Source organism: Ambystoma mexicanum, chromosome 2q (genome assembly GCF_040938575.1).
Source record: "Ambystoma mexicanum isolate Mex_15411 chromosome 2q, UKY_AmexF1_1, whole genome shotgun sequence".
In the NCBI taxonomy this organism is placed as follows: Eukaryota; Metazoa; Chordata; class Amphibia; order Caudata; family Ambystomatidae; genus Ambystoma; species Ambystoma mexicanum.
The window spans coordinates 191,670,537-191,814,715 of NC_090924.1; the positions used below are offsets into that span (position 1 = coordinate 191,670,537).

The 144,179-nt window shown below is 44.4% G+C and overlaps 1 protein-coding gene across 1 annotated transcript; it reads left to right on the top strand.

The window, feature by feature from the left end:
- The first annotated feature begins 662 nt into the window (after positions 1-662).
- On the top strand, positions 663-94,985 carry LOC138569273 (cathelicidin-related peptide Oh-Cath-like). Its single transcript, XM_069647110.1, has 5 exons — positions 663-1,023; positions 34,811-34,915; positions 61,752-61,835; positions 81,340-81,519; positions 94,444-94,985. The coding sequence occupies exons 1-5, from the start codon at positions 835-837 to the stop codon at positions 94,675-94,677; spliced, it is 792 nt and encodes a 263-aa protein (XP_069503211.1). The 5' UTR covers positions 663-834; the 3' UTR covers positions 94,678-94,985.
- Positions 94,986-144,179: the final 49,194 nt, after the last annotated feature.

Here is a 144,179-nt window from a genome sequence, read left to right on the forward strand (position 1 = left end):
CAGGCCTAACTTTTTTTGTATTATTATTTTGGATCTCTTAACTCTCTTGAAATAGCCGTTTCTGAAATGGCTAGCAATCCTTGCAGTTTCAAATCTTGGACTTGGAAGGGACAGCCAGTGATACCTTTGGCTCAACTCTATCTGTGAATGAATGAGTTTGAACGATGTGACGCCGAGATATAGTAAATCCGGACAATCACTTTCATTGTTCACCACTTTTCATACCGTGACTTCCTCACACACAGTCAGGCGGGAGCCAGGTTGTATAGCTCAGTGGAAACACGCTCGAGAGCAACATGGGTTCAAATCCCGGGTGGGGCTTAGAAACCTCTTTGGTATTAATATAAATAACCAATTATAAAGTTTGTAAGCATATTGTTCCTAAATCTCTACTGAAATCGATTTGACTATCTCGTGTAGATACTGACGCAATTGATCGATATCTACCCTAGTCTTAGAGACATCCAATTTTTAATCCACACGTAAATCATCAAGTCTGTTTATTTGGAAACTATATAAATCAGTGTTGATGTCATTTATATTATTATCATTCCTCAGTGGTTTATATGGTTGCCTGAATGGGCATCCCAGTACAACAGAGTGTGCCAGAAATTAAGTCAGGAGGCAAGTAAGTGTGCACACATCTGTAACACATCAGGCTTAGTCAACTTGCCAGAGCAGGAAACGGAACAGCCGGCTATAAAGGGGTGCAGCAAGGCAGAGCTAACAGGCAGCGAACAGAGCGAGAAAAGACGAAAGGACGATCGTGCATCAACAACGCGCCCGTTTTAGGCGCTCAAGCAGACGCCCCTCTACCTTCCTTCATCCAAGATAATGGACGCCTGGCTGGGAGTTTGGCTGCTGGTCTCCGCGTCCATAGGTGCCTGCTACTCGCTGCCCTTGCAGGCCTCCCAAGGCGTGGAAGACCTCGCGACTGTGGCCCGCCTTGTCGAGTCCTACAACAAGGGCAGCCAGGAGGACTCGCTCTTTCGGCTTTTGGGTGTTTTGCCCACTCCTAGACAGGTACGTGTAAAAGTGGCACTTTCGCCATTCAGTGAGTCCGCGGTATTTACAGGGTCCTTATATCAGAACGTGAATGCTGGTTCCGAGAGAGAGCTGCGCTGGGCACCCATCGCATAGTCATGAATGATGTACGTTGCGGACCTAAGGTTCAAAGGTGGAATTATCCTGTCATCTCTCCAGGGTCGATAGAGTAAGTGGAAGGGAAGTCATTTTCCTTAAACTACCGGGAAGGGCACGGGACAACCTCAATTTGAGTGCAAAGAATATAGCAATTTCCCGCAGACATGTGTGGAATAAAGTGTTTACAGAAGTGCAATGGCAAGCTCGGTTTTAGTTCAAACTTGTCTGCTGCCTAAACGCAGTGTACCCAATTAAAACTCAGAAGACAGTCAAAATGCATTACCACAGTAGTATTTGTTGAGAACGCAAGACCTGTTTAGGGAGGGGCTTCGTGTCCTGACAGGATTCAGGAATGGATGACGGGGTGTAACAGTCATCTGCCACTAATGTTGCAGTGAAGGACTGGCCGGAGGTTTATAGGTTTGGAGCTCAGGTGAAGTGTGTACGGTTGCACTAATGACAAATAAATAAATAAATATAAGCAATGCCTGTATTTTTTTTACCCATGTCAGCTAATAATGGGATGTCTGTAACTTACTACCTTTGCAAGCAACTTCTGTAACGAACCCTCTTAAGCAAAAAGTGCCTAGATACCTCTGAGTTCACTATACAGATTACAAATAAATAAAAAAAAATTAGGCCTTAACGTGGATCACGTTGGGTATCGCGTGTCAGAGCCAGAGATGTACATCACTCTTGGTGCTGTGTTTTTGACTCTACCTGTGCAAGCAGATGTAGGTGCAACAGTTGTGTAAAATAATGGGTCACAGCAGAAAAAGTCAAATTCTATGTAAAATAGTGATATTACTTGAGAGTTACACACTTTTGCAATGCATGCTCTTTCCCATAGGAATGTTGCATTGGCAACACATTTTTTCACTTTGTTTTATTGTTTAAAGTGCTGACCTAGTCCAGGAGCAGTGGAGCCACTGTACGGGGTGGGAGTAGCCTGCGTTTGGGCTGGTATCTTTTAACAGTAGCGCAGTACCGTGAGTCCAGATCTGCGCGTCGGTATGTGCGTCCATTGGGATTAGTCCACGTTTTCAGAGATTTTGCGAAATTGGAGAATTGTGGAGGCATTCCGAGTCAATACTAGAATCGAATTTCAGAGGGTGGGTGTGTGACCAGAGAAAGATTTGTTTGCAGATCTTCTCTTTGCGGACTAGTTGTGATTCAAACTGGTTTTTCGATTTACTGCGCGAGGAACGTATGCCACCAGATATGTGGAGTTTAGCTGCCTGGTACACTGGAGTGTTGCTCCGGACTGCTTTGTAGATGATGCATGCACTCTCGGACAGTATCCTGGCCTGGAGAGGAAGCCAACACACAATTGCAATTTTCCGTAATGCTTCATTTAGCACTCATTCGAAATTCCATATGCTGTTTAGCGCAGCTTTACATTCGCACACCCCCTAATGTTTCAATTATGACATTTTGCAATGTTTCACAATGGCCCTTTTACTCTGCCATGAACTGCAGATGTCCAGTTCCACATTAATGTTCCACGTACATTTTGAATACTCTATAATGCTCCAGATTGCACTCACATTATCCCCAATCTGTCACACGTGTTACTATGGTCTTGCAATAAAGAAATGCAGAAACATTTAGTTAAAATGCATTTTCCAAACATTTTGGAGGTTCTGAGCGAAAAAAGTATATTGTTTTAGTAAGTAAATTGATAATCAAAAAGAGAATCAGAGCTGCAGATATGGGGCACTGATGTAGACAGAATACTACACCCTTCAAACTACGCACTTTGCAGTTTTCCATTATAGTCCAATAGCAACATTTTCCATAATTGTCTATATTTGGTGGCTGCAACTTTTGAGCGCAGGCTCCAGAGAATGGAATGCCCTCCCAAACAAAATACGTTCTATCTCTTCCCTGCTTTGCTTTAAAAACAGCAGTCAAAACACACTTTTTTGGCTAGTCCTCCTGGCTATGCATCACTCTCCTGCTCCTCTCCTGCTTCTGTACTTTGCATCTCACTATCTGTGCAGCGCCTTGAGGCCTATGGGCATTTGGCATGTTAGAAAAATTAAATAAATCAATATGCAAGCTCTACTCGTCTTTCACGCCTAGAAACCCTTGTGTACATGCGCATTATAAATGACATCATATCATATCTTACTCATACATTGCATTTTCTTTGATTATTGTACTTCAAAAGGTATGTTTGCATAATGCATAAAAAATACCACACCTTTTAGAACCATGTCATCTAGTGTGAGGTTGTGACTGTGGGGTTGACCACAGATTGACACAGACACTCATTGCCCTGCCCCAGGAGGAGCTGGAGCTCCCCCGCCCCCCCCCCCCACTGCAGGAGAAGTGGCTTGTCTGGAGGCACACCCTAAACCTAAGGTAGGCACTCTTCCCTATCATGCTGCAATACTAAGCCTGCAGCTCTACATCGATCATTTTGCATTTCCCCCGCCGGAGCCCCGCCACAATTCCTTACTGCAATCTGATTTCTGAATGGGAATTTCGTTCTTATTTCATCTGGGCCCCATTACACAGGAGTGTTGCATCCACCATTAAGCACCACAAGGCTACTAGCCACTCCAAAATGGCCGCCCGCCATCTCCTTGCCAACACCTATGTGTTGAAACACATCAGGTTCACTATCTATCTGTGATTGGCCCACCGTATCTACTTGAGAGCCAATTACGAGCCGGCAGGCTAAAGCCGGCCCACATTCAAAGGCACACGTTCTAAGGCACCTTTTCCTGTCGTGAGCCTGTCAGGAGCCTTCGAGCCTAGGGCCACAAGCAGTGGCGGCTGGTGACTTTGAAAGGTGGTGGGGCGTAAATTTCTCCTAGCGAAATTGTGAGTGAGTGAGCGCAGCAAGCAAGTCCAACCCACATGAAGGGGAGTGCGGGGGTCCCCCTCCCACACGAAAATATTTCAAAAATGGCTTCCAAAATGTGCAATTTACTGTCCAAACGCACAGAAATATGGCATAAAAAGCATTAGGTTTTACATACTAATGGCGGTATATTATTCTTACGTGTGCAAGTGTGATGCTGTATTTTACAGCAGCTGGTATTGAGAATAGCTGGTACTATGGTGTATGCATATCCAGTATGATAGAAAAATATGTTGTTACTCCGTTACTGCCATTCATATGCAGCAAAAGACATTCTTAAGAAGTCAATGCACTGCGCATGAATAGAAAACTCCATGTGTCTACAGCACCCATTCCAAACATAAAGCCTGCAATCCACAGCCTTAAATATAAATATGGTATTTGTATTTAAGGCTGTGGATTGCGAGGTATTTGAAATACCTAACCCTAGATTGAATAAGTCTTAATGGATGCCACCTAAGCAATGGGTCTGAGACAAACGCACACAATCAGCGTAAAATAATGTTACAATTACTTTAGCCCACTGTAAAACCATTGGCAATATGGTGTTGAGCCTGACCAATGCTCGCATCCCCCATGGTGGTATACAATTCTGGAAAGCGTCACCAAGTGAGGATGATGTGACAGGCGGGCAATTCACTATATGCCTGCCATGTTAGGCTCCTTCACAGATGTTCTATTCCAACTCTGCATACGATGGAGACAGATAAATGCTGTAGTGAAAGGCATGGGAACCTAAAACACGCACAAGTTTCCGTGCCGTTCACTGACCGTGCAATGAGTCTGATGGTATCTCTATCCTTCTACCATTTGCACAGCAGAAATGTGCAATGGTAGCTATCAGTGCCCTGCTGATTTCAATGGAGTGTATCTGCTTTTATCTTGTGCAGGAAAAACATGCACAATCTGCTGAAATGAAGCCAGTATGCAGGGATCAGAATGCTGCTCCCCGACAAGAGATGCCAGCTCCCTTTGTCAACAAATGTCCCAGTCTCCCTAACACATACACGCCAAAATGTCGTGTTGCTCGTTCCATCACAACTCCGGAACTACATGTCCCAAAATGCAAAGAGAACATCCACAGAGGAACGTCTCCTGAACAACATGTGGCATGCTGGCATCATGTATGGGTGTATGTTTTCTCCAATTTCCATTTTCATGCAACATAATGAGTTTTTCGTCAGTGCACGCAGTGAGCACAGATTGCTAGCTTGCACGATGCACCCCATACATGCCCTCTCCCCACAAACCTAAACCACCACTGTTTCCACAACCTCATCTGAAAGAGAGGGGGACTCCTATCCTCTCTCTTTCAGATCAGGCTGGAGGTCATGCAAACGGCAGCGGTGCGCCTTAAATACATTTTACAGCCCACTTAAAATAAAGACAACACTTTGCACATGCGAGGAAAGGTGCCAGACACTCGATGGCATCTACATGGAGAACGAGGCCCTGCATTCCCCAGGGCAGGACTCCAGGACCAGGACGGTCTGGGAGTGGGAGCACTGTCCTGGGGAATGGCGGGCCGCCCACAAGCACAAACATTTGCAATTCAACTGGCCCGGCCCGGGCCCTGCATTCCCCAGGACAGGGCTCCAGAGGAAGACCAGGACGGTCGTGGGCTGGGAGCACTGTCTGGGGGAATGAAAGCAGGCTGGGCACCAAGTTAAGTGAACTCCTCTGTCATTTTCGCTTACCGGAGGCAGGCCGCAGGCCTTCGTGGACCCTTATCTTCTTTTCTCTGGTCTTGGTGGGCTGCCTTCAATCAAGCCTTGTCGAATGGCGTCACCACACCCAGCCGCACAATCATGAATGTCATTGGCTGACAAGCAGTCAATGGCATTCCACGATTGCCAAGGAGGTCCTGACAGGTGCGCTGTTTGCGCACAGAAAGCGCCCCGCCAGCATTTTCATTGACATGGTGTTACGTAGAGTGCGTGAAGCTACGTGCTTCTCGCACTCTACTGTGGAAAAAGATGTGTAAAAGGGGACGCGCCCCTCTGCAGCAGGCCCAGCCAGCCATGAAGACGGCAAAGCTGGGCCTGCATCAGCAGATTGTTTATTTATTTGTTGCTTGGATAATCCAAGCAATAAATACCTTGGATTTAACAGCACGCAGAACAGCACGCAGCTCTGCTAAAAAAAAAAAAATGCAGATTGCAGAAATAGAGAACAGAACATGAACATCTGTTCTCTGCACACTCTGTGCTCCCACTGGGGGGGCGGCGCCCCCCCGCCCTATGTAAGCGGCCGCCACTGGCCACGAATCCTACACCTCGCATACAACGTCTCTGGCCCACCTGTCGGTGTGCCCCTGCCACCCCAGCTAAGTTGCCCTTCCAATCCACAGGAACTCCGGCCAGGCTGCTTCACTATCCTCTTGTTGCCGCTCCCGGTGCTACCATCATTAATCAACTCAACCGGCAAGCACTGATGCTGACTTTATTGTGAGACACTGAGTTGTTCTGGATACCTGCTGCACTCGTCACTGTGCGCTATACCCACTCTCTAGTGACCTACCAGCCTTTTAACTATGTGGATCATTATATTGTGTGACCGCTACACCACTGCACAACGCTGCCTGCTTCCAAAATTAGTCAAGTTTGATTAATATGCACCTATGACTATTGACTATTGTTTAACATCATTTGCTTCAGCCCCATCCCTCCTACCTCCATCTTGGAGTGTAAAATTGTGTTCGCTTGTTTTTGCATGAGTATTGCCCTGCAACCATTGCCCCTGACACAATGCTAGAAACTGTATGAAGTAAATCTCTACAGACCTTGTTAAATATCTCCTTCCTAATATCTATATGTTTTGCTAACTGCTCCATTTGCTTATGCTCCTCCTACACAGCCCTCCATTTGTCTGGCCACTCAGTAAAACTCCACAGCTATTCAACTAAATACAGACCCTTGCCCACTGTTGCTACTCTGTACTAGCATGGCTCATGCCTTCTGCTGTTATTCTGTACTAGCCTGGCCCTATATTGACTGCTGCTATTCCGTACTAGCCTGGCCCCATGCCTTCTGCTGCTATTCTGTACTAGCCTGGCCCTATGTTGACTGCTGCTATTTTGTACTAGCCTGGCCCCATGCCCACTGTTACTACTCTGTACCAGTCTGGCTCTATGCCTACTGCTGCCATCCAGAACTAGTCCATTCCTGCGCCCCACACTTGCCGATAATAGGCAAACACCCATATCAACACCGATATGACATCTTCTATGTCCAATCTATCCACTTGCTCCCTTGCCATCCTTACCATACTTATTGCCCTTTCTTACATGGCAGCCCTACACCATAGGCTCCCGACAGCAAGGGAACTGACTAGCAAGAGGCATACCCAGCCTTCAACCCAACAGTCATTAGATCCCATTACCCAGATCTACCAGAGATAGGTCTGCCCTACCATACTAAGAAATTATAGACTAGGATCTAGACTGCCTAAGCCACCATGAGCACACCATTCACACGGCCTCTCCAAGTCAAAGCCCACACAAGTCTCTTGTAACACTTCTAAAACCGAACCTATCCATATTCAGAAACCCTGCACTAAATCCTTTGAAACCCTGATCAACAATGACCACACTAGTGATACCACGAAAGTAACAAATAACCTTAAGGGAGGCCTCATCAATGTTAGATCTCTGATAGCCCACGCATCTGAAATTGCCGACATCATCACCTGAAACCAACTGGACTTCCTAGCAGTGACTGAAACATGGCTGTATAAAGCGGCTGGCCCAGCCCTAATGCTAGCCATACCCACGAACTTCACCATCTTTAGAAAAGACAGAGAAACCTCCAAAGGAGGCGGCATAGCTTTCATCTGCAGAGCCAATCTCACTATCAAAGAAATAGATCATATGACTATGTCCTCAGCAGAACTACTCTCGCTAAAACTAGGAATCTCCGCTTCACGCACTATTACTGTGCACCTTATCTATAGACCTCTGGGACCTCTAGGTACCTTTGAAGAAGACATAACTACCCTTCTGAACACTAATGCCAAACCGGGGACACAAATCATCCTACTTGGCGATTTCAACTTAGGCCTCCATGACCCTAAAGACACTAATGCCTCTATCCTAGCCAACACAATTTTGGAAGCAGGCCTCACCATCAGGAACAATGGCCCCACTCATTCCAAAGGCCGTACCTTGGATTGGGTGGCAGATATCAACTGTGCCTCTCTTATAACGGCCATTGAACTGTGTATATGGACTTATCACTATCTGATCTCATATCATATGTGACTGTGCCCTTATGTGGAGTCTTTACCTCTACATTATAGAGGTGGATACTTACCTTGTATTTCCACTGTATATAATCACACTTGTCCGTTGTCACTTACTTTTGTGCTTATCGAAAGTACTGTAAAATAATGGAGAATTCATCCAAAAATTCTGTGTTTTTGAAATAAATGTATATGTTCAGAACCACGCAGCTGCTTGTAGGATCTCTCATCCTGATTTTTTTATATTTATATGTGTACCCACCTGGGTATATCAGGACCCCACCAGGCGCCCTAATATTTACTTCAAATCCATCACTATTGATGGTATTAAAATCAATGTAGCCAAGGAAGTTAAAACCCTAGGATTCTATTTAGACTCAGCTCTCAACCTCAACAAGCAAGTAAATGCCACAGCATCAGCTACTAGCTACACCTGCAAACTAATTCACGCATGTAAACCATTTCTGTCCACTGACAGCTGCATCACTATTGCACGAGCCCTTATCCTATCGAAACTAGACTACTGCAACGCACTTTATCTAGGCACTAGTAAACACAACACCAATAAACTCCAAACCCTGCAAAACAACACCCTTCGAACAGTATTAGGTATTCCCAAAGGACAACACATATCTGAACAAAGAAGAGCCGCCAATTGGTTGGCCATCAATGACAGAATAAAACTAAAAACCCTGAACATTACACATAACTGCCTCAATAACAAAGCACCTGCTTACCTCACAGAGAAATTCACCAAGCATACATCTGAACGCCCCATCAGAAAGGCTCAAGCCAATAGTATTAGAATCCCTAACTTCAATCTGAAAAGAACTGGAGGCTCAAGCTTCCCTGTACTGGCAGCTCATCTATGGAACTCTATCCCGCATTCCCTAAGAGCCACACCTTCCTTTCACTCTTTCTAAAACCAATGTTAAACTCTGGCTACACACCAACGACTGCTGACGCTTTACCTTTGACCGACCGGCTTCCACCTACCGAAACACTTGTGTTGAAATCAACACACCTAGGCTAACTCTCCTCTCTCTATACCTTTTCTAATCCTTTCTGTTATCGATAACTGTAAATGTAAACCTCATATATGTCATATATATATCATGAACCTCACCTGTGCTGCACATATACATCTCTCCACTCTGCATACTGCTGTTTAGTGCTGCCTCCAGCTGTTTTTGCAAATACAAATATACCCTCACTTGTAACTGACACCTTGACTGTAAATGGAAGATATCTATGTAACTGTAACATAAGAAATGTAAGATATGTATGTAACTGTAACCTAAGACTTCACAAGCGCCCAGTTGTCTAACGGCCAGGTGCACTCTACAAATAAATAAACAATACAATACAAAAGTACAATTGACACTTAACACTTTCATATATGCCCTGGGCAAGCGTGCATCCTTGGTTAGTTTCTGTGCTGTGCTACCCGCGTTTCAGATGAAGTCCTTCTTTAATGATGCACATGTATTCTTTTACGTTATGTTTCCCGCGCTACAGCGCCCCTTCTGGCAGTGCCAGGTGAGCATGGTGTGCTGCTCATCCGCACTACAGGGCCACTACTGGCTGCGCAAGGTGAGCATGGTGTGCTGCTCAGGTATGCCGTCATAGCTGACATTGGGGCAGGGTTATATGCGAGTGTACCGCTGACCCAGACACACCATACCACATATTTTTGAATGTACACTTCCCAGTGAAACATCATTCTCCTATATGGTTTCTGCTCTGTGCCTGCCTTAGTCCCCAAATGCTGCTGCTGACTTTCACGCGGGCTTCACTTCCATCAGTTTCCCTTTTAAATGACTCCGTGTATTGATGTTTTTCGGTTCACATAGCACTGCATGGCAAAACCTTCGAAGTCTTTTTTGGCAGAGCCCCCTTTTACCCTGTACCGTTCTATGCTCCTCCCCCATCTCCCAGAATACCTCCTTTTTTTGGTCTTCCTTTTTTGTCTCGACTCTTTTTTGCAGGGAGGACACTCGAGGACTCTCCCTGGCACTCGCCCCCATCCAGCCAACTATACCAAGTGTTAAAAAAAATGGTTACATGCATTAGCAAAGCCAATAGTTTTGGGTTTTGTGTAAGCATGTGAAAGGGCTTTGCCAGGCACTGCCGTAGTGGTATTAACTGGCCATCAATGAAAGAAGCTGCAAAATGGTGTGATTACCTGGGCGTATAATAGCTGTGCGTGGCAAATACCTACTACTTGTACACAAGGCAAAACGTTTGGCTTTGCAAATGCTTGTTTTCAACAGGACTTCAGTGAAGGACAGGCATAGTGCTTATAAATTGACAGGCTGAAGGCAGACCTGGTTGGGACATTTCTGTTACACCAGGAGTGTGTTTACAGCTCTGATTAAATCCTTAACTTTCAGAAAACTGCTTTCAGAAAACACTGGCAGGCACTTAGAGTGGAAAGGTTGTTGTAAAGGCTTGAAAAAGTTAGCCTAAAGAGTTCCCAGTAGGTTGTGTTTTGGGCGGAGTGAGGCAAAAAGTGAGTGGCACTGGCCATGGGTAGTGAATGAATGGATAAATAACCAAACAAAACCTACAAGCTTTGTGTCCATCCTCATGTGCCATTTCTCCCTAGCTGTACTGTAATGCAATAGTTTTGGCTATAGGTGGTGCTTACCTAATAGCCAAAACTAAAAAGCAGCAATTGATTATGGCTGCTTTAGAGAATGGCATATACCACAAGCCTGCGGGACATTTGCTGGTGAAAGTGAGGAGGAGCAAAGGAAATCCAGTCTTACCTCCCAAAGCTGCCTGTGTTAGTTCTGTGCTGAGTCTTTATGCACAGGTGGACCTTCGGGCCTGCAGGTGTCTGGAGAGCCTGAAGAAGGACCTCACTGACCACAGTAATATTGAAAATGTGGCCATCTTTAGAGCACATTTCACATGCTTAAAAGCACACAAAAAAAATAACAAAATTATCAATGTAACAAATAGCATAAATTACAGCAATAAAATATATAAGAAAATGTAATGCAGAACAAAAGAGAAAAATACAAAATACCAGGGCCCTCTTTACGAGTTTGGCGAAATGCTGCCAAATGGAACAATGACTCTTACCGCCACTTGGTCCCGTGGGTAAGGCAGTGTTAGTCCCCATTCATGAGGATTTTTGGCAGAATTACCACCAGTGGATTTACTGAGCGTTCATTCTGATGAGTTTTGGGAGGAAAAGTAGAGGATTTACCATCCTTCACTTTTCCTCCAAAGATCGGTGGAATTACCACTTGGCAGTAATCAAATTACCACACATTTTTTCCTGCACCGTCACCCTTGCAATGAGGCCCCATGCATTATGGATAAAAGATAAGCTCTTAAAAGTAACATCCAACGATTCTCTCCCCATATAAAACATTTCCACATGTTTATATAAAATGGCTGACACCATCAATCAGCTTTCACCATAATGCATTCAATCAGTATCACTGAACAGCTGATTGACATTGGGGCTCCCTAATAACTGCCTTCAAGAACTCTGGCAGAGAGCTGAAGTTCTTTCTTTCCTGTTCTAAAATGAAACAGGAAAATAAGCCACTAAATACAACGGTAAAGAGAATAGTGAAATTGAAGATGTGGTGTGTTTCAGCCATGATAAACTGGTGCTTAGGTAGAGCTTAATCGCATGGAATGCAGAATTTTGTTTTGAGGTGGAGTGATGTCAGCTTAATTAATAAATGAGCCTATGAAACCATGATGTCTCCCCGTAAATGGATTCAAGACAGGAAGAGGCACACCAGTGGACTTGCTGCCCAGTTTATTTCCTATTATTCTGATTAGAAGAGCAGAGGAGGGAGGCTGTCTTGTGCCCTGACTTGCAAAATGGCTACCTACACCCTGGCCAGCACAACCATGTAGACTAGTGCCGTATCATATCATATCATATCATATAATTCCCCTGCACGGGGTACTTTACAGATAGGTTGATGGGCAGGCCTGGGGCACAACAACCCTCGAAAATGCCCTTTCTCCCTGGCTGGTGTTGGTTCTTGTGGAGGAGGAGGGTGTCAATATTGCACTCTTCTTCTGTGTTTCTACCCATGCTTAGTGGGGGTCCATCCAGAAAGCCTTCTTTGGTTTGTGTGTTGTGGAGGTCAGATGGCTTGAGGTTTAGAGGGTTGTCTGTATGCGTGTTTTGCCACTGTGTGCTGAGAAGCTTGATAATTCTTTTGTATGACACACTGCATATTGCTTTCTGTTCTTTGTGCTGTTTGCGTATCTAGAACAGGGGTCTGCATCTTTTGGAGCATCATGCCTCACCAGCATAGTCAAAAGCCAGATATCATGGGAATTGTAGTTCAAAACATCTGGAGAGCCAAAGGTTGCAGACCCCTGATTTACAGTTAATTGGGAAAGCAAAGTATGTGTGACAGAATATCATCTGTAAAAGGATGTTCTCCTTTGACTTTTCAAGATTTGTAACACTTAGGGCCTGATCAGGAGTTGGGTGGTGGCCCTTAAATCCAGTGGCAATGCTAATACCCCCGCATTTAAGGGCGGGCCTGATCACGAGTTGGGTGCTAAATTGGCTGCGGTACCTCGGCTTTTTGCTGGAGGTGAAAATCCCATTTAGCTCCCCGTTTTAGGTGCAATTACCATTGGCGGTATAAGTGAGCAGTAATTGTGCCGAAAAATACCTAATTGGGTCCAAAGGAACCAATGGGGAATGGGGATTTCCCATTATCACCCAACCCGTGATGCAGCTCTAATATAGCAGGACCGGGTTGTGCTAACGTAATTAACTTTGGGCAGTATCCACCCAACTCGTGATCAGGGCCATAGTGTATTCAGTCTCTGCAAGAAAGTGCACTCTGCAAAAAAGATATGCTCCATATATGCTCTGTGGTTAAAAAGTGAGGTCAGTCTCTACACCCGAGCTAAAATTTAAATCAGGGAGTAAGTAACGTAGCCACTGCAATCCATAGGTACAGCTACACTTCTGCTGTGCACGTTGGAAAGACAGACCATCAACTAACTAAATGGTGAAATGGCACCATTTTAGATAAAAAGTTGCCGGCAACCTCAAAGGTTAACTATGCAGCAGTCTCCTTATGTTATCTCCCTTTAAGAGTCCGTTTGTACTAGGAAGATGGTCTGAGGTTAGAAAGATATGTTTCGGCAGCTTTGTACTAAACGATAAGCGTCAATATATGCTTAACATTAATAAAGAAAGCATTATAATAGCCCAAACTGCTTGAAAGCCAGGAGAATGTATTTTAGTTCAAAATTATTCAAGTTAAAACTCATTGGTATTTCCAACATTTAAATCACAGAGATGATGGGCCTCATTACGACCGTGGCTGTAGCTGTGCTGGTAGAAACGACACGGCTGCTGCCAGGGTCGTTTTTTTCCAGCACCTGACAATGGGGAATTACCAGGGCATTACAGCCCCAGCGGTCCCGGTAATTCCCCATAGGCAAGCGCTGGGAAAAATGACTCCCCAATCCCATTCGATTCCCATAGGATCAATGGGAATGGGGAGGAGGGATGCACGGGTACCGTTAATAACGGTGCCGGTGTATCCGCCAAGGTCTGCGAGCGTGTGCCTTTGCTTCCGCCAGGTCACACCTGGCAGGCGGAAAGGCGCCCGCTCGCAGAACTAGGAGTATGCTGGTCCGGTAACCGGGGGAGTTGCTAGGTCTGGAAAAGACCCGGGGCTACGCTGATGTCAGAACTGTTGGGACTGGTAGCTAACTAGTCTTTTGGCTGTAGCTCCTGAGATTCTATCCGGGGCTACAACCAAAAGATCAGGGGCTATAGCCCCCTTAGCCCCCCCCTAGCAACGCCCCTGCCGGTAACAACGGTGCCGGTAACTTAAAGGTACCGTTGTTAGCGGACCGGCATACTCATCAGCCCAATTACTGTGTCCTAGCACAGTATATCATGGATATAAGAGACAATTAAAGATAAAGGAATATTTTTTCCATAGGAAAATGTTGTGATATGTTTAGAAACAAAGTTATAACCATATTCGTTTGCGGAGAAATGAAGCTAACAAACTTGCCTTGCACCGTTTTGTCACACAAAATGTAATTGCTCTAACTGGAAATACAATACAGAGATTGAGCAATTCATTATCTTTCACCGTCCAAGGCACTGCTTCCTCTGATGGTGCAGTGTGAAATGAGTGGCAAAGAAGCACAATTGGACAGTTCATTCTCACTGTGGAAAAAATGGCATTTTCAGTTTGAACTTCACTTTAAGTCTAGCACCGGATGAACTCATGGCCACGCTGGATTTCACCACACTCTATGCCACAAAATCCACATAAAGAAGGAATCTGTCCATGCCGGAGATTCCTGTAAAAAGTGGTTACCAAGATGGCCACCCCAACTAACCACTGCCATCACAGACCTGATGAGATTCATTCTCACAACAACAATGTTTGCTTCATGGAAGACACCTAAAGTCCCACAAATGACTGAAAGGGCCACCACATTAAAAGTATGCTAATCTTTTCCTAGCATACCTCTAACAAAAGTTCCCACAATAACAGACGGATATGGCACAGCTGGCAAAGATTCCCTGACACAACTCCATGAGCCACGAAACACCTTCAACCACAATGAAATATTCCAAAATCGAGCATACACTTCCTGTTAGAAGGATCGGCCACCTAGAAACAACTGTATACAAGAAACGCACAGACACGAGCACATACCTGTATATGGCAAGTTTCCATCCAAGCCACACAAAATGTTCTGCTGTCTACAGATAGGCCATCCGATGCAAACACGCATGTTCCAACAGGAGGACAAGCCACAATCAACTCACTACACTCTGCACTTCTGTCTTGCAAAATGGTCCCTAAACCAGACACATTGACAGGGAAATTAATAGTGCATTGAAAATACCCAGGGGCAACCAGCTACAGTATAGAGATAGTGGAAATCCAGAAACAATACCCTTGGTTGTCACCTACCATCAAGCATTAACACTACTGAGTAGGATTGTTAAGGAACTGCAATCAATGCTTAGCAAGGGCGATGAGCTCATAGACATTTTCAAAGAAGCTCCCTTAATTGCTTACAATATAGCAAGAAACCGAGCATGATCTCTGACCAGAAGTGGGTTTCCACTAAAGAAGACCCAGTACATCCCCATGTAATGTTAGGAGATGCAGCATGTCCCTACCCAACTATGTTAAATCAGCCAAAATGAGCCCATATAACCCAATAAAACAGATACATAGGATTTACAACTGCACATCGTCCAGTGTTCTGTACCTCATCCAATGCAAGGAATGCCTGCATTGAAAATATGTAGGTGAGCTCGGCCAGGAGCTGCATGAGAGGATGAGCCTACAGTGGGATGCCATCTCGAACCACAAAAGAGAAAAACCAATAGATCACCATTTACACAAGATGGCCACACATTTCAGGATCTGTTGGTGATGGTTTTAAAAAGGTAATCTCTTTTATACCACACACAGAAGAATGTGGCTGTGATGAATTGGTTACTAATCTGAAGGAGTACAGAAATGAGTAATAGTTAAAGCGCCTAATTAGCCCCTGACCACTACAAAACTAGCAGTGATACCATTCATAAAAGTAAAACAGCCACAGCCCTTCAGGGATACCTCCTGCACCTTTTGTAGTAACGTGGACTGAAAGCAGGCTATGTCTTCAGGACGTGTGTGAGCGGATAACAGTAAAAACCCAAACAGCTTTAGTACATGGCTGTAAAATAAAAATATGTCCAATCACGTTTCTATAAAAATCCTGGGACTTTAATCAAACAAGAAAATGCGAACAAACTGATTAAAACACTAAAAGCTCACTCCTGTAAAAGTAACACAGAGAATGCAGAACTTGTTACTCTGGGTCGAAAAGCCAGGTGTTCAGACCAGGATTTGTGCAATTGCCATTGTTGAAGCATATGTTCTAGTAGAAGAAGGTATTAAAGGGGGCGTAAAGGTCACTGTGGTCCCAAAAGGTGGATCAGCTCAGAAACAAACCTTGGATAAGGCCAACTTCAAAGACTTATCAACTTTGGCCTATCCCTACTGTTGACCACTTTTCTAAAATCTACTGTGGCTATGCATCTTGTTTTGCACAAAAAATCTTTTTTATAATAATTGGATTGTTGATGAATTGTCATATGTTTTTATCCTAAATTCATTGTTGGCCTGTTTGAGTGGATTGATGTATGTGGTATGGAAGTGGATGAATGCATTTAATCGTATGAATTTTGATGTTTTTAAATGTATTCCTGCTATGTTAAATAAATAATTGCCTGAGTGCGGATTAAATCGTGATTAAACTCACATTAGATTATATGTATTAGGTATAATAAAATCTTCAATACGATATTTTTCAAATTGTATCCTCTGGATTTTCTTTCCGAGATGAACTATTTTACTAAAACCCTAATCTAGAGAGTGGGGTTGCCTGTGAATTTCAGATACACCACTTTTGGTACTCAACAGATTGAGGCTGGGAATGCGGGGACTTTTGCTGTGGTAGAGCCAATGTTGAGACATTCAAGTCGATCCATTCCCACTTGTGGTCAGTGTCGAGTTGTTTTCGAAGATGTGTGCTCCCATTGGGTCCAGGCAATCAAGACTTTATGGCTTACAATGGTTCTGAGCAGTTTTTCAAGTTTATGTGTAGGCGTTTGAGACGGATGAGTCAATGGCATCCAGCAGCCGAATTGGCACTCGAGTCAGTGGTTCCCACAATGTCAAACCCATGTTGAGGTCGAGATGAGTCAATCTGCTCCAATGGATCAAGCTGATTGCTGGTTGGCTAAAAGTGCAGCAAGTGGTTCAAAGTTGTAAAGAGTGCCAAAGGCAGCCCCTTTGGTCCTGTGGCTGCTCTAAGCATTCCATGTGTGGTCGATCCAGCTGCTTCTGCACTTCTAGACTGCTGGCAAGCATACTTCAGGGTCTGCAAGACAAGGTGAGTCCTTCAGTTCTGCACGTCCACTCCAGGAAGCTGGCTCGTACCTAAAGGAGTCGTTCACATCCAATGAACAGGGTCCCGTTTCCAGTACAGCCAACAGAGATGCCTTGGTCCACAGCAGTTCATCCCCAATGCCCCATGGTGGTGGCTAGGGGACAGAGATTGCCTCTGCCTTGGATGCCTTCAGTCTTCACCTCCCTGGCAGAGGACCTTGGAGTACACTGTACTCCCAACAGAGGTCCACCAAATCCTTCTTGTCATGAGAGTCCAAAGATGAATCAAAAGACGGAAGCATTGCTCCTTCATTATAAAGGCAAAATACCAGAGGTGATTGGTCCAAAGCAAGCCTACTTTAAGAGGTCCAATACAGGCTGTTGTAACAAGTGCACTTTACTTTCTGAAGTTGTACCTAGAGTCTCTTATCCTGCAGGAAATGGGGGTACCTGATATTCAAGTGAAGCTCTAGCAGAAACCAAGAAGATTGGATCCCTTTGGCAACTCTAATTCTGCCCGCTTCCCATGTCTGCTAACCTAAAAGGGATTCCATTGGTCAGAGCCCTGGTGTGAGTATGACGTTGTTAAGCCAGTGCTACCTTTGAAGCACTAACTCACAGGAGATAGCTTGAGGAGGGTTCCTGTGGAATAGAGGAAGGCAATACCCTTCCTACAGAGGGATCAAGGGGGAAGCTTCTGGGCCATTGTCCCACAGGGCAGTTCTGGAGACAGTCAGGCCAGGTGGCTAATACATATTATCCTGTCATAACTGAGCCCTGCTCACATAGCTGAAACGTCTATGATATTACATTGCTGTGGATGTACAACTGTATGATCTTAGAAGCCATCATGTCACAATCAGGCATGAATTACATTTAAAGATGAGCCTGTCCCCAGACTAATTAAGGTGCACACGTATTTCAATTTGAGGTGTTTAGGATTAAAAAGCAACCTCTGGCTGGTGTAACTTTATGTTCCAGTAGTTGTTAGGGATACCCATGTGCCCTTTGAACCTGCACTGCTGCCATTGCAGGGTTGGTGCTGTGGGTGGCAGGAGACTGGTAGAGAAAAGGAACATAAATGCACTATTTATTTATTTTACATTTATAAACCGCTCACACAGCCCGCAGGCATCGAGGCGCTGTTACAGGAATTGTTTGTTTTTTTTAGTTGCATAATTGTGGGTTTTTTTTGTCTTAGTTACGTATTTATAACGCGCTTAAACACCCAGAGGTTTCTAAGCGCAGACCCGGGGATCGAACCTGTTGTTGCTTCGTGTCGTCTTGCTTCCAAGACGCGCACGATGCCGCTGAGCTATCCTCCGGGATCAATTTTGGCACGGCACATTTATGAATGGGGGTTTGAGTAGCAATTACCCTCTTCATTTTAATTAATAAAAAAAGATAGGACTTGTACACCCTCACAGATGGCAATCCGGAACAGAGGAAGGTCAAGTACTTGAAGATGCTTAACCTAAAACGCAGAGGTCTGAACATTGAGTCCAGGTCTAGCAAGGCAATTACATTACCTAAGCCAGAAGACAGCCCTACAGTGTCACCTCTCAACAACTGTTGTTGGACCTTATAGTTCAGAACCCCTAATTGGTACGTACACAAGACATTGACAACAGAAACCTTGAGACTCTAAGCTGAAATGGTCAGCACCCATTATTGTGCATGAGACACACCGACATAACCGCAGACATTGCAATGTTCAGAAGTTTGTAACATGTTCTGTAATTTCCACATTCTATTCAAGCCAGGAAGTCATTGGAAACCTTAAGGTATACCAAGCTCATATTGGACACTGTACAATTTAAACCTCTGTAACACATGTCATACTGTCACAATGTACACGAGCCAGTAAAGCATAGCAGCAATTTTAAAATCACTACATTGTCATGACACTACATAGAGCTGCAAAACATACTTTTAGACCTATGCTTTCCAATTATGTGTTTAGAACAATGTCACTTTAATATGTTTAACATCAATTAATTTCAACCTCGAGAACATGTTACATTCAATGGAGCTATGCAATGAAGGTTTGTTTTTTTAAAATGAAGCTAGAAATGTGGATTATTTTCAGTGAAAACTGTAATGTGTGCTCCCTGCTTCCATTTGTATGGTTCTTTAGAAATAGCAGCCACCCCAGGTCTGCATTGAATGCATATTTTTCATTAAGGCAATGAATTTTAAAATATAAATACTTAATTTTTTCCTCCATGAGAATGAACTGTGCAGTGAGCGCTTTTTTGCCACTCATTTCACTCTGCACCATCTGATGAAGAGGTATATGGGACTTCAAAAGCTAATACATTGTCTGTTCCACCACTGGCTAATATTTCCAGCTTGACCAAGAACAGGTATGAAAACCTAAACTAATGCAGCACCAAATGTTTCTTTGTGCTTCAGTCCAACCCAGGAAGGCCTCTGTTTCTCTCAAGAGGCAGTTTTACACTTCATTTAGATGTGAAGGACGGTTTTCCTAGGCTAGGCTGAACCCAAAATAGAGCCTAACTTCAGTTCAGCAGGGAGTGGTCTGGGCAAGGGTAGATAATTCCAGGCAGGATGTTGTGGATTACCGAGAAATAAACAAATCTGAAATGTCCGAAGGAGAAAAAAAGAAAGTTATTTTACCGAAAATAGCTCGGTTTTCTCTCCTCCTGATATTTCACATTACTCCTTTACCCCCTAACCCCTTACTTACCTGTGGGCGGCACACCTCCTTGTATGCCGCCGTGTCCTGCATCCCTTTCCAACGCCGGTTCCCTTCACTTGCGTGGATCCGGCGCTGCAGGGTCCTCTTTTCTTTTTTTTCCAACATTTATTCCAACGGGTGCGGGAGAAACACTGCAACCCCCACTGACATTACAGTGAACAAGGGTGCGGGGGACACCCCCACACCCCTGCAGCCGTTGTTCACTGTAATACCACCGAATGGGGAATTGGGCGAAATTTTCGGTCATACGTAATTTTCGTACGTCCAAAATTCGGTCAAATCTCCCATTTGTTTTCTTTTTTATGTAAGGATTCTGTATATTGGTGTAGGTAAGGCCACATGTGATCTCCGGTGTGTTGGAATTAGTTCTCTACTGTGGAAACTCGACTACAAGCAGGACACTCTTGGCAGAAGGCTGGTAAGCCACCAATGAGAGTCCCTACAACAAGGGTTATCTGTTTCCAACCATCAATAAAACAAAGCCGGGTGAAGATGGCTGATCAGGGGAGTGTGAGATACCCTTCTCTTAGCTTTCCTTGTGAACATAAGATGGAAGAATTAGGAGCTTTCCATTAGCAGAGAACAAAGAGACCAGGGCACCTAGGTACCCAGAGGGAAGGGGTCTGGCTGGAAGTGGCTCTATAAACTTCTGCCTGAGGAGAAAGAAGCAGGAGAGATTACTAGCCTGGTGTGTTTGTCTGGAGGACTTCTCCAGCACCCCCAGTTCAAGAGGCATTTCTTATGTGAACTCCTGCTGACTCAACAATGACATAAATTCACTTTCAAGCCATCTGAACAATGATCAAACAGAGAGAGAATTTCATGCCCCACTGAGCACATCAAACCCCAATTAGCACATCGATCTGCTCAATTGAACCCTTTGAATCTATCTTCTTCAAAGTTTTGCAATCCATTATCAAATCCCTTTAAAGACTACTCGCCAAAATCTATGCTTTCCACTCCTAGACCAGCTAACCACCCCAACTCAAAAACCATTGAGCCATTGATTAGCAAATTCAAAAACCCTCATCGGGTTAACTGAGTACATCCACCATACAAATACTGATTTGCAAATGGCTAGTTCCTTTCTGCAGTATCACAGATGGGCTAAAAAATGGTGACCTGGAATGTTACCTAGAGCATTACCAGTGGATAAAATTAATTCAAAACTTTCCAATCAACACATTTTGATCAGTTATAGTTTGTCTACTTAAGAACTAGCAGGCATGTACCATACGTGGGTTCATTGCTCACTCCACCCTGGGAAACTGAGCTTCACTTCACTAATGAGACCCAACAAGTTTGAAACATGTCCAGGATTGCTTGTGTTTCAAGTAGAGCAGAAGACAAAAAATAATGGCTGGAAGATTTTGTATTAATTTAAACCTCTGTCATTGCTCTGGGCAACCCTCCAGGACGTCATTTTTCGCCTGCCAAGCCATTACAGAAGAAGAATGACCATGTGCAAATCAAGGTTGGTCCCACCCCAAAAAGGGCAGTCCAGGCCGAACTGCTAGGTTGCATCCCTTCTGCATGACACTGCAAGCATCCCCAGACATGTTTCAGCCTTGTTGGGCCTCATCAGTGAGAATTGGCTGAGTCTCCAGGCCCAGCAGGCACAAGACCCACGTCTGGGCATGCCCGAACCACTCTGGGTAACTACAACAGAAGACAAAAAGTAATAGTTGGAAGGTTTTGAATTAATTTAAACCTCTGTCATTGCTCTGGGCAACCCTCCAGACCATAATATTTTACCTGCCAAGCCATTACACAAGAAGAATGACCATATGCAAATCAGGCTTGGTCCCACCCCAAAATGGGCAATCCAGCCCGAACTGCTAGGTCACACCCCTTCTGCACGAGACTGCAAGCACCCCCAGACATGTTTCAGCCTTGTTGGGCCTCATCAGTGAGAATTGGCTTGAGTCTCTAGGCCCACCACGCACGAGACCCACATCTGGGCATGCCCGAACCACTCAGGGTAACTATAGCAGAAGACAAAAGGTGATGGCTGGAAGGTTTTTAATTAATCTAAACCTCTGGCATTGCTCTGGGCAACCCTCCAGACCATCGTTTTCCACCTGCCAAGCCATTACATGGAGGATGAGAAATAACTGTTAATTGCTTTGTCCTGTTGTTAAAGGTTACGGTTATTAAGGTTTGCTGTATGAGCCCAGGCGGTCATGAGGGCGTTATTTGGGGTTTGGTGCTGGGGTGCGACGTACTCCCTAAGGATACCATGACACCTATCGGGAGAGACTGGCAGGGGTACACGCGTTATCATGGGAAAACCGCTGTAATGGAGAGCTGCATTTTCTTGCGTTCCAGTTTCAGGATAAATACAAAAGATGTTCCTTTCAACTATGCCTTTAACTGTCTTTACCACTGTCTGGATGGGGTATTCTTGAGCATGGGGCCTCTGGGAACACAAGGATTACATAGTCATGGTGACAATCTTAGGCTCCCTAAATGTTAGGGGCCTCAATACCGCTAATAAGAGGGTGCAATTATTTAGTGCATTAAGGCACATGCCGGTCCAAATTGTGGCATTACATGAAACGCATTTCTTGCACAGGGACAAATCCTGGCTTCGCTATAGGGAATACGATACTAAATTCCACACCTCAGTGAACAGTAAGAGGGTGGGGTTGGCCCTTCTATTTCATAGAGACATGGTCTTTAAGCATCTCCCTAGCAGGAAGGACCCAGGGTGGAGGTACATTATAGTAAAGGGCAGTCTACAGGGCACGAGGGTTACGTTAGCCTTGGTCTATGCACCCAATACTGCACCAAAACATGTTCATATCTGCATTTCCAGCCACCCTTAAAACGGTTTGTGGGGGAGATATTTTCCTGATGAAGGACATGAACCTAGTCATTTATAGCGCTACAGATAGAGCGGCTCAAAACACTTACTCTACAATCGGTACAGTGACACATAAACTGAAACACTGCCTCAGTGAGCTTGGTATAACTGTGACATGTGCAACACCCAACTGACAAGGCTTTATCCACTTTGTTGCATGTACACAAATTCGCCTTCAGGATAGACTACATTTTCGCTCCCACTGGTCTCATGCGACAGGTGGAGAAGGTAGACATGGAACCCACCACACTTTATGAACACAGTATGATCTGGGCTATCTATATATATATAAAATGCTTAGGTATGTTTCTGAACTTCTCAGCTGATACAATGTTTCCATACGTTTCCATATGTTTCTGTATGTTCCATACAAGTTGCATTATGTTTCCAAACAAGTTTCATTTCTGATACACAATGTGTCAGTTTCAGCTATCATACAAGTGTCAGCTGATACAAGGTTTCAAGCAATAAAAACAGCGTGTAAACACATCAAGATTAAATACACGTCCGACTTCATGATGGCTGAACCGTGTGAAAGGAAATGATAATCATACATTAGAGGAGCGATCAAATGGACTAAAAGACGGAAATTAAACTTTATGATGAAGACAGACAGAGAACATTGAGGAAAGGGAAGAACGGTTGTAAATGAGAAGAAGAGCGAAACACTGTATGACTTATCAAATATAAGTACCCAATGTGAATAATCTACAAGCTGTAATCAACGTGGAAGAGCATTACCTAGGAAATATGTCTTACAACTGTGGGTACTGCAATGCAAGATCTTGAGAACATGAGTTAAACACATCGAATAAATACTCTGAATGATGTGTTGATGGAAATGTTTCGCTCGAGCCGCTGTCTGCAACACCTACTCTATTGCAAGAGCTTCTAACAGGGGATGCGCGCAAAGCAAATAACTACAGAGAACATGTACGAGAGTACAACTCAGCAATGGCATTCGCATCGATCGGCGCTGACATTAAATCACTGCCTGGAAAAGGTCCATACTGTTTTCAAATACATGGCCAGATTCACCATTTGGTCTCACCACTATATCCAAATAAGGCAGATAAGGCAGTGTATGGACAACTTTACATTTTCAATTCTGCTGAAGCAACAAGGAAATGGCTGGAACACCAATCAAAACCAAGGGTGTATGGCTGACATAATGGAGCAATCCGACGAGATGCTGCGACAAGTATGCTAGAAAAGCGTATGTTATGCGGCATACAGCTAGCTTATCGGAAATTACTCAGCCGTAAAAGGCCAGCTCAATGTGACTGCCCCCGGGTATCCTGAGAGACACAGTGTGTTTGAAAGAGCTCAAGCCAGCAGTAAGAAACTATATTGATCTAAATCATCTGAAAGCTATGTCAACTGGAAATTATTGGGATGCATTAAAGGCGGTGGCAAGAGGCAGTATAGCCACTAGTTCCACAGCTATGAAACACATGAGCGGGCACATCGAGAATCAACTCGTGGGAGATATTGAGGGATATGAATAAGCCTACCAAAGGTGCAACTGTTGATTTTAATTTCAAGTTCATTGTGTCTCCTTTATGCTCACCACTGTGTTGTTTAGCTTCCCTACTGGTTTTCGCCCTCACTTGTCTTACCTTTATCTAGGCCAGTGTAATTGAAATCTCCTAGTAGAGCAAAGGTCAGAGGGTGCATGTGCTTCCGTTCAGTGGACAAAAACATGCAGAGAAAACTATAAAAGGATAACTTCTACAGCTTCTTTACTATCACTCTCTTTCTCTCTCTCTCTGGATCTTTCTCATTCTGTCTCTCCCTGGCTCTTTTTCTCCTTCTCACTGTATTTCACTGTATTTTTCCTCTACAATCTCTCGCTCTCTCATCCCCTTTCTCTCTCTTTCTCTCACTGTCTCTTTCTGACCCTCTCTATTTTCTTACAACTATGTTTGTCTTACTGCGTGTCTCGCTATTTGACCTAGACTTAGTTTGACTCCATTTCAATTTGGCTCGCCCGTTTGTCTTACTGCGTGTCTCGCTATTTGACCTAGACTTAGTTTGACTCCATTTCAATTTGGCTCGGCCTCCATTTGACTCCCTTTCTATTTGTCACACTCTCTATTTGCCCCACTCACTTTTTAACTCACTCTCTTTTTTAACGCCTCTCTTTTTTTGTTTTCTTCTCTATTTGCCTCACTCTATATTTACTCTTTCTCTGGTTTGCTTTGACTGGCCCACTCGCGTATTTCTTCTTCTTTTTCCCATCCTCTTTTACCAGCTGTAATGGAATTACCTCGTGTTCTCTTTTTATAAGTCCATCTTTTTAATCAGCACCCCGGAGGCCCAATCCTCCAATTAGGAAGCTGGAAACATGGGCATAATTGCACAGTATAAGACACACGTTACAAACCTTTCGACATCTGCTAGACCTCCAGCACACTTCGCACTCTTCTCGCACTCCTCTCCCATCCCCCCTTTTGGTTTAAAACATTAAAATGCCATCACTTACAGTCCGGGCCCTATGTCTATGCCCCTGACCTCATCATTCTCTCCATGACCACCACAGAAAGTGAAAAGAGGCTCTTTCTACATATAATTTTAATGTAATAGTCTTGTTTTTTTTTTGGTAAACAGAACCCTTTTACCCCCTTCAAAAAAGAAGCATTGCCCAGTAGATGTTTTGCCGGAGTGGTAATTGAGCTGCTTGCCTCAGGATCGAATAATACCCACTGGTAACGCTGCCACAACCCCCAGTAATGCCCCTCACTTCGCTCAATCTATTACCTTTGGCTGTGGGCATAGATGCCAGGTTATATAGATGCATACTGCTCAAGGTCCACCAATAATTCTTGCTCTGGGGCTCAAAGAGCTGGGAAAGGCTGCCTTCATTGAAGAAAAGCCAGTCGGGGCTTTGGAATGCTGATGATATGATATGATATTTTATTTATAACGCGCCCATACACAAGTGTTTCAAAGCGCGATGAAGCAGGGGAGGGGAAACAAGGGGGGGACAAGACAACGATCTTACTAGGCCCAGTGACATTGAGATTGCGCAAGTGCAGGGGAGAGGAAGGCGAACAGTGCCAAGGGAGGGGGAGGAGGAGCAAGTACAGGACATAGGATATAAACATGAGAGACAAGAAGTGCCCCGAGCAGGTGGCAGTGCAAGGTTAAGTGCAGAACAGCAAGTGATAAATAGTGCAGGTAAGAGGACTGTAGGGTTACAGATACAGACCCAAGTGCAGCATTGCCAGGAGGCAGTGCAGGTGTGAAACTCAGAGGGGGCAGGGACCTGGGCCCAGGGTTCAGAGTGGGGCCAAGTAACCAGTGCAGTAACAGACAGGAGATCAGCAGGGAAGAGGAAGAGAGAAGGCAGAAGCGAAGAGGAAAGTCTTGAGCTGCTTCTGGAACCGGAAATGATTCTGCTCATGTGAAAGTCTGGTGAGTCTGGGTCAGGGCCCAGCACCGGCGGCGGCCATCTGGCCAGCACTTCAAGCCATATCAGGCTGCCTCTGGAGTGACTCCCCTATGTAGGCACTAAAAGGCTCAAGGGATCCCACTCACCTCAATGGAATCCACATAATGACTGCAGCTCCTCTGATACCATGCTGCTCCAAAGATTACCGAGGTCCACTTCCTGCCTGATCCACTCCCCATCTCTGAATATACCAGGCCTCTATGCAAGGGGGTAGTCAGCTCAATACCTTTGAATTATGTGTGTATATCTAGCCTCTGCCTGCGGCCCAGGCTCGGACTGGCCTATAGGGCAACAGGGAAATGGCTGAACCCAAAACGCAAAATATTAGTGTGGGGCAGTTTTGTTGGTCAAAGTGGGCCACTTTTTGGGCCAATGTGGCCCAGTTTGATGCGTCACTTCACCACGTGGCTAGTAGTTTTCACCATTGTTACTGAATAAATATTCTTTACAATGCACAATTTGTATCACTTTTTGTCAAATGACTCCCCCCTCGGGTACTACTCAAACCGTCCGTCGCAAAAGGAATGGGTTGCATTTGCAACGATGGGCCACGTTTTAATTGTTGTCCGAGACAATGTTGTGCCCCAGGCCGACCCTGCTGCGGCCTTCCATTTTCAGACGATGCATGGATCCTTGGCCTCCTGCTGCAGCGGCTTCACCAATCCAGCTGTGGTTGAATTGCAGTGCTGTTGCAAGCTGTTGCAAGCTGTACAGACTCCAGGCCGTGTGGAACCCCTGCCTTATCCAGAGGCATCATTTGAAGAATTTGAAGTGGGGAGTGAATCACCAAGTGAGACTGAAGTGGGTGCGGCCCATCGGATCTTTGCCAGTCAGGGTTTCGCTTTTTCAATTTAAATGTATTTCATCTTAATACTCATTGCTGTCCCTGCATTATTTGGTGTGGAAGCTTAGGTAGATGTGGTTACAGACCTATTCTTTGCATTTTGAGACTTGTAGTCCTGAATTTAAAATGTAAAAAGTAGAACTACGAGTCCCAGAATGAAAAGGATTATCTCATAACACCAGAATAAAGAACTGATCGTTTTGTGATTGACTACTGTCCTGGCGGCCTCCTCTTTCTTCTGCTGGAGAGAGGGTCTGACAAACTTCATAATAATGGAAAACATGATCACATAAAAAAAAAACTTTCTGTGTGTCTAATGCATGTAGGTTTCATCCGGGATGAGGGAAAAGAAGGCCACAATCATGTGCTCTTTTCTTAACCTTTTTCTATGACACTGTATATTTTTTCAGGTTGGTTTCTTATTTGACTTGGGTACGTTTAAAGTGATCTCTATGAAACAGGCTAATATTTTAATCCTAGTAAACCAGATATTAACACATAACTGCATCATCTCAATCCAGCTCTATAAAACAGAGCATTCTTGAAAGCAAAGCAACATATATTTCTCCAGACGACAGTTGGGAAGTTGAGTTCCTAAATTGTGAAATAACTCTGGGAAAGGTGGGCACCACCGTTAGTGAAACATAAAGGAGCACTACAGAAAAGGCCCAGGGGACTTTGGGCTGTAAATTACACATAATGAAATCCCTGAGAAGATGTCCGAGTACTGTGGCCTCACCATCTCCTGCTAACCGTCATGCGCAGTGATTCCAATTATTGTAATGCCAACTATACATCCAGAGAGAGCAGACTCAATGCAGTGTATTCAATGCCAATGCGTTTCGGACACTAGCCCGTCATCAGTAAAAAGATATGCCCGCAAGGGATCATTCGACTAATATGCAGCAGTATGAAACATGCATACATGAAAATAATAAGAAAGTAAGAAAAGTGTTACATGAGACAAAACACGAAACACAGAGAAATGAACGAAATCGAAAATTTGTATTCACCTTCTCAAATCGAAAGATAACTCAAATGATACGCTAAATGTATACTCTGTTACCTGTAGCCACAATGCTTCCATCAAATCTAAGATTATCCCTCAATACATGGGTTCCAAAATACCACAGAAAAAAGCATAACAATTAAACCAAGCTCCATACAAAAAAATGGGGTACACACTACCTGAACCACTCTGTCAGTTCCATCTGACAATTGAGGCACATGTGTTCAGTAACTTGGAAATAAATATACCATACTGTATCAAAGCCTATGTGAAAGACCTACTAAAAGTATTAATGGATAGAAATGCCATCCCGACATAATGAAATTTAAGTGTAACTCACCTCCATCGAGGTTTGCCCTCAAGTTGAGAATGGCGTATCTAGTGGATCTAGTTACCTGTGTGTATGGATATATAAGAACAGAAACCCGCGGCAAAAAGCCTTGTCTATTCCTTATGGTGAAATGTGCACAATGACCCCATAGGAGGCGTCATGGTACCACGCGCAACATTACGAAACTGTTGTTGAAGATACACAATGACGTCTGAAATGTAAAGAAAGTATATAAAAAGTACATACACAAGAAAAATAATTTATTTAGTGAGTTCAGCCTTATCATGTTAAATTGTGTCAAAATGTATATGTCTGGCATGCCGTCTGCATTGCCATTTTCACAGCTGAACCATAATGTTATGCATTACATAGGATGTACACAAGATCAGCGTATTGCGTCTGTGACAGATTTAGCAATAGACAAGGCATAAATTAGTTTTCAAACTTTGATTAGCACAGTTGGCTAAATAAAATGTTCTTAATTAGCAAACAAAACCATTTGATTAGCAATGTTGTACTAATATTGCAATCATAATCATAGAGCAAAGCAAGCTCCGGAGGCAAACTACAGTGTATGATATTGCAGTAGTTCTGTAGATGTACAGACTAGATGGAACTATTGATCACTACGTTATGGAAACACCTAGTTAGCTTTATGTATTCATTATGTAAGAAGAAAGAAATTAAGAAACTAAGCAGAGTGTATGGTGCACCAGGCAGAAAACTAGGCAAACTAGGTTGAATATTGTAGTTTGCATCCTTCTCACTTTCAAGGTAGCTGGTATAAAGCAACAGGGTGATAAGATAGAATGTCAAGGAGTATGGAACCAACTCATGGGTTGATCACCAGTTGCACAGATGTATGCAACCAGCAGGTCACAGAACTAGGTTTGCCATCAAAAGCATTTGGCTGTATGGCCATATACATTTTGAAAAGTGTTCACTCATCAATGTGATGCATTATCCCCCAAAAAATGAAATATATGTGAGGCTATGAGACACACTAACCTAAACTTTACTGTAAAGCATGGAGGCAATGCAGTGTTTCACAGTAGCAATAATTAGGCATTATGAAACAACTTATATTTTTAGGAATAGAAGTGTATGACTGTTTTTTTAAAATAAATATAGTGAACACATACTGGTCTTTGCCAGACAGGATATGTTTTGCTTAATAAAAGTATCATCCTGATTACTTCTGGTTCATAATTAATTAAAAGAGAAAAAAGCAATTCTTGCCTAGCACTCCCACACAGGCCTGTGGCGCTTAAGAGTGGAGGAGATGATTACTGCTGCACTCTCTCTATTAGTCCTTTTGAACTTGCAATGAACAGAGAAAGGAGGGTGGAGAGAGCCCAGGGGGCAAGAGTGGAATGCAGGGTGAGCTGTGCTTTCATTGAACAGGGTACCTTAAATAGCTATCTTTGCTACATGGGGGTCAATTTAATTTGAATGCGTTTGCAGCACTGCCTTTTTATGCCTTGATAGATGTGGTAAATAATCCCAATCCTGTTCGCAAATGTATATGTGTTTAATTTTATGTTATATTCGGTGTTAGAGAGCCCACAACATCCTTTACATAGTAAAACATTGGATCCTTGATCCATAGAATTAAAATCCTATTGTTATAATTTACAAGATAAACAAGTAACTAACACTGGCAGCACATTTCAACTCCTGCTTTAGTGTTGATTGACAGTTAACTGGCAATAGATCTTAGATCCTTTCCAACAAACAACCTTCAAATACTCCTTAGCTACCATTCAACCATATGCACAGCTCCTAACTTAAGCTCTAAGCAACCCCCTAAAATAATCTTTCAACCCTATTTAGCAGTCCTTCCCTTTTTCATCAGGAAACAACCAAACTATAGGGCCTGCAAGCATATTGGACCCTCTAGAATCTTCCAAACCATGCTGACCTTTTAATACCTTCAAAGAAATCTTCATGTATCTTTAAATCAGCTCCCGAAATAAACCTGTTTTCTTGGAATGTGGCCAGGCTCCCGAAGAAAATGAACAACCCAGACTGTCATTTTTTTATGGAGGACCATCAAATAATCTGGATGCAAGGGACCTGGATGGACCAATGCTTTCACAAACCGGATTATGTTAGCTTCATAATACCTGCTACTCAAGGTTGTCGAGGCCACCCTAATGGCGACCTGTTAACATGGATTGATATAAAATTAAACATCAAAGTGCAAGCGATTGACTCATAGTTTGACAAATATATGTGCCTTAGATTTATATTCCCGACAGGAATATTATTCTTTTATTTAATATCTATGGCAGACCCACTAAAGTGGCACATAACACCCCTGTCTTTGTCAAATTTGCAGACCTTTTTGTAAGGCTCGCCATAACCAACAGCAATTTAGCAAACATGTGTAGGGTTGTGGCAGGCAACCTCAATACACTGTTCGAGCCCTTATAGTTTGTTTAAGGCAGAAGATGACCTTTGGCGTATCCGAGCCTTAGATTGCCCACCTTCCAAAAGAAAGTATGATTGCGTTTTAGAGCTAGCTCCTTTATTCTTAACCTTAGGTGCGTACTTGTAATGGGAGAATACCAGGTGACCGCCCCGCAATTCCGACCTTTAGAAGAGGTTGATCGTCCAGCTACATAGATTATATATAATTTGAGGCATTTAAATGGCATACTGGAAAATCTTTAAATGTAATCTATCATGTAGCGAGTGATCACTATCATGTCTTCCTTAAATTGGGCGTGAACCATTTTACTACAGCATTATCTAACAATGATTGGACAACCCCTGCTGTTCTTCTCTCTAACAACAGAAGATGGATTTTACTAACACCCCATTCATCTATTCGGCAACTACCTCAATACTCGAGTACTGTTTAGACCACTTTGAGTCTGCCAGCGTTGCTTATCTAGAAAATCTTTATGAGTCTCTCTCAAAAGTTATCACCCCTTAGTGACAAAGCTCACTAAACACATAGAAAAAACAGGGCCACAACCAATAACTGCTGGTTTGATGGTGAATACAAATCAGCAGAAACTGCACTCCTGCTAGACATAAAATCGTCCCATGACCAAAACCATTTATCCCTTGCGAGGGCCACATACAAGAGATTGATCTCATCCAAAAAGAGAAATGCCGACCTGACAAAATGGAAAACCCTACAGAAAGCTTCTAATGAGAAGGGCCAACAGAGTTCCTGGTGTATTATTTGATATGATATATGATATGATATGATATGGTATTTGTAACGCGCCTATACACATGTGTTTCAAGGCGCGACGAGGCAGGGAGGGGGGGACAAGGGGAGACAGACAACGATCTTACTAGGCCAGGTGTCATTCAGATCGCGCAAGTGCAGGGGTGGGGGAGGGGGAAAAGTGCAAGGGGAAGGGGAGGGGGGGAAGTGCAGTACAAGGTAAGTGGCGTAACGTAATAAATAAATAAATAGGGCCAGCTGGTGGCAAGTGTGAGGTAAGTGCAGAACAAGTGCTGGGGGAGGGTGGGGGCTGTAGGGATACAGAGACAGTCCCGCAGTGCAAAGGGGTTCCAGGGCATCAGTGCAAGTGGAGAGTGGCAGGGCCCAGGGCCGAGGCCGTTTAGAGTGGTCCAGTTACATCTGACATCTAATGACCATGCAACTAACCTTGAAATAGAAACAGGGATCACAGAGGATGATTTGCTTGATCAATTCAGTACATTATTCCACCCAGCGGCGGTTAACTTACCCAAACAACTTGTTGCCAACTCAGTGATATTAATAACAGAAACAGAAGTAACTCTTGACCTTAGTTCTCAAAATAATGCTAAGGCCCCAGACCCTGATAACATCCTCATTGATATTATTAGAGAAGAACAGCAGGTTTGGGTTCCTTTTTTAACATGGTTTTTTAACACCTTACAAACAATTAATCATGTTCCCTCCAGTTGGCAGAATTCTGTAACAGTCCTGGTTTTTAAGAAAGGTGACTACAACTACCCCAGCAATCACAGGCCAATAAACCTAATTGATAGCCTTTCTAAGATACATGGGAAAATCTTCCATAATAAGCTAGAAATTGGCCTTCTAGCAAAAGTAGTATCACTGAGTTGCAAGCAGGTTTCAGACAGGGTAAGGGAATTGTGGACTAGACCTTTCGTCTCCATTTAATCCTGAACAAATATGTTTCTCTGAAGAAATTGCCACTGTTTGAAATTTTTGGCAATCTTCAAACAGCGCTTGACTTTGTGGATCGTAATATAATATGGGACGTTTTAATCAAGCTCAAAACTCCCCTTGCGGTCCTATACCTTATTAAGAGATTACACGAGAATAATAGTGCAACCATCAGATCTGGCCAGGACGGAACAAGAACTCAGGATTGTCCGGTGTGTGTCCAGCGGTGTGCACCAAAGCTATGTCCTGGCCCGTGCTCTTTCTGCTGTGCATCGACGTTCTGGCTCACAGAATATCGGCCGCAGAAGTGGATGCCCCACAGATTGCAGGCCACAAACTTGGCATATTGTTATATGCGGACAATGATGTTTTGATTTGGAAAACTACAGGCCGACTGCAAAAGCAACTAGACATTCTTTTAAATTTCTGTCGAGACAGAAAGCTGCCAGTCAAGCGTCAATGGACCGTGACAATGGTCTGCCACCACTCACGCAAAACCAATGCAAATATCGAAATTGAGGGGGAACTGTTAAAAGAAGTACGTTCTTTTTACTACTTAAGAATCAGATTCCAACAAAACACCAAATTGGCCTTCCAGTGCACTAAAAGCAAACTGGTCTTAAAAAAGCACACCAGAGTTCTTTGCATGCTAACCCGCCAACAAGTCAGCTATCTACCATTAACAGTTTTAGAAGCTTACAAAAGCACAAGCATTACCTGCCGTCCTTTATGGGAGCGAAAAATGGGGGACCAAAAAGCTGAGGAACTTATCCACAGCATATAACAAATTCTTCAAACACGCTTGGCCTACCACAAAGCACCACGATAATACCACTTTTTATGGAAGCAGGACTTCGACCTATACAATGTGGAGCTATTTCAAACCACTTCTTTACTGGCTGCGGCTGCAGGAATAAGAAGATTTGGCTCTGTATAACGACATGCTATAGGATGTGATCGATTCTCCCAGAGGTAAAGAACGCCCAAGCAAGCACATTAAAACCATTTCAAGCAACGTTGTCCTATCTATTGTGAATTAATTCATAACATCTGAGGTAACTAGGGAAGTGAAGAGTAGGCTGGATACATGATGTTTAATTCAACACATTTATTTAGATTTCCTGGATATATTTTGAACCAAGACAATTTAGACCCAGAGAGATATTGGAGCAATATATACCGAAACTTTAACAGAGTACTTTATACAAAGTTCAGATTGACTCGTGTGCACTAAACACATCACCTAAAGGCAAAGATGGCTGCTACCAATATTTCATAAATATCAAGCAAGCTTGCTTGTGATGCTTTCGACATTTGCAAATGCACAAGTGCACCGAAGATGTTTTTGCAGTGTCAAGTTTCATTACTAAAAGCCTGGCGCTGGTGCTGGGTGATTAAGCCATATATATGCTCTTTTAACCATTGCTACAGATCAGTATTTGCCAATTGATTCAATTGCACTTTACAAATATGTCCAGAACGACAGCATTTTATGTTTTGGCATTCATCCCCCATTCCAGGGGCTGTATCGGGTGATAACGGCCCGGCAGGCCAAGTTATTGGCCCAAACTAATCAAGGGCATATATTGAGGCTTCAGGCCGTTATCCCCCGTTCCAGCCCCTGGAACGGGTGATGAATGTCACATTAGCTCCCCGGGTTACCAATGTTTTCCTTCCTACAAAGGGACGCGCGTGACGTCCTGCTGTAGGAAGGAGAATCCTTTTCCAAGATGGCTGCCATGGAAAGGGAAGGCGGAGCTCCATAAGGAGCCCCGCCTTCCCTTTCCATGATGGCCTGCGGGATGTGAAGGCAAAGAGCGGATGCAGTGGTGGCAGGAGTAAAAGAGGTGGGGCTGAACAAAAAAACAAAAATGGGACCAAGGGTGGGGGGGAGATGGGGAGATGGCGGCGGGGGCAACCGGCCGTCAGGCGGCTTGAAACGCGAGCTTGTACTGGCATTTCAAGCCTGCGTTCCTAGCCACCTGATTGGCTAGCCTCCCCTGCCCAGGGTGCTAAAGTATTTAACTGTGTTTTTTTTTTACAGTTGAAACTTTTAAGATGTACAATGCCAAATTGTTATTTATTGTTTGATGTGCATTTTTTATACCTGAAATAAAGTTTGGTGAATGAATGAATTCTTAACTGATTGCATTGGACATTCATGGATCTTGAAGCTGGGCCTGAAATGCCTAAGCTGATCGGTCTACACTGGTGCTGCAACCAGTAATTTGAAAGTATCTGATCATGTATTCAATCTTATGACAGGAGAATCCAGCCGGTGCTCAGCATTTGAAGTTCACGGTTAAAGAGACCACATGTCAGAAGTCAGAAGAGCAGAACATACAAAACTGTGACTTTAAGCATGGTGGGGTAAGTGCATGTTTGCAAAGAAATTGACATAGGTTGCAGCACCCAACAGTAAAACAAGCATAAGAACCAGCATCATAATCTCTCTCAAAACACATAGCCAAGTGTTCTCGCGTCACTGCTGCCACATACGGCATGACAATTATGAAACAACTGCCAAAATGTGAGAGTCTCTCGCCTGAGAACAAACAAGGCCAAACCACCTGTTCTATGTGTTGGGTCCCTGGTCTACACACACGCTTTAGCTCAATGTCTGCATTGGTCTATAGGTTGTTCCATATGGAGATAAGTGCCATCTCCATCCCTCTCATGGGTCTGAAGCCCACTTGTGCCTGGTCCAATAGTTGGTGTTTGTTTACGTGTTTCTGCGTGTTTCCATGTTTGTTCGTACACATAGGTCTCTAATAGTTTTGCTGGATAGGGAATGTTTGAGATCGGTCTGTAGTTTGAGAGGTCTTCCAAATTGTCCGTTGTATCCTTGAGGAGTGTTTTGATGTAGGCATATTTGAATGCTTGCCATACTCTCTCTGTGGAGAGTGATAGGTTGAAGAGGTTTAGGTAGCATTCTGATGGTGTATCTTGTTTAAGGATTGATTTATAGATGTCTGGTGGGCAGGGGTCTATTGGGGAGCATGCCTTGTTGCTTTTTGTCACTAAGCTGAGGAGTTTTGCTCTTGACATTTGGGCGCAACTGTCCAGATCTGTGGACCCGGTATAAGTAGGGGATGGTGCACGGTCTGGTTGATTGTTCTACTTCGATGTATGTCAGTGATTTTATTATTAAGTTGGTCTGCAAGCTCATCACATTATTTTTGTGATGGCAACGGTGAGTTGTTTCATCCTGGGCGAGGGGTTCTCATCTCATTTACAATGTTGAATAATTCTTTCTGACTATTGGTGGCTTTTGTGATCCGGTCATCATAGTATTTCTTTTTAGCTTTAAGGGCTTCCTTTTTGTATGCTCGAATTTGTTTTTGATAAGTAATTCTTTTGGCTTGTTCGTAGTTTTGGCTCCATTCTTGCTCTAGTTTCCGGTTTGTTTTTTCATTGTATTGAGGTGGGGCGTGAACCATCTTGCCACTGCTTTCTTTCGCGATGGGGTGAGGTTTTTTTCTGGGCCGATGCTTTCAATTGTTTCCACGATCCATTTCTGTATTAGGTCTGCTTTATTGTCTAAGTCAGTTGCGTCTAAGGTTGCGATCGATGGCTTTGAGGATTCTAGTTGTTCTTCTAAGTTACTGCGGAGGAAGGAGGTGATGTCTGGAATAAGGAAAGGGTGTTGAAGCTGAAGTGATTAAGTTTTGTTTAAAAGGCATTGTAAACATGTTTATACTTCAACCAAAATGTTATTTAGGCAATGTTTACATTTAATGCATTTGAAATTAAATGTTATATTAGGTGCTTACTTTATAGTCTTTGTGTGTTGTTTTCGTGAGTTATTTTCGGATTTCGGTTTCAGTTCTGCTTTGAGATCTTTGCCAATTTGGTTTGGTTTATGTGCTTCTTTCCGTCACTTAAGTATAATATTAAAGTTTGAAAGAGAAAAGGGTGTGTTGTATAGTAATCCTATTGTGTGGCTGTTTGTACACATATTAGCATGGAAAGCAGACTACAGAATATACAGTTTGCAGCAGTCCATAGAGGAATGTTATTGGTTGAAGTAAGGAATGCAAAGGAGGAAGAATAGGAATTTTAGAGAGGAGAGTTATTACCTGGAGCTGGTGGAGGATGGATGGATGGACTGCAGCAGCTACCATGTATCAATAAAGGAGACATCTAATTACTGGAGCTCTCTGCCACTTTCGTATATCTCCAGTGGATTCAGGGGATATGCCAAGCTGGTTCTATTGAGATGGCAGAGCCTGCAGCTGATTCAAATGAAGCAGAGATGTCTGTAGCTGTTTCAGGCTTAGGGTGCTCTAGAGCAAATTCATATGAGCTGTTGGTGTCTCCAGCACATTGAGCTGATTTAGCATTGAGCTAGTTCTATTGAGCTGACAGTGCTTGTAGCTGATTCAGCTGCATTAGAGTTGTCTGTAGCTGTTTCAGATCAGGTGTAGGGTACTCTAGAGCTACTATGTATGAGCTGGAGGTGTCTCCAGCTCATTGAGCTGGTTTAGCGTTGAGCTGGTTGTGTTGAGGTGGCATTGCTTGTAGCTTATTCATCAGAAGTACAGTTGCCTGTAGCTGCTTCAGATCAGGTGTAGGGTACTCTAGAGCTACTATGTATGAGTTTGTGGTGTCTCCAGCAGATTAAGTTGATGTAGTGTTGACCTTGTTGTATTGAGGTGGCATTGCTTGTAGCTGATTCAGCTGAAGTACAGTTGTCTGTAGCTGTTTCAGATCAGGCGCAGGGTGCTCTAGAGCTACTATGTATGAGATGTTGATGTCTCCAGCACATTGAGATGATTTAGGGTTGAGCTGGTTCTATTGAGGTGGCAGTGCTTGTAGCTGATTCAGCTTATGTAGAAGTGTTTCTACCTGTTTGAGCCCAGGTGTAGGGAGGGGACTCTAACGCTACATCTGATGAAGAACTGGTGTCTCCTGCACATTCAGCAACATTGTTTTAAGTTGGTTTTCTTGAGGTAGCAGTGCCTGTACCTGATTTAGTTGAAGCAGAAGGTTTGTAGGTGGCAGTCTCCACTGTCATTATCCATCTGTCATTTTCACTAATGTAGATGAGGAAAATTACCCGCTTCCCACCTGTTCTACATGCGGGTTTCCTACACCCAGTGATATTTCCCCATGAACCTTTATCCCTCCAATTTATGTGTATTTTCACTGCCAAATTTGCTAATATTAACAAACTGCGTTGTCTGTAATATGTACCTGAAAGCACAATTGATTCATATCTCAGCATGCTTGTAGATGCGTCAGCTCAAGTGCAAGGGATCCTAGAATTGCTCTCAATGAAGTTGAGCCTCCTCCAGCGGGTTTAACGTAGATATTTGGTTTTGCTGAGATACATTTTTACTCAACTTCTAGATCACTAAGGTTGAAGTATTGTCATTTGATTGAGGTGATATACACCTTTTGACTGACTATTGCATTTTAAGAGCTTCTTGAGTTAGATTTGGCCAACATGCAAAATTCCACGGCTTTTAGGTTTGTTGTGTAGTTTAGTTTAATTTCTTTACTTGTACCGCGCACCGAACCCTCTGGTGACGGGGTGCCAAAAACTTGAGTGATTGTTACAGATTATTTACAACTAAAACAACAATAAGTGCAAGTCGACCATAGTTACATGGGGGTCGAACGTTAAGAGATTCAGTTACAATACCAGGCTGCTAGTATTAGTGTAGTGCTAGTGTAGGTTTCAACTGCCGTCACAGGTGAGGTAGAACTTTCTCTAGGAGTTTGCGTGCGATATATTTGCATATGCAAGGTTGAATCAAATAGGACCAAGACATTTTGAATTGCTTTCCTCATCTACACGACAAAACTGCTAAATTCTTCAAATAGCCTGAGGTTCAGAACTTGAAGGAATCTTATTGCTTAATATGTGTCTAAATATCTGTGGCCAATTATACCTAGAAGAATCCAAAACAAAGCCCATCTGCCCAGCAGATGTGCCCCATCTCCTCACCCCTCTCCCTTTGTATTTGAGGAAATGGTGATGGTTTCCACGTGCTAGAGAAGTTCATGCTGTCCCTAATTACCTACCACGGGGAATGCGTTGCTCAATATCCCCTCTCACATGTGTTGCCACTCCTTTGGGAGAGGAATAGAGGAATGTGTTGCGCAGTTTGGAATTCCAACATAACTGGTTCTACATGTTTCGGATGGACCGGCGAGCTCTTTATCCTATTTACTTGGAATGGGGATTTCTTCACTTTTACGACTCTCCACTGAGACACATGATCTCAAAAGGGTACCATTCACGCTGTGTGTGCGGTGCAAGCAGGTTGCGTTTGCGCACAGATGAAACATGAATGTATAAACACACATACTCATAGTAGACAAGAGCATCCCATGTGGCTGGACATCTTGTCATGTGCTCTCGTGTATATTGCCTTCGGCAGTCGAGTTGTCCACCATTTAGTCGCACATGCATGTTGCCTGTCCATGTGCATGTAGAGGGCAGGCACTGTGAGTGAAATGAAAAGGCACAAAAATGTATTGCTGTTACTTGCAATAACTTAGTTACATGGTACAGGCATGGTAGCGATTGTTGACACATTATGAATACAACAAGACATCATACTGTTGTTACAGATATTGCATTTGGTCATATAATACAACATACATGAAAAGTATTCGTGCTGATGTGTCTGGCCTTATGTGAAGAGGGTAGTTTTCAGTGTTTTGCGGAAGGTGGTGAGGGAGCCTCACCTCGGATAGTGGGTGGTAGGGCATTCCAGTGAGTGGGCGCGAGATAAGGGAAGCTAGATCCGCCCGCTTTTACTCTTTTTACTAGTGACACGGAGAGCATGTTGGTGTACGGTGATCTAGTTGGCCTGGTAGTGGAGACGGGGTGGATCCTTTGTGAGAGGTATGCAGGAGCAGTGAGGTGAATGCACTTGTGGGTCAGTGTTAGGGCTTTGAATACGATCCTTTCCTTTATTGGGAGCCAGTGGGCTAGTTTTCTGGCCTCAGAGATGTGGCACGTAGGTACTTACTCTATGCTTACATATTCGAAACATAGGTTCAGGACCACAATCACGGCCACAAAATCACGGCCACAATCACGCCCACAAAAACGGCCTCCTTACTGATTGACCTTCCTGCTTGCTGCTCTGTTTCTTCTCTCTCTTGCAGCGCTCTGAGGCATTCGGGCATGTAGCGCCCTACTAACAAATTTAAATAAATAGATCACCATGCAGACCAAAGTATACTGCTGTACAGTGATAAATAATGATGCAGCAGATCTTATGAGGCGGACTGGCTTTCTCCTCAACAAACTCCCATCCCTTTAACTCCTTAACCCATTAAATCAAAAGCATCACCAACACTGATAAATGCATGCCATCCCTCAAGTGCCATCTCCACTTCCATGTATGGGGTCCTTAGACAATAATGTCACAGTCTTCCACCATGCCTCTGGAAACCCCTCCACTGTCACCAATATAAATAGTTTGATATATCCCTGTATACTCTCCTTCCTGGTTCACTGTTCATTCATATTGTCCCCATGTCATGCCATGCCTCTTCACTCACATCAGCTGGGTCATTGCATGTTTTACTTTGTACATGTTTCTTGTTGAAACACCATGGGCCTCATTACAAGTAGTGCGGCGCCGTTAAACGCATTCCGCACTATTACGAGGTACCCTCGCGGGACCCGCTCTGGACGTCTGGTTTATCCAGACGTCCAGAGCGGGTCCCGCGAGGGTACCAGGGAACTAACAACGGGCCCTCTTGTAATGGGCCCGTTGTTAGCTCCCTCCCCATTCCCATTGAGCCCTATGTGGGCTCCAATGGGAATGGGGAAGGGCCGGGCCCGGGTTCCCTGAAGAAGGAAATATTGGGCCCTCCATACTTGGAATGGCCCGGTATTTGCCCATTCAGGGAACCCGGACCCGATTTTGGAGGCAGCCATGCCCTTTTTAAGGGCATGGCTACCTCCAAAGTCATAATGAGGCCCCATGTCCTAAGATACAATTAAAAATACAGTGCATCCCTTCTGAAGGGGCCCCTGAGGGACCCTCGTTTGTGGAAACAAGGCACGATCACCACACACAAACTGATACGCCAGACACGAGGTTGTATTCCCAAAATCTAGGGTTTATTGCAAAGCAAATAGTCTCAGTTGGCCAATTGGTCCCACGCCCCGCGACGTGTGTCTACCAGACCTCGGGGGACACAAGAGAGAGAAATTTGTACAACAGTTACATATATACAAAACAAACATCTAGTAATTAGTAGTGTCACAACATATACCGCTCCTACTGCATTTCCTTTGAACTAGGCACGATGATTGACAATGGTGACGAGTATGACACCTTCAAATATTCATTTAGTAACAGTTTACAATTCTGTAAGCTCACAGACATAAGTCTTTATTTTAATGAACACAATGCTTCTGTTGCTACATGCAAGCTGTGCGTAGCGAGAGACACATTCCAGGCCTTGCTATCTCCTCAATTCTATTTGTGTACTGGGGGTCAACTTGCTCTTCAGGGCTCTACCGGGCTCAGAAAAGGGGGGCCGCAAAGAAGAGCATAATTCAAGTCATTTAATGTTCACTCTAGCATTTCCACTGTGCTTACCGAGACTAGCTGGCACCTGCTGTACTGATTAGAATGCCTTGCTGCTCACTCTCCAAGGATATGCAAGGGAGGGGACCGGGCATTTCTGTCTGGGTTACTGCGTTATGTTTCAACATGCCACTCGCGGCCTTGCATTGTGCACCAATGAAGCACAATAATATTTCAGCAAAGCAGTTTTACATGAGGCAAAAAGGCAACGTTAGAGAAAACAAGAAGAAAACAAAATGGCGATTTCAGTCACCTTAAAATGGCTGCTTTTGGTTTTGCTACACCTTTCTATTACTAAACACATGAGGTGTTTGGTCTTCGGCCAACAAAGTGTAGTCCCTCATGATCGAGGGGGTGTCTATTCTTTCTGGACTGACAAAACCCTCCTTTTGGCCGTATGCCAAACGCCTCATCCATACATTGCATCCTCCTCCGACCGAGTATCTGAATCAGATTCTGAATCTTGCACACTACTGGTCTCATCTTCATTATCATCAATATCAATTGACATGAATTCTTTTACTGTTCTTGATTCATCATTACCATGAGTATTTGATTTAATAGTGCTCTCTTTTTCTATCATATGCACACACTCTTCACTTATTTCAGTGCATATTACAGGTAGGCAGTGTATGCAGCAACAACATGTCATGAATATTCCTAGTACTGCTACTAGGAGGGCAAATAGTTTCCATCCCCATGAATATAATAACTCCCAGAACCAGGAGCCTATATCCCATCCCCCTTCTTGGGTATGGAGTTCAGAGTTCAAGACATGTAGCTTTCTTATCACTTAAAAAATCGTGGGAGAGGAGTCGTTTACGAATACACAGCACGCTGATCCCACGATTTTGCAAACACCGCCACGATCAACCAGGATTACATCAAGCGCCATTCTATTTTGCAGTGTCATTAACCTAATCCCTTTCTCCTCTAATGTCATGTTGTATAATATATCTGCTGTTCCATTTATTGTTTTTTCTAAGATTCTGGATAGTTGTTGTATATTATGGGAGTTTATTGCTTGGCCCAAAAATGGTATAAATGATTTTGCTACGTCCTCTAATCTTAATCCGTCTTCGTTACTCCTCCGTGGCCTAGATCTAGATAGTTTGGCTTTGTCTGTTGTTTTTAAAAGAAATACTCCTGGGAACAAAAGTCCCAAATGACAAGTAGCTCTCCAGTTTCTAGGCAACCAGGGATACGCTTTTCCCCACATATAAAATATACAGGGTCACCTACATACACTGGTTCTACTTCCCTATTAAGAATCGCTGTATTCATACATCTAGTAAATGTCCCTACTGAATAGGAGCCCTTCTTCTTTAAGCAAAAAGGAACAGAATGTGGGCTGTAGTTTACCGTTTAGGAGGAAGGCACTGCATCTTTCTTTCCTTCTGATCCCATCCGAAATATGATTTCAGATGATTTTTCTGGCACGAACAGTCTATCGTGTGGCATTGGTTTGGGCGTAGTTTTTGGCATTATCATTCGTGCTCTAGGAAATATGGAGCAACCTATAGGTCTCATAGTTATCTCCTCAAAGTCGTTCTTCTTTGTGCTATCTAATTGACCCGTTTCACTTTTATTCCATTTCCCATAGTATAATGTGCTCAGGGATGCACTGCATGCAGAATGTAATGTTAGTGGCTGCACATACCAACCTATTCCTTTGCCACCATGTTGTGGCAAATGAGCACACACCCAACAGTTATTCTTTTTCAAAATTGAATGTGTCATATTCATTATTTGCAGTAATGTGTTGTTTCCATAACCTTCTCTATGTTTTTCTTCCATTGGGGACAGAGTGTAAGTAATTACATGAACAGGGCTTTCAATGGTGGAGATGTTTCTCATGGGCAAGACAATTTCTAATGGGTGCATTTCTTAAAAATACTTTAATACCAATACTGTCATTATTGGGGCCAATATACTAATTATACACATTATTATCGTTAAGCTCAGCATACAATTTTTCCGACCATTTCCTTTCTGTGACCTTCTATGCGCTATGTTTAATTCATTATCAGCAGTGGTGCAGGAGGGGGCAAAAGCTGGTTCCGGCATTTTTCTCTCACGGTCCTTCTTCTTCTGCAGTGTTCGTCGTGAATGTCTCTCGTCGTTGCACTCGTTGGAATGTCAATAAGTTCCATAAATGTCAACAGTCTGTTCTGCCAGTTCTTAGCAGCCTGGATTGCTACACGCTGGGCAAGATCTCTGTGCGTCTGCACATTGCTCAAAGAACTCCAGAACAGTTATCAATTGCCTTTGCACCATGTGCGCCCCATTCGTTTGCACGGGTTCAGGACACATGGATTTTATGTTAGCACCGAGGAACCTCGTTTATTGGGCTGTCCGATTTGCACAACACTCACGCCGCTCTCCTCTAGGCCTCCGGTTCCTACTTCATCCGAGAATAGGAAACAGAGGCAACAAAAAGATCAACAGAAATGCAGGTTTGATCACTCCTTCTTCCTAGGCCGCAAATTGTATCACCTTGCTCCTGGTATCGTGTGATCAATGAATAGTGCGGATGCCCTTCCAGACTCCAGCTCGGAGTCTGCCTGTGGCGCAATAGCAGATGATGGTGGGCGCCACAGTGGTGATGCAGTTTTCGTTTCAGGATGCGGCGCAATGAATGAGGGTGGCCGCCAAAGTTGTACAAGTTCTACGTCTGCCAGCAGTGATGCAGATTCGGCTGAACAACGTTGGGGCACTCCTTGCCCTTCCTCTTTTACAGCAATCTTTTCAGGCTTTGTTTCAGGATCAGGCAGATTTTGTAGCAAAGAACTGGCAATCGTTTCTTTCGTTTCTGGGACCGCTGTCTCTTTCTGGTCGTCTCGATCAATCAGTTTTTCAGGCAGTGATGGGACCTTCTTGGCGTGTGTTGCATGTATCCACGCCTTCCACCCATCCACCCGAATTGCTGTCTGCGTAGTTAGGAGGATCAGATAGGGCCCACGCCATCTGGGTGCTAATGATTTCTTTTGCTCAAAATTCTTGATTAGCACCCAGTTTCCTGGCTCCAGTGCGTGTCCCGGGCCTGTTTATCCTATTGGCAATGCCTCCTGCACCTGCTGATGAATCAAATGCAATTTTTGAATTAAAAGTTTACAATAAATGCTGAGCACAGGGTATTCGAGTTCACTCAGCCTTTTTGGCTGAGCTGCACACCCAACATTCGCCGGTCTCCCCATAACAATTTTGTACGGGGAGAGCCCAGTTCTTTCCTGCACAGATGTGTGCATGCACAATAACGCTAGCGGTAATGCATCTACCCAGCTTAACTTGTTTCCTGCGCAAATCTTGCTTATCTTAGATTTCAAGATACCGTTGTGGCGTTCAATAAGACCGGCAGACATGGGGTGTCTAGAACAATGGAATCCCTTATCAATCTGGAGACCTGCACAAATCTGTAATATTACTGCACCCACAAAATGTGGACCGTTGTCTGACCATATGACACGGGGCAAACTAAAACGGGAGAAGTAATCCTTTAACATTACTTTCGCCGTGCTCATGGCAGTGCTGTCTTTCAATGGATATGCTTCCACCCATTTGCTAAATGCGCATATGACCACCAGAACATACTTCAAGTTTTGGCATCTCTCCATCTTTATGAAATCAAAATGGATTATCGCAAAAGGCATAGAGGGAGGACCAAAACTGCCTGTTGGAGTCACTGTTCCCCTCCTCACATTGTGTTGTAGACACGTGATACAATTCTGGACCAACCTCTCGGCATTTTTCTTTATGTGTGCATTCTCCCATACTGTGGCTAAATGTTGGACTATCTTTTTGGCACAAATATGAGTAGGGCTGTGGGCCATTGTGACCATTGCAGTTACATAGGAATTGGGCAGCATCCAGTTCCTACTCTTCTTATCTACCCAGCAACCCTCCAGATCTAATTCAGCAGAGCCCTCAGCCCACCCTTTTATTTCATCTGCATTGGCTTCTGCCTGCATCTCTTTGACAGAGGCAATTCCATTCTCTATCATGCAAGGCACTTCCTCCGACTGTAGTGTTAACATTTTGGTATTCAGGTCAGTGGCAGTTTGTTTTGCAATTCTGTCTGCAAATGCGTTTCCCTCTCACACTTTGCATGTTATTTTTTTATGCGCCTCGCATTTTACTATTGCCAGGTGCTTTGGACACGTAAGTGCAGACAACAATTGTACAATCAAAGGGCCATGTTGTATTCTAGCCCCATGTGATGTCAGGAACCCTCTCTCAGCCCAGAGTCGGCCAAAGTTATGAACCACGCCAAAGGCGTATTGGCTGTCAGTATAGATGTTTACACTCAGATTTTCAGCTCTGGTCAAGGCTATTATCTTCGCCGCTTGTGCAGAGTTGTAGGGGATTCTTTTACTCTCCACAATACTTTTTAACGTGGTGATAGCATGAGCAGCAGTTGATGTGCCATCCAGCAATTTAAAACAGGAGCCGTCACAAAACAACTCTCCATCTGGCTCTTTTTGTGGGGTATCTGTTAAATCAATTCTCCCCTTCGTTTCTTCCTCAGTTACCATTAAGCAATCATGGGGAGGTGATTCATTCCCATTAAGTTTTCCCATGGGTAGTGGCATTAATTCAGCAGGATTCAAAGCGCTACACCTCATAATTTGGATGTGTGGCGCAAAGAGGACAATTTCATATCTAGTCAATCTAGCAGAGGTGAGGTGTTGCATCTGCGTCCTATTGAGTAGAACGTCTATTGCATGTGGGACCATCAAAATTAAGGTGTGCCCCAATACCATCCCTTCCGTTTGTTTCACTGACACAGCAGCCACAGCAACAGCTCGCAAACATCGTGGTAGTGCGCGCGCTACAGGGTCCAGCGCAGAAGAAAAATAGCTGCATGGTCTATTTCTTCCACCTTGTTCCTGTGTCAAAACAGCCAACGCGCAGCCTTCACTCTCGTGTACAAACAATCTGAAAATGTTGTCATAATTTGGTGTGCCCAAAACTGGAGCAGAACACATCGCAGTTTTGAGCACCTCAAATGCTCTCTGACATTCTTCATTCCACTGCAAGGGCATCACCACATCACCACATCCTTCCTTGTCAACTCCACCATTGGCTTCACAATCAGAGCATAATTCACAATCCACTGCCGACAATAAGAAGCCATGCCTATTATAGCTCTGACTCCTTTCTGTGTTTTTGGAATAGGCATACCAGAAATGCTCTCTATTCTCTCTGGCGTCAGTCTTCTCCCTTCTTTCGAAAGTAGGTAACCCAAGTAAGTCACCTCCTTTCGAGAATATTGGAACTTCTTTAAACTCGCTTTGTGGCCATGTGCTGCCAAGTGTGTTAATAGTAAAACAGTACTCTCTTTAAAAATCTCTTCTGTATCTGCAGCGATTAACAAATCATCTATATATTGTAACAATACACAACTTGCTGGTAACTCTAGCATGTCTAGTTGTTCCTTTAATGCTCTGCTGTAAATACTCAGACTTTCTGTGTAGCCTTCTGGAATGCGCGTGAATGTAAACGATCGTCCTCCTAACGTGAAGGTGAACAGATATCTGCTTTCCATGTGCACTGGAATGCTAAAAAATGCATTCTTCAAATCAATAACACTAAAATACTCAGCGGAGGCAGGGATCATGGTCAAAATTGTGGTAACATCTGGGACTAGACACCGGTTCCAACCCCTGTCTTGGGCTGTCCTATTGGGGAAACAACACATCATCCGATGTGTAATCGCTGCTGTTATTATAGTACGCATTCGCATGAGTATCGAAAATGTTCCCGCCCCTTCCTCTATTCCCATTTTGTATGTTCTGCTGGCTCTGATTCTGATGAGAGGCTTGATTCTGATTTTGGGCACCATTCCCTTGACTATTTTGGTGCTGCTGCATGTTACTTCTGTTATGCCCATTTGCTCCTGGATGCCCCCTATGCTGTCTTCTCTGGCCGTACCCATTTCTATTTTGCAAGTATGGACATTGCGCTTGCCAGTGACCTTCCTCTCTGCAATACGTGCATTGATTCAGTCCCAGGGGCCCTCCATGCATGTTCAAATTACCTCTGCCCTGGGTGTTTCCTCTACCTCTATTGTGTCCCGCTACCTGCTGGAGTAGCACCCTTGTCTTTAAATGTGTTCTATCCTTGGCCTCTTTCTCTTTCTCTGCGTTCACTCTGTTCTCATAATATTGAGCCATATGTATTACTTCACTCAACGTTTTTGCTTTCCATGCACTTTCCGATGTCATTATTAAGTTTTGAATGGGAAGTATTAACCCTCTCACGTCTTTATCTACAAATAGCCTTTTTCCCGCTTCTATACTTACATCCTGTCCACTGAAATCTGTAAATACTTCCTCGAATCTATTAAAATAATCCGTGGCTAGTTCATCCTTGCCCTGAACACATGCAGTCAATTTGTCCCATTGAATTCTTTTCTCTGTAACAATTTCTTTCAATTTCTGTATTATTCGCGCTGGTAATGCCACCATAGTTGGCCCTGCTTTCCCTCCCACCTCTTTATTCCTATCCTCTAGTACTAAATCCGCCAGTGTGGCGCCATAGGCCGTTGCATCATCCACTTTTCATATTTGCTTGCATATGTCTGCTGGCAGTATTACTGGGAATATTAAATCTATGTCACCCATAGTGAGTACGGATGACTGCAAACAGGACTCTATTTCTTTATAGAATCCTGCAGGATTCTTTCTTATATCGGGAATCATCTGTTTTATGTTGTTCACTTCCTGTCTGGAAAAGGGAACATGTACATATTGGGTGATATAATGGACTGGCGTTACCTGCGCCGCTACGGTGCCTGTTGCAGGAATCTCTACTTTTGGCACAAAGGTAGGTGGGACTTCTCTCATGGGAAATACCGCACTCACTGTTCCTACCCCCTCTCTCATCTGTAGTAATATTCCCAAGTCGAGTGATAAGGCTGTATCTCCTGTTCCGCGTTCAAATGCCCTCTTATATACTGCTATTATTTCAGGGAGGCTGGCTTTCTTCTCATTGATATCTTTGTCTATCAGATGTTCAGCCATTATCTGGAGTGCTTTTCTTTTCATGGGCAAGGTGTATTCATTAAATATCTGGTGTATCTCCATTGTGGGAATACTAGGATCTGAAATCCATTTCAACGCCTCTCATATACGCACTTTTAGTCGGTCGCCTGTCTGTCTTGTCGACGACAAATATCGCCACTGTACATAGGACTCTACCGCTTCAGTTCTATCTCTCCTAATATCTCTACTCCTATACCCAGGTGTGGCAAACATTTCAGCATATTCATTGTCAAGTTCATTCTTGAGTTCAAAGAGTCGGTCTACATGTTCCCTCATCTCTTCATCCCTCCCTCTACAATGTGTCAATGCATTCAAATCCAACAGTCGTTGCGGAGGCAGCTTCCCAATTAACTGTTTCCATCTCGCCACTAAATATTCCCCCATGCATTCCAACACTACCTGTCTTTCGTTGCTCCTCCTGAAGTCGAATATTGAAGCCATCGCTGACGTTTCATCATTCCCATCTATATACATTTCGGCCTGTTCTTGCAACTCTCGTTTCCTCTCCTTGCTAATCGCACTACGAATTACTCTCGTACATCCCCTTTGTTCAGCCCCTTCTTCTTTTTCAACAAGTTCAAGTTCAATCACGGAAAGGGCAAATGGGACAGAACCGATCTCTTGAGAGGGAGGTGCAGATGGGACAGCAGGACCGGGTGACAGGTGACTGTTGCGGCGTTGACTGGCTAATGGGAGGCACTGTTTGTGCAGTGTGTGGCTGGGCTGGGATTTGGTCAATTGGGAGGGGCTGAGCAACAGGAGGGGGCTGAGCAGTTGCTACTGACGTAATTGTTTTAGTCTCTCTTCTTGGACCTTGCTTTGTGTCTGTCAATATTTTATCCATTAATTCGTCTGATGAATGCAACTCCCGTTGTGGGTATATCTTTTCTATGCTCAATTGCTTGCGTCTATTTGACTTTCTCAAACTATCATTCCACTCCTCTTCTTCCTTTTCCTTCACTCTCTCTGCTTTCGACTCATGCCTGCGTGCATGTTTCTCTCTACTTTTCCAGCGAACCATTGCTTCCCTTCTCCAGTCCCTAAGGATATCAAATGCTGCAGGGCGTGCTTTCTTTTTCATCAACACCTTCTCCAAATTATATATTCTCGTCATTTCAAAACTTCCATGATTCGGCAATTGAAGATCTTCCTGCTTTCTGGTTTGCTTATGCCAAATCTCACAAAACATTATCGCTCCCACACCATACTTCACATACATCTCATACGCCGGCGACTCCTCGGGTGGCGCGACCTGGCCAGTTTCCAAAGATTGTCCGCCGCAGCGGAAAAATCCTGCTAGGCTGGACAATACCCCAGGCGTGTTTTAACCTTACCCTTGGCTAATCAAACTTACACTGGCTGTTTGATTTCGCAAAATCAACTCTCAACCAATATCAGGATCACTTTTGAATCGGGGCACGACTCCCCTGATCAATCAAGTTGTCTTTCAAGACACAATTCGTCCGTATACTGACGCAACCAATGACGTTGTGTTTGCGTATCTTGGCTCACTCTGCCTTGTTTCGGGACCCTCGCCCCCTTGTTCTCTGGCTGGGCACGTTGATCAGGGATCAGTTGTGTGCAGATATGCAAAGGAATCTCTCATCGCTTTCGCAGGGACGCCCCGAACACCTCTTGATCCCGGCACGATCGTCCCGTCCTCGCCGTTCTCTCCGCCTTCCTTATTTTACAACGTACACGATGGAACAAGTGGGGGAGGGTCCCTATTTGGGCGCCATCTTGAAGGGGCCCCTGAGGGACCCTCGTTTGTAGAAACAAGGTACAATCACCACACACTAACTGATACACCAGACACGAGGTTGTATTCCCAAAATCTAGGGATTATTGCAAAGCAAATAGTCTCAGTTGGCCAACTGGTCCCACGCCCCGCGACATGTGTCTACCAGACCTCGGGGGACGCAAGAGAGAGAAATTCGTACAACAGTTACATGAATACAAAACAAGCATCTAGTAATCAGTAGTGTCACAATTTATACTGGCCCTACTGCATTTCCTTTGAACTAGGCACGATGATTGACAATGGTAACGAGTATGACACCTTCAAACATTCATTTAGTAACAGTTTGCAATTCTGTAAGCTCACAGACATAAGTCTTTGTTTTAAAGAACACAATGCTTCTGTTTCTACAAGCAAGCTGTGCGTAGGGAGAGACACCTTCCAGTCCTTGCTATCTCCCTGTTTCTATTTGTGTACTGGGGGTCAACTTGCTCTTCAAGGCTTTACCGGGCTCAGAAAAGGGGGGGCCGCAAAGAAGACCATAATTCAAGTCATTTAATGTTCGCTATATCAGTTCCACTGTGCTTACCAAGACTAGCTGGCACCTGCTGTACTGATTAGAATGCTTGCTGCTCACTCTCCAAGGATATGCGAGGGAAGTGACCGGGCATTTCTGTGTGGGTTACTGCGTTATGTTTCAACATGCCACTCGCGGCCTTGCATTGTGCACCAGTGAAGCAGAATAATATTTCAGCAAAGCAGTTTTACATGAGGCAAAAAGGCAATGTTAGAAGAAAACAAAATGGCGATTTCAGTCATCTTAAAATGGCCGCACCATGGTTAAGCTTTTGCTTTTGCTACACCTATCTATTACTAAACACATGAGGCGGTTGGTCTTCGGCCAACAAAGTGTAGTGCCTCACGATTGAGGGGGTGTCTATTCTTTCTGGACTGACACTTCTATTAAAGGACAAACATCTTTTAGACTGTGGGAGGTGAAATTATTTTTGCCTCCACCTATTGGGTGGAGATAAACTGTGCAGTTTTATTGGGTCAGCTTTGCTGCATAATCATGAGGTAATTTGCTCGGAGTGGGGGCTTTACCACACAGTACAGCCTCTGCTCCGAACCTCCTTAGAGCGGGAGGCTGTCATCTTCCCTCCCCAGGTTTGGCAGTTAAGGGTGCTTCCCTGTGCCCCCATGTCCTATCACCCACCCACACACCCCTTTTCCACACAACAAGGCACCCCCCACTTACTTTTGCGTCCATGTCAGTTGGCTGCGCCGGGAACAGTAGTGTTCCGGGCACAGCTCCGATGTCAGCAAGGCCGCCATGGAAAGGGAGAAGGGACTATGTCCCTTCTCCCCAATCCATGGTGGCCATCTTTTTTTGTTTTGTTGTTGTGAAACGCAACTTACTATTAGTATCCCAGTATAACGGATACTGATAGCAATAGACCCCTCATTGGTAGGCTATTATGCTGCATCAAGGCCCTTGCTGAGCTCAGGCCTGTAACTATGGGCCCTGGGGCATTACTTAAAGCAGTAATGGCCCCCAACTCCGAGCTTATTGCTTAGGTATAGTAGTCTTGCTTAGAATTGCAGGTACTGTTCCATCCACATTATAACAGGCCTGTTGTGAAGTATCAATGCTGACCCACTGAGGGTAAATCAGCCATGACACATGGCAGCAGGGTATCATTTAAAGCACAGTGTTTCGGCTGAACTTTATTGACGTTCCTGTATGGCCCCATTAAGTGTACCGCAACCCCATGCAGAAGTGCAGGTGCTATCACTTTGAAAGTGCAGTATTCCTGCTGCGAAAGGTTGCTAGAAATTAATTTGAGCACCCATTAAAAATACAGAACACTGGAAAGGCATTGAAAGTATAGCACCACAACTTAAACAAGTCAATAGTATCACATCAAATGTAGAGCCAAAACCCCCAAATCATGCAGGTTATGTTATTTGATGTGAAGAATCAATGACACGAGGCAGATTTTGTGATATTGCATGACCTTTATAGGAACTGCAAGGATTCGACTGCCTAGCCTCAACCAAACCAGCAATAAAAACCACTTTGTCTGCAATACTGGTTAGAGTTAAAACGTTGTGAAAGTTTTCCAGCTCATACGCCATTAAAAGTTTAATGGTCCTTTTTCAAGACACTAGTCTAAAAGTACTGCCGGGAAATAATCGTATTATCACATGAACAGTATGGTGATCTTGCGAGAAAATCCTGTTTCTGCCCCATTGCACGTATTTCAGTCATGATGACAAGCGCTCATATTGCCCCTTTAAATGTATAGTAGCTCAACAACGGAGTGCAAAGTGGAAGACACCTGCAGACAAGTGCATATACTGAGCCCCCTCTGTTGAAACATCTGGAAACATGTCCAACATAACTGCATCCCTTGAGGACACAGGTGACATTCTTGAAGACACTCCCACCTCTGTTCAAACATCTAGATACATTCCTACCTTTGGTGAAACAGCAGAACACACTTTTAAACTCATTTGTAAAAGTGAGGGACTGCTACCTCAGATAACGAACGAGGATGAGAGAAACCTTGGAGAAGGCATCTAGAGTCATCTTCACCCGCACTGGATGGTTTGGGGGCAATGTCACCTCAGCCACAACAGCTGGAAACACCTCCAACTGAGCAGAACCAGATTTAGAGATGCCTCCACATAAGTGGAACCATTTGTGGAGACATTCTTACCAGAAGTGTGGCGAAATGTGACAGCGAGAGACATGCGCACCTCACTTTCAAAAGCGTTCCCATCAGCGGAATACACTTCCACCTTAGCTGAAATCACTGCAGAGACTTATACTGCACAGAATCATCAGCAAAAGGCCGTGCCACCTCAGCTGCAACAGATGAAGAAACTCCCACCTGCCTGAGACACTTCCATCTCAACTTAACCAGTTTCAGGGAGACTTGTGAGATAAGCAGAAACAGCCAAGACAGGTTTGCCTAATTCAAATTAGATGGGGCTACTAAGTTGAAATGAATGGAGACACTCGCGTTATGTCCACATCAAGAAAAATAGATGGAGACACTTTCACGCTGTGTGAACCAGTTAGTGACTCTTCTACCTCCACTGAAAAAACATGTCCACTTTGGGTAAAGGAGCTGGAACCAGATTTGCATCAGCAAAATCAGTTATAGAAACTCTTCTGCCTCGCCTGTACCCTCTGTAGAAACACATACCCTTAAAATATAATATCAAGGGACAGCTGCACCACAACTTCAACACATTCCCCTCACGTGGAGGCCTGCCTACCTCTGCTAGAATTGCTGCCCATCCTGCCAATGTCAAGGCATAAAAGACAGTGATCATGTCTACACCCATATCTTCAAAGGAATAAAGAGCAATCAATGACACAAAAAGAGGTAAATCAATTAAAACACTTTAGTAACAAGGTAACACGTTTTGGGATCTCTGAGGCAGGTAAATAAAGCAAAGGTTAGAAAATTGTCCACGACAAAGCATATTCTGGAGTTCTAAAGGGACATTAAAAAATTAGGAGGGTGGCCTGCATTTCTAAAATCTCTCAGTCTTCAAAAGGGGTATTAAAACGTTTTTCAGTGAGTCTTGTCCAAAAGGTAATAACAATCCCACACAGTTTCAACCGTTGCTTGCAATTTGCCTGGCAGACTTGGTTAAAGGTGCCTGACATTCGATGTTGTCACAATTAGAAACACGCCCCTGCCAGCTTTGAGTAATGTACATACATCACTAGTTTAGACTGTCGTCTGCATGCATAAGAATGTGTAAGAATAGGAAGACATAACCGCCCCAAGCGGAGAACATCAGGGGAGACCTCCTCCAGGACGCCAGATAACGAGTTAATTTATTTTGTATTTTTTTATTACTTGATTTAATTGACATGCAATTTTTACAAGAATATATCCTTCCATTCCAGTCTCTAGAAAAGAAATAAAAGACAATACGTGCAGATCTTCATGTCCATAAGGTCATATGTTTTTTGTGAACACCTTATTCTGGAGCTCTAGTTTCTGAAAGAAAACTGTGTCCAATTCTGGGGCTAGCAGGGCTCTTCCTTGGGCACTCTTCTCTTGGTTTGCCCCACCCTGGCCTTGCCCTTGGAGTGGACTCCATTAGATTCTAGTCTTAACCGTATGAGAGTAGCAGCCCTGTGAGATGAATGACTGACTGCCTGTTAAATGTCCCGTCCTAGCCCAGGGCTTGTATTTCTTTTTGTAGATGTCCTGGATTCCCTTAGAGGGCCAAGAGGATCTAAGATGACAATATGCCGAGGCGCTGCCCTCTGTGTGTGGTATCTGGGGCTAGCCAAAGGATCCTCCTCAAGTCGCCCCCATGGCCCAGCATCATATAGCTTGTGGCAGCACTTGACCCGTTTAGCAACCCCAGCATCCACCAGCAAGGTCAGGCAGGGGACTTTGTCACACTGGATTGTTTGCCTGTGACCATCCACATGTTGTTTGTGAGGTACTTTCTCAGAAACTACAAAAGTAATGAGAATTAGTCCCTTTGAGGGAGCAATAGTGTCTGAAAGATTATATTCGAAAAACAGACTTTTTCAGTATGAGTCCTGGGATCTTAGTGTCTGTTTAGAACACACGTGTTTCCATCGATCTCCAAATCAGCGGAAGTAATTTGAACCCCAGCTAAGTTACCTGAAGCTTTTTCTATTTCAAGTGCTACAACTGGGAATACTTCCTCCTCGAGGAAAAAAGATAAAGACAATTTCACTTTGCTTAACACATGTGGAGATATTAACACTTAGTTGTAGCATTCATAGTCATGCTGACCTTAGTTGAGATGAACAAGTTGGACTCAATCAACCTCCATTGAAACACATGGAGACATCCACCGAGGCTGAGCAAGTGAGAGATACCTTTAGAAACAAATAGAAACACATCCACGCCAAATGAAACATCTGGAGACACTTGCACTTTTCCGAGGCAGCTTCAGGCAGTTCCACCTTACTCAAAACAGCTGGACAAAAATCTAGCTAAAGGGAACCTGTGTTTTTTGCTTCCAGCTGAAATGAATCAGGTAGACGGACTCACCTCAGTTGATCTCTCTGAGACCCCTTTGAATATTTAAAGAGGGACATTTATATCTCAGGTGAATTAACAGAAGTTACCACACCATGTTAATTTGTTGGAGCTATTTGCACATCAGTAAAATGAGCAAAAAGCTCCAGCAACCCAATACACCCCACTCTAGAGGCACTCCCACATCTTTCATGGGACTCAGCAGGAGGCACTTGGCCTAAAGCTAAATCAGATAGCGAAAACACCATCTCAGCTGAACCCATCCCTGGAGAAACAAACACCCACTGCAGACAGTTTCATATCTGAGGTATTACACAAATAAATATCTGTATCATTCAAAATGGCTGGACGAGTGTTCAATGTAGTAGAATTTACTGGAAACACCTTCATCCTCATCTGTAATAGATGGAGTCATTCCCACCTTGGCCGGAACCTTTTTTTCTTTTTTTTAAACTTTATTTTCTTGTGCTTTACATTACAACCGAAGTGTAGGCAGCAGGAGCAATCATCAATTACAGCAAGAGCATATACAGACTGTACATAGCGATGACATATGAAACAAGAGGGCATCACTGTAATGGCTAGTCGCTAAGCATACATGGCATGACCAATAAAAATAACTTTCAAGAAGGGCTGTTGTGAAGGGAGGACTGTATAGAGGCAGAGTCATCTGACTCAGTGGATATAGATGCGAGATAAGAGCGGAATCGTGGCCACACATCCCTGGGCCCACGCCTCCTCTGTGTCGGTGGCCCAGGTAACAGCAGACAGCCACTGTGCATGTGTAGGTACACAGGGCCAGAGCCAGCATAACAGAATGCATTGTACTGCAAGTAGCATACATAGACCAGCAAGCCTTCGAGAATGCACTTTTTTATTTTAAGGGAACCAGCTGGAAAGACATGTGCCTTCAGTGAAACAGGTGGCTAAGCATTCACCTTATCAACTCGATAGGGGTTTGGACACTATGGGGCTTGGGGCAACCGAATGCACAGGGATCTTCGAGTTTGCTGCCCAAGTAAGTTCACCACTCTGCAGTGTCTTGTCAGGCACAACTCCTTTTCAGTTTTGCAGCTGTAGGTGCCCAGCTCCGATAGCTGAAAGACATCTCTGTTCCTGTAGTTCCTCTCTCCCAAAAGTCAGGTCACATCCTTGACCGGAGCGGGCAAACATTGGGTGTGGCAGCAGTTGAGACTTCATCTTAACTAATCATGCAACTATAAGGAGTTGATCATGATGTGCTTATTAGCTGCTCATTCTTTGGTTCATATCAACTGGAAATATCTACACCTTCTCTGAAACAGCTGCAGGCATGTTCAGCTCTGCCACGGCTGGTCGCATTTGCGTCAAACTGAATCATTTGGGGAACTGTATGTCCCACCTGATTCAGCTGCCAGCAATTCCATCACAGCTGAAATAGACAGAAACAAAATCACTGCTGCTGAATCAGGCTGAAGATGCCTCCAACTAAGCTGAACCAACAAGAAAACATCACCCCTTTGACTGAATCAGGTGTAGATTAATTGGAAAATCTGGCGACACATTCAACATGTCTAAATCCGGTAAAGACACTTTCACCTCATCTGTGCCATTGAGAAACACACGCAAGGGTGTAGCTGTGCCTCTCTAAGAATAGTGAGCAAGGGGTCCACGTCTGGATTCCCCTAGTAACATAGGGCAGGACAAAGAGTGATATGTTTAGGATATTTCTCCTCTGTGAAAGATAGTGAGCTAAAGACTCTGGGTAAGGCTTTTGTAACCAGGGCTCATGTCTGGCAGAGAGTCTCCGAGGACCCCCCTTGTTATTTGCATATTTCAAGTAGCTTTGGGTCTCACCCTAAATTACTAGGGGAATCCAGACATGGACCCCTTGCTCACTATTCTTAGAGAGGCACAGCTACACCCTACTGATGAGGTTCAACCAGACCGAAACACGTGTCTGGGGTTGCTGTTGGTACTCTTGTTCAGAGGAGAATTGCCTAGCATTTCGGTGCTGGACTGCACCAGGGCAGGACAAAGACTGATATGTTTAGGATATTTCTCCTCTGTGAAAGATAGTGAGCTAAATACTCTGGGTAAGGCTCTTGTAACCAGGACTCATGTCTGGCAGAGAGTCTCCCAGGACCCCCCTTGTTATTTGCTATTGAGAAACAAATTCAGCTCAGCTGAGAGAGCATCCACCCCACCCGCGAGATCTGCAAGCACTCCCACTTCCACTGACATCAGACTCATCTGGATAGAACTCTGCCAAAGCTGAAGGAGGTGTAGAGGCACGGTCAACGAGGCTAATCCATTAGCAGAGATGCCGCCACCCGAGCAGTGACAGCTTGAGGCACGTCCTCCTTGACTGGAACTTACACAGGGCTATCATCACAGTCCAAACAGCTGTAGACAAATCCAAGAGGGTTATCCAACTAAATACGCTTTCATTTCAACTGCATATGTTGGGGAATTTTCTACTTCAACGGAAATGTATGTCGACACCTTCACCTCAGATGATTCAGAAGTAGAAAAAATCACCTCATTTAGCTGAATCTTCCAGCTGAGCTGGAACATCTTTAGATTCTTTCACCTCACCTCAGACTGAGACACTTCTGTGGCACATATGCAGCAGCTCTACATGGCCATACTGCCGATTGACCCTCATGTCATGCGTGATGCTTCCACCCCTGCCTGGCTTTTCACACAATAGCTTTTTGCGTGCTGAGGTTTGTAGACCCATAGTTAGAATGGAAAAATGAAATCTATAAATCACAAAATGACAAGTTCTGTTGGATAAAAAGCATGATATGGAGGAGGTGTCATAGGTGGTGTGTGTCAGCAAAGTAGCTCAACATACATCTCTACCAAAACAAATTCAGCACCCATCAAGTATGATGGAAACAAGGAACCTTAGACCCAATCCTGGGTGGTGGTGTAAAAGCAAATCAGTTCTGGTTGAATGTCAGGATCTGTGCATTGCTCTGTTACCCATCTGGATGAGAGCACCGTGGATACTGATCTCCTTCGCATAAGTATGAATGGCGATCCTCCTGTGGTGCTACTGCATGTGACACTGGTGTGTTTTGCTTCCATTTCCTTTCTCCTGGTTACATATACTACTTTGGGTCAATCAAGTGAATACCTTGTACAATGTTTTGAGGTTCCAGTTCACTCCGGTGTAGCAGTGCAGCTCTGATAGCCTTATGTCACTGTCACCGTGTACATGGCCAGTTGGTCCAAATTGTTCGTAAACAATTGTCAAATGGTACATTTGGCTGAGTTTGAAGCCAAAAATACCGAACACGAGGAGCAGGCGCTGCTGGGGTATCCCCCGCTGCGCATGTTTGGTATTTTAGGCTACAGGGGTTGCAAGGGAACCAAAACAAGAAGAAAAAAGAAAGGACTTTGTGGCGTCAGCTGCGACCTGTGTTAAAGGGACATAACTGATGAGGCAGGCTACAGGAGAGGCAGCAGCGAATGGAGAAAAGGTAAGTAGGGATGGGGGGTTGTGGGTCTATGGGCGGAATATTTTGGCCGATGCCATTCGGTAGCACTGGGGATCGGGTCCCAGATTCCTGTCTTCTGCCCATCTCCTGATGGTATAAATCCCTACACTTTCTAAGATTGCACCTTGCCGGGAGCTTTTTTCCCATTCCTCCTGTGATTGCTCCATTTGTGCCCTGCTCCAGGTCTGTTTTGGATTCGCCAATGCATTTGACTTTGTGCTAAGGTTTATTAGTTTATTTCTGTACTTGAAAGTGGGGTAGGCAGTCTTCGAGGCGGTCTTGCCACCCTTGGATGTATTCTATGGTGTAGATGCTCGCGCTGCGCACCTAACACTGCTGCTAAGTGCTAAAAATGTTGCCATTGCCTCATCTCAGGGTAAATAAAAGGATGTGTTTAATATTATCATACACATACACACTCAAGCCAACATTTTTAACTATTTAGAAAAAAATGCAACAATTGCAGCTTATTTAATTAATTCCATCTGGGCAACTGTAAATATATCTAATAAATCATCCTCTATTCGATGAAAATGACATGGCTTATGTAGTTAAAACTAGAAGTGCCAAAGATAAGGCACAGAAGAATAAACTGATTTGCCCAGGATCATGCTCCCCTTTAGTTACATGATGATGCTAGGATTTGAGACCAGTACACCACTTAGATACTTGACCTCATATTTTCTCAGAATTAGTGGGTAGAAAAGTGTTCAATATCTGGATTACCATCTGATCTGGCCCACCGGATCGGGTTTTATTGTTATTAGCACAATCCGAAAACCCGGGGTGCTGACAGCCATGCATGGGTGTCCCTTTCAAACAAAATACTTACCTAAGATGGCTGCCATTGAGATGGAAGGCAATGGGAGGCTGGGGTTGCACAGTGGTGGCACGGCTGCCAAAGGAATCAGGGACGTGGGGTCCGGCGGTGGTGAGTTAATGGACCATAGACAGGAGGGAAGAGAAAGATGGGGGAAAGAGAGCGGGGCGGCTATGAGCACCATTCAGGTTACTCGGAACGCGGGCTTGGATCGTGGGATACAGCCCGCGAACCAGGCAACCTGATTGGCTGGCTCCACCGCCCCGGGTGCTAATAGAGAAAGAAAGTTAAAAGCTGGTTTAGGCACATTAATAATGTTAAACTGACTCTTTCGACCCCTAACAACCTTTCAGAGACATAGGACAGTCAAAATCCTGCCAGATAATATTTTCCACCGGAATCAAGTTAATTTTGTCAGATTAGTTAAGCGGCTGAGTTAGGTACAATGAGTCGCAAGTGACTTTTGCCCATTCCTTCTATCATTTCACATAAATGGGCCTGCTACTAAATCTCCCAATGTTATCTTTGTTATTTCACTTTTTAGACATATCATACAGCATATATCATAGATATATTTCACCCTAAGACAGTGGTGAAGTGTAATTTGGAAATGTAGATCTACAAGTAGCAGGCTTGAAGGTTGATGTGGGCCTGGAGGCCATGAATGGTGTAACTCTCACCTGAAATTGGTTCGCTAGAAGTATAGAGAGGAGTACATTCAGACAAAGCTTTAAGAATTAAGAAGTGGCCCCATAACATGCCTGACACCTCAAATCCAGCCCTGGATGTTCATTCAAAAGAGGGTTGCATTCTGGGACTTGTAGTTTAGCATTTCCCAAACGTGCGTACCGCAAATTAAATGCAAATTGGTATTGGCTAAACAGCAAACACTGACCACTAGTCTTCTTCGTTGCCATCACTGCCACCTTGCTCTATATGGTGGTTGTGAAGCAGAGATGTATATTCCCTCATGCCATGTGAGTCAGGTGTGTGTGGTGCATCCTGGGCTGAGTGCTTTTCTGCGTTCTGGTATTTGTAGTTTTGCTTTTCATTTATCATTGCCGAGTTGTAAGTGACAGAATGCAAAAAAGGAGGCAGACCTGGATGTCTTATTTACACATGACAATGTAACAACCTCAGCTGTCTAAAGCCTGCTTTGGGTTGGTTGTATCGTTAATGAACGTTGATTTCGTTTTTGATTATTGAAAACAGGCATCCAGCATATTGTTTTGCATTGGTGTAAATAAAATATGCAGTTTTGCACAAAAACAATACATTAGATTTGCTTTCAGACAAGCAGGCAGCTTTATAGATTTCTATAGACAGTTGACCTTTTCTTTCACGAATAAAGCAAATAGCTGGGGAGACCTGTTGCCTGGAGTTGGCTTTAATATGCATATGGACCATTGCAGTGAACAGACCCAACATTGGCACGTTGCATGAAGAGTTAAAATTGGACACATGAAGGGGTCGCTGAAGGTGAACTTGTCCCCATGACCCATTTTCCATTAATTGCAGCGAAACTGTGCAGCCCTAAACTGACAAGAGAGCTGTACATCACAGCTCCAAGGAACACTGCAGGAAGCCCATTCAACTTTGGCTGACACAACTTAAAACCCCACAGGCCCTCCTCAGGCCGCTCTTCCTTATAGCTTCTGAGTCTTGACATTCAGACTGCCTTACCAGGAGACAGATAGAATCGCAATAGCACCCCTTTTTGCACCTTCGTCCCATGGTGTAGGTCGTCTTCTCTGTGTTCTTTGCCCTTTGGCAACATTTTGTTCTCACCAAAATCTCACCGAAAAACGGGGATTGGTGCGCCATTCTGCCCGCAAATCTGTTTAACAAATGGGGATTTGCGGGCAGAATGGCGCACAAATCCCCGTTTTTCGGTGCACAAATTCCATGAATCAGCCCCTATGTGTGTCGTTGAACGTTTGGTTCCGGGGCAAGGAGGGGGCAGGGGCAAGGGAGGGAAGTAATGAGGAGAGGCATGGCCCGGGAATGGGCAGTGCGATGTAGATGGGAGAGGAATAAAGACGTGTTCTATTAACACTGGTCTCCTGTGTATTTTTGCTCCACGGAGCACCGGCGCCAGTGTAGGCTGTCCCTCAGCCCGGGCCCACTGACACTGGCGCCAAAGGGGAAACACACCCGACGCGTGGGAGGAACAACCGCTGGAGCGGTTTCTATGTGTCCGCTGTCTTTCTATCTATGCAGCTGCTTCCTCCGTGCTCTGTAAGATCGTTATTACCTGATCTAGTAATTACATGAATGAGCCACTTCAGAAGGTCTCAAAGATATTGTTCATTTTCCATTTTGTGAATGTGGGAATAAGTTGGTTGTGATTCTCAGTTCCCACGAAGAACCCAATCTCAAAAAAGTCTGTGTCAGCGTGTTGACCTGGGGTCTCGTGCCTTTTGTGGAGTATTTATGTGCAGAACACTGGTATGAAGGTAGCAAATGTAAACTGTAGTAACCTGTGTGTTTCTTTCCTTGCAGCTGCTAAAAGTTTGTTCTGCCTCCTTTCTTACTGATCAGGAACCGTCTACTTTGGTACTCGTCTGCGACTCTGTGGCTCTGCAGGTAAGAGCCCCATTTGCACACAACGGCCAAAATGTGCTCATGAGTGTTGGTGGTGCACAGCCTGAGGGAGGAGGTTTTTGAATTATTGGGGGTAGTGAGGGTTCCCGCCGATATTTTTACTAGGACTGTAGACCCAGCTTCATAAGATCGGTGGTCAGGCTAGCTGAACTGCCCTTTGGCATGTGTTCTATGGCACTGTTTCTTGCATTGTGAAAGCTGCCGGAACTACATGCAAACACAGACAGGGCTGGTTCGGAGTTTTATCATTTCAAAATTGAGAAAAGAAATTAATGTCATTATAATGGCTTTCGCTTATGCTTGACCAGAGTGACAAAATGACTGCTGCTCTGCAGAAGTGCAGGGAGGAGTATTAGCTTCCAAACTCTTATCAGCCCCTACCAGCAGTGATCCCAATGATAAAGGTGAAACAGGCACAACAGGAATGGCGTACCTCCTTTGCCTCTTTAAGGTAGCATGGGCCCTGGGCAGGCTTTACTCTTCAAAAGGGGGTTTAGCCAGCAAAGAAACATGAAAACAATATTAATGGGGTACCAAAACAAATAAAAATCAAATCAAGTTTCTATATAAAGAAATAGTAGTCGTTAATTAAACTAAGTACAAAACAATGAACAGTGTTAGGGTTGTGCAGCGCCAACTTGAAGCAACTTAATTTTATTTATATATTTATATTAGAGCTATATTCCTTTCAGCCTAAAGGTAAAACTGTGTTTGATTTGTGCTCACCTGTCAGCAGCTATTGGGGGAAGAGACAACTAAGACAGCCAACGAAAATATGAAAGAACAATTCCCCCCAACCTTGCATGCCCAGTTCAATGTAATTTATCAATGGCCTCTTAAACCATAATCATGGTGTTTAGATATTCACTAAGTCCAACATTTGATGTGTCTTCTCATTGGCACTTGAGTGTCACTTCCCTTGTGCTTGTGACAACATTAACCCACGGGTGCAGGTGTAAATGTTTCGCCAACAAGGCAGCTTTATCTAGGCTAGACACATGATTCCTGATCTATAATATCCTTGTTCACACATTGAAGACAATTGTTGGTTGGATTCACAATCCACCTCTCGGTATCCTTAAAGTTGACTGATTTCTGTCAGTCTGAATCCAAGATTGTTATATCAATATTGCATCACATGATATGTCTGGGACTTAATCGTATTATTGTACGAGCTTGTCATTTCCAATCTGTTCTGATACAGTCATTGGGATGCTGGCATAGCCAATCTAAGTGTTTCTGGTCACTTTAGTTTACAATACCTGTCTGGTGTATCTGCAAGCTCTTTAAATTCGCCAGCCATCAAAATGCTGCGTTTTCACAATGTCTTTCTGTTGTGATTGCAGGTTATTTCAATGCATTCCCTGTAATTGTGTTCCAACATTTGTTTAAAATCGGCGGCGGTGGCGTTCTGCGTGTATGGATGAGATAGTTAAGTAAACTAAATATACAAATACACTATTAAAACACCAACAACCCACCACTGTAAAGGAATGAACAGACTATGCAGACTTTTTGGAGGAAAGGGGTACTCTGGGAATGAAGACAGGGGTATGCAGAAACATGTCTGTGCAGCAATGTTCAAGTTTAAGTATGTCGACCCAGCGAATGTCAACAGGTCTTAGATGGCAAGGATGCTCAGAGAATCGGGAAGTCAGCGGGCTTGAAGGTGAAAGCAGGTGTAACTCTTAGCTACCGTGGGTTCTTGCAGCAACTCAAAGGGACTTAGAATGGCTCGGAGCCGCTTGAAGATGCAGGAAGAAGCAAAGCTTTGATTTGATCCTGAGGTGCCGTGAGGCCCTGTCCAGGGTCTCAGAGAAAATGTCCTTACAAGCCAAAACATTACCAGGAACACCTGCAAGTCTACCCCTTCAGCAGGTAGATTCCTGGGTACCAGTGTCTTGGCAGCAGGTCAATTCAAATGTTTCCTTGAACTCTGTAGGGGAGGTTTTTTTCTCCCTCCTTGAAAATCTTTATCCTCATGCCGATTGCTGGGAATTTGGGCCTACTGTACCCCACGAAAGTTCCTATGAAAGCCTTCTTCTGCTTGAGTCCAAGAGGATTCAGCTAAGTGGAGGGGTCTCACCCTGTGATGCATTCATTTTGTCACAGCGGATTGGTCCACTGCAAACGTCCTGTAAGGGCCAATCCTTGCAACTGTAACAACAGTCTTGTGAGCAGATGGCAACACCCAGAGTGCCTTGCACGAAGTTGGGAGGGGGGGGGGGGGGGGGCAGGAAGTGTGTGTGCTAGGAATTTCCAAGATGGGGGAACTCTTCTTTTGGGTGTAACTCTTCTCCCGGGCCACTCTAAAGTTCATCATCTTCCTGTCTGCCTTACATCAAAAATACTTCACTCATTGGGCCTCATTACAAGTTACAGAACTCTGTCCCTGTATCGACTACCGCCAACTTAATGCCAGAACCGTTTAAAATAGGTATCCATTGCCACTTATACAAGTACTATTAGACCAAGCCCAATCCAGCAATTCTATAAAAAATTGGATCTCACAGGAGCTTATAACTTGATGAGAGATGAATGTAAGACAGCCTTCAGAATGTGGTATGAACATTGTGAATACCTTGTGATGCCCTTTGGGGCTGTGCAATGACCCAGCACTGTTCCAGTACTTCTTCAACTACATCTTTAGGGACATAATAGACACTTATCTCATTATATATTTGAATGATATTCTAATCTTCTCTTTATCCCTAAGTGAACACATCTTCCATGTAAAAGAAGTAGTAGAATGACTGCGGAAGCAGAGTCTCTATGCAAAGCTCTGAAAATGCTCTTTCCATCAAACCTGTGTCAACTAATTGGTGTACGTTCTCGCACCTAATGGTATCGAGATGATCCCAAAAAGATTTCGGCCATTATAGATTGGCCGGATCCAACCTCTGTTAAGGAATTACAGAGATTCCTTGGATTCGCCAATTTCTACAGGCGATTTATTGACAACTACTCCCAAATTCTGCTTCCCTTGATACGCCTCCTTAAGAAAGGTAACACATACACGTGGAATAAGGATACGGTGGAGGCTTTCACTGAGTTAAAAATAAAGTTTACCTCAGCTCCTGTCTTAAGGTTACTGGATCCATCCCTTCAGTTTATTGTCAAAACTGACGCGTTGAACTACGCCATGGTAGCACTCCTGGAACAAAAAGATCCGAAGACCCATCAACTCCATGCGCATTTCATTTGCGCACATTTAATGCTGCAGAAAAGAACTATGGGGTCTTTGAAAAATAACTTGTAGCTATTAAAGAAGCCTTTATGATGTGGAGACACTTGCTAGAAGGAGCCAGACATCCCATTATGGTTATGACCGATCATGAAAACCTGGGATTCCTTAAAACAGCGAAATCCGTTAACAAGCAACAGAATAGATGGATACCTTTTTTCTCCCGTTTTGATTTTGTGGTGGCATTCAAACCAGGATCCCTTAATTCTCAGACGGATGCATTATAGAGAACCTATTAGGGAGACCTCAGAAGGATAGCTCAGGGGCAACGCGATTGCCTTGGAAGCAAGACGACATGACCCAAGATATTAAGGACTATGTACTCAGATGTGTAATATGTGCTAGGGCCAAACCATGCAAACAACGGACTATAGGTCTCTTACTCCCTTTAACCATACCCGATCGCCCCTGGCAAACCTGCTCAATAGATTTCATCACAGACCTACCAAAGACAAAGGCAATACAGTGATCCTCATGGTCATCGACTCATTTACAAAAACAGGACATTTCATAGCCATGAAAGGAGTTCCTACAGCTCCTATCCTCGCACTAGGTTTTATTCAAAATGTCTGTAGACTACATGGCCTACCCTGTAACATCATTACTGACCATGGTTCGCAATTCCTCTCTTCATTTTGGAAGGAAGTAAGTAAACTATTTGATATCCGGTTGGTCTTTACTTCTGCCTATCATACACAGAGTGATGGACAGAGTGAGAGAGCCAACCAAACGATTGGACAGTACCTTCGTTGTTACCTCACCAAAAACAAACAAGGTGGGGTTGATAAACTACTTTTAGCTTAATTTGCTTATAACGATTCCTTCCACACCTCCTCTAAGAACACTCCATTTTATTTGTCAACAGGGCAACATTCCATTTCCCTTGCATTGTGAAACATCGACACCAGTCCCATACCTGCAGCCAGCGAATATATGAAAACCATACAATCAGGATTCCCCTCTTCAAAAATCTGTTTGATGAAAACCCAAGAATCCACCCAGAAATATGCTAATACGAAGAGGCGTCCCTCACCCACTTATAGGATCGTAGACGAAGTGTGGCTCTCGACTGCAAACATACATATTCCATCTTGCAGCAAGAAATTGAAGCCCAGATACATAGGGCCCTTTCAGATCCAACAAGTGATTAATCTGTGTGTCATGAAACTAGATCTGCCTGACACATATAGGATAAATCCTGTGTTCCATGTGATATTACTGAAACCCGTTTCCAGTCTATGATTTACCCCAGGGAGTCTATCCCTCGTCCCCCTCCCGAGGGTGCAGAAGAAGAATACGAGATTGAAAGTTTTTTATACTCCCGCAAGTATAATGGGTGGGTTTGCATTAATTGGTCCATTGCAAAGGATATGGGAAAGAAGATAGATCCTTGGTCCCAAGAGCTGATGTTCATGCTCCTCTTTAACGCAAACGATTTCAAGTCAAATACCCTGATAAACTGGGTTCCGGATCTTGGGTGGTGACTCTCCTAGAAGGGGGCATACTGTAAGGATTTGTAAACAACGTTACCCGTAGTATTCCACGGGGTCTTATAAATTACTAACGCCGAGGAGAGATTACATGCAACGCAGTCCATTGGTTGCTAGGAGATGTCCCGAAATGCTCACTGAGCATGGATGACATCATTAGCTCCTACCAATCACCTCCCGTGGACGTGCAATGGCATCACGCACCTTAAGTTGTATGATGACGGCAATCAGGAAGAAATGCCGGTTAGTCAAATGTCGGTTGTTCGCGCAAAAGATTAAAACGTCAGATCTGCCGCCTGACTTCCAGCTCTGCCTGGACTTGTTGTGACCTGGTGGCACGGAGAAGTCAGGCAGCGGATTCGGTGTTTCGAGGTCGGCTAGGTTTCTGCCGACCTCGTAATGAGGCCCAATGTGTGCTAACGCAGGGCATACATATAATTTATTCCTTCACGCTAACACAAGGCATAGTTAAGACGAAATCTGGCGCTTCACATTTTCCTAACTTTTTGCAAGCACTTAGATTATAGCTGGAATTGGTGCACTGAAAAAAGCATTGGAATATCGATTCAGACAATTGTGAGATATTAACGATTGAAAATGTATCTATGTATGATGCATGCACAAGGACAACCACGTTTTTCACTGGAAAGAAATATGAAATAAGCTAAAATTACACGCCAACCATACCCTCAGCAACCACACCTCCCATACGCACAGCATCCAAATCCACAACCAGCATACACACTCACCCCCACTGCATGCACATTACAAACATACATTGCAATAAGGCACACTAGCCTTTACACGTGATTTTCAGAAACAGGAAGAGGAACTGCATTTCGTTTTCAAACACAGATCTTTTGGCTGTGACAATATGACAACCTCACGAAGTCCCAGAGTGGATGGAACGTGTGGCGTTGGAGTAAAGGTTATATTGCATAATCCTAAACGCTATGGCACTGTTGAATTTGAAGCACTTTCCCTGAAAATGTGGATTTAATCAATATCAGCCCATTTATAGTTCGAGTGCCGGGGTTTTCTTTTCGGCCAGCCTCGGTGCTTTTGAAAGACAGGCATTGTTGGGCATGCCTCGTTGGTTTTGAAGTATCACTGGGAGTCGTTTCCATTCCAGAGCCAGAAGCACCCACTACTCCCAGAGGCAGTGCGCTCATTTCATGAAACATCGTTTTGATATACGCACACAACACAAATACACACACATGAGTCTAGGGTGACTGTTTTTTATTTGTTTAGCATTACTTACTTGAGAGAACTCTTGTAGGCAAAATGTGTTTATGTGCATGTGACCAGAGGCTCCTAAGCATTGCCAATAGGAAGTAAATAAAAAATGTCACATTTTTCACCATATTTTTAGTTTCTGACTGTCTTTGAGAGCAGCTCATCTTGATTGACTGTCTTTGAAAGTGGTTCATGTGTTGACCATGGGATGGCATTTTTGGAACATATATTGATGAATGTCTTTTTATATAATTATTAACATTGAGCGATGTATTTACTACTTTTTAAGCTCATTCTTATTACCATTACAATGACTCATTATATGAACACTAATGATATTATCATTGATATTATTATTGATATTATTAATATTAGTAAAAAATAATAATACATTATTTCACTTGACCTGAATAAATAAATAAACATCCCCACCAGCACCTTAAAGCAACTACACTGGGACCCTGTCTCTTCTTGCATAACATTTAAATCTGTATACATGCACACCGCAAAGCAATTCATAGACTAGAAGACCACTTCAAGAAATACAAACCAACCAGACCGCTCTACTTCTCAGATTCTTCAAGTTCAGGCCTTCAAGTGACTCAGAAGCAGAGGCCATAGACCCCAGACACACAATACAAGTCCGAAAGATGTGGCATGACACACTGGTCCATCTTCACATTAAACACAGACCCATTCAGTTCCTCAAACACCTAAAGATTCACCTCTTCACCAGTGACCTTTGAGCACCTTCTTACGGTCCTGCTCCGCAAACACCATTAGCCTACCTATGAAGCAAAGTTGTGTTTTGCAGGGGCACACTACAAATGGCAATAAAAAAAATAATGAACGGATAAATACAATGAAAGGGTGGAAAGGGTGAGTTCTGGAGGGAGTACCCCGGATCATGGAATGTACTTTTTTTTTTTAAACAGTTACTCTTGGGCCCAGTGTAAAAAGGCAATGATTGAAACAAAACAAAATGGAAGTAAACTTGATGAGAACATAAAAACATGTTTAACAAGAGGGTTTTCTCCATCTTGCAATTCGTCAATGTGGAGTCTTCATAATTACCCATCTAATATTAAATGAAACATTTGTCATAATGTATTCTTTATAATGTGGCTTTCATTAATGTATTTCTTCAAAATGTATTCGTCATACTTCCATCCTAGTACAGGTGCTCTCTGTCACCCGAATAAGCCCACCTCGCTTGCCCTGTCACCCAAGAGTATTTAAAAAAAAAATGTTTTTATTATTTTATAACAACACTCCAAACATTACAAATAATTAGGACTTCCGTGTTTAAGTTTCACAACATAACATTACAAAATACACTCTTCTGTCCTTCCCCCTCCCACCCCATTAACTCGAGTCCCTGTGTCCGTGTCATCAGCCTGTTCGTCTTCAAGCGGTTCTATTGCCATTATCTCCTCCATGTCATCATCACTGTAATTGGCCTGGGAGGGGCCCGCCATTGAAGCCACCAGTTGTCTCCGCTCTATTAGGGGTCCCACCTCCTCCTCCCCCCCTGCTGACCGATTCGAACCAAGCAGTCGTTTCCACTTCTGCCCACTTCATGAGGTCAGCCCACCACTTCTCTATCCTGGGCTGCCTTCCAGCACATTGCAATTCTCCATTTGGCCAGGATGTAGGCCAGGTCCTTCATCTTACTAATGTGCCTCAGATTACGTGATCTGGCAAAGCCCCCAAGCATGCATGCCCAAGCTGACTCCACCTCCAGCGTAATACCTTTTCCTGCCAGGCGTATCTTCAGTTCTGTCCAAAATCTTCCCACCTCCTGGCAAGCCCAGAACATGTGTAGCAGCCCAGCTTCCTCCTCCCCGCACCTAGTGCATCTCTGTATCAACTGGCCACCAAACCTGGCAATCTTAGTGGGGGTCAAGTATGCTCTATGTGTAACATATAGTTGAATCTGCTGGAGCCTCGCGTTCCAGGACACCTTCTTATGATACCTTTTGGCTCTACCCCATAGCCCATCCGACATGAGTTCTCCCACCTCTTCTTCCCAAACTCGCCGCAGTTGGAGCAATTCCTTCCCCACCTTGGTCCCCAGTAGCTCATATATGCGGGATATCTCATGCCCACCCTCCGAGATGTCATACATCGTCTCAATGGTGGCATCAGGTTGTTCTGCAAGCACTGCCGCCGGCCACCTTTCTTGCACTCTTTTAGCGATTCTGGAATAGGTAATGTGTTGACCTTTATGCACCCCGGTGTCCTCTATTAGCTTCTGGAATTCCAGTGCCTCCCCCTCCTGCCATATATCTCCCACCGTAGCCAGGCCCATCGGTTCCCAGTATCTACGGACCCCTTTTTATCATTTGGGGGTCCTCTCTGCATAGCGCTACCAGCGGCACCTGTATGGAGAACGGAGCTGGATATCCCACAATCTGCGATGCCCTGTGCCACACTTCCCAGCCAAGCACCAACAGCCTCTCCATTCCTAGCACCTTTGTTTTAGATAACCACACTGTCTCTATAAGGAAGTAGGGAGCAGGATCCATACACAACAGCCTGGTTTCAGCTGTTTCTTCTTCGGACAACCAACTGGCCACATATTGTAGCTGTCCCGCCAAATAATATAACTCAAAATTCGGCAGGTTTATACCTCCCCTGTCACACGAATTCTGTAATTTCCAGAGGGCCATCCTGTTCCTGGAGTTATGCCATATAAAACCCGTGCACAGGCTGTGGAGACTGGCGAAGAAGCGCCTAGGGATTACATACGGGATATTTACAAAAAAAGTAACGGTCTGGGCAGGACTACTATGTTAATCAGAGCGGCTCTCCCCATCATGGCCAGGGGTAGTCTGGACCAAAATCCCATGCTATTTTTAATGCTTTCAACTGCCTTCTCCGTGTTGTGTTTGTGTTCTTCTCCTGTAGTGTGGTATATGTCAATTCCAAGATATCGGAACGTCTCGGTTCGCCAGGGTATTGGCAATACCAGTAGGCTCCTTGGTAGGGCACATCTATGTCTCCCCAGGGGGAACATGCTGGATATCTTGGGGTTTACCGCTATGCCCGAGAGGGCAGCGTATCGTTCCATCACCTCCAGGATGTATTGTAGGTTTTCCTCTGGGAAGCGCAGATACAAGAGTATATCATCGGCATATAATGATATAAGATGCGAACCACCCGCAGTGTGGATCCCTATCTCCCCATATTGTTGTCTAAGACAGACTGCCAATGGCTCCAACGCTACAACATACAGCATAGGTGACCAGGGCCAGCCCTGTCTAGTGCCCCTGCTAAATTGCCATTTATCTGAGATAGTGGCGCCCGTTTTGACCCTTGCCATTGGGGAACTGTATAACATTTTGACCCACCTTAGATACCCCAGCCCCATTCCATATTCTCTTAAAGTCGCTAGCAGCCAGGGCCATCTCACTGAGTCGAAAGCCTTGACCGAATCCAGCGAAACGATTGCCAGTTCACCCGGGTCCCTCTCTGTTTGATCAATAATGTGGTGCAGTCTCCTATGATAATCGGTTATATTCCTGCCAGGGACGTAGCCCTTTTGGTCGGGGTGTATCAGTCTGCCGATGACACACTTAAGCCTGTTTGCTAGCACTGCCGTGAGAATTTTGCTGTCCTGGTTGAGCATCGATAGGGGTCTATATGACCCGCAGTCTGTGCTAGGCTTACCTGGTTTTAAAAGCGGGATGATCACTGCCTCCCGTAGGGACTCTGGCAACTTACCGTGCTCAAACGCCTCGTTAAGCATGGCCAGCAGCGGGGGAAGCAACTCTTGTTTATAGGTTTTATAGAATTCGCAAGGGAGCCCATCTGACCCCAGAGCTTTACATGTGGGCAGGTGCTGAATCATACTCTAGTTCTTCTGAGGTGATTGGGGCATCCAGGTCTGCCCGTTCTAGATCGTCTAAGGTGGGCAAGCCTATGTCTCCTAGCGTTTCCTGGATTTCTTGGTCCCTTTATTCACCTGCGTCCTCATAAAGATGTTTATAGTATCTAAGGAACTCTTCATTTACTCCCTCTTGGGTATCCAGGATCTGGCCTCCCTCCCCTCTAATTTCCCTGATCACCAGCTGCGATGTTTCACTTTTATATAGCCAGGCCTGTCTCCCCCCCGCATGCTGCCTCTCAACATATCACTTGTAGCTTAATTTACATAATCTGTCCCAGTGCTCACTGCTGGCTTGTTGTAGCAGTCGCATACTGACCCCATCCTCCCGAGAGGTGCCCCCCTGCGCATTATGTCTTCCAACTCCCTCTCCGTTTCCTGCAACTCTCGTTCTATGCCCCCCTGGAGCCCTCTGGATTTTGATATGGCTACACCCCGCACTACAACTTTAAATGCCTCTCACATGGTTCCCATAGATTGAACACTTCCAGTATTAACATCGAAGTACTCAGTGATCGCCTCCCTCAGATCCTCCCAGAATCCCGAGTCCTGCAGGGCCTCAGCTCTGAGTTTCCACGTCGGGATTCGCGCTCTAGGGGGTTGGTGTCACCACTCCAGGGCCAGCGGGGAGTGGTCCGAAAGCACTCTGGCCTTATATTCCACGCCCCTCATTTCGCCTACCAACTCGGAAGCAGCAAACACATAATCCAGCCTCGTGTGCAGGTTATTTGGTGCCGCATAGTGTGAATACTGCCTGTCTGCTGGGTGCAACTGCCTCCAGACATCTACGAATTCAAAATCTCTCAGCAGGGCCTGTAACACCTTTGCAGCCGGGGTGGGTTTGTCTAATTTATCATCTGATTTGTCCATCTTAGGATTCCGTGTACAGTAAAAGTCCCCTCCCCATATGATCGTGCCACCTAATAGGGGCCTAATTTTACCATATAGAGTCCTAAAATAAGCCGCTGTATCTTGGTTAGGGGCGTACAAATTTATAATGCTCACTTCCCGGTTTTCCAACATCCCCCGCACTACTATCATTCTGTCTTCCGTGTCCCCCGTAGACTGAAGCAATTGAAATGGTACGTGAGGTGCTACCCATGTGATTACTCCTCTTGCGTAAGCTGAGTATGTGGCACCCGCAATGCTCCCCCTCCACTTTCTCTTGACCACCTCCAGTTTCTCCCTAGTAAGGTGGGTCTCCTGTAATAATGCTATGTCAATCCTCATCCTTCTTAGGTACATCATAACTTTATTACGTTTCAAGTAGCTATTGAGGCCCCTCACGTTCCAGGTGACCACCCTAAGGCAACCCAACGCCATTTGTACAATATCCCACCTCCCCTCTCAGCGTCCCATCCTGCCAAATATAACTCTCAATTTGGCTTGTTCCCTACCCTCTCTCAACAAACTCCCCCTGCCCCCGTTTCCCAACAACAAACCCCAACACACAACCCCTTCCCTCCAAACAACAAATGCCCAGCTCCATCCCTGGATCTCAGGCGACCCCGCGTTTGGTCCTGCCTCGAAATGCTGTGGGCAGGAACCCGGCAGGGTGTCACCGAGCTACCGGTGACCTAACTAAGCTTCTCCTTATGGGGGTATGAGGGATGGCTCTGTAGGCTTCTGCGCTATTATCAAATATCTCTGTGCCAACGGATCATACACACTTATATCCTTTGCCATGCACGCCCGTAGGCTACGTCTTATACTATAATCAAGTCCCATTGTCTTAGGCTGCGACACCCTTGGTGCCACAGACACATATTACTTATCTTCTCCTTCTCCTTCTCCAGTCTGGATGTCCGACTCTTGGGGGCAGCTCTGCGTGTCCAGCCACCCCATGGCGTCTTCTGGGGTTTCGAAAAACAAGGTTCTGTTCTTGTGGAACACCTTCAGCTTTGCTGGATAGAGCAGCATATACTTGTGGCCTGCTTCACGCAATCTTCTCTTCACAGTCCCAAAGTTCATGTGACTACGCTGTACCCGCAGGGTGTAATCTGGGTATGCAGTTATGTTTGCCGACCCCCTTTGTATTGTTCCGCCCTTCTGAAAGTGTTCAAGGATTTTTTCTCGGTCTTGGTAGTTCAGGATCTTGGCGATCACTGGCCTAGGAGGGGTTCCCGGCAGCAGCCTTCTCATCAGGGCCTTATGCGCCCTTTATACCGCAAACCCCCGGGTCAACACTCCTCCGGTTATCTCCTGCAGCAGCATAGACTCAATGAACTCCGTAGGGTTGGGTCCCTCAGCTCCCTCCGGCAAACCAACAATGCGGATGTTATTTCTCCGGGCGCGTCCTTCCGCCTCCTCCACCCTACTTTCCAGGTTACCCACACGTTGTACTAGGGCGTGAAGTTCTGACTTATGAGTTGCACAGTCCGCTGTGTTCGGGGCCACCTCTTTTTCTAAGTTCCCTGTGCGTTCTGCCAGTGACCTGACATCTTGCCGGAGAAGATTCACCTCCTCCTGTACCGCCTCAACTTTGAGCTTTAGTGCCGCTTTCAATTCGGTCATAGCCAGTCCCAGTTTGGTCTCCCAGGCCACTTTCAGGTCAGCAATCGCAGCAAGGATCTCCTGGTTCGCGCCCATAGTGACTGCGCCCCCAACGGGAGTTTTGTCCTTACTCATGGCTCCTTCTGCACCCGGTGATGTTCTGGCGTATTCGTCAAGCGTGGGTTGCTTGCCCTTTGTTCTTAGAGGTTTTTTGGTCATTGTGTCGTGCCAGTAATGTGTAGGCGAGCCCCACCGCTTGTGGCTACTGGCCTCAGTGAGGTTAGTCTGTAATTGGCATCAGGGCCCAGCCGGGCCGCGTAAGGAGTGTCCTAAAAATGCTTGTTTGCTCCAGGAGTGGGCTGTGTCCTCCCACGTAATAATGTAAGTTTATTCAGACCTCTCAAACCCTGAGCTCCAGCCCAGTTGGTCCGGGCCTTCGGACGTGCCTGCAGAGCCCACCCTGGCTTTTTTCTGGCCCACCATGCGCCACTCCAAGACCCCACAGGATACTGTCGCTTCTCGCCCAATGGTGGTCTCGTTTTACGGACAAACTGGGTTATAGGTACCCACGAGCCCCCAGTCCAGCACCTGAGGCGGGCCGTGTCGTCTCACGTGGTAATACGGGCTATTCTGATCACTCAAAGCTGGAGCGCCATCCCAGCGGCTCTATTTGTGTGCGTGTCTACTGTGGCGTAAAATGTGGGGGCCTCATCACTGTGTTATGGCCATCAATGTCACCAGGCGCTGGAGGCCAAACCATTGGCCCCATCCAGACGTCCGGCACGCAGTGTCACAGGCCCCAGTGTGGCCTGTTTGTGTCTATGGGCTGTGGCCCGTATGTCCCCCACCCAGCCGGAGCAATCCAAAAAAATACAGTTCCATAGCCATGTGTGCAGCGGTGTTTCGGGCTCTTTTTCTCCAGTTAGATTCACAGCTGCGGGCGCTTGTGCTGCCCCACTTGCGGCTGTCTGTGGGGGACCAGCTGCGCTCCCTTTACCAAGCACAGTGCCCACCTCCTTGGGCCCCTCGCTGCCGAACAGGGCCCCAACCGCCGAGCATCTACAGGCTCCCCAGCGGCGTCACCAAACACTGCGCAATCCTCCGTAGCCGGTCCCAGCTTTCCTCACTGCCTGTGCGTCCGCTGCCGTGGCGGCACAGGGCAAACGTCACCACCCGCAGCGCGCCAGCCAGAGCCTCCCCAAAAGCCGGCATCACCCACTGCGTCCACGCATCTCAGGGCCACTACGCCTAGGGGGGGCCCCCGTCCAATCAGCAACGACACTGCCAAGTGGCCAGCGTCAGACACGGAACTGTGATCTCTCCGTCGTCCCACGCACAAACACCGCCGTAGGCCAGGGGTGATCCACCTTCGCTTCGCACCGCGTCCCACCGACAGTGCTATCCACAACCTCACACTGCAACACTCCTCGTGGGCTCCAGTGCTAACATCCTGACTCGGCAGGGACCTTTCCCACCAGCAAAGGTCCTCCCCTACTGGCGTGCACGTCGAGCTCCACCCGTCCCTCCAGGACACGACGGGCACGGTCTCAGCTTCGCCTGGTCTGCCACCTCTCCCCCCGATGCGGCGGCCATATTATATGGCCCTTTTTGTGCCATCCGCCATTTTGATTAGCCCAATACAGAGGCATCCCAATTCTTCCGACGTCTGTTCCATGCCCGTTCCGCGACAAATCAGGCCCTTAGTACGCTCCATTTGTATTCCAAATGTTCATGTTTCCTTAGGTGTGCGGCAGGCACGTGCAGCACTGGTAAAGCACGTACATGTCCCAGGATCAATGTCGGATCCGCGGGAGATCTCTCAGAACACGTCCACTCAAGCGGGCCACGCCCTCCTCACCCAAGAGTATTTAATTATGCTGAGGTGTATTCCTACAGGTTAGTTCACTCCTCCCCAACACAACAAGCAAGGGGCATCCCACAGACTGCAATGGCATTTCTATCTCTGCAAACCATCACCCAGCCCAAAATGATCCGTTTTCATTGACTTTAATAGAGTCACTCTCCAAAAAGATCTGACATCATTTGTTTTGGAAACTCAAATAGTTGGGAGGTACAGATAATGGTCGTCACTTTTACTGGAATCAACCAATTTTTTCTCTTTGTACTGGGCAGGAATACCCTGTTCAAGCACAGTGGGCAAAGATGGCTTGAAACCTGAGTGCTTCTAAAATAAAAATAGTAGCTTTACTAGATTTGTATATATCACTTCACACTTCAAATCAGTGTGATTAGTATCCAATTAAATGGTACCTTATATAGTGACCTTTGAAGAACAAAGGGCTCAGCCAGCCATGCCAGTGTTTAAACTAGAAAAAGGTGAGTGGTTAGCCCTTGAGCTACCAACTCAGGGAAATATCCTCTTTTCCAGTGACTTTCACAGCCCAGATCCTTCTTTTCTTCGAAGTAAGCAGGCTGAAATCTAGATAATGGGCCCAATTCCCATAGATGGGAATTGGAGCAAATCAGAGATGCCTGTGCCCATCTCCGATTTGCTCCTGCTACCTCACGACTGATTCACAAAGTTTAAAACTGTAGCAGATCTGGAGCTGTCTGAAGTACCTCAGAGATGCTCTTGAGCAAATCTTGGAGAATTGCATGTGCATGTTAGCATCTCGGAGATGGAATAGAGATCGCCAGATTTGCCCACATTTTAGTATTTGTGAAAAAGGTATCATGTAGTAGGTGCAAATCAGAAATCCTCTCGGGGATCTCTGATTTATTCCAGTGGAAATGTTTGAGAATCAGGCCCAATGTGTTCTATAGTACTAAATGACTTGGAATGTTTACTTATGGCACAGTTCTATTGCTGTGGAAGATGTAGAAAAACATGTATACAGTTGAATGTGTTCGATGTTCCAATATAGAAGGGAGTTGAGAGAGAATGTGGGGTATATTCAGTTGGGCAAAACATGTATACAGTTGAATGTGTTCGATGTTCCAATATAGAAGGGAGTTGAGAGAGAATGTGGGGTATATTCAGTTGGGCAAAACATGTATACAGTTGAATGTGTTCGATGTTCCAATATAGAAGGGAGTTGAGAGAGAATGTGGGGTTATATTCAGTTGGAGTGGGGAGAAGAGAGAGCGAGGAGGACGGTGAAGCTGTGGGCTTGATTACCCACAACTTGTGTACCTTTTCTGAATAAAAACCTTCTTATAATCCATCACAAGTGTCTGTGTGGCATACCTTACTTCACAATGCCTCCATTGGAGAAAACATTTACATCAATACAAACGATGTGCAAATAGAATACAACTTTTCTTGAAGGAATACGCGTTATAAGAGTAAAGCAATGTAGTTAACTTTAAAAGCATGGAAAATTAACTTTCAACCGCAGGTGCAGAGCATATTTTTAATTTAATTTTATTTCATTGTTTACAGCGCGGGCCTAGCTCGAGAGCAGCGGAGCACTGTACAGATTATGGGTAGTTAGAGTTTGGGCCTGGATTTTTTTTGGGTCCTCCCTTTGCGGGTCAGTTGTGATTTAAGCTGGTTGGTCGATTTGCTGCCTGAGGAGAGTGTGCCACCAGGTATGTGGAGCTTAGTCGCCAGGTACGCTGGTGTGCTACTCGTGACTGCTTTGTGGATGATACATGCAGTCTTGAACAGTATCCTGGCGTGTAGAGGAAGACAATGTAGTTTACCTAGGATCGGGTTTCTGTGCACCTGTAATAAGACGTGCTCCAGCATGGTAGACTGCTATTAAAGGAGTCAAGTTATCAGCTAAAAGCTCTGTCAGGAGAGCATTTCCCCCATAAATGTGCAAGACCCCACGGGCCTGCACTACGATCTGGAAGTCCTATGGCAGGATGAAGGGTTTGATTTTTCGAAGAGCAGAGATACACGCTGGAGACATGAATCAGAGTGGGTTAACAAAAATGGTGAGGTTCCATAAGGAATCGCAAATTGGGAATGTCCTACAAAATGAGAGATTTGGCCCTTAGTAGAATTATTCAGAATTGTGTTACATGTTGCAACATCAATGACCCAACCATACAAGATGGTCATGGTTTGGATCCAATGTCTACGCACATTCAATACCCCCAATGTTCTGATTACAATCTTGGTCCTTATATGGAAACCAACAAGTAAATGAGGAGATGTGAGCAGTGTTCTCTGCTGCAAGCTGAACCGCACCGAAACACTTACAGTAAAATAGAATGGCTCTGCGTTCTTAGTTTTTGTATAGCACTTTGTTTTATAGTAGTCACTGCTCTATGCTCTCCCAATGTTACCAGATAGGTGGGGTGAGACACAAAGAGAGAAAAGGTGATTTGCTCAGAATTACAGAATGTTGGCATTGTGCAAAAGCTGGGATTGAAACTCGGGTATCAGTGATCCAAATTCTACAAATCCATCCGACCCCAAAGCCAGCCCTGCCACACACATATGCACATTATGTATTGGGTAGAAAGGATTGCTATCACCTTTCTTCTTTAACCTGAGGACAGTATGCAGCATATCATTCGATAATGTTTGTTTTGTCTTGGGCATCTAGGTGGCAGATAACCTCCTACCTCTAAAATGTTCCAATCTATCATTTGCTTGAGTGGCCTAACAGAAAATGCAACCCATCCACTGGTCTCTATAATAGGGCATTTGGATTAAATACAAAACAAGCATGTAGTCTATTAAGCCGGAAAAACAGTTGTCTGGCCACGAACGTTTTGTTCGCGGGTGGACTGCCCGCATTGAAACTGCTCGGGCCCCTGTTTTGACGGTTCATTAAAAATGGGGGCCTGAGCAATTTTTGTCCACTGCAGCCAATCGTAAGGATGCACCCCCAAACCCCTCAAATACCGAACATGGGGGATGGGAGACACCCCTGCAGCCTCCGCTCCTTGGGTTCAGTATTTTTGCAGTCGACCAAAACGGCAACACCCAATTAGATCAAAACGGCCATACCGTTAATCTTTATCAATCTAATTGGGTGTTACCTATTAAGCCATGCATAATGGACACTTTTGTGTAGTGCACAATAAATAGAATCACTTGCCGGGGAAAGCAATTTTAGCAGCTAATGGAAAGAAAGCACAGTGTGTTGCCGAAAATACCATAATTTGGGCAAGTGGTGAAACCTAGGCTCCAGCCTAGGTTTAGCTGGGTCAATAGATTTCAATTTGGAAGTAGACTACATCTCCAGACAGCTACTGAAAAATAAAGATATAAATGCCTGCGCCAGTGCTGGCTGACACTGGGAGCAGATCAAGGAACAGTAGAAGGGTGAACAGAGGAACTCTGTGCTCCCACTTCCAGGGCTGAACCAGACTGAAATTAAGGACCGAGTAAGGGACGAGCTTGTTGGGCTTTTTGCCACTTTGCTGGATACTGGTCCTGGCCTTCTTAAAGACCTGGCGTCTCCCCGAGACCACTGTCAGGCCAAACAGTTCCTGTTTTCCATTTTGGAAGATAATCTCTGCTGAGCCTGACAATGTATGGCGGAAAGGAAAGTTGGCAGGTGTTTCATCCGGTGTCTAGAGTTCACTGTAGTCTGCACAGTGGAACTATTTGAGGTAATCGAATTTAGGGTCTTGAGTTGAAGATCTACTGGCGGTAGAAGGAGGAATACAATCCGGCAAAAAGCAATGTTTGCTACTGTCCCCCAGTGAAGCTATTGTCTTCCCACCTAGCTTTCCGTCACCATAGTGAGCAAAGTCACTTGCTGTATGTTAACTTCCCTAAGAGCGCTGTGAGTATTTCTGCGAGAAAATGAACATTGTTGACGGATAAAGAAGAGTGGCTGGTCGCCCTACGTTGATCATGGAGGGGCAGGCCTAGACAGCCTTGGCCAATCACTGTCCATTGACTTCCGCATCACAGTTTCAGGGTCCTTTGTTCCACTGCAAGTGAAGGACACCCCCAGAGGGATCATCCTGAAAGGAGTTTGTGTTGTAGAGACCATAACAGGGCCCAAAGGGAAAGTCACTGCTCGGGATGGGTCTCTGGGAACTTGGCAAGATGGAAAAGGCGAAATCCAGATGTTTCGGGTGTAGAGGCAGTACCTGAAAAAAGTGGTGGGAAGCAAAGACACAAATGAAAAAAGCCAACGGGGGTCATGTTCAATTACAAAGTAAATTGGACAGGATGGACCATTTCCCTTTGCAGGTAAGCGTAAAAATATTTGGCCCTGTGATTTATAACTTTTCCAGCACGTAGTGAAAATGCAAAGAATAAAACACAGGCAAAATTGCTCTATGAATTAAAAATATAAATGCCTCATGTGAAGATTGCGGGAGGCATTTACAATGAATTCCCTTTTAACAGGTGGTACCGCCAGGGGGATTCCACTGGAATTTACAGCATTACCGCCAAATTCCTTGCTCATGGTAAGGAAGTCTCAGGTGTCTGTCAATGCAGGAAAATGGAGGTACTCATGGTATGTTTGCCAGGCTCCACCTCTGCATGAGGAAGGACAGAACATGAGGCGATCAGTAAAAGTGCTGGCAAACACTTATACCACCACTTCTTTCGATCCACTTCCCACCGAACATGGCACCCAGAGATTTGCAAGCGCGAAAAAGGACTCCTCCATGCAGTTTCTAACTTTTACACCAGGTAGTGGTGAAGTAAAGTGTAAAACAAAAGTGAACTCCCTTAACATCTTACGTTTCCACCTCGTTTGTGGGAAAAGTGTAAATGCCTCACGCAATTAACGATTGCAGGGGGCATTCTAAAGGATTGCTCCGGATACCTCCTGTTTTACCAGGTGTAAAATAAAGGTGGCTTACATAGGAATACAATCGCATCACATTGGTAGTAACACATGTCTTGTTTTGAGGTGGAAGAGGGGCGCAGGACACGATTTGTCAGTTTAGTATCTTAACTCTACTACAAAGCAAAGCGAAAATCCCACAGATCGTTAAACAATGCGCTAGTACCAGGGTAACACATATAAGCTTACATTAACCCCTTACTTAACGATCCGTGGAAAAAAATGAGTGACAGCATATTTGAAGGGACAGCCAGAATAAAGCTGGCCACTAAGTAACATTTCAGAGTCAACGAGACCATTGGCCTTTCTTATGCGGTCCCGTCACGCACATCTAAGCATCTGAAGTCTGTATTTGCACTGTCTCGTCCGCAGCTCACCTGCTTTTTCTATTTCACAGCACAATCGTGTGAAACGATCACCAAACACCAATGGAGGCAAGCAAGGAAGCAAATGCAAAGCGAAAGACAAAGCCGAAGGCAAATGCAAACCAAAGCGGCTGGATTTTAACACCGGCGGATTTTCCAGCATCGCCGTGGTCCCCGATCTTCAGCCAATGAAAAGTGGATTGCCTGAAAAGGTAATGGATTGCCTGAAAAGACAACGGTTTGCAAGAGCTGTACCCATTGCACAGTGCTTTGTAGAGAATGGTGGATGGAGTACAGTATGTATTTTAGTTATTTATTTATTGTGTATACACAAGTGAAGTGCTTCTATCTCTCTAGACTTGCAGTATTGTTTTGTTTTCCCTCATTCTACATCTTTTAGATAGGCGTACATTCATTTCTTTCCAGAAAACACGGCTTTTTGTGGGGCACCACGATTCTTAATCTGTGGAGTCAGATAGATACACCCCTCCCACCCCCCTATCCTCCCCAAAGAGGTCTCTCTTTGGATTGTGTTATATTTCTCAAGTGCCAACAGCTGAGCAACATTGCTGCATATACGCTAAATACATCACCCAGATGCTGGCGTATATCTCCACGTGTGGTGACTCTGATGCAGATAAGCAGTCAGTCCGCAGCCCAACCTTATTACCGCCCTTGTTGTTTCCTAACCGCGGATAACTGTGTCCCATCCTCCGTAGGCCTTGTGGATTCAAGAGAGGTCCTCCATTTCAAATCCATCAGACGGGTGTAGCTACTTCCCTCTACTTACCCCGTCATGCATGGGAAACAAAATATCATGCAATGCAATGTTAATACCATTAACTGATGATATGTTGCACTAACAGATTATGGCATCATTTGAAATGCAATTAGGGTTGCTTTCGCTCCTCCGGCAGCCATTTTTAAAGCTCTCACACAGCCCGCGGGCTTCGAGGCGCTGTTAAAAGAATTATAACGCGCTTAATACCCAGAGATATCCTAAGGGCGGACCCGGGAATCGAACCTGTGTTGCTTCGTGTTGTCTTGCTTCGAAGGCGAGCACGTTGCCGCTGTGCTATGCTACCAATGAAATAGCTGGACTACCTCTGGGGAATGCACTTCTGCTAGTAAGTTAAAGCTAGATCTAAGTTGCTTGAGCTAGACTGGACTGAGTATTTTGGCACGCTTTACAGCCCGGGTGCTAATATTGATCCACAGGGTAGTAAAAGTACAACCCCCATATCCTCAGGCTCTGCAATCTTGGATCCTTTTAAAGCCAGGGATCTGGGATTGGTTACAGGGTCGGCAGAGACCGCTTAAGGCACCTGGGGCTCATGCAATGCCAAATTAGCCGAATTAGCTATTTTGGTTTTATATCGAACTGTGGGCTTCTTTTCTGGCCCAAGTATTCAATGTGATTCTGTCCACAAACTACAGCCCAGAGAACTGGACAACTGGACAACTGGACAGGAGGATAGCTCTGTGGCAACGTGCAGGGCTTACAAGCCAGACCATGCTAAGCAAACACAGGTTCGAATCCCAGACCCACTCTTGGAAGAAAAAAAACAAGAGTGTTATAAATAACATGGCCTCCCACAATGATATTAGCGCCTAGATACCTGCGGGTTATGTGTGCTGCAAAAATAAACTGCCATTATTGTGCCAATTGCCTAAAAAAGGCAACAACTCCCTTCAATTCACCATTATTGGAACATCCAAGTTATTTGCAGGTATCCCTATGAAAAGATTGACGGAATGGGCGACAGACATAATACCTGCCCAATAATCTGTTGGCTTTTAGGGAAGGGCACCGTGAATCAGTGTATTCATTTATATCTGGCTCTTGCTAAGCACTGTGCAGTCGGCCTTTAATTACTTGCGCTCAGCCTTTGACCACGTGAACAGGTGCCTTCTCCGGAAGACTCTTCGTAAGTTGGGCATCCCTGGTCCGCTGCTTGCATCGATTCCTGGGTTAACGTCTGCTATGGAAATGGGAAAGAATTAAGCAAAACTATTGGGGTGGGGCACCCCTGATGTTTCACCTCTTAATTAACCCTCTCCCATCTCATTTAGAGGGCTTAGTCATTGATGTACCATGTTGCGGGGGCAGAAGGCTGCCCGTGCTAAGCGACGCAGACAATGCAGCACTTAGGGCACAAACCCAGACATCTTCACCAGCCTTGGTTGAGGGTTATGAGTATGTGATTGAGCAGGGATTTAAGGTTAATGTTCTGAAAAGGTATGTTATGTGTTCCTCAAACAAACTCCAGTGTTCCCCGAGAATATTCCTAAATGGTCATAGGTTGATGAACTGCCAAAATGTTGACTATTTGGGGATAACCTTTAATCAACGGCTCGTATGGAGTGATGCCATAACCAAACAGAGGCCGAAGATGGAGCAAGTCACTGGTGGTCTCTCAAGATTCGCAAAAACGCTGAAACAATGTTCGGTAGACTACATGCTAGCAGTTTATAGGGGAATTGGTGTGGCTGTGGGGCCCTATGGTAGCGAACTTTGGCGCATTGGTCATTTTGAAGGGCTGCACTGTGAGGAAAATGTATTCCTCTCTCGTCTTTCGAGTGGCCAACCCCTCCACTTCTACATACTCCACCCATTTGGAAATGGGGCAAGTTTATCTTACAGACACTCTCTCATTGAAGTATATCCTTTTTTGGTCTTCTTTGTGGATAAGAAAAGAGGAAAATCTAACTAAAATACTTGTAGGACATCTGCTTTGCTTAGGAAGTTGCTCTAAAATTGGGTGGCTGCCATTTATCAAAACATCATTGAGAATGGTGGGTTTGGGACAGTGCTTTTATGATCCTGAAAATATTGCTGAAGTTTCAAAGGAGATGGTAATACAGAAGTTCATGGCCCTGCAGGGAAACAATAGGGAACATAAGAATTCTCTGAAATTGTCGCTTAGACACTATCTTTGTCTTTCCGCTGCCGTTGGGGCAGCAAGATACCTTACCTTGGTCATACATTTTTACCACGCAATACTTTTGACTAAGGCCAAGCTAAACATTATACCTGTTGAAGTGACGACTGTAAATGGTTGGGCGCCTGGTATGCAAACAATGTTCGCTGCCTTCGTGGTATAAATGAAACACATTTTGTACTTTTTTGTCCTCTGTGTGATGATGTCCGGAAACAATACTTATTGGAATTTCTAAGCGGATGTGGTTTAAGATAATAGAAACCTTTGTTTATGTTGCTGCTGTCCCGCCAAGATGTTAAGAAGACTACCTTTAGACTTGCTTGTTATTTACATATTGCCTAGAAATGTAGAGGATTACTTTCTGCTCTGTTGTTTAGCTCCTTTTTGGACAGGTTCTCACATGGACGATAAGTGTAATAGTGGTTTTTAGTGTGTTTTTATTCGGTGTGTTGGTGTTGTTTTTTGTGCTTTGTGGTTTTTACTGTATGATTCGTTTCTTTTAATTGTGATGTTTTATGGATTATGTTAAACCCGAAACAAACAGATTTGACTCACAGTAAGGGAGGTAAGGTTGAACTCTGAGGGACCCCACATTCGAAAGGTACGGGCTCAGAGCGACATGGTCCAGCCTGACCCATTCTACTCTTCTATTCAGAACAGTCAGGAACCAGTGAGAAGCCTGGGAAGGTAGATTTGCTGAGGTAGTCGAGAGAATCAGCAAAGTAGCACGTTCCACAGTGTCGAGTGCCTCCGAGAGATCTAGCATACAAGTAAGGACGTGGATACCTCATCTGAATCTGACAAAATGTCATCCTAGTCAGTCACGCAGCAGTTTCCGTACCTTGACTTTTGAAGAAACCGAATGAAAAGCGATTCAAAAGATCATTGCTCTTGATCTAATCCAAAAATTGCGAAGTTGCACATTTTCCATTTTTTTTAGAGCCAAGGAGGCGTGCAATATATCGCTAGTTCTTCAAAATAAGCGGCTCATGTGAGGATATTGAGCAGAGCTCAGTGATCGCTGACTCTTTAAATGACTTCATAATTAACTCGTCAAGCAAATATTGATTCATGGAATTCACTGTAAAATTGATAATGGTTTCAGCCTTTTTGCACATGTGCTGGAAGTGAACCCCCCAGGCGGCATGTAGGTCGCAGTGAGGACAAAAGTGGCAAAATGTCACAAGATGGAAATCAAAAGTAGAAGAGTGGTGTGCGTTTTCCCACTTTTTCGAAGGCTTAGGGTTTAGGCATAATGTCAAGATGAGTGCCTTTATTTTGGTTATAAAAAAAGATTAAGAGCGTCACAATGCCAACAGAAAGGATTTAAACACGACCAGACAACCTGAAAGAGTTTGCCAGAATAATGTTCTGCCTTCGTTGCAAAAAGGCACTCTTGGATTCAAAAATAGATATTTTATAACGTTCAATGATGTTCGTTATAACTGTTGAAAGCCTCTGGAGATGGCCTTTTCCTCTAGTGTTTTTCCTTCCATCAGAGGTCAGCTTCAATAATTTAAATTGAGGAGTAAAGCGTTGAGATTTGTATATATTGGTTGTGATAACCTAAAATGAGTCCATGGTTTTACAAATTGCACATAAAGCAGTTTGATACTTGTCAAAAGCACCACCCATGGCTCTCGTTCCGCAGGTGAAGGTTGAGTTGAAGTCTAAATCATGGAGAGAGCACTTTAAGCATGTTTCAATGGCAGGGTCCCACTGGCTCTGGCCGTTCACACTTGGGAAATGTGAGTTCAGAAATCTCGATAAGTCTAATGAATGGCGTAATCCATGGGGCAAGAATGATTGTGTCTGGCTAAAGGGGCAATGTTGCTTCGTGTGAGTTATTTCACTTGAAAACGAACAGAGATCAGGAGTCAGTAGTGATCAGTTAGTTTAACAGTCAGAGGGAAATATGTGCAGACCACTGAGAACAATGTGTTTTTAAAAGGGAGAGTTTGATGCAGAGAATTAGCAATGCCTTCTAAATCTCAGATACAGGGACTTATATTTACATTCATCAAATTATTCCCAATAAAGGTAACCACTAGGGTGTCGGAGATCACTCCCCTGGGCACTGGTCTGTACATTATGTGTGGCAAAGGCAAGCATAACAGCCTCCCACCAGATTGGAGACAACCCATATAGCTTTTGTTTGAGCCTGGGTGAAAATACATATGGTTGGTGTTAACTGTTTGCTATAAAATGTCAGGAATGTACATGGTAATTGACAAAGTTTTCTTGTAACGAAACACTGGGTACATTACCATTTCCAACATCGTCCTTTCATTATTTGGATTCATTCTTCCAATCTCAGTTATTGGTGTTGGGAAGCATGTTGTTTGAGTAAATAAATACATAACAGAGGACAAGATGAGGGGAGGGATTTTCTTTCTCTTTTATGACGACCACTTGAAACCTATATGATTGGAGGTTAATACGCCCCACCCCATGACATCACATCTCACATACCCCTTACTTTTCATTTGTAGCAGACTTTTCTTAAGCCATCCCTCCCTATGTTGACTGAAGACATTGCTTATCCAACTATGAACTTGTTACACATGCGCAGTAAGATGGAAATGTACAGGCTCCAGTCCAGTCGGAGTTACTGGAGCAAAGTCACAGACCTGCGTTAAGTGGCAAGATCCAGCAGGAAATGGATGGGATAAAGGGTCGTTGATTGAAACCAGATTTCATCAAGGGGTGGAGGACCAAGTCCCACCAGCTGAGGAGGCGAGACTGGAAGTGTTCCCGGAGGAAGAGCTTTGTGCCCATCGTCCGGGCCCCCTTGATCAGAACGGCAGCATTTTATGCCACATCCGGCCATGTACAGTAAAAACTGGCTATAGGGTGTAATGACTGAGGGCATTGTTTTGGCAGCAGGTGGGATGAGTGTGCCAGAAGTCTTAACCGTAATGTTCTCGAGTCTTCCCTGGGCAGATGACCCGTGACCTCTAAGGGAATAGTGTCTGGAGGAGGGGATAGGTCAGTTAGTTGGGCTCCGTTCAGACGCAGGATGCTGTTTCCTTGACTTGCAAGCCAATGAATAAATCACTTGTGTTTACCGTCACCGAAAATTGTTGTGTGACCCTGGCTTCTCCAACATCATAGAGGACATTTTTTAAAATAAATTACTTTTATCACAATGATTCCATATTTTTGCATTCCAGCTTTCCTTCCTATTCCAAAAGATTCATAGCCTTTACTTTCTTTACATACGAATTCGAAATGATCAAACTAATTTATTTAACATCTGTTAAAAAAAGGGTAATAGATAAGAATATCTTCAGGGTGCATCAGCTTATGTGTGTGTAATTTTTTACAAACTGGCAAGATCTGGAAGCTGGTGGATCACCCAAGAGAAAGATCAGCACCCTACGTTAAATTTGAGTACTGATTAGAGTAGATAATCAGTCAAAGAGGGGAATCATTGAGATCCATAGCCTGTCTGGAACCGCTAGGGGAGAAAAACACACAATCGCTAACTTGGCCCACTCTCAATAACATTCAGCAAGATGCCATATAATGTTAATATGTGCAAAGCTATATCTTTAATAGTGAAGGAATCAGAATGGATGATCATCCATAGAGCTGAATCCTGTTGATTAGAAATCACCAGATTACAAATCTCCTGAATTAGCAGTAACTAACAAAGTTAACTTTAAAGAGTCCATGTTTTTATACATAGGGTTTTACTTAGAATCTGTCCGCTCATTGATATGGGAAATAAAGAATGCCTTTACCCAATGACATTCTTGCAATCATATTCTGAAAATTAGGTGACCACATTTCACCTAAAAAGGGCTGTGGTTACATATGTTATGTTATGTTATTTGAAATGTGTATAGCGCTTCTGCCTTTGTATGGCTTCAAAGTGCTGTGGGGTGGAAGGCTCCTGTGCGACAAATAAACCGCACCTCACCCCCCCCCCCCCCCCGAATCCAGTGAATTCACTTGTACAGGAGTGCTTCCATAGGTTTGTGGTAGTTTGTGGCCAATTTGGGAACCTTGTGAAGATAAAGTTACCCCCCTGTCAAAAACACGGTGGGCCTACTGTTACTGGCAGTTGGCATACAAACGACGTGACCCAACCTAGTCATTGCCTTGCCAAGGATTGTGCTTGCCCCAGGTACCTTAACTACCTTGGGGCTTGGAGGCTGCAGAGGTGGCAGCGCCAGGAGGGCACGGTGATGGATGTTCCTGCTATGGGTATGGTTATTTAAATCTGTTTTAGGCAATACCTTGTTGCCCGCTGGTATGGATGTCGGATTAGTACTTGCATCCATCCCATTATTGAGACCTATACTACTTAACGTGCTGCGGTGCTGACGTGGCAGGGACCTTTTTTTTATTTTTTAAGAATCTTATCCCTGCAACCCCCGTCACTGCATCCAAGGAGAGTGGGGGACACCCGTGCAACTCACGCTCAGCTTGGGCACAGTAATGGGGGTCAGGATTTTTGTATCCTGCGCAGGCGCAGTTTTAGTGATGTCGCCACAATTGTGGCGACATTATCGTACGATTCCACAGATAACCCTTGCGCTGGAACTTCTCCTGCCGGCAAGCAGTCACACATATAAAGAGACAGGAATCTCAGGTGTCGCGTTAATCCACAGGACGCGAACATGCAGCAGGCCGAGCAAACACTGATGCCCTTTCCCCCCCAGGCTTCGCGGAGGGGGGAGGGGGGAAGGGCATCGCAGGGGAGGGCCGCACAGCTTTTGTCCAAGGGGAGGAGGGGGGGATTCACAGAGACAGCAGCAACGACAGACTGGAGTTCCCAGCTCACAGCAGGCGCAAACACACGTGCCCTTTGCCCCTGCGGGCTTCACCCTCTCGAGGGGCCTCACACCCTTTGTCCAAGGGGGGTGCGGCCAGAGATGGCAACAATGACAGACTAGAGCTCCCAGCACCCGCACCCTTCCCCCCCACACTTTGTTTTATAGCAGTCACTGCTCTATGCACCCCCAACGTTGCCTGAGAAGTGAACTGAGGCACAAAGGGGGAAACAGGAAATGCCCAGGATCAGAGACATTTGGCACTCTGGAAAAGCTGTCATTGGAATCCAGGTCTCCTTGTTACAAGTTCTACAACCCATATAACGCCAGTGCCAGTCGTTGCACTCAAATATATATGCATTATGCATTTGGTAGAAATTTGTGACATTACTTTCCATCATCATCAGCTTTATTCGGCTTTAACTATCAAAGCATCATCACAATAAAATGTAAAACAGATAAAACGTGTTTAAAACATCTACATGTTCCAATCAATTCATTTAGTACATCATGGTTACAAACAGTCATACAATTTCCCACTAGTACTGGAAGTTGCTAGCACTTAAATAAACACCAAATTTCATTGTGCCAGTTTAATTTGTACAAAGTCACCGTGCGAATTGGAGCTAATCACATTGAGTTTACTTTGGCCAACTGGAGCCTCTTCAGCCATTGTTACTATTACCATTACCTTGCTCGATGTATACATTTAGCAACAAGAGTTCTTTTAATAATTCTTTGCGTCAACTACCCGTCAAATATTCGCCAATCTAAATAAGGGTAACAAATACCTACCACTGAGGTCTTTGTAAGCTATACAAAGCATCAAAAAGTGTTCAATGATTTTTACTTGGGCTCCGCAGACCGGGCAGGATGTACCGTAATATCCAGGCCAATTTTTTGTATAATTGTAGATTCTCAGACTGTTAGTTCTGAATTCACAACACAAGGCAAGAGTGAGGCATGGCTAGATTGCATCTAAATAGTTCTCAAAGCCGAAGTCCTTTTTAATTTTCAGGTAGGCCGGCCCTCATCTAAGCTTTAAACAAGCTTCTACTAAAAATTGTCCTGAGGCTTCAGTGATCCTGGCTCTTTTCACTTTCTCTTTGCCTTCATTGGTCATATCAAGAGGTGAATCCCATAGGGCTGCCAGGATCAATTTAGAGCCAATGCTTCACATGGATGAATCATGGTAGCGAACAACCCTCCTCCAGAGCAGGTATGTATTTTAGCACCTCTCTATAACTAAACAAACCAGTGGTGGACCATATTCTTACCCAATATAGGAGTGGTCTCAGAATGATAAGGTCCTCTACAGGTCATAGGTCACACTGTAGGTGGAGAGTGGCAGCTGGAATACCCATTGGCAGCATTAGAAGGGACTTCATGAACTTACTTTGACGGGCCCTAATGCCTGTGCTTGCATGTACCCCCAGATCACAGGACCGTAGGGAGCAGACGGAATGGCTTGAGTTGTGTAGATCTGCAGTGCTGGCGTGACTGCACCACTACCATGGCTTGCTGAGAATCTCCTAATTCCACAGCTGTTCGGGACACAGTGGCTTTGGTTGGTTGTGCAGTCCAAAGACTTTTTTTCAGAGAATCTGGTTCCTAGGCAGTCATACGTTGTTACTTGTTCAAGTTTAGTGCCATCTACCTCAATATTCAATTTGGAATGCATTGATATACTATGCCTGGAGACCATTGTTTTGGTTTTTGATTTATTCAGCTCCAAGAAATGGTTCCTAGTGATTCCATCGACAGCCAAACCATCGACAACCATACCATTGACAAAAAAAGCATCTAAAAAAAAAAACATGGAATGCATTTTTACATTTTTATTTTTAAATTGGGGTCCCCCAGCCCCTCTTTTTTCAAACATTAAAACACATTTTTAAGAAACTAAACCCTTTGCCATTGAAAAAAATGCATTTGATGGGGATTTTTCGATGCATTTTTTTCAATGGTATGTATGGTCTGTCAATGCTTTGGATTTGACACAATGACCAGATACCCCAATAAATGCTCCAAGCATTTATTAATGAAGCGGGCCAAGGTTTGTTTCAGGCCTACTGGTATTGTTGCCAGTATCATGGCCTCATCTGCAAAAAACAGTACTGGCAATTTGTCATTACCCATCCTGGGAGGGTCCTGCCAACACTCAATCACCTCCTCAATTACCCTGTTTATATAGAGGATAAAGAGGAGTGAGGCCAGGACACATCCCTGTCTCACTCCTCTCTGGACATTGTAGGGTTGAGTTTGCTCCCCACCAAAGCCCCATTGTACTGTTGCGTAATTTTCCAGATAATAGCCAAGAAGTGGGGAGACAAATTATATTTGGTCAGGGCCTGCCACAATTGGCGTCTCGGGACGCTAACAAAGGCAGTCTGGAGGTCGACAAAGAACGCATATACCTTGGTTTTATTGAGGACTGTGTGTTTCTTCAAGATCAAATCTAATTTGAGACTTTAGTCTACTGTACTAATACCCTGCCGAAAAGCTGTAATTGTAAACTGTTCGATCCTGCATGTTCTTGTGGTAGTGCTGTGAGATGTCCCTGGAATGTGTGATATAATGTGGAATGTGAGATGTCTGAGGGTTCTGGGTTTTGTCGGTTGGAGGAGGGACGTCAGGATGGAGCTGGACATGGAAGCATGTTAGAGACTGCTCTCCTGTTAACTTCTATCTTTGACCTGTAACTAATAAAGTGCATTCCGGTTTTATACTCACGTTTTCCCTGCCTAGTTCCTGCGTCCTAGCTGTCCATCCTTTGGTCCTGCATACTACAGAAACCAGGTCTCCTTGTTACAAGTTCTCCATCTCCATATAACCTCCATATAACCTCAGTGCCAGTCCTCAGGCTCAAATACATGCATTATGCATTTGGTAGAGCCTTATTTTCCTTGTTTCGGCATACAACGTATCATTCGGCTATTTATTTTACCTCATGGAGATCCAAGTGGCAAGCACCACCCTCCCAATAATTTGCTTTTCTGTTAAAGAAACATCACTCACACGTGTTGCCATAAGGGACCTAACAGAAAATACACGTAATTGAGACTTTTGTACAGTGCATACTAAATATATTAACTTTTAGGAGACCCCAATTTTATCAGCTAATGAAAACATGTCACAGCGATTTGGGGAGGATCACATTGTGTGGTAAAGTAGAGAAACTTGTGTCTCCAGCCTAGGTTTTCCTCGGTCAATAGATATCAATTTGGAAGGTTTTCCTGGGTCAATAGAGATCAATTTGGAAGAAGACTACATATCCGGTCAGCTGCAGAAAATTAATACACATAAAGGTCTATGCGAGTGCAGGTGAACAGACAACGTGAGCAGAAGGAGCTCTTTGCTGCCACCTTGACTGAAATTAGGGACAGAGTAAGGATCCAAACTGTGCTGCTTTTTTTTAGCATTGCTAGGTATTGGACCTGGTAAACTTATAGCCCTTGTGATTTGCCTCTGTCTGTAAACCAATGGTTAGTGTGGTACATTTTGAGAAGCTCCTAGCCACTCTACCCCGCCAGCCACCCTCGCCAGTCTCTAAAACAGGGCAAACTAAAAATAACAGGAGCCAGATTCAATGTCATAGGAAGGGCTATGGGAAATGCAAGGATGTGACAAGGGGCCACTCACAAATCAGCCTCAGAGAAAGGTGTGCGCAGGCTTAGACAAACCAGGAGTGGAGTTCACAACACACAGAAAACACATTTGCATTAAACTATGAAATAATCAAAACCGTTATTTATTGATTAGTTACCACTTGTTCTTCCATTTAAAATATATTTCCTGCAGACCCTGATAAAGCAGGGCCAACTGTTTCATCTAGAGTCTAGAGTTTTATGCAATCCACAGAGTGGAACTATTTGTGGTAATCGATTATGGGGACTTGCGTTGAAGTCCCACTGGAGGTACCGGGAGATGTAAAATCGGGCACAATACAGGGTTTGGGCCTGTCCCCAATGAAGCTATTGTCTCCTCATCTAGCATGCTGTGACCAAACCAAACAGTGAGCATGGTGATTTCCGTAACAGAGCTGTATTTCTGGAAGTATATAAAAGGGCACCCTTTTGCACAGGACAGTTGGCCAATCACTGTCTAGTGACTACAAACTCACAGTAAGAGGGTCCTACGCTTGTCAACTCAAGTGGAGGAAACCCACAGAGGGCTCATCCAGAAAGGAGTGTGTCTAAGTTGCAGAGGCAATAAAATGACTTAAAGGGATAAATATGTAGAGTAAAGGACTTCATGGAAGTGCCGGGCAAAATCTCACGAGAAGCCAACGCGAGATGTGAAGCGGGCTTCCCGCTTCTGACATTATGAGCGTGGCGAGCCAGGAGAAAGAAGGCAGCCCAACGCTCCTCTTTCAGCCTCCCTTATCATGGGCACACTCCATTAACAGGCATGCAGGTGCAGCCAGCAGAGACTGCATATGTATATAGTTGATAAGCTTTAAGAGGGTGTTGTACTTAATGAGGTAAAGCCAGAGCTGTGTGAGCCAGTGAATAAACAAGCACTAACATAACTTCCTGCCTACGTGTGATCCTTCTCCAGGCCACACCAAAATACTGATCGGAATTGGCCTCTGTGACCTTGACAAGAAGGAAAAGGTGAAATGCAGAGGCTACGAGTGAAGACGCTTTATCTGTAAGGCTGGTTGGAAGAAAAGAAACCATTTATAAAAAGGCAATGACTTTCAAGCGGCAGTTGGGAACATTTTCATTTTAAGAAAGTGGAACTTGCACTGGAGTGGGCCACGCTCTTTTGTACTTCTCTGCAAAAGTTCCCCTCGGGCCACTTTTCAACTTTTCCACCACAGAGTAGTAAACTACAGTGTACAACACAGGCGAAATTGCCCTTACATCTTTACTTTCCCACTATGTTTGAGGAAAAGTGTGAATGTCTCCCGCAACTGACAATGGATTCACATGGAATCTCCCTGCTGTGATCAGGTGTGAACTTCATTCGGATTCCATAGGAATCCAGTGGTTTAACGCACATTTGAAAATGCATGCTGACTTTTAACTATTGTCTTGTATTAAGGTGGAGCAGAGGGATGCATGCGAGACACGGTTTGTCCATTCCGTGTTCTCGCTCTGTCCCAAATCAAACGAACTTCCCGCATATTTTTCTTTAAAAGGTGTAAGACAATCATTACATGTCTGCCTTGAAAACTTATCGAACGATCCGCGGGACATACAAAATGAGTGACAGTGAAATTTGGGGGACAGCCAGGGTAAAGCCAGTGACTAAGTAGAATTGTATACATCAATGGGGTCGGTGGCCTTATGTGTGTTGTCGCTTCATGCAAATGTACAAATTTACACATCTGAAGATCTGATACTTGTTTCTGCATGGTCTACCCGGCAACTCACCCGCTTGTGTCTTTTGTGTTTTTACCCCTCAGCGCGCTTATGTGAAACGATCGGCCAATGAAAAGAGCAACGGAAGAAGAAAAGTAATCAAATGTAAAGCCAAGGAGAAGGAAAATGGCAAATGTAAACCAAAGCAGCCGATTATTAATCCAGGAGGATTGTCTTCCATTGCCCAGGTCCCGAGTTTTAATCCAGGCGGATTGTCTTCCATTGCCAGCGTCCGCGATCATGGGATATACATTGATCCCCATGAATCGATTGCATAAAATGTACCCATTGTCGAATGCGGTGGGGTAAAAATGTCTCTACAATTTTATAAAAGACTACAGTATTTTATTGCTTTTCCTAATTTCACATCTTCTAGATATGTTTACTTTCATTTCTTTCCAGAATAGATATTTTCTGGCTGAGAAATCTGAGCTTGCAAAAAAGTCCTCTTTGCTTCAAAAGTAGATATTTCGATATGGCTTTCTTTGTGACTGCTAAAGCCTCTGCAGAGGATTATTTTCCTCCAATGATTGTCCTTCCTCCAGACGTAATCTTGAATTAATTAAAGTTAATGCGTGATCCATAATGATGTGTGCTTATTTTTTTTTGCAATTTAAAGTGGGACCTGAGACTCGCAAATGGCACAACAAAGTTTGCTACTTATCAATAAGCACCAGACATCATTCTCCTAAATTGGGTAGAGGGAGGTTTAAAGGCTGATCTTTAAAATGGGGAGGGAGCGGCTTAATCTTATTTCCAGAACAGGGTCTTGCTGACTTGGCCTTTCACACTCAGGAAAATTGGATTTAGAAATACCAGAAAGTCTAATAAAATGATTGCTGAACGCGACAGGAACAACATTATCCAGTTTAATCAATACATACATCTCCAAAGTGCCCCATTTTATGAATTGAATAATTTCATAATTAATGGAGTACTTAAGTTAATTGTGGATCCGTTAATTGAACAGTATCTATGTTTTCTAGGCAATTCATCCAAAGGTTCAGATCCCATAAGAAAAGTAAACGGTTACCATTTCAAATAGTTCCAGGTCCTGGGGGCTAATAGCAGAACTGTATTTAACAGTCACTGTATTATTCACAATAGTGTCAACGCCCCAGTTTACTGGGTTTTACATTTGTTATATGAAAGGCAAGCAGATTTGCCTCCATTCCGAAAGGCAACACGTTGTCAGTGTTTTGTTTGATCATCAGGGATAATCTATATGGTTGGTGTAAATGGTTTGTCACTTGGTGCAGTCGGTCAAGACCTTAGAGATAGTGGGAGCATGGTTGTAGTTATCAAGGCCACCAGACAATATTGTTTGTGTGGAGAAAGGCTACACATCTATTGTCCTCATGTCCTGCTCTTTTAGAATTACAGTGATTAGCTCTATGATCAGCTGGTATAGAGGGGACATCGTCGGGGTCGGGAGTTGCCCTGTCGTCTATGTGCATGAATGGAAACCATGAAGGGTGTATTATCTTCCTTACTGCTTTATGGAGGAAAATTGTGACTATAATGGACATCTTGTCATGAGATCACTGTGATGGTCTCATACATAAGTGTTCTCTTGTATTAGACATATATTAGTGCTCTCTTTGAATTGCTGTAAAATGTAAAGACCATGGGCCTCATTACATGGACGGCGGTAACCACGGCGCTATTAGCGCCATGTTTGCCGCCGGTATTTTACCGATTCCGCCTTGGTGAATGGGGGAATTACTGCCCCATTCCAAGGTTGGCGGGGCAGTAATTCCCCAGTCACCAAGGCCCTTCCCCATTCCCATTTGAGCCCCCATAGGGCTCAATGGGAATTGGGAAGGAGCAAATAACGGTACCGCTACTAGCGGTACCATTATTTGCCCTGAAGTCCCTCAGCGGGTCCCTTCCTTAACGTGTGGTCTGGCCACACGTTAAGGACGGGACCCACTGAGGGACCTCGTAGTATGGCGCTAAGGGATTACCGGCACCGGTGCCCTTACTGGTGCCGGCAATCCCTTAGCGCCATCCGTGTAATGAGGCCCCATGTCTTATTTTAAGGTGAATTTTAAAGTGCTGTAAAATATGGAAATTATGTCTTATTTTTAGCTGAATTTTAAACATTCTTTGATACATTTTAGATTTAGATACATGGTGTATTAAAAGTTGATTTTGTTGATTGTATAATATGATAAATAAATACATTTTAAAAAAAAATAGTTGTAGGTCATGGTAGCAATAGCAGAGATTTGTTTTAACAGTCACTGAATTATTCACAATAGTGTCAACGCCCCAGTTTACTGGGTTTTACATTTGTTACATCAAAGGCAAGCAGATTCGCCTCCCGCCCGAAAGGCAACACATTTTTGTAAGTCTTACGTTTGATCATTAGGGATAATCTATGGAGTTGGTGTAAATGGTGTGTTACTTGGTGCAATAGGTCAATCATTTACAAGGGAATCCACCCAAATATCTTGAATTAGGAAACATTATGATTAGGAAACGTTTGGTGCATTAGCATTTCCATCCGCACAATTTGATTATTCCGATCAAGTCCTTCTCATTTACCAGTATACATAGCATTTTTTTACAATAAATACTTGTAATAAAAAATATTCAGCTTTCCTTCATATCGCATTGCTTTCACCTCTTCTGCATTAGTTGGGGTCAAATTAGAAATTCATTTATTAAAAGACTTCCCAATTCTTACCGTCCTCCGGAGGCCGACGACCTGGCACCTATTTTTGTTCTCATTGTTTCTAACTCATAATTAGAACGTGTTGTATGCTTATGTGTTAAATATGCATTAATAACATTTGTTCATGCAAACAAGAAATCATATGCCCACTTCTCATTAGCTCCTGAGCTTCACTGGCTACCTTTTCCTAATATATCCATACATTGGACTGCACAGACTCTCTTCCTTCGATCAGAATACTGTGTTCATCACTGTTGCCAGACCCATGAAACCAAAGTTCACAAACCTGCAAAGATCAATGTGAAACTCGTGGAACGTATTGCTATACCTACCGTGAATGCGGTCCCCAAAAAGTATCCTGAGTCTGCTGTTCCTTTTGGGCACATGTGGATGCTTGAATTCTTTTTCAGACACTTTCTAAGCCAGAAACATAAGCACTTAATAAGTGTATCCAAGCAACTCTGAGGAAATCTTCCTTGCTGAGCCAAGCCACTAGGTAAGGTATCCCTGTTTTGTGTACCAAAGAAAGATGGCACCAAGTCAAAGCCCTGCAGGGATTATAGAATTCTGGTAGATAGCACAAAGGTTAAGTGCTCACTTTTGATATGGGGCTAACATGCTCTGCACTAGTTTGAAGCCGACAGGACCATCTCACTCACCTTTGGCATGGGGCTAACATGCTCTGCACTAGTTTGAAGCCGACAGGACCATCTCACCAGTGGTCGAAGTGTAAGAAAAGAAGTAGTGGAACTATGTTCCCTGCTAGCCTGACCCGCTCCCCACAAACCCCATCGCCACGCACCCTCCCACGCACAATACAAAGCCCCAAACACATGCGCCTACTATTTAGGGGGAACGTTCAGTGCAGTGCACTGAAAGTGCAAGTTTCAAACTCTTCCTACACTGTTATTTTAAAACGAAACCGTTCCGGAGCTGTAAATCTTAATTTTAAAAAGTAGAGGAGCACCGCTCCCAACCGCTCCCGCTCACTTCGACCACTGCATCTCACTCACCTTTGGCATGGGGCTAACATGCTCTGCACTAGTTTGAAGCCAGTAGGACCATCTCAGTCCTTCAATCTTCTGAGGCCTATAAATGGAGTTCCATGAAATTGGGCATTATAACAGCTATTAGTGAATTTCTTAGAATCTGGATGAATCTGGCATGAAGTGCTATATTGAAAAAACCTGAGGGAGGACTCAATCAAAAAACCCTAAATGATAGTCACCTGCTACTATTGTTCACATATATCTTAGATCTAAGGACAGCTACTGTAGTCACAAACCTCTATCTCAAAGAAACATAATATTAGATAAGTAGTAGATGAACTGAAGGCATTATTCAGGGCAGCATTTGGACAAGTTGAGCAACAAGTGATTGCATTTGTATTTTGCCAGTCGCGTCCTCCACAGGATTATGTATCATACCTTTGCTGGCCGCATGAACAATATGTCATTGTCTATTACATCACATGTTGGTCCTCTCTAGCAATCACCAGCAGCACATTTCTCACATTCTACTGCACTGCGCAAATTTTGACTTCATTGGGCCAGATTCACAGAAGCGTTTTACAATGGTGCACTCCCATAGGAAAACACTTGAATTGTGGGGTTTTTCGCTAAGCCATCGGAGTGAACCATTGACATCCCTTGTTTATAGTGATGGGCCCTCAAAAGAGATCAGCAACCTTGGAATATCCTTTTCCTACTACTGTGAAGGAGTTTGAGAATATCCTGTGCCTCAGTAACCTTTTCCAGAAGTTATTATCTCATTATTGCCAAATTACAGTCCCAATCACACAGCTGCTATAATAACAAAAATTAAGTATCTTTCGAGGTCTTGAAGCACATTTCAGTTAGGCTCCTATTTTCTATCATCCTGACGCTGGTCCTCAATTTGTACTGAAAACGGATTCTTTGGATACATCCAAAGGCACATTTTTGAAATGGGTGCAAGGAGACCAGTAGGAGCATACCATGGCCTATTTCCCTCAGAAATGAACCGACAGTGAACTTAATTATTCCGCTCTGGGTAAAGAATTGAAGCTTGTATAGGTTGGTCTCATCTGCTGTTGGGCACCGGTTTCCCCACGGAAATTAGAACCAACCACCCCAACTTACAAGTCTTCGAACAAATATTGACATTTGTCAAGACAAATTGGCTTCCTGCTTAAGCAGAATAGGACTTCACTTGACCTACATGCATAGCGATAAAAAGTCCATTGCTGTTGCTCTCTCCAGACGTTACAGATCTCGAGTCTGAACAAAATTGTTTTTTTGCAGAAAAGTGTTTATCGGCACAGCAACTTCCTTTTTCGAATGTGCAAAAGATGCCACTTCTGAGTAGTTCTTGCTTATTCGTATTAGAACCCAATGTGTCAGGCAACCTCTTTTGATATCCAATCAATCATATCTCTATATCCTCTCTGACTATGCAGAAACATGTACTTGGTAAGTGCCATGATACAAATTAGCGGCTCGGCATAAAGGTGTTATCTGCGGCAAAACCAAGAAAATAGCAATATCTTTGGTGGCTGCCTCAGCTGCCCGATGCACACCCACAAATTACTTCTTGCAACATTTCTTACAGGTACAAAAGCACCAAAGAATGGAGTCACACACAAGAACTTGGCAACCAATATCTGCCTGAAACAGCCCTTTATCCAACCCACACCCTGCCCCCAATCAGTGGCGTTCCTGGCCCAAGAGGGGCACTGACTTATGCAGGGGTGGCATGAAGTACCCCTGTAAAGCGCTCCGCTGCTTCTCAAAGCTAGGACCGCCCTCAATAAATACAATCATAATAATTTAAGAAGTATGAGCACACACACGCTAATATATGCTATGATAATGATCATAGTTTAGGATAATGGGTATCACTTCGGGTGGTCAATCAGATTCCAGGGGTAGCACATCCCACCCCAGGCCACTCCCTGACGCCCTCTTTCCCAGTAATTTCACTCACCCTATAAATTAAAAGGATAGGGCCCACACGATCCCACAAGGAGTGTACTGCATGAGCTCTTAGGAAACATACGATTGGAGGGGCAATATGTGCCATAGCAGAATTCTTTCAAGACAACACAAGGGAACCCCACTGATATAATGTTTATGTATGAATCAATAATACATTGTAATATATACATTTCATAGGGTAGCAGCGAATATATCGAATCCAAAACAACTAATGAAAAAATAACAAATGAAAAAATAACGAATGAAAAAATAACTAATTTTGAAAAAAACTAAAAATGGGGTTGTGAGAGGGAATAGTAGTTTTGGCAGTGTGGGAAAAGTATTATTTTAAAAAGGAGGGGCTTTGGGGGGGCCTTAGGGGGCACCCCCCAAAAAACGAAAAATGAATTGGTTATTTTGGAATGAGTTATTTTGTATTGTTCTTTTTTCATTAGTTATTATTTAATTCAATAGTAATGACAGAGAAACAAAGTACAGCAAACACACTAAAACACATATGTCCTTATAATCCACTCTAGAAGCAATGGCAAAAACATACAGTATTTGTAATAGCACCTATTTTTACAGGGCACTCGATTACAAGGTGCAGTTCCGAAGTGGTATTTTCTGCACGAGGATCCACAAAATTCTGCATGCAGTATTTTGATAACACTGTATGCAGAAAATATTGCATGCAGATTTTTGTCTAAATTCTCATGTAGTATCTAGAACTTAATTGTGAATTGGAAAATAGTCTGAACACCATGACCATACTTCATCATTTTTATTCCAGCCAAAGGTAGGTGGTATGGTTTCGAGCAAAGGCAAACTTGTAATTGTATTCCGGAATGTCAGTAGACCAGGCAGCAGCTTAGTCCAGCAGCTCCTGCTCTTTCCCTGTCTTGGAGATCTTGCTATTGAGTTTGACCCTCAAAAATGAAAAACAAAAAATTGATGTCCCGGAAAACCCTATTCCCAAGAAATCCAAGCAGTTTCCAGCTCCTGAGGAGACTTCCGGGACTGGAAATGTGGTTGCCTCTTTCGGAGCTCACATCTAAAGTTGGTCATCTGGCGTCAAGGCTAGTGAAAGTGGAAAGTGACACTACTGGCCTGGCCTCTGAGATTAGTGGGAGCTCTAGGGCCTACAGGGATCTGCAGAGAGTGGTGTCTTCATTAAGGGCCAAAAGCCTGAGACTGGAGATGATGTCCAGGAGCCTTCATTTGCGCTTGATGGGTCTGCCTGAAATCCTTGATTTAGGTAATAAATCTGTCAGAGAGGGTCCTCAGGCTTTTCCGAGACGTTTTTGGTGACAGCCTGGCTGAAACAGCAGATCTGGAGTGTGCATACAAGGTTGGCAGTCCTGTCAGTGGCAAACCTTGGCATGTTATTTTGTCGAGCACTAAAGAAAGGATCCTGAAGACTGTGATTTTGAAAGGGAAGATTTTGTTCGAGGAGGCTGCCCTTTATGTGTATCCAGACTATCTTCAGGAGGCTGTGCAGAAGAGGAGAACCTTCAAAATAGCAAAATCACTGGCTAGGGAGAAGAACATACATGCCATTTTAGTCAAACTGACTACATGAAAGATTTTTTTTTCTTTTTTTAATATAGGCTTTATTTGGTTTAGAATATAAATAAATCTTTTAGCCACAATTATCCATAAAATTGCATGTTATCCACATTAAAACAGTGAAAATTCCCATTAGATGGTACATTCTTGCTTCCAGTCAAATTTTGATCTCGCTTAATTTTTCTAATTTTATTTACAGTAATTTCACCAACATTAAAGAAAGCAATATTTGATTTCCTCTAAGGAGCTCTAGCCACCCATCCTCAGTAGTTCTCCAATTGTGCTTCTCAGTAAATTCTTCCATGAGGTTGTTTCTCTCATCCTTCATAGTTGTGTAAAATATAACCAAGTGCTTCAGTGACTCAACAGAGGACTCTTCCTTACATAGTCTGCAATAAGCTGGAATCGAGTTCTTTTTTCGCCGGCTAAATAGCTCACCTATTGGGAACAAGTTCAATCTGAATCTCATCAGATTATCCCTAAAGTACCATTTTGGAAATTGAACGAGATACCTAGGTAGCAAATTTAGTTTTCATGCCTCCGGAAACGGTTTCCCATATGCTTTCAAGTCCTGTCTTTCGTCTTGTGTCGCAATCCAGTAAAGATTTGAAAGATTGGTTTGATATGATATGATGTGCCATTTATAACGCGCCTGTACCCAAGTGTTTCTAGGCGCGACAAGACAAGGAGGGGGAAACAAAGAGAGGACAAAATAACAATCTTACTAGGCCTTGTGTAATTCAGGTTGTGCAAGTGCAGGGAAGATGGAAGAAGGGAAGTGCCGGGGGGAGGAGAAGAGGGAAGTGCTTTTAACTCACAAGTGCAGCCAGTGGGTGTCTCATAAGTGCAGACAGAAGGGACTATAGGGCTGCAGATATAGACCCTTCAGTGCTGGGCAGCCCGGAGGCAGTGCGAGGGCAACTGGGCATGCAGGAGCCTGGGCCCAGTTCAGAGGGTGACCAGGTGAGCAGTGCACGGAGCAGTCAGGTGTATCAACAGGGGAGAGAAAGGGAGAAAGCGGAAGCGAAAAGGAAGGTCTTGGGTTGCTTCCGGAACCGAAGGTGGTTCTGTTCAATTTTGAGAGAGGTGGGGAAGCTGCTCCAGAGGGAGGCTCCAACCGAGGAGATAGATCTGCCCCAACTCTCTGTTTGGAGAAGCGTCTGACCCTCAGAGAATTGGAGGTGGATGAGCGGAGAGCTCGAGAAGAAAGATGTTTTGGAAGAAAAAGTTGGAGGTAGAGCGGTCCCGGGCCCCAGAAAGCCTTGTGGACGATGCAGAGCGTCTTGAAGTTGATCCCTGCAGCCACAGAGAGCCAGTGAAGGGATTCCAGAGATGGAGAGATACAAACCCTGGGCTTGAGGCCAAGGACAAGTCTTGCAGTCGTGTTCTGGATAAGTTGTAAAGATTCAAGTGTAGAGGCAGGAAGATTTAGAAAGAGGCTGTTGCAATAGTCCAGCCTAGAGAGGACCAGAGCTCTGGAGACAGTGAGCTTCTGGGGAAAGTGAGAAAAGGAAGAATACCTCTGAGGAAGTGCAGGTGATAGTTTGATTTCTTAGAGACGTCAGAGATGTGAGGGGAGAAGGAGAGGGTGGCATTGAAGATGACACCAAGGTTCTTAGTCTCACAGGAAGAAGCAGGAAGAGGGCCCCAAGTGGGCGGCCAGAGAGAGAAAAGGAGGGAGCGGGTGTCCCAATAAGGAGGATATCAGTCTTACTGGTATTAAAGCAGAGATCATTGCTGGCACACCATTCCTGAATTGCGGCCAGACAGGCTGTTATGAGAGAAGAAGCAGAGGTAGCTGAGGGGAGCCTGAAGGAGAGCCGAGTGTCATCCGCATAACATTGAAAATTGGAGCAGAAAGTAGCGATGAAGTGGGCTGGAGGTGCCATGTAGTGGTTGAAAAGCCAGTGAGAGAGGTTGTACCCCTGGGGAACACCACAAGTAGAGAGAGGGATAGAAGAGAGGCAAGGCCCCAGTTTTACCTAAGAGGGTTGGTCGGTGAGAAAGGAGGTCAGCCAGGCCTGGGCCTGATCAGTAATACCAAGGTTGTTGCAGAGGCGATTAAGCAGGATGGCATGGTTGATGGTGTCAAAAGCAGAGGATAGATTGATGAGAATGAAGTCAGAAGGGAGATCAGAGTCAAAATTGGAGACCAAGTCTTCACAGGTGTTCAGGAGAGCAGTGTCCGTGCTTCTGGGAGCTCTCAAGTCTGACTAGTGGTCAAGGAGGCAACCAACAGATTCAGTATGTAGGTTAAGTTGGGAAATGGCCAGCTTTTCAAAGAGTTTGCCCAGGAAAGGAGTGATGGAGATCGGGCGATAGTTAGCCGGAGAGGAAGGATCGGCCGAGGGCTTCTTTAGAAGGGGGTGCACAAGAGAATGCTTAAGGGGGAGGGGAAAGTTCCAGTGGCAAAGCAGTGATTGCAGGAATCGGCCAAGGCTGGAGCAAGGGTGTCGATGTGATCCTTTGTGGTTCTGGATGAGCACGGATAACCTGCTTTGATGAGACTTTCATAGATCAGCCTTGTCTAGAAACATCTTCAGGGGTGAACAGGGGAAAGGAGGAGAAAGGAGGATGAGAGACCGCCTCAGACGGGCCAGGAATGGTAGAGGAGGTAGAGGAGGTAGAGGAAGAGAGGGTGTACAGGATGTCCTGAGTATAAGTAGTGAAATGAAAGGCCAAGGCCGTGCAGAGGGCTGGGAGGGAAAAGGAGAGGTAGAGACAGCAATAGGATTGGTCAGCTCTTTGCAGATTTTGAAAGGTTTGGCCGAGTTGTTAGATACCGCAGAGATGCAGGCTTGAAAGTAGGCTCTTTTCTTAGAGAGGACTGAGAGTCTGTACTGCCTTTGGAGCAGGTGGCAGGCCAGTTTGTCAGGGGGTGCACCCGATGCCCTCTACTTCCTCTCCGCCACCCTACACTTGCGTTTAAGGGCGGCGAGGACGGAATCGTACTAAGAGTTGCACTTGGATTTGGGATTCAAGCGGATCCTCATGACAGGGGCAGGGACATCTAGTATGTTAGAGATAGAGAGATTAAGGTTATAGAGGGCTGTGTCAGGGTGTGAGTCAGCCAAAGGTGCAGGAGGAGGAGGCAAAAGCCTCAACTGACACATGCTTCATGGCTCAGATGACCGAGAAGGTAGGTGGCAGTGCTGGAGTCGGCTTGACCTGTGGGAAAGAGAGAGAGAGGTGGGAAGAAAGAAGAAAGTGATCACTCCAAGAGAGAGGAGTGGTGAGAGGGTTATAGAAGGGGAGGTCTGAGGAGATCAGAACATCCAGGGTGTGCCCAGCAGATTGATTCGGGCCAGAGGGAAAATAGAGAGAAAGCGAGAGAGAGAGAGAGAGAGAGAGAGAGAGAGAGAATTGCAGCGGTTGCGAAAGAGTCCTAAGAAGGGCTGGTATTGTCCAGGTGGATTTTCACGACTCTGAGGAGGAGAAGTTGAGAGGTAGAGGCAAGGAGCAAGGAAGAGAGCTCAACCCACTCAGAGAAGAAGAGGGTTGCCTGGCCAGGTAGCCTGTAGACAGTGGCCACAGTGAGCGAGAGGCCAGGAGAGACAGAGAGCCTGCAGACCAGGCATTCAAAGGAGGAGTAGTGCTGCATTGGAATGTTAGATGCAGGTATTCACCCGAGGAAAATCAAGGCTACACCCCTACCGGGACGCTTGGTTCTGGGTTTGGAGAGGATCTTGTAGCCATTGGGAAGGAGAATGTCAAAACCTGTGACAGAGCTGGCCGTGAACCAAGTCTCAGGGAGACCGAGTACATCCAAATCAAGCTCTTCTGGGAGATGACAGATGTCATAGGAGTGTTTGACAGCTGAACAAGATTTTAGAGTGGCAAAGTGGAGCAGGTTGCCACATTTGAAGGACTTCCGGGAGGGGTGCAGGGCAGAGGTACACCCTGCGGAAGTGTTGGAGGTGCCCAAGGGTGGGCCGAGGAGGAAGGAAGAGAAGGCATGGTAGTCAGAGAGGGTCAGAGAGGGTGAAGAGAGTGCCAGAAGGGTGCCAGAGGAGTGAGGCAACAGAGTGGCCAGAGAAGCTGCAGGGGTGCCGAAAAGGTGGCAGAGGAAGGAGGTAGCAGAGGAGCCATAGAGGAGTAAGAAGAGATAGCAGGCCAGGAAAGGAAGTTGATAAGGCGTGGGAAGTGTCTATCACAGAGTAGGAGTTTGGCCTGAAGGCCCTGAAGCAAGACAGTGCCATTTATGTAGGCATTAATTATGGTCTTAAAGGAGTGGAAGGGGGCCTGGAGGGCCTTCCACTGGGTGCCACCATTAATGGGAGAAGAGGAAAAATGAGAGAGAACAGAGAACATTTGGGGGGTCCATAGGCCTGGAGGAAAAGACAAAGAGTAAGTCAGTAAGGGTCTGTCTGGAGGAAGCAATGGTATAGGTATCAGTGATAGGGAGGCATGGGTTGGAGACCAGGATGTCCCTTTTGAGCTTCTTCCTGTCAGACTTAGTGAGAGGGATAGGATAGTCGATAGAAAAGCAGTTAGAAAAGATAGGCAAGACAGAGAGCACCATATGGGCTGCGGGGAGGAAAGAGGGGGATGGGGAGAGGGGAGCACAGGCAGGGGAGGTGGGGAGTGGAGGTCATGTAGGGGGGCGGACAGGAGGGAGTCACAGGTGGGACACAAAAAGGAGAGGAGCACAACAAAGAACAAGAACAACAGACCGCCCAGTTTCTCCAGAGGATGGGGTAGGACAATTTAATTTTTGGCGGGGACTTTAAAGAGAACATTGACCATTATGTGGATCGGAGTGGTGGTTCTGTAACCTTTGTGGGAGGGAATAATAGGTCTCTGCATGCTTTGATAGATGAGTTCCACTTTGTGGATGTGTGGAGATTGCCCCATCCTTCTGTTAAGTGCTGTTCTTACCACTCAGGTTACCATAATGTATTTCCCCACATTAATATGCTCTTGATTGCAGGTCAGTGCACCCAAACCTTTCTGAATGTGGATGCTGAGGTCATTCTAATTTCTGATCGTGCACCAGTCTGGATAGAGGTATCTATGGCTTTTCCTAATTCCTAAATCCAACTACTGGAATATAAACACTGCACTGTTAAATAACACTGAAACTGTTGATAAGATTGGGAGGGAAGAAGCATTTTTTGTGGTTGTGAATTGATCTCCAGATGGGTGTGTAGAATCAACATGGGAGGCCTTGAAATGTTATATGTGTGGTTTGCTAATTGGTCTCTTCAGCAAGATGAGTATGTTAATGGAGTGCAAATTTGAATCACTGCAAACTGAGGTTCAAGTGTTAGAGAGGGGCTATATGGCAATCCCAACTACAGATGGCAGGGATATGCAGGTCCATAAAAAATATCAACGGAACAAGCTGTTGTCTGACAGGGCAGAAAGGCTCCTTTTCTGAACCAAGTGTAATTATATGAAGGGGGCAAAAAGTGTGACAGGCTGATAGCCCATCGTTTAAGGGTTCAGGAGGCTGATCGGACCATAAGTATCATTACTTGTGCGTTTGGGGTGTCGACATATGACCCTGCTGCGATTAATAAGGAATTTTGTGATTACTATTCTGAATAGTATACATCTGAGGTGCTGCCTGATGATTATGCCCTAAAGAGTTACCAGCGGCTGCAGTTTACAGAGCTCACCTGATTCAACGAAAGTGACTTTGGATTCGGCTCGCGCCATGGATGAGCTGATGAAGGCTTTGTGTTGCCTGAACAGTGGGAAATGCCCTGGCCAGGGTGGTCTCCCGGCAAAACTTTATAGGGTCATGCTGAGTGTGGTCTTTGAGCTGCTGCTGGAAGTGTTGAATGCTTCAAGGCTGAAAGGTGTACTCCCTCTGACGACTTAGCATGCCTCAATTTATGTATTATTAAAAAAAGAGAAGCTCCCTAACTCTGTAGGGAGTTACAGGTCTATCAGTCTGATTAATACAGATAACAGGATATTGGCCAAGGCACTATCTGTGCGAGTGGAGAACACTTTGGAGAACCTTAGTGATCCCAATCAGTCCGGATTTGTTAAAGGAAGGAAACCATCTACCAACATGCAGAAACTGATACTAACACTGCAGGAATGCAACAAACTGCACAATGGTGTGGCTGTGCTTTCTCTAGATGCGGAGAAGGTGTTTGATTGAATCGAATGGGGCTTCCTTTTTGCACTACTGAGATGCTATGAATTTAGAACAGAGATATTGCAATGGATATCGTGGCTGTATTCAAAACCAATGGCTGCTGTTAACACATAGCCATGTCGGAGTACAAGGCAGGGCTGCTCTCTATCACTGCTGCTCTTCATGTTACCGATGGAACCACTGTCTGTGAGAATTCGTTGTGATGAGGAGGGTGTTCGATATGAAGATGTGCTACAGAAGGTGTGGCTATATGCTGATGAAATGCTGCTTGTGCTGCAAGGCCTAAATTCTTCGCTGCCAGTTCTGGCAAATAGAGTACTTTAAATCATTTTCAGGATATAAAATGAATTGGACAAAGTCTGAAGCCATGGCGGGTTCCTCCGCTTGCACAAGCGCATGTGTCATCAGGTTCGGGTTCCTTGGGTGCCCAGATCAAATTAGATATTTGGGTGTTTGGCTCACCAACGAGGTACGACAGATGGTGGATGTGAACATGCGGTGCATAATGGTGAAGCTGAAGTTGAAACTGGCAAGATGGTCCGAACTGAAGCTGTCTCTTTGGGGGAAGGTCAATGCCATTAAGATGTTTTCTGCGCCGGGTATCAACTATGTGCAGAGCATGCTGCCGCTGCATGTTAAGAAGAAAAGTTTCGAGGAAATTGACAGCATGTTGCAGAGTTTTCTGTAGGAGAACAAGCAGCCGCAACTGAAGCTATGGAAATTGCAGATCCCATATGACAGAGGTAGTTTGAGAATTCCAGATTTTGCAATGTACTACTTGTCGGTTTCTGCTATCCACCTACTTCCATTCCTTGATGAGTCACCTGATGAGTGGGTGAGGGCAGAGTCTGGGCTGAGCACACCACTGGCCCCTGAAGCTCTCTTGATGTCTACAAATATGAGGGGGTACAGAGCATCAGCAGCTAAAGATCTTTTGAGAAAATCCTGGTCTAAATTGGAGAACTTGACAGCCTAGGTTATCTATCTGGCTAAGCACAAATGTGCAGATTGACGGGAAGCCTTTTTTTGCCCTCACTGGTTTTTGTGTGGGGTGCAGTGGGTTGAGGACCTGATTGTGACAAAATAATGGGTCCCTTTTCACTCTTTGTGTGTGATGAAGGACCTCAGAGACTGCACTTATGGTGAATACTCTAAATTGAAGTTGGCACTTGGCGAGGTGGAGTTGACGGAGGATGATGTTCTTAGAATACAGTTGATGAGCCTGAAAGCTAAAGGTTATTGTGCTTCAGACATGTATACGTTTCTTAATTGCTTAGATGGGTCATTCAGTTTGCGCCAGCTTTCATACTTGAATAATTCACTTTAAGTCTTAAGGGTGACACAGGTTTATTTAGTTTAACAGTGTTTTACCAGATTTTCATGACGTTCTGTGAAAAATACATTCAATTAAAGTATATTTAATTTGTCATAACTTCATTGGTAATGGTAACCTCTACACATGTTTCTCCTCTGAGGTTTCAGTGGGTCATCAGGAAGTTTTAAACAGTCACATCAATTTAAAAAAATGAATAAAAGGTGTGGAATACAGGTGAATTATGAATTTTAAAGAGCACATTTTCTGTCTCTCAGATTGTAGGTAAACATATTAGTTTCTACAAGTTGGAGGGACTCACTTTATTTCTTAGTTGATGTAGTCATACTTTCTACTGAGTTGGCTCGCTTTCAGAGTGTCCTTATTTTCAAGGAGTAAAATGGTGCACTATCCTTTTGCAAACAATTTCCTTGAATATTTGGAGTTTATCTGTACAGAGATGTTTTATTTTAACTAATATCCTTGTAGTCCTGCATACATTTATCTAGGGATGAATTATACTGTAATAAATCCACAATTTCCAAATGATTACCTTATTCATGGAGCTCTAGGATTCAATTGTCCTTGACAGCTTGGAACGCTGATCCACACGAGGGATCGGCATTCCAAAGTGGCCGCCTTTTTGTTTATGTAGGCAATGATGTCATCGCCTATATTTGCTCTGTGAATGTCATTGCGCCAAATCATAGCATGCCATCTTAAATGCAACAATATTTATAGTTGTTTTGAAACACCTCGTTCAAAGGGTCTATTCGGGTTACTATAGAATCCCTTGTGGAAGTAAAAGTAAAATTTGTTCAAAATAGCAGATGTAAAACCTTTAAGGAAAATCCATGGAAAATCTCGAGATTCATCATCCCTTTTGGGAGTTAAATTGAAGACTTTCTTAATGGAAGCAGATAAGGTGACATTTAAACATAAGTTTCGAGAAGAATGTTAAATTGGAAAAACAAGTCATGAACATAAACATTTTTCCCAGTGTACAATAGTATACCTTCTCTAGTTGACAAGGATATATGCAGTATCACGTCGCAGAGCTCAGTAATGTCTTCTGCAATTATATACGAAATGTCTGGTAAGAATTCCACCTCAATAGCTGGTTGTTTTTATATCGGTCAATTGAATCTTGTTAGTGATTGTATATTTTCAGAGGTAGTTAAACATTTCATTATCCTTGTTTAAACCGGATGTGCATCTGTCCACAAGGTTAATCCATCTCGCCTTTTTCATTCTTAATAGTAATTCTTTGTTACCACCTCTGGGTGGTAAATCCACTTTTTCTATTCCAAAGAATTTAATTTCTTTTAGTGCATTGTTGGGATGTTCCATATGAACGTGATTGGCAATTGGGTATTTAAAATCTTTGTTGTTGATGGCTCTTAGATGTTCCATTAGTCTTAACTTTAAAGGGTGTATTGTATTGCCTAAATAGAGTTTATTATATAGACACTGTATGCCATAATTGACACATTTGTATGTTGCAGTTGATGAATTGCATTATATTCATCTTATTTTCCATTGGGTAACAGGATATTATCTTTCCCATTTAACATTTGGGGACATATTTTACATCTGCCACATTTATGGTTACCCAAGATTGGTTTTAGGTTCCACACTGTTTGCAATAACTTGGTCTAATTTGATGTTTTATAGTTGCTGCCTTTCTGTATCTTATTGCTGGTTCCTCGTCTAGATATTTATATTTGTCCAATGTTTGCTGAGAATTTTTCGTGTTTTGTGTACATCCGAACTATAGGTAGTATTCAGTCTTAATTTCCATATTGGTTCTTTTGTGGGTCTTTTGCTCTATTACCAAGTAGATCCTTTGTTTCCATCATACTGGCTTTAACCATTGTTTTTTTAGAAACTTTTTCATTGTATCCTCTTTGTCTGAATTTCTCCAATTTTATTTTCTGCATGTGTCAAAAATTCCCCATTCTTGCTACAATTTCTTTTTATTCTTAGCAGCTCTCCATATGGGATGTTTCTTATAATATGTTGTGGGTGGTTGCTGTTTGCATGTAAGCTACAATTGCCGGCAATTATTTTGTGTACAGGGTGGTTTGGTAAGTGTTGTTCTCCACATAGTGTTCCAAATCCAAACAATTTATTCTTTCAGTGCTTTCATTCATGGTCAATGGAATATTGTATTAATTTATGTTAAGATATTTAACATATTGAAGAAGAGATGCTTTTTCACCATCCCATATTATGATGATGTCATCAATATAGCATCCCCAATAGACAATGTTCTTATTGTCAGTGAATGCAGTGTGTTTCCAAACATGTTTGATTTTTTTTTTTAAACTAGAAGAGGTGTACATAAGGATGGGGCAAATGTATAGTCCATGGCTGTTCTTTGTTGCTGTTGATAGATCTGATAATTAAAGCAGAATACGCTGTTAGTGTGAATTCTTACATGGACATTGTTAAGATTACTGAAATTTGCTTAAAGCGGTTGTTAGCCTAAGTCTATTACCAAAGGTTTTAACACACTCACCTTAACAAGTCGGAGAATCCAATATGGAAGAGACAAATGCAGCAGTGAGAATTCCCCTGAAACAGCCCTGGACCCTCCAACCCGGTAAGAGAAAACAGGAGCGCCAGGGAAACCCTCTAATGGGAAGAAAACCCTGGTCGAGTCGGGAGTCTCGTCGATCGGGAGAATGTTGGAGCAGTGGTGTGCTTGAGAGGTGGTTTCAAATGGAGGCTGCACAGGAGGTTCCTTCTGAGTGCATGAAAGGAAAACAAAGAGAGTATCAGAGAGGGAGGAGAGGTAAGACAGTCTAGTAAGAAGCGGAAGGAAGATTCTCTCACCCTTGGAGGGAAGGATTGGGACCGAAACTTCAGAACTGGAACTCGGAAGAATAAAGGATGAGCGGTAGGAATTCTGCAAGAACAGACAGGTAAGTGATCCGGACGGGGCGAGAAGGAAAGGCTCAAGGAATAAGGGACTTACCCTGGCGGGTTTCAGAGAGGAAGGCAATGCCGGGGAGGAAGTTCTATAGATGGTTGGGTTAAGCAGGATTTGCCGGGTTGGTCTGAACACGGAGGGAGCAGGGGTTGGATAGCGTGAATGATGATACTCTCTGAGAGATAGGAAGAGACAAGATTAGAATAGTGAAAAGGGTAAAAGAGCAATATCCAACAAGTAAGTACAGGATTCAATAACAAACTCACGGAGCGTCGGTAGCAGAAGCGACGCGATTAATCTTTGGCTTCGAGTCTGGATATAGTATCACGTGAGCGGTCTGTGGCGTCTCGAAGAGACGTGAAAAGACTAGACCGTTGCTGTCGGCTTGAGGAACCCGACGGGCATCCATCTTGGAACTGCACTTCCGAACGGTACCGCACAAGCGGGTACGGGACCACAGAGTCCATCTGCAACCATGTGTAACAGTATGCCCCCTTTTCCTGGGGGGCGCTCCGGGCTTACCCGGATGAAGCCGGAAGAAACGGCGCACCAGTTGGGGAGCATGAACCCCGGAGGCCGGTTCCCAGGTCCTATCTGCAGGGGAATAACCCTTCCAGTCAATCAAAAACTGCAATCTACCTCGCCGAAAGCGAGAGTCACATACACCCGCCACCTCAAATTCAGGACCACTATCTGTGAGGACAGGAGGAGGAGGGACTCTTCCTGTCTGATGAAAACGATCTTGCACTACCAACTTAATCTGAGATAGATGAAAAAACACAGGGTGTATCCAAGACCAAGTGGCTGGCAAAGCCAGTTTGACTGCAGCTGATCCCACCATGGCCAACACCTTAAAAGGTCCAAAGTATTTTGGTGATAGTTTAGACGGGACGAGGCGGCGAGGAAGAAAGCGGGATGCCAACCAAACAGAGTCACCGACGGTAAGTTTCGGGGCAATGCGGCGATGAAGATCGGCGTTCTGCTTAGCATGGTCTTGAGCCTCCACAAGGGATTGCTTTGCCAGTCTCTGACCATCCTGAATGTCTGCAATGAATTCATCAACTCCTGGGCAGCAGGAAGCAGGAGTCGACACAGTAGGAACAAAGGAGGGATGGTAGCCATAAGAGCAATGAAAGGGGCTAGTCTGGAGAGCATAGTGACGGGAGTTATTATAGGCAAATTCAGCAAAGGGGAGTAATCCTGCCCAGTCATCCTGGGCCGCTGATACGAAGCATCGTAGATATCCTTCTAGAGTCTGGTTTAAACGCTCTGTTTGCCCATCGTTTTGGGGATGGTATCCCGAAGAGAGGGTTTGTTTTATCCCTAAAACGTGACACGTCTTTTGCCAGAAAAAGGAGGTATATTGGGCACCTCGATCCAAAATGATAGTATCCGGGAGACCATGAAGAGAAAAGATTTTAGAGAGGAAGATGTTAGCCATCAAAGTTGCCCCAGGTAGTTTCTCTAAAGGGGTAAAATGTGCCAATTTGGTAAAGTAGTCAATAGTCACCATAATGGCTGTCTTGTTCTCCGATGGAGGTAGATCAGACACAAAATCTGTAGAGATGATTTGCCAAGGCCGGTCGGGAATAGGCCTCCTTGTTAATAAACCCAAAGGTGGAGTTCGTGGAGCCTTTGCATGGGCACAGATACTACAAGCCGCAACATAAACCTGGACATCAGATCGTATGTTTGGCCACCAGAAGTGTCGTTGTATGAGTTCTAATGTGGAGAGAAACCCTCTATGACCCGCAGCCCGAGAGTCATGACACATTTGTAACACTTCGAGTTGTAATGAAGGAATGGGAATCAATAGCTGAGCTCCGTGAAAAAAATATTCCTTTTCTTTAGTGAGATGGTGGGTGGAAGCAATACTTTCACAGAACAATTTATTTTGATCAGTGGCTGTTCGCACTTCTTGGAGAAAGTCAGTTAAGACTGCAATAAAATGAGCGTTGGGAAACATCTTCTCGGAACAGAATGTAGCTGTAGGAGAATCCTTACGGGATAGAGCATCTGCCTTCTGATTATGTTTCCCTGGCCAAACGGTGAACTCAACTCGAAAAGGAAGAAAGAAATAAGCCCAGCGGGCCTGCCTACTGTTGGTCGTGTAGGCATTCTGAAGTACTCAGAGATTCTGATGATCAGTGCGAACCTTAATAGGATGGGTAGAACCCAAGAGTAAGTGTCTCCATTCTTTGAATGCTTGTTTAATTGCCAGTAGCTCTTTCTCAAGAACGGAATAGTTTTGTTCCGCAGCATTGAAGGTTTTAGACAGATATGCTACAGGTCTTTCTTCTCCCTGTTCTGACAATTGTAAGAGTACAGCTCCTAACACAAATTGCGAAGCATCCGTCTCCAAATGAATTGTTTGGTTTTATCAGGGTTAATAAGAACTGGAGCAGAAGTGAATATCTCCTTTAGAGTTTGGAAGACGGTCTGAGCCGAATCGTTCCAGGAGAATGTGACTCCTTTCTTCAGAAGCTGAGTGATGGGTAAAATGATTTCTGAAAAACATGGAATTAATTTCTGGTAAAAGTTGGCGAAACCTAAAAACCGTTGAATGTCTTTTATGCAAGAGGGAGTTGGCCAATCCAAAACAGCTGACACTTTCTTTGGATCCATAGAGATACCCTGAGATGATAGCACAAATCCGAGGTATACCTGCTCCTGATGGAACTCGCATTTAGTGGCTTTACAGTAAAGGTGGTTGAATTGAAGACGTTCCAAAACTGTGTTAACATGTTGAATATGATCCTCTGGGTTATTGGAATACAACAGGATATCATCTAAATAGATGATGACGTAATGAAATAAAATGTCGGCAAAGAGATGGTCCATGAACCGTTGAAATATTGCAGGCGCGTTGACAAGGCCAAATGGCATAACGTGGTACTCATAGTGTCCGAAAGGGGTGCGAAAGGCGGTTTTCCATTCATCTCCTGGAGCTATTCGTATGAGGTGGTATGCACCTCGGAGATCCAGCTTTGTGTAAATAGTAGCCCCTCGAACCGCTTCAATGATGTCTGTTATAAGAGGCATGGGATATTTGTCGGCAATGGTTATCTTGTTTAATCCTCGGTAATCAATACAAGGGCGGAGTTTGTCCGTAAGCTCCCGCTGGTGACACAGTCTCGGTTAGGAGACCATTGCGTAAATTGGTTTGAAGGTAATCTTTCAATACTGCCTTCTCCCGTTGGGAGAGCACATACATGCAGCCAAATGGAATGGGCTGTTCGGGAAGTATATCGATATGACAATCATCCCTTCTATGAGGAGGAAAAGTAGGAAATTCGGGATTCTCAAAAATCCCCAATGACATTTAGGGATCATTTCTAACTGATTAATGGTGGATACCGCAGGGTGTGGAACTTCTCTAGTGGGAAGATGTATGCCTACTGACTCCTGAGAAAGGCAATGGTGAATACAGTATTCCGACCCCAAGAAAAGAGTACCTGCTGACCAGTTAATATATGGGTTATGGAGTCTTAGCCACGGAAGGCCCAAGATGATCGGAAAATGGGCAGTTCTGATCAGATGAAAAACCAGAGTTTCTTTATGGCTGGCAATCATGCAGGTGATAGGATCAGTCTGTTCTTTAACAGGTCCTGAACGTAAGGGACTCCCGTCCACACCTTGAATAGGAGTAACCATGTTCTTGCTTACGAGGGTAATCCTGTGTTTCTTTGCCCAATCATAATCCAGAAAGATTCCAGCCGCTCCGCAGTCAATCAAAGCGGGAATACCAGGTAGAATATGTTCTGAAAGTATCATAGACAGGGAAACTACTACCATGGTCTGGTTGGTTGAGGCATTGTCTAAAGCCAGACCCGACTGACATGAGGAAATAGATTTCTGTAACCCTACCGTTCTTCCCCTATCGGTATGACTTTGGAGTTTCCCGATTTCGGATTAGAAGTACGACGAGGAGGAACCAGATGACAATCTTTCAATAAATGAGAGGAGGACCCACAGTACATACATAGCACGAGGGTTTTTCTTCTCTCTTTTGTTCGCAGATAAAGGTCCTCTTACGGTCCCTATCTGCATAGGCTCTTCAGTTTGGGGGAGAGTCTTATTCCCAGCATAGGAATAGTCAACTGATGCTCGTACTCCTTTGCTCTTCCTTCTTTCGTAAGACCGTTCATGCATTCGATAGTCTATCTGCATAGGTAGAGTGATCATGTCTGCCAGGTTAGTCGGACAAGGTACTTTAGAGACCTCATCTTTAAGGTCTTCTGTTAAACCTCTGCGAAAAAGGGTAAGAAGCCCTTCATCCAACCAACCTAATTCTGAAGATAATTGTTTGGATTGTGTGATGTACCCTAGCAAATCCTTATTCCCCTGCTTCAGATCAAGAAGCCTTTCTTGCGTGGCAACTGATATTTCCTTTCTGCCAAACATAGTTTTAAGGCTGTTGGAGAAGGCGGGGTAAGAATCTAAGATCACATTATTAGAGGTGACTAGAGGCGTGGCCCAATCCAATGCAGGGCCAGAAAGATGGGAAATCACATACCCCACTTTGTCTTTGTCTGTAGGAAAAAAGCGTGATTTAAAAGTAAATTGGACTGTACAACTGTCAAGAAATTCCTTGAGCTTGTAAGGATCACCATCGTACATTATGGTATGTAAGGAAGATGGAGGAGTATCTGAAAATGCTCTGGCGACGTGCTGTTGCAGCTGTACATTATCCTGTTTCAAAGATTGCATCTCTAAGGACATGGCTTGCATAGCTGCCATTAAATGTTGCATTTGTTGCTCCATAAGGATTCCGATTGTCAATAGTCTTTTAGGCGTCGCTTAGTGTTAAGAATACTGAAATTTGCTGAAAGCGGTTGTTAGCCTAAGTCTATTACCAAAGGTTTTAATACGCTCACCTTGACAAGTCGGAGAATCCAATATGGAAGAGACAAATGCAGCAGTGCGAATTCCCCTGAAACAGCCCTGGCCCCTCCAACCCGGTAAGAGAAAACACCGGGGGAGAGGACAGGATCGCCAGGGAAACCCTCTAATGGGAAGAAAACCCTGGTCGAGTCTGGAGTCTCGTCGATCGGGAGAATGTTGGAGTAGTGGTGTGCTCGAGAGGTGGTTTCAAACGGAGGCTGCACAGGAGGTTCCTTCTGAGTGCATGAAAGGAAAACAAAGAGAGTATCAGAGAGGGAGGAGAGGTAAGACAGTCTTGTAAGAAGCGGAAGGAAGATTCTCTCACCCTTGAAGGGAAGGATTGGGACCGAAACTTCGGAACTGGAACTCGGAAGAATAAAGGATGAGCGGTAGGAATTCTGCAAGAACAGACAGATAAGTGATCCGGACGGGGCGAGAAGGAAAGGCTCAAGGAATAAGGGACTTACCCTGGCGGGTTTCAGAGAGGAAGGCAATGCCAGGGAGGAAGTTCTATAGATGGTTGGGTTAAGAAGGATTTGCCGGGTTGGTCTGAACACGGAGGGAGCAGGGGTTGGATAGCGTGAATGATGATACTCTCTGAGAGTTAGGAAGAGACAAGATTAGAATAGTGAAAAGGGTAAACGAGCAATATCCAACAAGTAAGTACAGGATTCAATAGCAAACTCACAGAGCGTCGTAGCAGAAGCGACGCAATGAATCTTTGGCTTCGAGTCTGGATATAGTATCACTTGAGCGGTCTGTTGTGTCTCGAAGAGATGTGAAAAGACTAGACCGTTGCTATCAGCTCGAGGAACCTGACGGGCATCCATCTTGAAACTGTACTTCCGACGGTACCGCACAAGCGGGTACGGGACCCCACAGTCCATCTGCAACCATGTATAACAGACATAAGCATTTTGTTTTGGGTTTGATATGTAATAGATCTAGATTTGAGAAAATATTCTGTTGTCTGGATACCCATTGAATGTTGAATGCTGATTTAGAGAGATGTTACATATAATACGACCATTCTGTAGTTTGTTTCCCAAGAGATGAACTCTAGCTGCTGAACATGTTTTGTATCTTTAATGAATGAAGCCAGACTTAAGGCAAGTTTGCAAGTGAAAATCAATATACTGTGAAATTCTTTCAGTTAATGATCCTATCCCATTTATTAGTACCCGGCGAGAGAAAATCAGATTGTTAGATGCAATCTGATTGGCTCTCGCCCGGTCCATACCCCACACAGAATCCCTCGAATGTTCATCCCCGGCGAGGGGGTGTGGCAGCCCCTCGGCCAATGAGGAGGCTCAAAACTGGGCCATCCGCGCCCTGAGCCTCCACACGGCTGCCATCCCCCACCAGGGATTCAGGTATGTTTTTCCCTCCCCCTTCCCCTGCAAACAATCCCCTGCCCGCCCTCTCAACCCCACTTACCTTCTTATTTCTCTCCCGATGGCCGCCATGCAGGGGGAAAACGGACTCTGTGTTTCCTTCCCTACCGCCCATTTTCTTTGACATTTATTTTTTCTGTTCCGAAACACTGCAGCATTTCGGAACAGAAAAATATTGCTATTAGTACCCCGGTCTTGCGAGCCGGGGTACTAATAGCAATAAGCCCCTCGACACAGGTAATGGCCGGGGGCCTGTAACTATGGGCATTACCTGACTGGCCAACGGCTTGGGGTTTATTGCTTAATTATTGGTTTACATGGTGGGAAATTATTGATTTGTTTGTGAATCTTTGGAACAAATATATAGTTGCCATTATTGGGAATTGTATGTTCATGTAAAATGTTTCATCTTCTGTTAACAGACCTTCTTTACACCAGGTTCTACTCATTATTTGCCATTCTTTAGTCGGGTCTGAAAGTGGGTCATTTAAGTGGTGTTCTTCCCTTTTCATGATGACTATTTTGGCTCCTTTGTCAGCCATTTATGTAAATATTTCCTGAATTTTGCTCGGCTCTTTAAGTGTTACACAGCCACATAGACACCATGAGTTATGATTCACCATGAAGGTTGACCATTGTCTGCAACTCTAACCATGAAAATGTATAGGTTTCTGATTACCTATAGGCGTTCAAATGAGCAGCTCCTCAATGCTTGGTCTGAGTCTCAGAGGTGACAGCTGGGAGATGGGAAAGAATGTGTGGAAATGTGGCCTTGACTTCCCTGAATCTAGAGAAAGGGTCCGTTAGGTCGAAATATTGAACAATGTTTACTGGACCTGAGAGGGATGGTTGCCTCCGATGCTTGTTGGGGTTGCGGCCACAAGGTTGGATCCTTTGAGCACATGATCTGCGAGTGCTCCAAGGTGAGGTAATTCTGGCAGGAAGTCACTGTGACTATGAAAAGGGTCTTACTAACAGATCTTGATTTTCACGTTCAAACTGTGATTTTGGGGGAAGATATCCTCTTGGAAGAGGGTGATTTTATGTAAACAGAATAAATTGGGAGGATTTGGGAGAAGTTTTTGGAGTTGGTGTGATTTCTGGACTTGTGATTTGCCATCCCGCCTGTTAGTCTGTAATTATTTTGGGATTATTGTAACAAAGTTAATAAACATGAATATTAAAAAAAACTATGGCTAATAGGAGCAAAGATATAGATGATGTGCAGAATTGCATTTTGGAATTCTAAAGCATCCATAACAAAAATACATCACCAATGGGCAGTCTCAAATTGGGACCCTGGTAAAGCTGTGGCATACAACCGAAAGATAAGAAAGCCCGAGAGATAAAGCAACATCTGGGGCCAATGATTGACAGCAAAGTTCAAACAACACCCAGGTATACTCAATCATATGGAAAGGGGCAGGAACTTCTGGAGTCCAAGAGGTACTCCATGGAGCAAGATCTATGGAGCTGCACTCGTAATCGGGACTGTGCAGGAGCTGGTAATGATCCTTGATGGAGCTGAGGCAGATAAAGGTGTGGATGAGAGGAGACACCAGATCCAGAGGAGAAGCAAGTAGGTGCAGGTCCCTGACCGAAAGCAAAGACTGCTCTCTGGTAGCTCATTACTGCACAAATACTGGCTTTCCTCCTATGGCTATTCTAGGCTCATTCAGGATGTCAGACATCAGCATCTTCATCCAGAATACAACCCTCCTTATCAAAGGCATCTGGCAATTCTGCACTTCTATGACAGAGGCCCATGCAATAAACCATGGGACTGCTCAGTGGAATGTCCCAGTGAGCATTTTCGGTTCTATGTCCGTTCACCCATTTGAGGCAAACTCCTATTTTTGGGCTTCACTGAAGCAGCTTGAAATGGCGCAACAGAGACTTTTCTTTTTCTTTTCAGTCAAAGGTTTCACACCCTGAAACACCCACCACCACTGCCTCCACAACCTCAACCGCACAAGAGTCTCTGCCGTCTCCTCACGGCCACACCGCCTTTGGCTCTCTGTGTCCCCAGCCTCGCCCACCTCCCTCTAGCCCACCCCCAACCAAGGCACGTACATCGCACCAATCGATCCACCTGCCCCGCGCCATACACTAACCTGCTCGACCTCCGATAGTGACACTCTCCTCTTCCTTCTCCCACACCTGCGCACCCAACCTGCCACCTCTTCCACATAAGCAAGGTTTTAAGAGCAGTGTTTCATTGGAAGGCTCTTTTGAAGGTGGTCCAGGAAACGCAGGATAGACCCACACCAGCATTTTCTGTGTTGCTTTTCCTGGTCCTGGATACCTTTACTTCCCACACTCATTTGCACATCTCTCTCCACACAGCATAGCAGGACATCAGTCAAGCTAATGACATTTTCTTGGAATTGCTGACTCCCTGAATGTGATTGAGCCACTGAACTGCTCTCACATTTCCTTGGAATCACACCATGCAAGGGGGAATTTGTTCAGGGAGCAGGAACAACAGCACTCCATCAATGCGTAAATAAGTTATTCATTTTTTCTGGGTATGGACTGAGTGTACAATTTGGTACAGGAAGCCACAGAACACTACTTCAGTCGAGGATACAGACATATATAAGATATTTACAGTAAAAACAGTCCATACTACAAATAACTTATAACTAATATACAATCTAGGGTAGCAGAGAATAATTAACATTTATAGTTAGTGTATAACATGTAACAGTGCAGAAAAGGGGTAAAGTGGTGGGACAGTGTTAGCTGTAAAGAGAGGTCATCAGAAGGCCTACTGGGCTTAGGGTTCAGAAGGTATATCTTACAGGCTGTGAAGAAGTGGGTCTTTCAATAGAGAGCCTTTATTTCTTTTTTAATTTGCAAGACGATGGGTGAGTCTGATGTTAGTGAGTATGGGGTACTGAAGTCTGGGGTCATAGAACAAGAATACAACTTACATTACACTACGTTTCATTGCATTAGTGGTTCTTTCCGTTATGTATTTATGCTCCTCTAAACTTACCTGACCGGACTTCTGGTGATGTGTCGACCTCTAGTGATGATTCCTTTGTATGTTATGGGGGAGCATGCATGATGAACGCTTTAAATGTAATGCTGCAGGCTTTGAAGATGATGCCTGATTGTAGGGGTAGACTGTGAAGTCTGATTTTGATGGGTTTTATGTTGTTGTATTTGCAGAGATATGTGGAGTGCAGGCAGCAGCTTGGAGAAGGCTTCTTATAGGTGTTAAAGCATTGGTGGGTAGACCGGTGGTTAAATAGGGCCTGGGCCTGTAGTACAGTGGATCTGAAGCTGGTTTCTGGTAGGAAGGGACTGCATTTCTGTAGGAGGAATAGTTGCTACAATGGTATCTGAGGTTTCACTGCTTTTTGTGTTTTGAAGCAGAGGTGGCTGTCTATGTGGACCCCCACAGTCTTTGTAAATGGTGTCAGCCGCAGCAAGAAACCCTATATGTACATTATGGATAGCCATTTCAGAGGTGTTCAGTGCTATTTGTGAGGAGCAGAAATGACGTCTTGGCGAGGTTCATTTTGAGTTAAATGCTAAACATTCAGGCGCGGATTAGGGTGAGGTAAGTGTTGAATTGGTGAATGCCTTTAACATTTAATGCTAGTGTTGTATTTCATCTGTGGATGGGTGGGTGCTGTGGCTGGCAGAGTGGGTTCCCAGGGGTTCTATGCCAGGGGTGGCCCGTCCATAATGGGCGAGGGGGCAACGGCCCACCATCACCCTCGCCCATCAAGTGGGAGCTGTGCCAACCCAGGAGTTCTCAGCTGCTTTTTGCAGGTGAGTGAGAATTCCTGGGCTGGCTTGATCTGTCAAAGGGAAACGCTGTTTCCCATTGGCAGTTCATACACCAACCGCATATGTCAAATGGGTCAAGCAAGGCCAGGGGTGTTTTGCTTCTCTAGCCTTCCATAGCCCATTGCGGATAAGAGCTGGGTTACTGCATGTTTGTATGTGCGAGTGGGTGCTCCTACACCTTGCTGCACATACAAACGGAGCAGGCTGCCATGTCATCAGTGCTCCGGTGCCAGCGTGAGTGCATGTGAAGGAACCTGGAAAATACTTCCTGGTTCCTGTTCTCGCTGCTAGGGAGCCAGAGGCTTTCTGGAGGCAGCAATGGAGTGCAAGAGGATCTGGGCTGCATGCAGGTAAGATTTTATTTTTATAGGTGTCATGTGTGTGAATTAGTGAGTGTATGATGTATGGGTGGAGTATAAATGAGTGAGTGAATATTGTGTGTGAGAATGTGTTGTGTGAATGTGAATGTATGTGTGTGTTGTACTGGTCCAGGCAGAGGGTGGGGGTTGAGTGGGGGCATGTTAACAAAGCGTCTTTTACTGGGCACTTATCTTAGATGGCCAGTTGAAAATCATCATCCTTTCTGGCAGTTGATAAACGAGAGGATGATGTGTTATTACTTGGCTAGTCTGGCCTTTTGGGGCAGCCAGTCTAGCCATTTCTCAATGATACATAACATGTTTTTATGTCTGTGATAATTCAAGCATGTTAAGTGTTATTACTTGGCTAGACGGGTATGTTGGGGCAGGCAGACTAGTCATTTCTTACTGTAGCATAACATTTGTTACTGGATATCTATGATAATGCAAGCATGTTACGCCTTATTACTTAGCTAGACTGGGATTTTTGGGGCACCCAGTCTAGCCATTTCTTACTGTAGCATGACATTTTGTTCTACTAAAAATCTAAGATAAACCAAGCATGTCATGTGTTATTACTTGGCGCAGCCAGTCTAGCTCTTTCTTACTGTGGCATGCTTTTATACATTCTGGGTATCTATGATAAAGCAAGCATGTTAAATGTTATTACGTGGCTAGACTGGCATTTTGGTGCAGGCAGTCTAGCTATTTCTTATTGCAGCACAGCCCTTTTTACTGGCCATGAAGGATAAAGCAAACATGTTGAGTGTAAGTTCATGTCTAGACTGGAGTACATTGTGCAGCCAGTTTGGACATGTTTGCCTGTTGTGGCTTGGCATTTATAAAGGCAAAGCCAACAGGAGTATGTTCTTTTGTAGGAATAATGCTATGTGTTGGAAGAGCCAGTGTGGACATATTATCATATAGTATCATTACTGGCATTGTGTGCAAAGCAAACATAAATATGCTGTTTTACATTCTGGCATCATTTTAATCCAATCTTTAAAAAAACTTTCTCGGAAGGAACCCACCTCCCGCAGCAAACCCACATTGGTAGGTTTGGGCTCCCTCACCATGCTTCACCGCTCTGAAATATTTGTGCAAACTATGTACGGCCATCCAATTAAAATAATCACCACCGGCCACTACTCTATGCAGTGGTTGACAGTCATGGGGCAGAGGCTGGTTCCCTGTAGAACTTCACAGGTGACGGGTGGAGGTGGTAATCTGTAGGTATCCATTTAGAAAAACTGATTAGTGATCTTCAAAGTAGAAGGTGAAGCAGTGGAATATTTTCTCTTTGCTGCACATGACCTGCAATACCATTCTCAGTGGTACCCAAAAGACCTATAACTCAGTGATCATGTGATCATGTGGACCACCACCACCCTGTCCAGGTTTATGGATTCATTCAGGAAAACACTGCCCTGGTGGAGAGGTATGTAACCCGGGTGGATAGGTATGGGACAGTAGCAATTCTATTTCATCCAGACTTCACCCACCCCACCCCAAATGTAGCCAGATGACTCCATGTCACGTGTGGACACTCCATATCACTGTGAAGCTTTCCTGTTACTCGAGTTGTACTTTAATTCGCCATATCCAACTGATATGACACATGACTACAACACCCAGATTGATAAAGGAAAGCAGAAGTCTGGTGTGCCCTAGTGAAATCGAGTTATACCCTTGCACCCATCCCATCTCTTCGCATACCCACACCCTGTTTCATCCAAGCACTTTGTCACGCTCCCAAGACAGCAAGATGAGCTCATCCGCAGGGATGAGTAGTGGAAGATAGAAAGTATTCACAGGCACTACATGCACAAGGCCCCTGATTTGTATTCCATGCCTTTGCATTGCGTCATGGCAATCATGTGCCATTTAACCATGCAGGAGGGGCCGGATACCCACTCCTGCCGTATCTCCTTTTACCCATCTATCAGCACAGAATTGAACAAGTGAAAAACTGCAATCAGGCACAAATTCATTACTATTCCCCTATGGAGTGTCCATTTGTTCTTAAAGGTCTGGATCCAGTGCCTCAGGTCACCGCCTCTGCCTTTCTTTCTTGGGGATAAGAAGCCTCGCTGACCTTCTCTTCTTAGGGTCAACTGCCCCTGTCACACTTTTCTCCTACTCTTTGGTATTCTCCTCTACCATCTTCCAATCGTCTCTTTCTCTTCTCCTCCATCGCGTCTCTGGGTTTCCTCTTTCAGTACACCTTTCCACGGACTCGTTTTTTTCATTCGCTGTTGTTTCTTCCATTATGTTGTTTTTCTTTCACATCAGCTTCTTCTAGTCGCTGTCTCTTTCTTTTTCACTCCCCCTTCCTCTGGTCTTCAGCTTGTCTCCTTTACTCACCTGCCCAAGGTCTCCATATTTTTCTTTTGCTTCCGTTTATTCACGGTTTCTCTTTCATTCCAATTTACACCACTTTTCAGGTCTAACAGGCAGACTTCTCCTCACTCCTCTAATGGTCCCCTCCCTCACTCTTTAGTCCATGCCCTCTTTTCAAGCAGAACCACAACTCTCCAGCATTATAAATCACACACCAGCTCTGCACTCCAAAACCTCTTTTCACTGTTGTCCTGGAAGCTGGCCTTAATACATGTCTTGGACTGAATAGCTTCTCTCTGAATGGCTGGAGAGGTCAGGTGTTCTTTCAGAGCATTCTCGCTAGCAAAAATGCTTTGACGTGCTGAGACTGGGAGAAACCTTTACTTCGGTCAGCCACAATATGGGATTCGTCCCTGCGTTTTGCTGTGAGATGTTTAGTTGGTGCTGCTGTGTTGTCTCTCGCGTTCTAGCTTCAAGATGGCTGCTTCAACAGAGTTTGCTCTCGTTTCCCTTATACTCATCAGGTTTGCGTGTCTTTTTATGGCAGTGAGAATTAAAACAAAGCCTTTTGCTGTATTTTCTGTTATGTGGGTTTCTCCCATTGAGTTAATGGAGGTATTGGCTGCAGGAAAATGTTATTGCCATTCCCCTTGCCTCGTTGTAGTGTGTCAGAAGAAGAAGAGTTGAGCTTCCCTCTGTATCCTATGGTGTTAAATGGGAGAGAGGTACAGGTCGGCCATAATTGGCCTTTTCAGGGTGGGGAAAGTACTTCTTAGGGCTGATTAGGGTTTCCCCATAGTCTACCTGAACTTGGAACTGTCGTTGGTTTTCCCTGATTCCCCTCTGGGTTTAGCCACTGTGAAAAAGGGGGATTCTAGAAGTCACAGTCCTTAGTTCTTCAGTTTTGTAAAAAAAAACCTCTAGGAAACTGATCTTTGGAACATGTTATTACACGTCTTTCCTGGATTCAGGGTGGCATGGCCATCAACACATTGTAGAGGATGCAGCACTGTGAACTCCTGATTCGAAGGCCAATAAAACTATCAAAAAGGTCTTGTTGGAGCATACACATACAGCAGAGCCATTCTGAACATTAGGGGCTGCCGATCGGCACAAGCCAAAAAGAGAAAAGATTGTTTTGCAAAAGTGATTTCGGACCTTGCTCTGGGGACCCTGGTGAATCAGGCCAGTGCCAAGATGGCTGCCAAGCCGAAATAGAGGAGATCATGGCCAGCAGTGAATCCATATCGGATGAAGTATCTGCCCAGATTATGTGTCCATGGCCTTCCCTGGTGACTTCTAGCATCCTAATGGTGGGGGCCACAGAGGTGATTGTGTCATGGGTATCAGGCAAATAGTTGGGACACGCTGGGTGGAGGCTTGGCAGGCCTGGCATAGGCACACAAAGAACCCATAGCAGATCCATCCTTTACTTCCTTCCTAGTGTTTGTAGTAACTTCCTGGTTACCACTTCCTGTTGCCAAACAGGAAGTGCATGACAAACCATGAGCTTTCTAGTGTTTGGGTGTGGTTGGCTCTATAAGCCACACCCAAGATTCTTCCAGTGCTTCGAGTTGCTTACTGTGAGCTGCATCAGCAACACACTTGCCATGCTCTGTATCATCCTGCTTCAGCTTACCTGCTCCGTATCATCCTGCTTCAGTTTACCTGCTCCGGATCATCCTGCTTCAGCTTACCTGCTCCGGATCATCCTGCTTCAGCTTACCTGCTCTGGAACATCCTACTTCTGTTTACCTGCTTCGGATCCTTCTGCTTCAGCTTACAGGTACTCCGTGTTTTCTCCACGCCACGGCTATCTCCGGTCAAGAGGAGACTTCAGCACCGGCACCTGTAAGAACAAAGAAGAACAACGTTAGCGCGTGCGCTGCAATCATGCTGCACATACTCACCGAATCTTCCCGCGATGCTGGTATCCAGGTCAGTTGTGCAAGCGCACAAACCCCCTGTAAAAGAATGAAGAGACATTAGTCATTGCGCTCGTCCTAATACCGCAGTATATACTTACCAATATCTCTGTGCAAACTTACCAGACCACCAAGTCTACGGTAGCGCTGAACCTGGACTCGAGGCGCTGATATCACTTAATCCACTCCTGGAAGGGAAGAAAAGGGAGAGACATTACCAGGCGCTCTCGAATTTAAGGCGCTGCGCTTACCTACCAGCAGCTGAATCCAGCATGCAGCGCTACTCACGCACAAAATACCTTGGCAAACAAAGACAATATGAACAATTCAGGACACTAAACAGTCTCTGCGCAACATTCACTTGGAAAAGACTTTCTAGCCAGTGAAGAAATTGGCGCCTTGAACACTCGGCCTCGCTGTAAAGGCATATAACAGCGTGTGGCATCTGAAGCCAGCCAACAGACATTGGCATCATCCATATGAACGAATCGCGCCCCTGCGAATGCTGGATGGTGTGCACACCTTACTAAAGATCAAGGGAAGCCCTTAGGGGACATCACAGCACACCTTAAAGTAAAGGGAAGGGCCCAGGGGAATCAGGTGAACTCAGGTCTGAGTGTTTACCTTGTATTTGACAGGAATCTCTCTGGGTGAAAACAGGGCAAGTGAGAACTCAGGGGTCAAGGGAGGCTCATCCATCGCTCCTGCAGAGACACAGGTGAGTGTGACAGAACATGAAGCCATCCTCAACACCTCTGCCCGAGTGATGGAAACCTCCGAGGGAGACCAGCTTTCCCTGTTGTTAGGTGAACTACGGGCCGAGGTGCATGCAGCCTGCTCTGAGACAAATGCCTTAAGACGCGAACTGGTAGTCAACAGGGATAATAAGACACAAAATAAGTTCCCAGTTAGGGAACTCCCGTCCCCTGCACACTATCAATGGCTAGATAAGACCAGTAGTTTTAGAGTAGTAGGAATAACTGTTTCAGTAAATATCTTTTCTGTAGGTCTGAGGTGCAAATTTCATACATAATAATCAAAGTCTTTTTTCTTTATCAAATTTTTCTCAAAAGAAGAATTTATTCAAAACATATATGCCCAACGCGTTTCGAGATCATTCTCTTCATCAGGGGCTGAAAGTTCATTCAATTTTCATCAATCTACAAATATTCAGAAAAAGAAAACACATATGTATATATCAGTAAATCATCTAGACCCATAATTTTATGCAGATATCCAAATTCAATCACCTTCTGGCTAAATAATAGTCATTTTTGATACAGTCCAAAGAACCTAAAACAATGTGCCATTTTTAACAAACAAAGTACATTTGTACAAAACCTAAATTGTAGGTGCTTTAGTGGTTCATAGACCAAGAATTGTCTAGAGGTTTGGTCGACCATTCAACAGAATCAATGTAAGTATATCAAAAGACAGTGTATTTCAAATAAACATAGTAATTTAGGAACTGGGCATACCGTGTGCTGATCAGTGTGCCTTCCTAAGTCATAAAAAGTGGGAAGAGGGCCGCGTGTTCACCATGTGGTTCAATGAAAGTCTACCACACCTGAGAAAATATAGATACAGAATAGTGTAAAGGAAAGGTTTCTCGCATTTGGATGAACTATCATCAAAACTAAGAGTAGAAGCACTTACTAGTGTGGTCTGTGCTCCTTCGAGTACAAGGTAAGTAGCGGTTTGGACATGAGAATCAGCTGTCCGGCTCGGGCGAGAGCCGTGGAGATCAGTTGTATTCACAGAATCGAACGGTAGAAGCTCTGTATGTCTATATCAGAGGAGCAAGATAAAAGCGGGAAAATAAAGACCCTTGCTAAGAGGGAATGTCAAAGACAAATGCAAAGAACAGAATATAGAATATACTTACAAGCAACTAGATGGCTGGAGATGCAGTAGGGAAGCGTTCGAATGTTGCCGTGTAAGTGATTGAAAAACATGGCCGGTTAAATATGCGTCATATGCGTGATGTCATCACGTTGCTGACGCGTGTGACGTCACGACTGTAAACATGTTGTCGTGTGGCGTATGAATAATAGAGTGTAGAGCCAATGAAATAAGGACTCTAAGTAGCTGGTACCGTATATGTTGTTAGAAAACTATCTCCCTCGTGGAGTGTACGAGTTATATGTTGTGCGCAAAGAAACAAAAAGTGACATCTCTCACAGGAAATTGGATAATCTGTGTACATCGGATAAACCCGGGTAAGGGCCGGTGGAGGTACAAGATGCCAAAGTGTCAGAGTAGAGAGGATGAGAATCTCAGAAGGTTTTATTTAAAGAAAGGGGGGGGTGGATCTGGCTGATATTAGACTAAAGGTGCAATGTTAGGAAGTTGAAGAATATCTGTTAGGTACATAAGGTATAAAGCCCATTACAAGTCCTGTCTCCCCATAATGGAGTACACAATCTAATTGGGGTAAAAAACATTCCTGGTCTCACACCACAAAGTATAAATCTACACCTATGTAATACAACCTGTATTCCCTAACTGGGAACTTATTTGTGTCTTATTGTATTGCCCACCCATATGCCAGGGCTGTTGTTTCTCCTATGCACCTTAAATTTGTTTATTACATATCCGAATTGAATGAACTCATATTTTTACCTATTTCTACATATTTGGAGTGCATGGTGTTCAAATCCAATTGGTTGTTTAGTCAACAGGGATAAAACAGACGACTTGGCAAGACAGCTCTTACAGACCCAAGCTGGTCTAGCACCCCTACCAAGTGTTGTTCCTCAGGGACAGCCTATCATGGCACCTGTAGCCACACCCGTTCAAGTATTGCTTCCAGGCAACATCCCTTTAGCACCCCCGCAAACCAGACACTTTTCTGAATGACCAAGCTAAAGTAGTTTTCGTCCTCTCCTATTTAGGAGGGCACGTGGTGGACTGGTCTGTCCCGTTAGTGCTTAGGGACAACCTTTTACTGAGAAATTACTCAGGTTTTCAGCGTGAACTGGAAAAACTATTTGCCCATTGGACTCAAGGTCAGGCCCTGGATGATGAGCTACTCTCTCTGCGACAGGGTGGTCAGGATTTTGTTTCATATGTTGCCACATTCAATCGCCTAATAGCCGAATCAGGTTGCCTGGAGGAGAAATGAATAACGTTATTTTATCGAGGACTGAGAGGAAAATTAAAAGATGTCTTGGCGCAAGTAGTTAATCCTCGCGAAGATTGCAGTGAATACATCGACCTAACTATGCAACTAGACCACCGTTTACAGGATCGCAAGGCCGACCGAACCAGATCAGAGCATAGACCAGTGTATGTCTGACCAAAGGAAACGCCCCAATGACAGGCCTCAGAAACACACTCAGAGCCCATGCAATTGGGTGTTCTCCGGGGACCACTCACCAAGGCAGAGAGAGAACAGAGGCGTCAGGAAAAACTTTGCTTATATTGCGGGCAATCTGGTCACTTTCTCCGGAACTGCACAGTTAAACCTCTGTGGAAGAAAATGGGGGTACTAGATAATACAGGAGAAGGCACAGGCGTGTTAGCGGAAAACTCCAACGCCCGGCAGATGTAGAGGTCGGTCTGTTGAGCCAGGAACGGAGCACTCAGATCTCACATTTCAGTATTGCTGTGGTTTTGGTAGACCCTGCACAGCCCTGCCGAATGCATGCCCTCAAGGCTTTCATAGACAGTGGGCTATTGGGAACTACCTGGACATAAACACTGCAAGGACCTTGGGATTGGCATTCCACCTTAAGGACACCGTTGAAAGCGTGACAGCTGTGTATGGCACACAGCTCCTTTCGGGACCAGTAACACAGTGTACTTCCATCATCACCTAATCTGCCAAGATGGCCACAGGGAGAGTATTCGATTCGACCTTATCGCTGCACCCCAATTCCAGTTGATTCTTGGGATACCGTGGTTGGAGACGCACAACCCAAAGATAGATTAGCGAGCTTGAACCTTACTCTTTTCCACAGAATGCGCCTCTTGCTACAACAAAGGGATCCAAGGAAGCCCACTGCTAGCTTCACAGGAAAAAATAGCAGGTGTACGCTTGGGCACTTTACCAGAGGAATACCAGGAGTTTCAGGATGTGTTCGCGAAGGAGCAAGCTAATCCACTACCACCACATCGAGTTTACGACTGCCAGATCGATCTGCAGCCAGGGGCACAAGTACCATGCAGCCGCATTTATGCCTCAACCGAGGAAGAAAATGCTCATCTACGGACCTACTTGGACCAATACCTGGCCAATGGTTTCATTAGATCATCTAAGTCGCCAGCCGCCTCCCCACTCTTCTTCGTGCCGAAGAAAGAGGGGGACTTAAGAACGTGTATTGATTACCGGGCACTAAATCAAGTCCCCATTAAAAATAAGTACCCATTACCTCTGATACCAGTACTCATAGACCAGGTGAAACAAGCAAAGATTTTCACCAAGTTAGACTTACGTGGCACATATCACCTGGTACGCATGAAGAAAGGGGACGAGTGGAAGACTGCGTTCCGTACACGCTATGGCTTGTATGAATACCAGGTCATGCCCTTTGGGCTTTGCAATGCCCCGGCAGCGTTCCAGCATTTTATGAATGATGTGTTACGGGAACTCCTTGATGTCTGTGCAGACGTCTACATCGATGACATTCTGATCTACTCCACCACTCCCCAAGAACACGTAACCCACGTGCGAGCTGCACTCCGCAAACTGCGTGAAAACCAACTGTACGCAAAGCTAGAAAAATGCTCCTTCCACGTAGAGTTTCTGGGATATGTATTGACACCGCAAGGGATAAAGATGGACAATAGAAAAGTGGAGGAAATCCTCACTTGGTCCTCACCCACGTCTGTAAAGGGAGTACAGAGTTTCCTAGAGTTTGCAAACTTTTATCGGCACTTCATACCAGGATTCTCACATATTTTACATCCAATAACATCCTTCCTGCGCAAACACGGAAAGTTCGAGTGGACACCAGCGGCGGAAGAAGCTTTCCGAGCTCTCAACAGAAAAAATCACCTCAGCCCCAATACTGCAACACCCACAGCCCGATTTACCCTACATCGTGGAAACGGATGCTTCAAGCATTGCCATAGGGGCCGTATTGTCTCAACAAAATCCTGAAACAGGATGCCTTCATCCCATAGCCTTTTAGTCAAGGAAATCTTCCCCAGCAGAATTGAACTATGCGATTTCTGAGAAAGAACACCTAGCAATCAAAAGCGCACTGTGTGAATGGCGACATTACTGACTAGGAGCAAAACACACCATCACAATAATAACAGATCATCAGAATTTGAAATACTTACGCTCAGAAAAAGCTCAGTCTTCTAGGCAGCTCCATTGGGCCCTATCTTTAATGGAATACGACTTTGTGATCACCTATCGCCCCGGAGTTAAGAATGGGAAAGCGGATGCGTTACCCCGCATTTGCACAGGAGAAGTCTACAATGCCCCTAACCCGGTGGAAATCATACCCAACCATAAAATTCTCCGCCTCTGCACCGGCCCATCTCCGTTAAACACACTGCAGGAAGCAATAAAAGAAGATATGTCTGAAGAAGACCTACTGGCTTGGGACACGAAGGGAGATCAGTTCACCATTCAAGACAAACTACCATACTACCAAAAATGCCTCTGCGTTCCAACTAAGGATCTGCAACAAGCAATCATATCAGACTACCACGTCTCGCTGTTAGAAGCCCATCCGGGTATAGGCAAAACCATGAAGAGAGAAACAAATCTTATTGGTGGCCAACTTGGCGAGAGGATATTGCCACCTACATAGGCACCTGTGAGGTGTGTGCACAAAACGAGACATCTAGGCAAAAACCAGCCGGCCTACTTCAGCCAATCACCATTCCGTCAGCGCCCTGGCACACAGTATCAATGCACTGCGTCACTGACTTACCTCCTAACTCAGGTTATAATACCATCCTCGTAGTAGTGGACCTCTTCTCCAAAATGGCCCATTTCATAGCTCTAAAAGGTATTCCCTCAGCTCAGATTCTGGCGCAGGTTTTTCTAGACCGAATCATCAAGTTACATGGATTCCCTACCATAATAATTTCTGACAGAGGCAGCCAATTTGTATCTCATTTTTGGAAAAAGTGTTGTGCCCTGGCAAGAGTGGAAGTCTGTCTTCTAGTCACCATCCTCAAACGGACGGCCAAACCAAATGCACGAACCAGACCATAGAACAGTATTTGCACTGTCTATTACACCAAACAAGCCAAAGCTGGACAGAAATACTATGGATGGCAGAGTATGCCTACTACAACTCAACACATTCATCAACTCAAGCAACACCCTTCTTTAATAAATAATGTCGAAACCCCAGAACGTCGGTCTATGATCTGCCAGAAAACATTGAAATGCCCGCAGTAAAGAATCTGCATGCCAGTATCAAGAAAGCAGCCAGAGAAGCCAGCAGGAACCTACAGCATGCCAAAGAAACACAGAAAAGAAACGCTGATCGCCATCTATGAGAAGCCCTGGATTATCAGGTGGGGGACTCGGTTTGGCTGGCAACTAGACACATTGCTTTAAAGGGTCCCAAAACATTTCAGCCTAGATACATCAGCCTGTATACGATTGAAAAAGTAATTAGCGCACCCTGAGCGAAGTACCTTGTGGAAAGTACCGCTTTGCCCGCTCTGACACGCTGCATCACTGACTACGAGACTGTTCTGGTGCCTGAAGGTATTGAAGTTAGCCCAACCCAGCTCTGCACTAGCAGTCACCTCGCTTATCTAGGGAGTGGAGGACTTATTATTTTCTGTTTGTTTGTTTCGTTTTCAGTGCAAATTTTCTAAGTGTTTGGCTACGCCCACAGGAGGGCTGGACTTTTGCAACTAACGCTCAAAAGCGTGCTCAACCGCGCACCTGCGCACACGCGCATTCTGAGCGAAGTACCTTGTGGAAAGTAACGCTTTGCCCGCTTCGCCTAGCGCAGCAAACCGTAGCAGTTCATTATTTATCATCTGATATTGTTGTTTCAACAGCTACTCCATTGATGCTTTACTCAAGATAGTGTTTAGACTGTTAACAATTATATATATCTTGTCTATTGCTTCTTGTTTAGATTTTGTTGAGACTGTACAATGTTCAACCATTTGCATACTTTAAAATCAGGCATGCCTGATCATGCCAGCATTGCTTCTAAAATGGCGACTGCAGGCAACCTCCACGCCATGTGCAGAACTCATACCTTGAACTCTCCCTCTCCCAACCCCAATTATAATTCCACTGCTCACAAAGTCACGCTCACATGTGCTTCCATAAATACAACACCGTCCACAGTGCCTCCTTTTGCACACATGACTGCACTACCAAGTAATCCTTCTGGTTCTGTGTATTCTCCTCTCCGTGGTGCGGCGCGCCCTTATCGACCAGCGTTTTTCAATCTTCACTCCCACAATGTGATTCCTCTGCCGCAACTGCTCTCTGACACTACCTTGCTTGCCACAGAAAATCACAGAACTTGCATTTCCATGGCTCCCATAATGGTATCATCCTCCAACTTTCCTTTGCCTATCCATCAACCTGCATCTGTACATGTTGATGGCATATCTATTCATTTGAACCAAGGAGGTTCTCCCATCTCCATCTCGAGTGAAAAACACAACGATCAACAAGATATCTCATCTATAAGCAGTGCTTCTGATGAAACTTCGCAGTATGTGCATCCCACGCCTCGCCACCAATCTATGCCTGCTGTCAATCAAAACCCATCCAATACATCCCCAACAATGTTGGAAATCACACTTGCTGCCATTAACACTACAATTTTGAGTGTCTTTAAACTCCTAGAACGCCTGGATGAAAAAGCATCCGTTCAAGCGATACAAATCAATTCATTACATGAATGGATGATCTCATTGAAAAATACCACAATTCCGGCATGTTCTTTGCCGCCTTTAAATGCTAAACATGGAATAATCTACCCGACGGTTCCTGCCTTTGACAACATCATACGGCCAATCTCTGGCCCAACCTCTGCTTCAGACTCTAAGATAGGTGAAACATCATGGACAAGTTTAACCCCTGATCAACAGCCATTTTTACAAGAGGTCGTAAACAGACCTGGTGCTACTCCCATCGACCTGGACTCTCCATCCCCATCTCCTGTGCCGCCTCCTGCTTTACCTTTAATTCGTGCAGAGGAAAAAAGACAAAAGAAGAAGAAGCCAAGTTCGCGACAATCATTGATCAAGAAATCACAAAAAACATGGCTATGCCGAAAATTCCAAACAAATTTGGTTGCTACCTTCTTTAAAGCAGTGTCATCAACCATACCAAAAGAGCCCTGCAAAAATAAGCAAGACAGAGTATCTTCATTATAAGAAGTGGTCAAAGATGTTGCTCAGCCAACCATCCTCAATTTACAATACTCCCCACTGAATTAATTGCTCAATGCCATGGAAGACGCAACACCTAGCCTTCCTTCTGCTGGTGCAAGTGAAACCTTGTCGGTTGCCAATGCCCACAGGGTTCCTGTCCTTTCGTGCAATCATAAGCAGATTACTAAGCCCAGTCTAGCGACTCTTCCCACATCCAATAACAGTTGTGATGCCTCTTTTCGTGATCATGTGAGAGGAATGATTGAAGAATACTTCAAATCCAAACATCTGACATTGACAGTTCCAGGCCCATTAATACGACCTACAGTTACAAATCTACCTTCTATTACCAATATCCAAGAAGTCTCTCTTCCATCAATTACACCTGCCACAGAAAACCTCCAATCCATGGATTCCAGAATACCACAAAAGGATTCTGTAGATACCAATGTGATAGCATCACAGATAAAATCTCTGATAGATGCCTTTTTTGCCAAATCCACAACCACTCATTTGGACAATTACTCTCTGAAACCAAACCATGACATTCCGTCGCAAAATGGTATAATTACATCAACCATACGAAACCCAGCTGAAACTGACATCAATAAGCCGAAAGCCAACTCTGCTCCTTGGGCATTTAAATCTACTCCTCCTTCTCTGAATGACAGAGCATCCTCGCATTTGTCAACAATGCCTTCAACACTGCATCCAGATGCATTTACCAGCCTCAACGTATCTAAACTAGCTCAGATAGCGAAACCACCAGGCTCGAGTAGTCACTCGCTTATCATGACATGTCGAGGAAACAATTTTCCTCTTTATGACCTTATTAGACAATGCATTTTTAACATTCTCAATGACGTTGACCAACTGGAAAATATAACCACAAGCGATATTGACTTGGTGGAGTTCATTGCTGGTAATGATTTTACCACAGTTTGCTTATGGATCCCATCGGCAACAGTTGCTAAAACCATTTGGAATGCTAAATTCCGACTATTTGATATGGGATTTCTTATCTCTCAAGATCCTGATAGACTGCAATACCTATTTGCTCCCATGAATCAATCTTCAACTAAGCCCGGTAGCTCTGCTACTAAGACACGCACATATATACCTACCAAAAACACAAGTACTTCATAACTGTCCGGTAAACCACTCACTTGTACAATTAGATTATGTAGCTGGAATACACGAGGTCACGTTCATCTACAAAAATCTACTGCTCTGTTTTCACATTCGTTTGACATTCTAGCATTCCATGAAACCTGATTCATTCAGTCCCCATTCTGGGATAATTATACTGTTGCCTTAATCCCTGCCATAAAAGGTGATAAAGGGCGGCCAATGTCAAGTTTATTGGTAGCAGCTTGTCTTCTTCACATTTTTCGCTAGAACCATGGCTTAACTTTAAATGTTTTATACAACTGGTTAAACTCACCAGTCCAAGGGGCAATATTGCATTGTTCAATATTTATCGCAACACAGCTAAAATGACATTTCTGTGTTCTTAAAAGCACTTTCTGATATGTTAGAGACTGTTGCTCTCAACAAAGATATCATGGCCACTCTTCTAGTTGGCGATTTAAATTTGGACTGTATCCATCCCAAAAATGAAGCTGCCTCCCAAGAAGCCCGGACATGGTCCTCTTTCATGCTTGAACGTAATCTCAAAATGATTAATGGATCTGTACCTGGATATATTCCAGCTGCCACCACTTGGCATAGAGATGGCATTGTTAGTACAATTGATTATATGTTCTCTGATATCAACCTGTACCGTGACATTAACATGTTTACTGTAATACCTCAAATGTGTGGTGATCACAACTTACTATCTCTTGTAATATTGAGATCAGAATGGTCTACCAACTCCCAGAGACAACGGTATAATTTACCCCTAATGATCAACCAGGCTAAAACTCGTTTTTCTTGGAATCCCACTAAACTTAGCGATCTTAACATTGCTATCACGAACATGACCTCAGATAATATGCATTCAGACTACACTAACATTCTGCAGAAATTTAAGAATAACATCATCATTGCTAAATCTAAACCTGTTATTCACTTACATGTATTTGATCAAGAACTCAAGCTAAGAAGAGCGAGCTATAGAAAAGAAAACAAAATATTGATCGCATCGTCACATCTATCCTGATTTGATGCCCTTAAAAAGGCCAAAACTAGGTACGTGAACTGGACACAATCACACAGAGCCACTCTCTTTCAAAGGGATAGCGAGAAAATGCTTACCACTCTTAGAGCAAAGAATTCTGCAGACATCTGGAAGCTATTAAATCACACCAACTGTGCATACCAGTTAGATGCTCAAGCCAATGGAGTGAATGAAGAGCAATGGGTCTTACACTATTCCAAATTATATGCTGATCCCTTGTATGATAGCCTGGACTATCACATGCAAACCAGATGCAAATGGTCACTTGTTTATGATATTGAAACATTAACCTCATATATCAGAATCGTCAGCAATTCGAGAGCAGCTGGACCAGATGGCCTGAATAATATTATGTTAAAGAACAATCCTGATTTGTGGGCACAAATCTTACATCAACTTTCCCAACACATATTAGTTACCAAACATCAACCTGCATATTGGAAAACATCCATTATTGTGCCTATATACAAGAAGGGCGATCACACTTCCCGTCATAATTACAGACCCATTGCTCTGCTTGATACTCCGGGAAATATTTTCACAAAGCTTTACTTGCGTGATTTTTCTGCCTGGACTCAGCGTCATCAACTTCGAGACCCATGTCAATCAGGTTTCGGTGCAGGCATGGGTACAGCAGTTAATTTTTTTCTTCTGAATGCTATAAAACAACAATGTCTTGCACAAAAACAACAGATGTATTTCACATTCGTAGACTTACATTCTGCGTTTGACTCGATTTCTAGAGTCAAACTGATGTCCAAATTAGCCAGAGACAACTGTCCATCTACACTGTCTGACATAATTTATCATTTTCATTCTTCCACTTCAGTACAAATCAGGCTTAATCGGAATGGGCTACTCTCAAAACCAATTCCTACTGCACGTGGCCTAAAGCAGGGCTGTCTCTTGGTCTCAGCCATTTTTAATTATTTCATTCAGGATGTCAAGACCAACTTTAAAGCTCCTACATCCGATTCCCCAGAATAAATGGAATCCTGATAAAAGCACTCATGTATGCTGATGATATTGTGTTAGTCTCCAAAACACCTGTGGGGCTCCAAATGTTACTTACTGTCTTTCACTCTTATATTCTAGAAAATGAACTCAAAGTAAACACAGCTAAAACCCAAGTGATCATGCATAATCCCCATCGTGGAATCCATACAATCAAGTATTGGTTTATCGACAATGTCAACCTGTCGATCGTACCTGCATATACATACTTGGGTATGATCTTTGAACCGGTTCTCAAAGCCACAAAGCACTTCTATTATATAGACTCCAAACTTTTGTCATCTATTTCCCAGCCTCGCATTCCTTCTGGCCAGATATGGCAAATTTTCCATTTCACCGGCCGTCATTTTCTGGAAAATGAAAGTTACACCAGCAATTTTATATGGACTGGAAACAGGCCCCCCAATATCTCTGTATACTTTAGACAAATGGGAAGCCAAATTCCGGCAAAAAATACTTATATTGCCTCAATGTATCCCAATATCTTGGATACGTTACGAGTTGGGAACAAATTCATTATCCTCGATCTATCACTGGAAACAATGTGCACTTCTGAGAAAATGCCTTATATCCACACAGACAGATACCATACTCAGAATGCTCTCCATTTATATGTTCAATAAAGAACATATCTTTATTCGTGACTGGCTCACATCAACATATAAGATATTAGTTCATGCTGATGTCAATATTGAGCTTCTGATAACAAATTTGGACAAGGCAAAACAAAAAACTGCTCAAATAGCCTGGATTGATAACCAACAACAATGCCTCCTATACAAAAACGCCACCAGCCATCGTTTTCCACCAAAATCAAGTGGTACTATGGAATTCTATCTGTGGAAATCTCCTTCTCCTTATTATCGACAGTTGATTTTGCGTTTTCGTTTTCACATATGGCAAACGAGAGATCTTTTATGCACTAGAAAACTTCTGTCTCAAGATCAAAATATATGTCGCTTCTGCAATGCACCGAAAACCCCTGAAACCCTTGAGCATCTCATCACACAATGTCTCATGCTGTCCTCCAAAAGACAAACTCATTTTCATAAATATTGTGCTACATATGTGTTTTTTGATCACAGACAATGTTGGGCCCTGATTTTTGGCTCTCAATCATTGGCAGTGCAACTTGCAACAGTAGTTTTTTTACGCTCACTACAATTAGACACTACAGATACTTTTGAAACCACTGGTACACAAGTTCTGTGAGTGAACGATTACTTCACAACTGAGGTGCTACAATGTTATCTGCTGAAATAGTTGACCATACTGTGATCCAAATGAACCAAATGTTCTTTTAATCAAAAAAGAAACAAAACAAAAAAAATGAGTGATACTTATTTATGTTTTGTATTATATGATTGTAATATTTTAAACATGTCAATATGTTATATTGAAAAGTTGATGTATTCAACTGACTCAATAAAGAAAAAGAAGAAAAAAAAAATTAATCCAGGAGCCATGAGACTGGCGTTACCTCAACATATGCATATACATCCCGTATTTCACGTGTCACTATTAAAACCAGCACACCCAGGAGCCCGAACGTCCACACCTCCTGCACCAGAATATGAAGTAAAGAACATATTAGATTCCAAACTAGTTCGAAAGACCATGTATTATTTGATTGACTGGAAGGGGTACGGACCCCAGGAAAGATCATGGGAACCCAGCGCACACACGTGCATGCCCCTCGATTGGTGCGAAAATTCCATCGGAACCATCCTGAGAGACCAAAGCCCTCATACACACCATTGCGAGGGGTCTTGAGGCGGAAGACTGTCATGGGTATCAGGCAAATAGTTGGGGCAAGCTGGGTGGAGGCTTGGCAGGCCTGGCATAGGCACACAAAGAACCCATAGCAGATCCATCCTTTACTTCATTCCTAGTGTTTGTAGTAACTTCCTGGTTACCACTTCCTGTTGCCAAACAGGAAGTGCATGACAAACCATGAGCTTTCTAGTGTTTGGGTGTGGCTGGCTATATAAGCCACACCCAAGATTCTTCCAGTGCTTCGTGTTGCTTACTGTGAGCTGCATCAGCAACACTTGCCGTGCTCTGGATCATCCTGCTTCAGCTTACCTGCTCCGGATCATCCTGCTTCAGCTTACCTGCTCCGTATCATCCTGCTTCAGTTTACCTGCTCCAGATCATTCTGCTTCAGCTTACCTGCTCCGGATCCTCCTGCTTCAGCTTACCTGCTCCGGAACATCCTACTTCTGTTTACCTGCTTCGGATCCTTCTGCTTCAGTTTACAGGTACTCTGTGTTTTCTCCATGCCGCGGCTATCTCCGGTCAAAAGGGGACTTCAGCACCGGCGCCTGTAAGAACAAAGAAGAACAGCGTTACCACGCACACTGCAATAACACTGCACATACTCACCGAATCTTCCCTCGATGCTGGTATCCAGGTCAGTTGTGCGAGCGCACAAACCCCCTGCAAAATAATGAAGAGACATTAGTCATTGCGCTCGTCCTAATACCGCAGTATATACTTACCAATTTCTCTGTGCAAACTTACCAGACCACCAAGTCTTCGGTAGCGCTGAACCCGGACTCGAGGCGCTGATATCACGTAATCCACTCCTGCAAGGGAAGAAAAGGGAGAGGCATTACCAGGTGCGCTCGAATTTAAGGCGCTGAGCTTATCTACCAGCAGCTGACTCCTGCACACAGCGCTACTCACCCACAAAGTACCTTGGCAAACAAAGACAATACGAACAATTCAGGACACTAAACAGTCTCTGTGCAACGTTCACTTGACACTGGCATCATACATATGAGCGAATCGCGCCCCTGCGAATGCAGGATGGAGTGCACACCTTACTAAAGATCAAGGTAAGCCCTTAGGGGACATCACAGCACACCTTAAAGTAAAGGGAAGGGCCCAGGGGAATCAGGTGAATTCAGGTCTGAGTGTTTACCTTGTATTTGACAGGAATCTCTCCGGGTGAAAACAGGGGAAGTGAGAACTCAGGGCTCAAGGGAGGCTCATCCATTGCTCCTGCAGAGACACAGGTGAGTGTGACAGATTGGTTGCAGCGGTGAACCTAGGATGCGGTGTGGAGCGATTCCAGAAAACTGAAGCCCCAACTGCATATAAGCTGTGCTTTGGGGCCTGGATCAGGTGGTGCATGATGGCAGTGGTAGCAACCTGTGGGAGGGGTGGCTGGAAGCATTTGAGCAACTACTTGGCAGCTGTTATCCGGCTGGGGATGATAAGGACATTTGAGGATAGGGCCCCCTATACCACCAGACACTTGTACTGAAAGGCACAAATATGCAGAGCTACCACACCACCTCATGGAAATTAAAAAGCTGCCATCTTGTTTTTCTCTTGATGCGTGAGATATTCGAGTGTATAGCCGAGGATATGGGAAAATGAAATGCAGGAAAAAAGCCATTTGCAGGTCAAAAAACATGGAAATGCCATCAGGCTAGAGGCAGGGGGTTGGGTGGCTGGAGGGCACCAGGGGAAATTTCGGAGTTGGAGGGGGTCTATGGACTGAGTTTGCAACACAAAACGTTCTGTAGCCTCTGCTATAGCCACCATCTCAAAGCAAACTGCGTCACAGACACCGTGTGTGTTTTGGGAGGAAAGGGAGAGGGTAGGTCAGGTGAGGAGGTCATCTGGGGAGTGGGGGGAGCTGACACTGTTCAGGTGGACACTTGGTTGCTGAAGGTCTGGGGGGGCAGAAAAGCATTTTTTTGTATATCTGCGGCTATATTCGAGGCTATAAAGGACTACGGATAGCCAAGGGTCTGTGTAGTTCAGTACCGGCAGCTACAGTATTTCTTTTTAAAGTTATTTTTACAGCTATGGTGACATCGGGGTTAAAAATCACTTGCCATGGCCAGTGACACGATTGTCAGCCATGCAGTAACCAGGACAGACCCTGCTTAGCTTCAAAGTGAGGAAAGGGCCAGTGTCCTCAGGCCATGTTGCTTGATAAATAAGCCAACGTTACAAAACCACTTAGAGAAATGGGCTGGCCATTTCCTTGCTTTGAAGCTAAGCAGGGTCAGTACCCGCTTTGAAGCTAAGCTGGGTCAGTCCCGGTTACTAAATGTATGGCCGACCGAATGGGCATGCTAATGATTTATATTTTTAAACTCTGCTACTGCCAGTCCTTGAAGGTTTTGCACTCTGGTATTTGCAGTCTCCCAGTCAATCATTTAAAAAAATAGATATTTTTACAGCAACAGTGGGTTTCCCATCCCTGTAGTAACTGGGACGAACCCTGCTTAGCTTCAAAGAGAGAAAGGGGACAGCCCCCTAAGGACATTCTGCCTGATAAATGAGACCCCCTTACAACACCATTTAGAGAAACATGGTGTAATGGGGCTGGATCCTTTTTCACTTTGAAATTAAGGAGGGTCGGTCCCGGTTACTCTATGGGTGGGAGACAGTCCACAGTCCTGAATGCCAGGTATTTTCTTAATTTTAAATATCTCATAACACACAGCATCTGCATTATTTATTTTAAACTGTGCTACTGTCAGTCCTTGAAGGTTTTGCACACAGTGACAATGTTTTGCCTTTTGCTGAATTGCATTCTGGTATTTGTAGTCTCACAGTCAAGATGGGGGAATAATGGCACAATTGTACATTTTGTATGCATTTTTATAAAGCAGAGTATTGATGAAAGCCAGACATGAGGCTGAGGAGGGGAAATGATGAGGAGAGGGCAAGTAAGTCAAGAGTTTGCCCATGATGTGGCAAGAGAGTTTGTAATCCCGCAACACATGTTTTTTTTAGGTTGGCAAGCTTGCTCAAGTATTTGCTACCAGGATTTTACTCAGGTTGTCATGTTCCCAGTGCAGACGCTTACCCACAAGACCACAAGCCCTTGTCTCGTATTTGGATTTTGTTTACCAGGGAATATTTCACGACAGATTGCTGGGAGTTAAAGGTGAGCACCTTTTATGCTTTGCCAGCATATGTATTGGAACTTTTCCTCTCTCAGGTTATTTTTTTGGTGTTCATTACTTTTTTTTAAAGTCCAATGCTATTTTGTCTTGCGCACTTTCTTCGAAGGGGAAAGTCAAATGAACTACATTTCTTCATTTCACTTTAAGATATATGTTCACTTACTGTGCATATATTCATGGGTGCCAGCTTTTGAGTTTTGCTATGAGTGCAGAAAGTAGCTGGGCATATGTTATTCTTGCAGCTGGTCATTTTTTCCCATTTCCGTGCTGCTTAAATGTGGTTAGTTGGGGTTGTACGATGTATCACAACAGTCACCAAGAGACCGGCCATAAAACAAGGAGCTTGGCGCTTAACCAAAGAGTGTGGTCCATGGCAAATAATGTTTTTTTCCCTGGGCATTGCCTAAAAACATTGTGAGTTCCAAAAGTCTGCAATCTTTTATACATAACAATATCACTGTCAAATTCAGGACAAAATCAGTTTGTGATTAATGAACATCTTCGAGCCATGGGATGCAAGTGTTTTAAAGTGTAGAGTGGCCATGGCCAAAGGCCATGGCTAGTGGTCTGGTGGCATTTTAAAATGGAAGACCATGCTAGTGGTGTGGAAGCATTCTAAAAATCTATGGAATATCAAAACCCTTGAAATTTGAGGAAAAACTTTAGTTGCAGGAACGTTAAGGTGAGAACTTAATGCAAAAAACCGCTGAAATTCAGCTAAAGCCACCTACACTTCGCGCCCCTTGTTGCGCAGCCAATGACCACAATGATGGCATCACAGATCACATCACTGATGACATCACTAATTACATGTTGTATGAGAACACTGATGACATTACAAATCACATCACTGATGCCAACACTAATTACATTTTGTTTAACTGATTACATCAATAATGGAATTAGACATAACATCATTTATAAGTTAGCTCATGAAAACTTTGATTGCCTTAATAACAATTTAGGTCGTGGACTTGCCCATGACAAAGGCTGGGATCCCTGGCCAGCACCAAAGGTCATAACTAGTGGTCAGTAAGTGGTCAAAAATACCAATGTACAC

What these genes read in the sequence shown, in the direction of transcription:
- LOC138569273 (XM_069647110.1), top strand. Translation starts at nt 835, where the DNA reads ATGGACGCCTGGCTGGGAGTTTGGCTGCTGGTCTCCGCGTCCATAGGT. An exon ending in GTGACTTTAAGCATGGTGGG is followed by an intron (nt 34,916 to 61,751) that starts GTAAGTGCATGT and finishes CTTTCCTTGCAG; the next exon opens with CTGCTAAAAGTTTGTTCTGC. An exon ending in GCGACTCTGTGGCTCTGCAG is followed by an intron (nt 61,836 to 81,339) that starts GTAAGAGCCCCA and finishes TCTATTTCACAG; the next exon opens with CACAATCGTGTGAAACGATC.